This window comes from Rhinolophus sinicus, linkage group LG02, assembly GCF_036562045.2.
Source record: "Rhinolophus sinicus isolate RSC01 linkage group LG02, ASM3656204v1, whole genome shotgun sequence".
Classification (NCBI taxonomy): Eukaryota; Metazoa; Chordata; class Mammalia; order Chiroptera; family Rhinolophidae; genus Rhinolophus; species Rhinolophus sinicus.
In genome coordinates, this window is record NC_133752.1 from 197570258 (window position 1) to 197706034 (window position 135777).

General features: G+C 55.6%; 2 protein-coding genes and 2 long non-coding RNA genes across 9 annotated transcripts; 2 read left to right on the top strand and 2 right to left on the bottom strand.

The window, feature by feature from the left end:
* Positions 1–11600: 11600 nt before the first annotated feature.
* WNT7B (Wnt family member 7B) lies at positions 11601–61877 on the bottom strand. 5 transcript variants are annotated; one of them, XM_019739269.2, is made up of 4 exons: positions 61322–61877; positions 36284–36510; positions 20162–20433; positions 11601–14295 (listed from the first exon to the last, which is right to left on the bottom strand). In XM_019739269.2, exons 1-4 carry the CDS (start codon positions 61390–61392, stop codon positions 13816–13818), a joined length of 1050 nt encoding a protein of 349 aa, XP_019594828.1. In that variant the 5' UTR covers positions 61393–61877; the 3' UTR covers positions 11601–13815. The 5 variants fall into 5 exon arrangements, with proteins under 5 accessions (XP_019594828.1, XP_019594827.1, XP_074182663.1 ...); XM_019739268.2 differs by lacking the exon at positions 61322–61877 and adding an exon at positions 56981–57348; XM_074326562.1 differs by lacking the exon at positions 61322–61877 and adding an exon at positions 55408–55596.
* A 19748-nt stretch (positions 61878–81625) lies between these two features.
* On the top strand, positions 81626–86673 carry LOC141568857 (uncharacterized). Its single transcript, XR_012492091.1, has 3 exons — positions 81626–82299; positions 82585–82668; positions 85646–86673. It is a non-coding gene; the product is annotated as an uncharacterized LOC141568857 (long non-coding RNA).
* A 19467-nt stretch (positions 86674–106140) lies between these two features.
* LOC141570204 (uncharacterized) lies at positions 106141–112663 on the top strand. Its single transcript, XM_074326566.1, has 2 exons — positions 106141–108661; positions 111584–112663. Exon 1 carries the CDS (start codon positions 107151–107153, stop codon positions 108081–108083), a length of 933 nt encoding a protein of 310 aa, XP_074182667.1. The 5' UTR covers positions 106141–107150; the 3' UTR covers positions 108084–108661; positions 111584–112663.
* On the bottom strand, positions 111106–115768 carry LOC141570206 (uncharacterized). 2 transcript variants are annotated; one of them, XR_012494190.1, is made up of 4 exons: positions 113904–115768; positions 112754–112834; positions 111565–111657; positions 111106–111215 (listed from the first exon to the last, which is right to left on the bottom strand). It is a non-coding gene; the product is annotated as an uncharacterized LOC141570206 (long non-coding RNA). The 2 variants fall into 2 exon arrangements; XR_012494191.1 differs by lacking the exons at positions 111106–111215; positions 111565–111657 and having other exon boundaries at positions 112722–112834; positions 113904–114032; positions 114225–115768.
* Positions 115769–135777: the final 20009 nt, after the last annotated feature.

Below are 135777 nucleotides of genomic sequence, written 5' to 3' on the forward strand. Positions count from 1 at the left end.
GTCATACCACTATATTCTCGCTGGCGGCTGGTCGAGACGCAAAAGCAAACACCCACCAACGCGGGGTCTTCCTGCACCCCTGCCTCGCTGGCGGCCGGGCGAGACACAGGAAGTAGGACCCACATGATCCGCAATCCGCCGTCCACTTCTCTGCCAACCAACAACCCCACTTGCTACCTACAATCTACGTTTGCTAGCTTAGCCACCCCTTTCCCATGTGGCTAATGGCTAACTGATTACAGCTGATGGACACCTGGTCACAGCTGACAGCCATCTACTACTTGAGCCAGCACCTTTCCACGTGAGGCCGAGAGCCTGGAAACTGCTCTCTGGGGCTCTGTCCCCACACTTGCTCTCCAGACCTCCGAACTCCATGGGGTGACACCCAGCAGTGGACAGCAGCAGCTGGCCCTCCTGGGAAACGGCAGGTGAGTCACACACTGTAACCCCAGGTAAGCCAATCAGCATCCCGGTAACAAGGCTTCCTTGTCCCGGCTGCCCTGACCCTCGGCCACAGTGACTAATTAGCATGCCTAAAGGCTCTAGAAGCATTTCTGAAACTTGCCTTTCATGTGACAGTTTCTCTTAAGAACATTCTAGCACATCATCTCCTGGCTTCAGCTTTCTGCCCAGACTTTCCTTCAGGATCCTGGCTGAGTGCAGGGAGAGGAACAGTGCTGGGCCACTCTGTCCCCAGGCCACCCCAATGATCTTGCAAGAGCTGAGAACCCAGCTTCCAGGAGCCTGTGTGTTTGGGGTGGGGCCCCTGCGGGGAGGGGCACGGGGGCAAGGGGACCTGTGCAGCCTGTGTGACCCAGGGCAGACCGGGTCCCTCTCTGAGCCTCGTGAAGCTATAGGATCAAACTCCCTTTGTGGTTTTCAAACATTTTGTCAAACCAACGCTTCTGTGGAACCCAACTTGTAAAACCGGCCAAAGCAGAGCTGCTCTGTGGAGGTGGGTCTCAAGGCTGGAGACCTTGGATACCTGCCCTGGGCCCAGGGCTCCTGGGAGCATTGCATGAGAATGGCCTCAGGGACACCCCCCACCGTCCACCCCATCCAGAATGATCTGTTAGTTCTGGGGCTGTCCCAGGTCAGCTGTGCCGCTGGTTCAGGCCCCAAACCCCTCTCCTTCCAAACACCCTTACTGTGAGGTGACAGGGGTTTGGGATTGACACCACCAAGAACACTCCCCAAGGTTCCGCCTGGCTGTGTGCAGGACGATGTAGGGACCTCGTCTCATTCATCTGTTTGATTTGGTTCAGAAGTATTTACTGAGCCCTACCAGGTGCCTGGCCCCAGGACACAACTCTGGAAAGGTGTCCAGGATGCCATTCTTCTCCAGAAAGACCTCTTGGACTCTGAGGAAGGGCTTAGGGCCTCGTCTGGGTCCCCAGCCGGCAGTGTCCCTGGATCTGGCACTTAGTACACTGTTCACAGGGTGGTCTTGGCACTTAGCAAATGTGCCCAGTGGATGAAGGTGGCACTGGGATTCCTAATCTTGTAGTAACCTGAACCCGGCCGGAGGCTCAGGTTCCAAACGCACAGGGGCCTGGCGTAGGGACATGAATGACGGTCCTCGGGCTCCTGGAGCAGCCTGGGTGGCTCCTATATTCCGCCCCCGCTGCTTTCATTTTGCCTCCAGGTATATTGTTTTCTGGTATTTGTGGCATTTTCTCACCATTGAACCAATGTCTGGAAACTGTCCATCCACTGGGGCGACAAAACATGCTGGATTCCTGGTATGTCCCGTCCCTATCACAGGCTGGTCCCCTCCATGGGGCCCACATGCCAGTGGGATCCACCAGAAGCCTGGGGCAGAAGCTCAGGGAGAGCCAGCTCCAGTGGCTCAGTGCCCACTTCAGTTTGGAGCCTGGGAGAGTCTCTGAGTTGGTGACCACCGATCTGCGACCTAAGGAGCAGGAGAGTGGCCACGTGGAGATCTGCGAGGAGAGCATCCCAGGCAGAGAGCGCCTCACCTGCCCCGTGAGCAGATCAGGGGACAGGAGGGACTCCGGGGTCCTGGGCAGACCCTGACCACTTGGAGGCGGTTCAGACAGTCCTGGACGGGAGGGGCTGGGCAGGGCCAGAGCAGAGTCACTAGAATGTTAGGAGCTACCGCTTATCGGACGTTCTGTCCTCGCCAATGTCTGCTGACACTCAGAGGAAGAGCCCTCAGAGGCATGGATGGTGGTGACCCCGACCAGCCTTGGGAAAGTGCTTCTTTGCGGGCACAGACGACCCATGAACTTGAGCCGAGGCTAACCCAGGCCCACGCCACCCACAGTGGCCCTCACAACCAGCCAGTGATCAGGCCTGGGGGGCTCTGCATTTCTTCCCAAAACCAAAGTTTGGATGCTGCAGCACCAGTCGGCCCTCTGCCTTGATGGACCCCTCCCCCTTTGCCTTCTTGTCAGAAGGAGCTGCTCTGGGGGCTTCATAGCATCTATCGGCCCAGGCTGTCTGTCGTAGGTTGAATAATGGCCCCAGAGATATCCAGGTTCTGACCCTAAAGCCAGTAAACCTTTCCTTGTATGTGAATGTGGGTAAGTCAAGGACTTTGAGAACGGGGGATTGTCTTGGATTATCTGGGGCCCTCAATGCAACCACAGGTGTCCTCTGTGGGGCCACTGCACATACAGGAGCAGGCCCCATGAAGACGGGACAGACAGAGATTGGAAGATACTGGCCTTGAAGGTGGAGTGATGTGGCCACAAGCCGAGGATGCGGCAGCCCCAGGAGCTGGAAGACGCAAGGGAGTGTGGTCGCCTTGAGCCTCCAAGGCAGGCAGCCCTGCCCACACCTTGGTTTGGGACTCTGGCCTCAGAACTGTGACAGAATAAATGTCTGCTCTTCAAAGCTGCCATGTTTGTGGTCAGTCACTGGCTCCAGGAGCCATAGAAGAACAAGTGAGCCCTTGGCCTCCTCCCCCAGCTCCCAGGGAAGCCGTGAGCATTTGGGGAATGCCTTTCCCATGTCAGCTTCTGCAGGATGCAGCTCAGGAGATGACACAGAGCAATCAGAATGGCACCCCCAAATAGGGGACGTCTGCCTCCATATCGCTAATGGCGAGCCAGTCCAAGGGCACAGGGGTCCTGTAAGGAAGGAAGGCTTCCACGGAGGCAGAATGCTGAGGAGGCCAGGATTTCCATGGCTGCCCGTGCAGAGAGGGGCACGGTGTCTGGTCTGAGCAGAAGGGGCCGAGGCCTGAGCTAGGAGGGAGGTGGGGACTTGCCTGGCTAGTTCCGGGTAAAGGATTGCGCTGGCTTGGTGGGTGGGGACCCTGGGAGGCTCCCGGAGTGGCAGGGTGGGGGCCGCCAGGAAGGAGAGCTGGGTGGGGCGTGTGGGGACAGGCGAGGCCCCCTCTGAGCCAGCATGGCTCAACCGAGTGTGTGCTTCGGGCTCCAAGCCCGCCACCCGAGCCCTTTTAAGAATAAAAACAAATATTTGTGTTGCATGTTGTGTGTGTTGGGGTTTAGCTTTCTTCTCGAGGCTAAAAATAGGTGCATCTCAGCGTCCCTGCGGGATTTCCTCCCCCCACCCCACCCCCGCCCTCTGCTATGCAAGTCCCAGTCGGCGTTCCGGGTCTCGTGCCAAGTTTTGAGTTAACTGCCGGTGACAGGAGCATGAAGGTATCAGAAAATGATTATGGGATTAAGGTGCCCATTAAGGCACGTCAGTGCCGGGGCAGGCCACACCCAGGCGGGTAGGCCTCAGGGCCAGGGGTACCAGGAAGGGGCTTGGACACCGGCCCGCCCCCCTCTCATCTGGTAGTGATAATAATAAGCCCCACTGAAGAGTAAACAGACAACAATAACACCGACTGATCGAGGTGGCATCGACCAGGTGTCCTGGAAGAAGCCATGTCCCAGCTGAAGGTGACCAGGAACTATCTGGTAAGGGGGGAGTGTCAGCCAGGGGGAGCAGGGCTGGTAGTGAGAGAGGGGCAGGAGGGCAGGTGGGAGGCAAAGCCTGCAGGCTGCCGTGCAGGGTGAAGGAAGGCATGTGATAGACTAATTCAAGGGGTCTGAGCAGTGTGGGGGCCGCCAGGTGGCCTGGTCACACTTAAGGCCCAAATGCCCCGGCTGTACAGGACAGGGTTCCAGGAGTGCAGTTGGGCGTGAACCTGGGGTCCTCAGGGAGATCTTCCAGGCTGCAGGCAGGAGTCCAGGGCGAGTGTTCCCAGGGAGTCCCCAGAGGGGCAGGGGCAGTGAGGGAAACGTGCTGGGTGACACCACATGTCACTGACCATGCCTCCAGAGAGACAGATTCGGGCTCACAGATAGCTTCGTGGCCATGAGAGCCCTGTGAGGGGACGGGAGGGGACTCGGGGCATTGAGGCCCAGCCTTGGTCAAGGGCCAGCAAGGGCAAGGAACCCTTCCCTCCAAAGGAATCTGAAAGGGGAAGGGGCACCAGCTGAGGAGGCTCCCTGAGGACGAGGGTGAGACCAGGATATGGGGCTCCCGGCACAGAGGCTGAGCCAGATGATGGTCACAGGGAAATTTGTAAACTGTAAAATGCTGTGGGCACATGAGGGCGAGGCTCTTGGCATCTTCCCAGAGCACAGGATTTCCCAGCAGCCCCGTGCATGTGGGGCCTGCTCTGGCCAGGACTGTCTGGAACCAGGCAAGGGGTCTGTCCACAGGCAGAATTTCCCAGGGAGACAGTCCTGCTTTCCTGAGAGGGGAGGATGGGGGCCTGCACGCCCCTACAGCACAAGGAGGGACTGAGCAGCGCAGGTGGAAGAGGGGCTTCCCAGCGTCATTGCTCGGCTGCCGGCTTGGGGGACAGTTGGCCTGGATGGAGGAGGGAGGAGACGGGGATGAGGACAAGCTGATGACTCTGCTGAGCGCGTGTCACAGCCCATCTCATTGGATCTCCTCACAGCCCCTAGACAGGCTCTCTCGTCCTATCCCACAGCGGGAAGCCCAAAGCAGAACGGGTCAAAGCCACACAGGCAGGAAGTCAGCCTGAGAGCCCTGCTCCCAGCCTGCTCCTGGGCCCAGCAGGCCACTCCCTCCATCCACAGGCCACAGGAGTCCAGGGGGTCCAAGGAGAGCAGGTGCTCCATCAACTCCAGCAGGAGGCAGCCCTGGTTCCTCCTGCCACCTGAGGGAGGAAGTCCCTCCCCATTGCACCTGAGGGACAGCTGGAGGCTCAGCCAGGGCCATACCTTGGTCTTTAGCTTTTCCCTCCCCGGTGATTCTTGTTCAGGGCCTGATCTCCCCTCAGTGAATGCTGCTGCTCTGTCTGCCAAAAACATCCAGAATCTACTGCGTCTCCCATAGGCACATTGCTGGGACTGTTGCAATAGAGGCCTCACCCATCTCACTGCTTCCACGCCTGCCCCTTCCTTTTCCCTGCACAGCAGCAGAGAGATGCTATTCGAGATGAAGGTAGACCATAGCCTTCTGTGGAAAACCCTGCAGGACCTGTTCAGTCACCGGGAGGGAAAGCCCAAGTCCTCACGTGAGCTGGCGCCTGCTGCCTGTCCAGCTACGTCTCTGCTCTACCTTCCCTCACTCTGTTCCAGCCACACCAGCCTCCTGCAGCTCCCCCAACTCACCGGCCGTGCTCTCTCCCCCAGGCCTCTGGCCTGGCTTGTCCCTCTGCTTAGAACACCCTCCGTGACCTCCTTTGTCTTCTTCAAGCATCAGCTCGTGCATCTCACTGTGAACCACTCTGACCCCTCCCACCCGACAAAATCCGCCTTGGCTTTCCTTAGCCCCGATTACCTACTTCTGGGCCCAGCATCTTCTGGTTTATGATGTTTATTCCATTTTTAACAGATGCTTGTTGTCTTATAGCCCCTCAGCTCCCCAGGGGCAGGACTTTTGCTGCACCCTCAGCACGCAACATACAAGATGTGCACAATATTTGTGGATTGAATGAGTAAGGGCGAAGCAAAGCTTCTCACCTCCAGAGAGGACTTGGTGTCAGTCATAGGAAGAGAGGGCCTGGCTGGGGCAGCCCTTTCAGAACCTGACACTGCCCACACCCCCACCCCCATCCAGAATTGTGGCCCCCTCCAACTACAGAACCAACACTCCCGGACCATAAATATAAAAGCACAGACTCTTAGCACCTGGATTCACAGAATCAGAATGCCGGGGGGCTGCAACCTCCCTCTCCATCACACAGAGATCAAACCATGCTTGAAATCCTCTAGGGAGACGGAAACTGCCTTCCTCCAGCAGCTCTGGCCCCGAGAAAGCCCTCCTAATGTGATCTGAGGCCTGCCCCCTGCTGGGCCTCCTAGGGCTGCCCCAAAGTCTCCCTGCTGTGACGTGAGGCAGTGGCAGTCCCTGATGGCCTGCAGGCTCTTTCCACTAGAGCTGGGTCTTGAGATAAGGGAGTACCCCTCCCTGCAGTGGGCACTCCTCCAGTTGCTGGAGACATTCTTGGTGACTCAGATCTGCTGCCACCTGGGCTGTCCTCCCTCCCCCAGAGAGTTTGTCATTGAGATTTGATCGATCCTTCTTTCTTGGGAATCCAGGAGGGGAAGCAGGCATTAGGCCTCCACCCGTGTCAGGACCCATCCACAAGGCCATCCCCATTCTCTCAGCAGGCAGCGCCCCTCCTCCATTGGCTAACAAGGAGAAGCTCAAAGTCCTGGCATTGGCCTGGTTAGCTCAAAGGGGGCCGGCATCGGGAGCCCAGGACAGCCTGCTCAATGCCCACCTAGGCTAGGCCCATCCTGAGTCTGCTGAGGATTCTGGGAGCAGCCAGTCCAAATAGGGCCATGGAGACCAGAGGAGGCCCATGGAGGTTGCTCCTCAAATGTTTTCATTGAGCTGGTGGGACCTCATGAAACAGCCCAAGGCTTGGCAAACCCTTGGGTAACTGACAGCCCCTGCCCCCAGGCCCAGCAGAGGGATCAGGAAGGGCCAGCAGCCTCAGGAGGAGCCCCAGTGCCCAGCCCTCGCTCCCCAAACCCCTCACAGCCCATGACTCTTACTTGAGAGATTTTTCTACTGGAAAATGGGGCCTCTAGACAGCAACCTAGTGTCAGGAAAGCCAGTGGCATGCAGGCCCTGTGCCCAGAAGGCATGGGACTGTGTTGGCCCTGGTGTGTATAGCGGGGGCGGGGGTTAGTGAGAGATCCTGCCAAATGCTGGGAACCCTGAGACTCAAGTGCCAGGTTCCCCTCTGTCTTTTTGGAACTTTCCGGAACCTTGTCAGCTGTGGGGCAGCTCTCCAAGCTCCTCTCTCCCCACTGCCCAGCCCCCAACCTCCATGCCCCCTTATCCCTTCAATTAGCCTCAGGTCCCACCCCAGACTGTTACTCACCTCCATCCCTGTACCTGAAGCGTGTCTTTCCCTCCTGCCTCCCTCCCTACTCCTCCCTTCCTGTCCTTTGCTTCTAGGCCTCAGCCGAGATGTCCACTCTTCCAGGAAACCTGTACCACTACGCCACGTCCCCCATGGCCAAGTTCCATGCTCCTCCGCATTCCCAGCCCCTTGTCCCTCCATTGCAGCCTCAGGTATTGGGGGGTGGGTGGCAAGAGTCAGCTTGTCCATCATTCCATCCCCATCCCAACCTGGGGCTAATTAAGGGAAGACCTCACTTCAAATTCTGCTCTGGGACCCTTCAATGCCCAGCCAAGCTCTGGGCACGGAGCACTTCAGCAATGATGGAAGGGTGAGCAAAGGAACGTGTGAATGGATGTGAAATCCCGTCCTGCTTGTGGGAAAGCAGGAGCTCAGAAGCCAGAGGTGAGCCAGAAACTAGGGGAGGGACCTTGAGCAAAACCTTCCGGCCCGCTCTGAGGCAGTGAGGTGGGATATGCAGGCAGAGCCAGCAGAACAGCCCCAGCTGCAGCCCAGCCCTGGCAGCTCAGGCAGGGCCCTTCCAGAACTGCAGATTACCTGGAGAGGTTGCCCCAGGTATCTGGGGTCTTGCCCAGAGCTGCCAGCCAAGATCCCCCCACTGGACTAGTCCTGGAAGGACTGGAGTCCTGAAGGCCACCCCCTGGTCTCAGGGTGGATGGGCTGGCCACCTGGGGGAGACCAACAAGGCCCCAGGAAGGACACCTGTGTCCAGTGCCTGGAGGGTGTCCCAGCCCTGCCCTGCTGGCCACTGGCCTCAGCCTGCAGGTGGAGTAAGAGGGCTCCTCTTCCCGGGTCTGCATTGCATGTGTCTGGGCTGCTTCTTTGCAAGGGCCAGAAGGGCTTCCCATTCTGATAGCATCCCAGGTGGCCACAGGACTCCAGCTGTGCTCAGAGAGGCACAGAGCCCAGACCAGCCAGGGAGCTGGCCAGGCAGTTCCGGCCTGGATACTGCTCGTCGCTGGGGCTCTGGGAGCAGTGCCCACTAGGGGCAGGCTATAGGTGAGCTCTGGGCCCTGGGCCTCCCTCATCAGTGCATTTGGCTGACCATCTGTCCATCCTCCAGGCCTCTGCTGGGCACCACTGTAGGTGCCAGGCCCGCAACTCCCTGGGCCCGCCAAGACTCACAAGTTCTAATTCCCAAGGGTCCTGGGATGCCCAGGCCAGGTGGTTCTGAGTCCCCAGGTTCTGCAAGACCAAGGACCTGACACCTGATGAGCAGGCAGGTGGCATCCCAGAGAAGGAAGGTGGGTACGTTCTCAGACCCAGAGGAAGGAAATGGACCAGGACTGCAGCAGGCAAGATCCAGGTGACTTCCTGGCTCCGGACGGCTCTGTTCCCCGTCCAGCGCCCTCCAGGAGCAGCTTGGGCCACTCTGCCCAGGGACCTCACACTTTCCCTTCTTGCCTGAGCGTGAGGAGCTCCAGCCTCCACTCACCTCTCTTCCCCTTCTCGTGCCCCTGGGCCCCCAGACCATAGGCCCACGCATCCCAGGTGACCTCCCTCACCCCACCCCTGCCCTCCTGACCCCCTCCCCACCTCCCAGCTCTGGTTCACCCAGATGTCTACCTCAGATCCTGCCTGCTGCTTTTGAACCCAGTCTGTCCTGTTCTGTCCTTGGTGAAGACAGAGGGCTGCTGTCACCTCCTCTTTGAGGCTTGCCTTAGCCATTCCCTTCCCACTCATCTCTCTGAGCCTTGGACAGATCCTGGGGCCTCAGTTCTCCTCATGGGAGGAGGCACATGAGTTGGGTAGAAGGAAGACCCCAGAGGACCTGAGTTCAAATTCTAGTTCTGCCTCTAACTGGCTGTGTGGTCTAGGAGAGAACACTTTATCCCCGGCCTGGGTTTCCCATCTATAAAACAGAGCTAGCACTAACCTATTTGGGGAAGGGGTGTTGTGAAGCTTGCAGGTACCTGTGGACCAGAGCCGGTGACTGGCATGGTGGGGGGTGTTCAGTGCTCCACAGACCTGCTCACTCCTGAGGCCCGAGGCCTGCTTGGCGGGCAGGGGCAGTCACGGCAGTGAGACCCCTGCCCATCAGGGTGAGAGCCAGTGCGGAGGGTGAGGAAGCCACGGGAGCCCTGTGAGCTTGCTGGAAAGGCGGGTGTGAGCAGCGATGGTGGAAGGAAGGACACCCCAGGCACAGGGCACAGCTGGAGTCAAGGCCACGTTGGGCAGTTCTGGAGCGGGGTGGCTTCCTGGCAGCACAGGGGCTCTGTGTCAGGGTGGGGTGGAGGGGGGCTGCAGGAGACGAGGCAGAGGGTCAGGAAGAACTACCAGGCCACACCAAGGAGAAAGCCTTTCCCACCAGGGCCACAAGAACCCTGTGAGCTCTGGTCACCAGACAGAAGCTGAGTGGAAAGCCTGGGGAGCCCTAGGCGGGAGCAGCGTGGGAGACCCCGATGCTGAAGCCCAGCCCGTGTAGGCAGGGGAATCCTCTAGACAGAGAAAGGGGAGCTGGGCCTGGTAGGGTACAGCTCGCTCCCTATGGCCATTCTACAGAGGGGGAAACTGAGGCAGTCTAAGTCCTTTTCTGTCTCCTAGGCTGCCTCAGTCAGCAATTGCACCCTCAGAATGGGCTGCCATTCAAGGCAGGAGTGGGGTGTAGAGCTGGAGCCCCTGAGGTGAGGGCCAGGGATGACCACCCCTGTCCCCAGGGACCAGCCTCGGGCCTGGCCTCCAGCACATCTGAACAAGCCAACGAGCAAGTAAATGAATGGATGAACGGGTGGTAGGGACGTGTCCCGGAAATCCAAGCTCTCTCGCCAGTGTCCCCAAATCCTACCCAGAAGAGCCCACGTGACCTGCTCCTGCCTCAGTTGTTCTATGCTCTCTAGGAGGAGCACGGAGGGCAAGCCTGGAGAAGAAACACCCTTGGCAAATGCAGAAGCATAAAGACCTCAGCATGGCTAAGGGCCAGCTAAGAGCAGAGTGGGCCAGAGCCCAGGGAGTCTCTCTGGGGGTAATGAGCCAGGGTGTGCAGGGCGCAGGACTGCCCGGGGAAATGCTTCTGAAATATTAGCCTCAGAGGCGGAGCCTGGGGCTGGGGGGTCACAAGGGCCCCCAGTCTTGGCCGGCAGTGTGGGCTCGACGCCTGGGGCAGGGCCCCTTGGAGGATGTGCTGGCAGCCCTGGGAGGCTGGGACTGGGGTTGAACTGGGGCCAAAAAATAAGTAGAGTCTGGGCACCGGGGCCGTGGCATTCTCGCGGCTCTTTCCTCATTCCTGGCCCTGTGGGAGTAGTCGGACCCCGGCGTTCCACTGTAGCCACCACCTCAGATTTGCTTACCGTCTCATGGGGAACCAGGGCCTCCTGCCAAACAGCCCGGCCCAGGCCTGGGCCCCATGGTCCCTGCTGACCACCGAGTCCTGGCCTGGGCCACCTCCTGCTCTCAGATGAGGAAACTGAGGCCATATATCAGGCAGGACCACCCCAGAGGCTGCCTGAACCTGGGTGTCAGGAAGAGTGTTTCCCGCCTGTCTCCCCTTTTCCACACCCTGGAGGGGTATGCCCCCTGGGAAAGCCCACATGGTGGCCCCTCCATCGGGTCTGGGGCCAGGCTTTGTGGGTGCCCAGGCGGGCACAGTGCAGACAGGGGCTGTTTGATCAGTGATTCCACCCGATGCCAGGCTGCTGGGACAGCGGGCAGTGGCCAAACCGGCCCCACCGCATGCCTTCCGGCCCTCGGCAGGAATGCCATTCATCCTCCTCGTGCATGGTTACCGCAGGCACGGAGGCCGGGCCTCTGGGGAGCAGCAAGCCTGGTGGCTGCCGAGGGGCCTCGGGCTGCCTTCCCACGGCCAGAGAGGGCAGGGAGCGCCCCAAGGGGTGCTTGAGCCAAAACCCACCCAGACACAGCTGGACAGACTCACAGGGACCTGAGGCCAGCTGGGGTCCGAGGGGAAGGGAGACACTGGGGGAGACAGATGGGGCCAGGGTCTCTTGGTTGTGGGACCCCAATCCCAGGCTCCCCATTCTCCTGAGAGCAGCCCCTACCCAGCCCCATAAGTCGGTCCTAGCACCAGGCCCTAGCCCCCTCTTCCTGCAGCCTGAGCCCAGGCTGTCCAGGGAGGCCTCAGGGTCTGTGTCTAGCCCCCACCAGTGGCCCTTGCTAGGTGGGGGACGTCAGCACAGTGCCAGCAGAGAGGGGAGAGGAAGTCAGAAAGGTAGGGGGGCATGTGAGGACCGAGGGGACTTGGGGCTCATTTTCGGTTGACATTTCGGTGTCTCTACCCCCAGGGGCGTCGCATGGGCTCCACACACACTCATGTCTTTGATTCCAGCTTTATTGGAGCTGTTGCTCCCCTTCAGGGAGGCCAGACACAGCCCGTCAGAAACCCACTGGCTCTCCTGAAGTGGAGGCATTGCAGGGACACGCAGCACCTCAGCCACTACTGCCCCGCTCGGGCCACACTGACCCCCTCACCCAAGGGAAGGGCTGTTGCTGACAGACTGTAAGGGAGGGCGGGGGGGGGGGTCTCGGCGGAGCGCTCGGCGGCCGAGGGACAGTGCGTATGACTCGGTGGCATCAGGGGCCCCGAGAGTCTGTTTCAAGCAGAAGGAGGAGCCTGTCTCAGGGGACAGCACGTGGCCATTCCCCCCCTCCCAGTACCCAGTGTAGGTCACAATAATTTAAAAGACACTATAGACATTTTGACACTATATAACAATATAAGTTAACCAGGTTCCTTGGCAGAGGACACCGGGCCTGTGGACTCGGGGTTGTCCTGGGACCCAGGGGGTAGGGACGCAGGGGGGCATTCACGTTGGCCTGGAAGTTCCCAGGACAGCAGCTAATGGAGTATCCTGGCATCATGGGAGGCACACGGGGTAGGCACCAGGGGCCAGACAGTGTCACTCACCCCAGGCTAATGTCCAGCCCACTTGGCTGGACAGTCACCCAAGGACACACTTCCACGAGTTTCTGGGAGAAAATACCCTAAATTCAGGGTGGGGGGCACATGGTCAGTGGAGGGTGCACCAGAATGCACACCATGCTTGCTGGCAAGTGACTTCCTCTGTGCCTCAGTCTCCCCAGGGAAGGGTGGGAGCGTTCTCAGAGGACACCCCCAGCCCTGAGATCCAGGTTTCTGACTTCTTTCCATCCCACACATGATTTAGAACCGAGCTGGACCCCTTCTTGTTCCTGTCTCCCAGGTTTCAGGGTGAGTCGGACTTCCAGGGAGGGTCTGCATGGTGTGGCACCCTAGGGGCGGTGTCTGGAGGGCAGACATCTGCTAGGACAGCAGTGGGGCCCTGGCAGAGTGAAACCCTGGATCCAAGTTTTCTCAGCATTGGGGTCAGAGTGAAAGGACCAGGACTGGGCAAGGAGGCCACCAAGAAATCCTCAAAGGCACCCTGGGGGGTGGTGCAGACCCCAGCGAGGCTGGCAGCAGGGTTAGGAGTCCTGGACTGGGGCTCAGGCTGCCCAAGCCAAGGCAGGAACCTCCTCTCGTGGCCTTGAGGTCCCTGGCTAGTGTTCCATTCTAGGCCCCAGGGTCCCCATCTGTCAAATGAGGCAAACACCCTAAACTATCCCTGCCCCACCAGCCCACCCCTGGCACAGCACTATCCTGGGGATCCGGGCTGGCTCCAGGGTGGGAAGGGGCCTCTGTAAACTGGAAGGTGCCAGGCTGGCAAGGGGCTGGGAGGGCAACAGCTTTAGGGAGGGGACGAAGCACTCCTGGAACCTGACACGGGTGGCATTTTCATTTGTTTGATATGATTTTCTAAAAGAAACAAAGGAGGCCGGAGGTCCCTGTCCGGGCTCTCCAAGAGGCCCTCTTGGAAACGTGTTAGCTGCCAAGCTCCTGCCCAGCTCACCTGGGGACAACACTCACACGGCCACCTCCCCCAGAGCAGAGCTAGGAAGGTGCCGTGCACAGGGACGCTCCCGCAGGTCGCGGAGAAAAAGCGGAGGGCCGAGAGGCAATGTGTTAACACAGAGTACGGAGTTAGGACTGGCTAGGCCTTAGTGCTAAGAATCCTCTTCTGGTACTAAGAAAACATAAATAATTTTTGTCAACATCTGCCCAGGGCCCCAGTGGCTGATGTGGCCTGGGAAACAGTCTCGCATGGGTCTGGCCATCATGGCATTTCCAAGTCTGAGCCACCAGGCGGGGGAGGAGGACACTCAGAGTCTTATCACTTTGCTTTCCGGTGGTACATGTGTCCTTGAGATTCACTTTCCCAGAGAAAAGAAAAGGAATTCACTGGGCCTCGTCAAGGACACCAGTGCCATTGGCCTTGCCTTCTTGGCTGGTTTATGGGCACTGTTCTGCCATAGGGAGTCACAGGAGTGGCAGGAAGGAGACCCTGGGGACAGGGAGAGGGTGACGGGCCCAGTGGGAGCCATTCTGCGTCCGGCGCCCCCACCTTCTCCAGCCACCTCTGCCCCCAGCAGGCCATGTGCAGCAGGGAAGGCAAGGAGCCCGTGTGCAAATGCCGCCGGGTGGGGCTGCCGCCGGGGTGGCCGCCGGCTGCTCACTTGCAGGTGAAGACCTCCGTGCGCTCGCTGCAGGTGTTGCATTTGACGAAGCAGCACCAGTGGAACTTGCAGTTGCACTGCCAGACCTTGGTGTACTGGTGGGTGTTATAGCCGCGGCCGCAGCACATGGTGTCGCAGCCGTCGGCCCCGGGGGAGGTGCGGTTGCACAGGCGGCCCTGGGTGCCCACGCTGCCCGTGGCGGCGTCCTCCTCGCAGTAGTTGGGCGACTTCTCGATGTACACCAGGTCCGTCTCCATGGGCTTCTGGTAGCTGCGCAGCTGCTTGATGCGCAGGAAGGTGGGCTGCCGCAGGCGGCTGGCCCGCACGACCTCCACCTGCACGGCCGCGTTGTACTTCTCCTTGAGCAGGTGGCCTACCTCCCGGAACTTGGGCAGCGTGGTCCAGCACGTCTTGGTGGTGCAGGAGCCCGACACGCCGTGGCACTTGCACTCCAGCTTCATGCGCTCCTCCAGGACCTGCCGGAGACAGAGCAGAAGGGGGCTGAGAATGGGCGTAGCCGGGGCCTGGCTGCACCCCTGCTCCCACCTCCAGCCTGACCCCACTCTTCCCGTTGTGTGACCACAGTCTCCTCATCCGTTAAAGGGGGCTGCTGGCATAGGTCCCTACTGCACAGGGCCTCGTGAGGGTCCAGAGAGAACACCCAGAACTTGGTGGAGCTGGGCATATGTTGATCAAATGTGTTTCATTAAATTCTCATAACAACCCTTCAGGGAGCTGGAGGTCAATGCACTGGGAGGAAACTGAGGCTCGGGGCACCGTGGGGCTGGTTGCAGGCCCCAGGGCAGCAGGTGGTGAAGCTGGTGCTTACACCTGCCAGGCTGGGGAGCAGGTGCGTCATTGTGGTACCAGGCCCCACAACAGTGGGTGCTTAATAGGTGCGGATCTCTCACCCGTCACTCCCACTCCCTGCCCTCATGCCTGGTGTAGGGCCTGGCATGTAATCGGCACTTAATAAATGGCTGTTCAGTGAAAGACCAGCGTGCACACGGAGCTGTATGCCCCACGTTTGCTGAAGGACGGAGGGGGAGGACGAGCGGGAGGTGAACACATGGGTCAGTGAGGCCCAGGCGTGCTGTCTGCTGGGACGCCGTCGCCAACCCGTGTTGTTCTTTCTCCCCAGCTCCAAGCGAGATGGGTGCAGCCCTGTGTTTTCCTTGGGCCTCCCTCCCTGGCCCCGGAAGGCCGATTCCCAGAGCCAGCCCTGACCCCAGGTACTCATTTACCCGGATCGAAAGGGCCCTGCCAGCGGGGCCTGATTAAAGATGGGGAATCATTAGCTGCGGCCCACGGCTGCCGAAGGGCCATTTGTCAGCTGTCCTAGCTCCCCCTGGCCTCACTTCCGCAGCCCAGCCCTGAAGGAACTTGGCTACTCTCTGCCCCGGGGCCAGAACCCAGCCCTGGCCCAGAGGAGGAGACCCATAGCGAATGAATGAATGAAAAAGAGCAAGAGGAACATCACACAGGCCGGTGGCTGTCCCGGTCTCTCTTCCTGCCCCAGTCTCATGGGACCCTGGACTTTGGTGAGGACGTCGGGGGCTCACAGTCTAGTGTGGGAAACAGGGAAACCGACACACAAAACGGCAACGTGCAGGGGCTGTGAGAATCGAACCCTGCCCAGGGGGAGGGTGTCTGGGGTGGAGGGCTGCCTGGAGGAGGGGGTACATGCACTGGGTGTCCATGGAGGAGCAGGAATTCATCAGACAAAGAGGAGGGGTGTTCCAGAAGGAGTGCAGCAGAGCAAGGCCTGGAGAGCTGTCACCATCACCACAAAGGAAGATTTGGACTAAATGAGCATCACATGGGTGCAGGGTGGGCCCTGAGGCTGGTGGCCTGGAGTTTGGAGGGTGGGGTTCTCTGCTCCTGCATGGATGACATCCTGGCGTGGAGAATGGAGAGGGAGGAGGAGGGGAGAGGAAGGAGGAGGGAGAGGGGGAAGGAAGGTGAGCAGGCAGAGGTGGAGAGGGACAGGCTGACGCTGTATTAGGAGAGGGCCAAGGAGGGGAGGCCCAGGGGCCCGGAAGAGGGAAAGGGGGCAGGTTTGGGGAATATTCAGAAGTGGAATTGCAGGGCCGTGGGGTGTCTGGCTTGAGGGCACAGGAGTCTGGTCTGCGGTCTGGGGGGAGGGGGACACCCCCTTCCGGGGAAAGCATATCTGGGCCTCCTCCCTGCTTCCTGCCCCTCCGCACTCCTGTCCATCACAGTCAGACACGCCTTTCCTCCCTCACCCCCACCCCATATTCATCTTTGCTTGGACTCTCCCCTCCCCTGAAAGCCATTCCCTCCACTAACCTGCCCTTCAAGGCCTGGAAACTTCCCCTGCCCTGGCCACACTGCCCACCGAATATGCCCCTCAGACCAGGAGGTGACCAGATGAACGCCCCTCTCAGAACCTCTAGCCGGGGAGCAGTTCACCCCACCCCAGGCTGTTGGCCCAGGAAGATGCCTCCTTAGATGGGTCGTGATGGCCAGAGACTGGGCAGGGGTGTCCAGGCTAGAGGTTGTGCAGGCCAGGTGGTCCAGGCTTAATTGCCAGCAGGGTGTTCACTTGGCCTGGTGAACAGCAGCTGCCTCCCACCTCGCTGTGCCACCTGCCCCGAACCCCTTCCCTCTGCCCCATCTTCCCGTCCCGTAAGCCAGACAGCCTGCCGGGGGACCCTGTGTAGCGAGGCCAGTGACAGTCAGCAGATGGAGCTGATTGGGCATCTGTTTGCAGAGCCAGGGGCCGCATCCTCGCTTGGCTGGGTCCCCCGGGCCTGAGCCGCTCCTGGGAAGTGATCACAGGATTCAAGAATGTGCCGTTTCTGTCTCCAGTGCCCTCAAGATAAGAGCGACAGCGAAGGTGGCGCCAGCCCCACTGCCCCAGAAAACCACCTGGGAGGGTGCAGGGTGACCGGCCCTGCCCTGAGGAGCTGGGGGCTGAGCAGGGTCCTGCCTCACCCTCGGTCTCCCACTCCTGCTGCCCTAGGTGGTGTGGGGGTGCATGGGGGCTCCAGGAAAGGGCTGCCTTGGGGTTCTTTCTGGAATAGGCGTGCCCACACTCTGGGAACAGTGTTTAGTTATAGCCAGGTTTGGAGAGTCACAGGTGGCTGCACTGAAGTCCCGAGGGAGCCTGGGGTCTGGCGGAAGCAGATAGTGGGCAGGTCTCCACGCTCAGCCTCTCTGACCCTGGACAGATCCAGAGCCATGTGCCAGCCTTGGGTGGGCTGCATAGTGTCCCCCTAAAATACGTGTCCATTCAGAACCTCAGAATGTGTGTGGCCTTATTCAGAAATAAGGACTTTGCAGATGTGATGAAGGTAAGACCTGAGATGACATCATCCTGGACCAGGCTGGATCCTGAATCCGAGGACACATGTGCTTATAAGGGACAGAGGAGGAGGAAGAACACACAGAGCAGAGGCCATGTGAAGACAAAGCAGAGACTGGATGACACGGCCACAAGCCAAGGGACACCCGGAGCCCCCAGGGACTGGGAGAGGGAGCACGGCCCTGCCTACTCCTGGATTTAGGGCTTCTGGCCTCCAGACTGGGAGAAGAAATTTCTGTTGCTTTACGCCACCCAGTTGTGGGACTTCGTGTGGCATCAGTCAACTTGCTTTCCTTCTGTCTTATTGAATTTCATGGCTCTGAGGAAGTGGGAGGGGCAGAGGCAGGCCTGTTCGCTCCGTAATGGGGGCCATGGGGCCCCAGCACTGGGGTGACCCATGAAGGTCTGGACTCAGTTCTTATGGAAACGTTGAAAGCCATGCCCCATCCCACCGCCCTGATAATCTCCGTGCTACTGGGAGGAGAAGGACCCCGCCCCCCAGGGTCACGGTGCTGCCAGTGCCTTTGGCCTGGTCCAAGAGCTCAGACCACCTTGGGTGCTATCAGCTCCCTGCGGAGAGGCAGTGGGGAGCAGGAGACAAGGTGCATTGCACCCACTGTGCAGATGAGGAGACTGAGATTCAGGTCCGCACAGACCGTCAGGGACAGCACTGGCGGCTGACCACTTTATAGCCCTTTCCTACAGTTGCCCTGTCCCCAACGGGTCCTCAAACTGTTGATCCGCTCGCCCCCGATGACCTGCTTCTCCTCGGTTCACAGAATCTCTGTTCAGGGCTTCACCCCTGTCTCACCCCTCCCCCAAGTGCTGACCGTCCTCTGTCCTGGACCCCATCCCCAGCCTCCCTGTCCTCCTTCGCCATCTCCCTCGGGGCCCAATCCTGCCTCTCTCCATTTCCGGATGCCTTTTTACTACTTGTCAGTATCCAAGCACCCCCGACTCCCATGCCAGGCCAGCCTTGGGGTTCACACAGGACCTCAGAGCTGGATCAGACACAACCCTGGGCCTCAGGCTGCTCAGCCCCACTCTCCCTCAGGGGCCTGCAATGGCACCTGTGCCCAAGAGGCCCAAATCCAGCCTGACTGTCACAATCCTCCACCACAAGGCCCATCCAACCATGCCAGCCTCCTCGCCCACTCCAGCCACCCTGAGCTGGGCTGATGACCTCAGCGCACTGCACACGTGACCTGAGCCCCCGCTGTGTCTTTGTCTTTTGATGGTCCCCTCATCCTTCACATCTCTGCTGCTCATGCAGACACATCCCCATGGAGCAGTGACCAGAGCTCAGGCCTCGGGGCCACCATGGCTCTGCAGCTCACTTTGGGCCCCACTGTCCTCCTGTGTAAAATCGGGACAGTGAGACCTTCCTCCTAGGGGTGTGGGAAAGCCCCCACTCGGGACCTAAGCCACTACAGAGGCTCCAGGGGCAGTGGTTCCATTGAGGGCTCAGCTAAGCTTCCTCTTGCAGGCAGCCCTCCCAGGGCCTCCAGGTAAGTGAATCTCACCTCCCTCTGCCCTCCCAGACATAGGTCTCGATCTGCCTGTGCCCAGAGAATGGTGTCTCCATACTATCTGTGAGCTCCTTGGAGGCAAAGACTGTGTCACTCGTTCCGTCATTCACGTGTTCATTTGACAATAATAACCACCTGCTGCATCGCAACCCCAGAGCTACAAGATGAAGTCAAACCCTTGGCCTGATGTTCAAGGCCTGTTTGGGGCTAGTCCCTGCTTACGTCTCGAGCCCTGTCTCGCCCACCCCTCCTGCTCCCCGCAGCCTGAACCATCTGTAGCCCTGACCCCCATCCAAGTGCCAGCTCCTTGTCTCGGCTCTGCCATGTCCTTCAAGGCCCCACTTGGATATCACCTCCTCCACGAAGCCTCTGCTCCCCTTCCCGTCGGTCCAAGGGGCCCTGCACCCGCCATGGGGACTCAGTTGGTGCTGGAGGAGCTCCCACGGCCAGGGTCTTGTCTTAGTCCTTTCTGTCCCCTATGCCCAACCCAGCACCTCGTACAGAGAAGGGGCAGGGAGCGTTTGTTGAGTGAATGAATAAGTAATCAGTCGCCTCAGCTATGGTCGCTGGGACAGAGGGCAAATCCAACTCCTCTTTGCCTGGAAAGGCAAGTCTGTCCCATGCCTGCAGAACCCCACAGGCCCCGGTGCCCTGGGTGCAGCCCCCAGGGCTGGGGAATCAGACCCAGAGAAGCGTTCTGCTCTGCTGCCCGCCCTATCTCGGGCCATCTTGCCGCCATGGCGGCTGCTCCTCCCAGCCCAGTATCTGGGGCCCTCATCTCCCTGAGGCAGGGCCGGCCGCCCTGACTTCCTCTCCAGTGTGTCCCTGCCTGAATGTCCTCCATTATCACGCACCACACTGCATCCCACCCCACACATGAAACAGCTACTCCTCAAGACCCCCAGCTCAGTTTCCACCCTTCCCTAGGCTGCGCCTCCCTCCTGGGAACCTCCTTTCCATGAGCCTCTCATGGCAATCTGAGCCAAAGGCCATCTCCTCCAGGAAGCCTTTCTGGATATGTTGGCATGATCCTTCTGGGACCAGGACACACATTGGACTGTGGCCCGAAAGTTCCCCCCCTGCCCTTGAGCCCGAGCCAGTCCTGGTCCCACCCTGCGGGAAAACAGGGCCCCTGTCTCATCCCTGCCTCCCACCAGCTGGGGGGACACCGGCACACACCATTCCTAGCCTCAGTTTTCATACCTATGGAATGGGAACAGTAAGGCCCGCCTGCTGGGAGGGTCACTGGTGACAGCCGTGCTCAGCACCACTCACCCCGTACCTTCCGGGTTTGGGTTCCCAATTCTCTCTGCTAGGAGAGGCTCGCAAAGTTCAGGGAGGTGGAGACACCGGGAACCAGCGTCCACGATTGACACCTGCCCCGCTACGCCCCGCCCCTACCACGCCCCGCCCCGTGCCCTCCCAGCCACGCCCAGCTACGCCCTGCCCCGCCCCTTGCCGGCCCTACCTTCTTGCCGGCCCTACCTTCCTGCCGGCCTCGTTGTTGTGAAGGTTCATGAGGCGCCGTGCGTTCTTCTTGATCTCGCGGGCGTCCACGAAGCGCCGGGAGAAGTCAATGCCGTAGCGCACGTCGGCGGAGCAGCCGCCCCACTTCCAGCCCTCCGCCTGGTTGTAGTAGCCCTGCTTCTCGCGGTCGCACCCGCAGTTGCTCAGGTTGCCCTGGCTGCAGGCGGCGGTGACGGCATGGGCCACACCGGCTGCGGTGATAGCATACGTGAATGCGGCCTCACGGCTCCCTGCGGGGAGGGAACGATGCAGACGGTGAGGCCCCGCAGGTCTCAGCCTGGTGGGCTCAGGGACCCAGAGCCTGGCCAGGGTTCTGCTGCTGGCCGGCTGTGTGACCTTGGGCTTTGCACTTGCCCTCTCTGAGCTTCTGACTCAGGAAAGTGGGGTCCACACCTCTGCCCCCTTCCTTCTGCCAGCTTCCTCATGAACCAGCCAGTTCTGCTGACCCCAGTGGGGGCATCCTACCCCATCAGCCAGGAACCAGGCAGAATCCATACAGTTTGGAGCCCACTGGCCTCTTTGTTGCCACCTCCCTCTCTGACCACCCACCATCACCCCATCACCAGGCCCTGGCCTCCTGAGTCTCCCGTCTCCTCCAACACCCCAGCCTACCTCAGGGGCCCCTGAACTGCCCAGACCTACACGCCAGTCCTCCCTTTCTCCCTCGCTCCCAAACCGCCCCCCCACCCCCCACCCCCTTCACCCTCCCAACCCCCGCGTCCAGCCACCATCCCAGAGGAGACAGTGAGACCTTTCTCCCAGGGGTGTGGCAAAGCCCCCGGCTCAGGACCCAAGCCACTACAGAGGCTCCAGGGGCAGTGGTTCCATTGAGGGCTCAGCTAAGCTTCCTCTTGCAGGCAGCCCTCCCAGGGCCTCCAGGTAAGTGAATCTCGCCTCCCTCTGCCCTCCCAGGCATAGGTCTCTATCTGCCTGTGCCCAGAGAATGGTGTCTCCATACTGTCTGTGAGCTCCTTGGAGGCAAAGACTGTGTCACTCGTTCCTTCATTCACTTGTTCATTTGACAATAATAACCACCTGCTGCATTGCAACCCCAGAGCTGAAAGATGAAGTCAAACCCTTTGGTCCCTACCCTCCCTGCTAGGGGTCAGTGCATGGCCACCTGGGGACCTGCCGACCGCACAGGCTCTGCCCCAAGGGACCTGCACCGCTCTGTAAGAAGCCATCTCTCAGCACAGACAGTAAATGGCTATTTGAGGAGCCAATGAGGCCGGCTGGCCAGGGACTCCCAGACAGACAAAGGGACAAGGACAGGGAGAATATGGGAATCGACCTCCTTGGCTCTAAAGTAGGTCAAGATGATCAGAAGGGGAAGTCCATAGGGTGTGAAGTGGGTTATTGAACTCCTTGTTTGTATTGCCCAAGTCCAGCAGGGCCTGCCGACAAGCTCACACACCGAGGCTGCAGCAATAAACTAGGAGGGGGATTCCCGGAAAGGAGGTGACTACAGAGGGGCACAGGGACTCATGGAACCCCAAAGGATGCCCTAACCTGCTTCTGTGGTGGGTAGTATAGGAAGGCTTCCTGGAGGAAGTGACGTCTTAAAGTCTGGGTTAGAAGTATGAGTTAACTCCCTGTTGAGTGTGTGTGGTGTCAGTGTGTGTGTGTGTGTGTGTGTGTAGTGTGTGCATGTATGGTGTGTCTATGGTGTATGGTGTAGGCAGTCCTGGCCACGCCTAGATGTGAAACAATTTGGTGCTGCTAGCACTGGAAATATGAGGTCAAGAATAAAAAAATAAAAAAAAAAAGAGGTGATTAAGGTCTGAGGGAGCCAGACTGTGGCAGGCCAGAGATGTCCTGTGAAGCAGATGGCACTCTGTGCAGGTGCTGGGCCAGATGCTGTGGGGTTCGAATTTGAGAGCTCCCTGGCTACACAGGGGACGGGGGTTCTGGGACTGTTTAGAAAGCACGTCAGCAGAGCTGTGGTCATCACCACTATCACTCACCAGCTCTCATGGCTCACCAGCACTCGTCTAACCCTTCACGTTCATTCTCATCAAACTGTCACAACAGTCGTACGAGGTTTCATTATTGTTACCGTCTCACAGATGAGGATAATGAGGCACGGAGATGAGGTGTTAGTGGCTAAAGCAGGATTTGAACCCAGGCGGTGGAATCAAAGCCCAAAGAGGCAGGGGGAGGGACTTGAAGCCTGGGGCTCAGGTCATTGGAGGCCATCCTGCCCCCAACTTGGTCTCTTTACTACTAAGTGACCTGGGCAGGAGGAGACAGGAGAAGAGGCACACGCACGCAGCCCCCTTGGGGAGGAGATGCTACATTTGGGCCGTCTGTGGGCCTTGGGCCCAGGGGGATGGTGGTTAGTCAGCAGGTGAATGCTGGATGGGAGTTGCGGGAGACCCAACCGGTCTCAGACAGGGAGCATGTTACAAGCTGGGCACCCAGCAGAGGAGGGTGGGCGGAGAAATGTCAGACGATTGTGAAATCCTGCCAAGAGGCCAGGCCAGTGGAGTGAAGAGTCCCCACAACCAAGCCCTGCCTGAGCAAGGATGATGTGGGCGTTCCCTCAGAGGCCTGGAACCTGCCCGTGACCCTCTTCTTCCCCAAATACCAGTCTTCCCAACAGGAGCCAGCTGGGGGACTCCCATGTCTTGCTGTCCTGACGCCCCCAAGCAGGAAGCAGGCTACGGAGCTGGGCCTGTGCATTTGGAGGGCATTTCATGGAAACCTCCCTCCCGTCTTTGTGTGAGTTCCTGCTCCCACCTGGCTGTGCCCATACCCGGCTCAGACTCTCAGTTACTCATCAGTTACTCACCGGGCTGCCACTCCCGCTAATTCCTTTTTTATTTGGTTTTAATGAGCCAAACCCTCTTGTCTCGCCATGGAGACAAGGTGGGGGCTACTGCAAGAGAGGCGTAGTTTGGGGAGAATCCAGGAAGGTGATGTTAGGTCCTGGATTGAGGGGTTCCCATGCACCCACTCTGCATACGCATCTTGTTTAATTCTCACAACAGCCCCATGCAGTGGGGGTGACCACACCCCAGTGTCCAGACCTGGATGCTGGCTCAGAGGGCTTCATAATCTGCCCAGGTCACAGTATGCCTGGGCGTGGCGTGACGGACAGGGTCCCCTCCCAAAATCACTCAAGGGCCGTTTGGCCAGTCTGCGGAGAGCTGCCTGCATGTCCTCCTCTGGGGCAAGCATGAGCGAGGGCTGAGAAAGACCACCCTCCAGCCCGTGGGCCTTGCTCAGCAACCATCACTGGCTCCCAGGTCTCAGAGATGACCTCAAGGCCTGACCCCACCTGTCAGCACCCACCACTCCCTGCAGCCTCGTTGGGCTGGATGAACACATGGCCCACCTGTGTGCAGGAGCAGCTGCCCCCAGAGCACACCACTCCTTGAATAGAGGAACAGCCTGGGTCTCCACCTGCCCTGGTGGACGCCAGCCCTCCCTCTGTCTGGAGCACCCACCCACATTCCCACATGTCTGCAGCTCACCCACGCTCCTGACACTGCTGGGACAATCCCCTGCTCCCAGCAGCCTGGTCAGGGTGAGGCGCTCTCCTCTGGGCTCTTACCAGGTACCCTGTGGGCTGCAGAGGTGGTGGGCAGGATCCACGTCTTCTTCTTGTGTGTACCCCCACCTAACATTTCCTGAGTCCAAGCAGACCTGGGGCTGGGGCTTTAGTCCCATTGCCGCCTTTTATCCCCATGACGACCCATAAGATAGCCCCTCATGAGGAGACCATCTCACAGATGGGAAACTGAGACTTGAAGGCGGGAAGTCATTTGCTCCAGGTGGTAGTGGCAGCAGCCACCTGAGCTCAGCAGCTGTTTCCGAGGTGCCTGGTGATGGGGGTGGGGAGTTGGGTAAAGGCAGCATGGATGGTCTGTTTGGGGCTAACGCTATCTTGGGGGCACATGTTGGTCTCAGGAGGCCTTGGTGTCTGTGGTGGAATCAGAGCCCTGCCCAGCACAGACTTGCAGCCCTGCACACTGCAGTCAGCAGCAGCATTGGCTGTACCCCTGGAAAATGCCAAAGACAGGCAGGCAGGCAGGTCACACATTGGTCACCCCCGACCCCTCGGCCCTCAGGAGCCCTGGGTGGGTCCCTGAGCACACCGGCCCTGACGCAGGGCCCAGTGTTTCAGGGACCGTTTGTCTCTGGTACCTGGCAGGTCAAGGTAAAGACCGTTAGCTCTGAAGTGCCCCTGAACCAAGGGTTCAAGAAAGAGGGGATGGGGAGGGGTGTGCCAAAGGCTGGGGCAAGCAGAAGAGCACAGGACCTGGAGTCTCACACCTGCTGTGTGGCCCCAGACAAGTCACAAGCCCTCTCTGAGCCTCTGTCCCTATTTGTCAAGTGGGGCTCCAAATACTCACCACACTGCGTGGCCCCAGGAGCAGCCCTGAGAGCAAACAGGACAAATGGACATCGGCCTCCCCTCCCCGAGTGGCCAGCAGGCCAGGGATGACCGAGCATCTCTCTGTGCTGGTCCAGAGCCTCCTCCCTCGGGCCGACCCAGTCAAACCTCCCCAACCACCCTCCATGCATATTCTGGGTAAATCCAGAACACAGAACAGCAGAGCCCTCAGAAACCACTGCCACGTGGGTAAACTGAGGCTCTGGGCCATTCTGGGCCCATCCGGCTCTGCTCTCTCTTTCCTATGGGTTATTCAAACTCAAGCCCTCACTGACCCTGCCGGGCTCCAGGCTCAGAGGAAGCAGAAGCAGCCCCCGCTCTGCTCCATGCCCTCGGCAATGCCAGCCAGACCCACCACCCAGGGAAAGGGGGCCTAGTCTACCCATCATCCCCTCACCCCGACCCCAAGCAAGATTCTGGGGACCAGGCAGATCTGTGTGAACAGGACCTGGAGGGGCCAGGATGCCTCCTGAGCAAATCGGGGCCTGGGCAGAATGGAGCCCCCCTTGTCCTAGGGCAGAGCTGGGGCTGTGCCCACCCCTCATGCCAGGGGCTCCTCTCACTGTCCACTCAACACGACTTGCCCCTTCCTAGCATCCACAGGGGGCTGGCACACTATTTTTAGAAAGCCACAAAAAGCCATAACTGAGCGCAAAAATGACCCGATTAGCAGCAGGCCTGGGAGGGAGGTAGGAAAGGCACTTGGTTCCCTCTTAAAAGGGGAGCCAGGAACCTCAGTGCTGGGGAGGGCCTCAGGCACCATCCAGTACTACCCCACAGGGACCCTGAGGCCCAGAGAGGGGTACACACTACCCGAGGTCACACAGCGGCTCAGAAAGTGGGGGAGCTCCTGACATTCTGATATGACTGAGATCTGGGACACACATGGTCCCAGAGAGGGGCTCAGAGTCTGACACCTCAAGTTTAAGTCCAGACCCTGAAGTTGGCCAGTTGGGTGACCTCGGACCAATCAAGGGGCATTTCATTCTCAGTTTCTCCACCTGCAAAATGAGGATAATAGTGCCGATATGGCCAAGTCACTGTGCCAGATGGGCCCACGTGTGGTCCCAAGGGGGCAGGCCTGGCCCCTGCACAGAGGGTGGCTGAAATGACCCTCATGCCCACACATGTGACACACACAACACACGGGCTCTCCATGGGTGTACACACGTTTGGGCTTCTGTCTGTGTGGCCCTGTGTGTGTGTTCTCATGTGTGTGACCCTGGGCATATACCTGGGCGCACGAATGTGGTTGCTATGAATGTGAGAGAGTATGCACACCTGAGTCTGTGCCCGTGCCAACACAGTTCCATTCATCCTGCCTCTCTGCCAATCTGTACTTGCCCCTTTCTTGAAAAGCAAACAAACACACAGCATTTTCTACAATTCAATAATAAAAAAAGCAAACAACCCAATTAAAATTGGGCAAAGGATCCAAATAGATATTTCTCCAAAGATATGAAAATGGCCAATACGCACATCAACGTCACTAGCCATCAGGGAAATGCAAATCAGAACCACCCAGAGATAGTACTTCACTCCCACTAGGATGGCTAGTATAAAAAGACAGACAGTAACAAGTGTTGGTGGGGATGTGGAAAAATCAGAACTTCCTACACTGCTGGGGGAGGTCAAATGGTGCACCTGCTATGGAACAGTTCGGTGGGTCCTCAAAATGTTAAATATAGTTACTGTATGACCCAGCAATCCCCCTCCTAGGCATATACCCAAGAGAAATGAACACACGTTTCCACATGACTTGTACCTGAATAGTCAAGGCAGCGTTATTCACAGTAGCCAAAAGGTGGAAACATCCCAAATGTCCATCAATGGAAGAATGGATAAAGAAAATGTAGTATGTGCGTACGTTGGGATATTAAGCCATAAAAAGGAGTGAAGCACCGAACTGACACACATTACGGCATGGACGGACCTGGAAAACACTGTGCTCAGAGAAAGATGCCAGACACAAAAGGTCACTCGCCGTGTGATTCCATTGATATGAAATGTCCAGAATAGGTAAGTCGATGGCGAGAGCAGATGACTGTCGCCAAGGGCTGGAGGGACTGGAGGATGACAGCTAAGTGGTACGGGGTTTCTCCTGGGGGTGATGAAAATTTTCTAAAATTGGCTGTGGTGATGGTTGCACAACTCGGTGAAAACACTAAAAACCACTGAAGCACACGCTTCAAGTGGATGAATTGTACGGTATGAGAATTACATCTCAATAAAGCTGTTACAAAAACATACAGCATTTGATGGTTTTTAAGGGATTGCATACAACTTGTCCTACTTGATTTAAATCCTCACGGGGGCCCCACCTCGGTTAGGATGCTCTGCTCAGAGGAGAAAAGTGACTGGCCTGAGGTCACACGAGGTCAGCCACAGAGCTGGGCTCTAGCCCGGGACACAAGGACCTGTACTCAGACCACGCCCAACCTGCCAGGACAGGGACATGGAATGGTCCTGCCTCCCACCTCACTGACCAGGCCTGGTCCCGGGGTTGCCTGTGTCAGCCCCTGGCACTCTAGTCACTGTCTCACCCCTTCCTGTCCTCACTCACTCTGTCAGCACCCAAGTGTCTCCCTAGCACCAAGCACAACCCACCCTTCCGACCAAACCCCAGAGTCCCGGGGGTGAGGCCCTCAGCCCCACCCATCCCCAAGCCCAAGGCCACGCATAGAGCAGCGCAAGACTGACACATTGCAGCCCAGAGTGATGGGGTGGGAGGAGGTTCACAGAAAGTGCAGACAGGGCCACCATAAGAATCATGGAGAGGTCAGCAGCACAGGGTAGCTGGAGGGACTGGGGCAGAGAGCGAGCAGTGAGGGCCCTGCTCAGGAAGGGATGCTGAAGGCGGGTCCTGAATGATAAGAGAAGTGAGCCATGCGCAGGCATAGGGAAGAGTGTTCAGGCAGAGGGAACAGCAATGCGAAGGCCCAGAGGAAGGCATGAGCTGAGTGTGTGTGGTCTGACCCAGCAGAGCGAGTGGGAGATGGAGTGGGCCATACTACAGGGACTTTGGGAGCCCAGGGGGAGGATTTTAGACTTTATGCTAAGATGAAGAGCCCCTGGAGGGTGCTGCTGTGACTGTCATTGAAAAGGACCCTCTGGCTGACAGGAGGGGCACGGCAGAAGCAGGGAGACCCACTCGGAGGCTGTCGCGAGGGTCAAGGTGAGAAATGCTGGTGGCCTACCAGGTGGAGGTAAGGCGTGGCCAGCCTTGGGACACAGTCTGCGGGTGAAGCCAGTGGACTAGCAAGTAGACTGGGTGAGGGGTTTAGAAAAAGATGAGCCCCAATGGACTTCTGATGTGGGGCCTGGGTGGCTGGTGCGGCTGCCGCTGAGAGACGGGTGGAAAGGATCAGCTTTGGGGTAAAGAAATCAAGGAGCTGCCTTGGCCAGGCAGTTTGGGGTACCAGGGGGACAGGAGAAGACAGGCGGGGCAGCTGGGCCCTCAAGTCCATCACCATCACCGAGAGCCAATGCCAGATGGAACTGGGGCTCTGTGGTGACCCTGGCCGTCATTCATTCCCAGATTGCATGCGGATGAGGCTCAGTGTAGTGGGTTCCAAAGCAACAGGTCACAATGGGGCTGCTGGGACTGCTGGGGCTGACACGGGGTAGAGACACGAGACAGGGGGGTCCCTGAGTCCTCCGGGCCACTGCTGGCTGGTGAGCTCCCTGCTCATCTCAGCACCCACCCCCACCCCATCTGGCTCCAGGCTCCCACAAGCCTAGAAGTGGGTGAGAGAGTACTGCTCCCACACACACAGCTTAAGGCTGGAAAGAGTGAGGGCAAGGAGGCCAGGAGACAACCCTAGGCCACACAGGCAGCTCCTAGTGTCACCCAACTGAGCAGGTACAGTGCCCATGTCCAGGTTTTGGGGGGCATAAGGAGCTGGGGAGAGAAGCCCAGGGGCCCCAGGGGGGCCAGCGAGCCCCTTTTGACTGCCCATGTCCCTGCCTGGCCCCCGGGCCTCAGCCTGGGTTCAATCCCAGGGCTGGGGGTACAACTCCTTGCCTAAGCTGCCTCCCAGCACACACAGGACTCAGGTTGGGGGAGAGTGTCCCGGGTGAAGCAGGGTGTTGGCAGCAGCAGTGGGGGTCAGGCAAGCCAAGAGATGCCTCCAGGCCCAGCTAGGCCACAAATCCTGATTCGTGCACTTGAAGAATCGGAAGCCCAGAGCCCTGGACCACTTGGGTCCAGTCGGGCTCTGCCCAGTGACGGCTGGGCACGCTCCTCCGGCCCCATTTCTGCACCTGCCAAAGGGAGGCCATAACAGCACCCGCCTCGCAGGGGCTCGGCAGTGTGAGCACATTAGTGCCATTCAGGGCTTAGGACGCCAGACAAGGGAAGCGCAGGACACACGTGGCTGCTTTTATTATCCATCTCCGAGAGGGTTTAGACCCTGGGCCTGGGGCGGGCGAGTGAGGGGGGAGGGGCGAAGTCCCATGCTGGTTCTGTGTGTGTGTGCACACGCGTGCGTGCACATGTCTCTGTGTGTGTCTGTCCTTCACTCTCAGTTTCTGTCTCTCTGTCCCTCAGCCCCTCTGCGTCGCTGTCTTTCTGTAGCCCCGCCCCAGCCCCCACCCGGCTCGGCTCCAGCTGAGTCAGTGTCTCCACGCTAAGCTCTTCCTTGCTGTTGTCATAAACAAAGCGTTGGAAAAAGTCACGCCAGGTCCAAACACGCCGACACGCCCGCACCCCAGGCTTTTGTTCTGACCCAGCGAGGCCCTCACACGCTGCGTACAGCCCTCCAGGTGGGTCGTGCTCCAGCCGGGCATGGGGAACACCAGGCCCAGCGTGGGCAGAGCCTGGCCCAGGGCCACACGGCAAGGGGCAGGGTCTGTGTCCTGAGCTGGGCGGGCTTTCCAGGAGCTTCCACCCCTGCCCCATAGCTCTGGGGGAGGCTGGGAAGGCCTCTCCTGCAGCCCCGACTTCCGGCAACCTCTCTTGTTAGGGAGGTCAGCTCTGGGCAGCCTGCCCTTGTGAACGCTCCCTGGTCCAGGCTTGCAGCAAAATTAGCAACTGCGTCTGTGTGGGGACACGATGGCACTAGAGTCCCTTCCTCCCCGGGGTCAGCACCTGGACCCCCACCAGGGTGCAGAGCTGAACTGCCAGGTTCAAATCTCTACCTCTTACCAGCGTGTGATTTGGGGTGAGGCATGAGCCTCAGTCTCCCCACCTACGACGTGTAGACAGTAGAAGCCAGGATGGGTGACATTTGTGAGAGTGGGCGTTGGGAGATGGCTGCAGTCATAAAAGAAATGATCCTCCCAAAAATGGTGGCAGGAGAAGTGGGGCACGGAGACAGGCTTAGGTCCGCACGGGGCCTCGCCCCTGGGAGGCTGAGGGTGGAAGCCTGGCCACCCCGTACTCTGTGTCCTGCCTCAGTATACAACAGCCCAGAGCCCTGGACCCCTTTGGAACCCTTTGGCAGAACCCTGATGTAGGCTCTGAGGAGGCAGAGGGTCTTCCTGCCCCCCTTTCTGAGGAGAAAACTCCAAGTCCTGGCTGAGTCTGGGCCCCAGGCTCAGCCCCTGGTAGAGATGGTTAGACTGAGGCCCAGAGAGAGCAAGGCTGGGCCCAACGTCACACAGTGAGACCTGAGCAGCTGGCACAGGTGGGTCTGCATCCCTGACAGTGCCCTCTCTGCCCCTGAGCCCCATCCCCATCCCACGGCCTGTCCTGTCTGTGGGGGCCCTGCCAGGGAAGCTGGAAAATTCCCACACTGGCCGAGTTCCAGGCAGCCTGTGAGGGCCCGTGTGAAAGGATCAACCACCGCTCAGCCCACAGCCCCAGCTGGTAAAGGGCCCACTGATCGGGCTTCCATGCCACCCACTGGAAGACCTAGAGCCTGGTCACTTGCAGGTCACCTCGGGAACCGCCCCACTCAAGTGCAAGCTGGCTTCCAGGGCAGGGGACAGAGCCTCGGCCCATTTGGAGTGACCACAGCCTCATCACGTCCTGAGCCAGGAGAGGGCTTGAGTGGCTTCACCTCCTGGAAGGTCTTTCTGACTCTGACATTCAACGCCTCAACCATCCATAGTGTCCTGGATGCCGAAGACCCAGAGCCTTGGAAACGTCTGTTGTGCTACCTCAGGCTGAGCCCCCGGCATGGGGCAGGCAGTGACAGAACCGACGGGGCAAATATGTGCTTCCCTCAGATAAGGGCTTGTGTGCACAGCCCAGAGCCATCGGCTCCCTCAGGCCATCCTGGGTGAAAGGCTCCCAGAGCAGGGCTGGTGGCTTTCACTCTGTCTCACTCTGTCTCCCAGGGCCCTGTCGCAAACTTGACATTCAGCAGGCACTCAATGCATGCAGGCTGAACAATAACTGACTGCCAAGGGGATCGGCCCTCACCGCCCCGTGCAGCCCCAGGCAGCAGCAGGTCAGCGACCTCAGCTCCCCCTCAGCTGGGCTGGAGGACAGTGTTTTGGGAGGAGACAGTCAGATCTGGGTTCAAATGTCCACTCTGCCCCTGACCAGGGTGACTCTGGGCAACTCCTGACCCTGGTGACTGCTGTGCCACCCAACAGAAGACTCACACAAGCCACATAGGTCATTTCAAATTTTCTAGCAGACACATAAAGAAAAGTGAAAATAACCATGTGAACTTAATTTTAGTAACCAATTTTATTTAGCCAATCTATCTAAATATTACCATTGTAACATGTAGTCAATGTAAAGATTATTAAAGAAATGTTTACTTCCTTTTTCCTTTCAAAGTCTGAAATCTATTGTGTACCTTAGTCACGGCGCATCTCAGTTTGCACACGCCATGTTTCATTCACGTGCTCCCCTGCCAGCCAGGACCTGTGGCCTCCGGAGTGGATCGTGCGGCCCTCGAGCCCTTATCCCTCCTCAGGACTAATGCCAGGCCTTCCTGAGCCTGGTCTGCAAGGCCTCGGACAGGGGCCCGGTGTCCAGTAGCGCATAGGACCTGGAGTCGCCCTCTCTCCTCCAAGGCCCCTGCCAGTGGCCAACTTGGAAGCCTCCAGACCTCCCCTCTCAGACACCTGGATGTGAGTCACTCTGCTGCCTCAGATTGTCCACAAATTGATGGCCTTTGCTGAGCCCCTACTGCGTGTGGCTGGTGGGCTCAGGGCTCACTCCCAACACAAATGTCACCCATAAAGCAAACCAGTGCACTGACAGCGGTCCAGGGCGGCCACGTGAGCCAGGATTAGGGGCGGCCCCTATGCCTGGTCATGTCTGAGCGGCACATGATGGGCGGGACTCAGTGTTCCATGGCCGCTTGGGGTGGGGGTCGGAGCCCAGTGCAGGTGGAGCCCAAGGGCCCAGGTGGGGGTGGGGCAGTGGCTGGAGGGCAGTCCCTCTCCTGCTCAGAACCTTCCAGGCTTTCCAGGCCACCACAGCACTCACATGCTGGGGTCACGGCTCCAGCCCTGGCCCCTCCTCTGGCCTCAGGTCTCCTCTCAGTCCAATTTGCCTTCGATGTTCCCACAGGTTCTGGAAAATACCATCTGCTTTCTGGCCTCTGGGCCTTGGTGCATGCTGTTCCCTCCACCTGGGGCCCCTTCCCTGCATTCAACTCCAGGCTGGTCTGGGTCACTCTGATCCTCCCTCGGGTCTCAACTGACCTGTCACCCTGCCAAGGAAGCCCTCGCCAACAGTCCTGACCGAATACGGGGCCCGTTGGAAACACCCTGTCCTGCTCGCGGCCCCTGGGGGCCCTGAGTTTCTAATAGGCATTCCTGGAATACAAGGTTCACCCCTAACTATTGTGTTCCCCCTCCCCCAACCCCTGGCAGAAGACAGCTGCATTGAGGACACATTCAGAACCACCCCCAAGCTCATTTCCAGTTAACAGAAGAGGCAGGTCAGGAGGGGCCTGAGCCACAAGTGTCATTCAATAGATGATGAAATAGGCCTGGGGCAGGCTTGAGCGGCCAGAGGGTGGAGGCCAGCAGGCATGAGGGAAGACCATGTCGGTGGGGGGAGGCCTAGTGTGGGTCTGGACGCCCTGAAGGGCACAGAGCAACTGGTACCTGGAGAGCCCCAGGGCAAAGCCAGTGCAGGGTCATCACAAGAAGGTCTAGCTTATATGGAGTAGTGAGCTCCCCACCCCTGGAGGCATAGAAGCAAGAGCACCAGGTGCTGGAAAACATAGGGCTTGATTTGCCCCTGTAAGAGGTTTCCTTCAGCTCTCAAGATTTAGGCATAGCCCAAGGTCACAGGCAAGGCCTAAAGGGGGCCGTCCCACCCACCTGGGCCATTCCCCCTCTCGAGGCCAATCATTAATTGGCATCGCTTGAGTGGCTGCTCCCACGAGTGCCCCCCGGCTTCCTGCCAGCTCATGGCCCGGCTCCCATCCGGTGCCCAGGCCACCGCATGCCTCTGACAGGGGCTGGCCATGCTGCCCGAGCCCACTCCCTGCTCGTGACTCCCAGCAGCGAGCCCTGGGAGGAACAAGGAGCCCGCTCAGACCACCATCACAGCACCCAGGGGGACTCCGTCTGCCTACAGGACGAAGCCCAGAGCCCTCCTAGGTACGGATGGCCAGTGGAAGACCTCGGCCTGGGTGGCGGAGAGCCCACCCAGCAGGGCAGTATACAGGGAGGGCCCGAGGCAGGTGCTGAGCAGGCCTGGGCTGAGAGATGCAGGAGGATGAGGTACTAGGGTGTGACTGGGCCTGGCTGTGGTCAAGGGAAAGCCAGGCAGGGGTGAAAAAGCTTCTCCCGGAGGGAAGTCAGATGTGAATCAGCAGAGCAGAGGGGAAGGGCCTCCCAGGGCAGGAAGCAGCAGGAACAAAGTCCCAGAGGAGGCAAGGGGCCTGGCATGCTCGGGGAAGAGGAGGGAGTCAGCTATTGCTGAAGCCCTGGTTCTGAGAAGGAACAGAGGGAGGCAGAGGGCTCGTATGGCAGGGCTGCTGAGACTTCAAGCTGAGGAGTTAACTTTATCCTGGGCAATAGGGAGTTATTGCAGGTTTTAGAGGACGGGAGTAACATGGCATGGCCAGGACGGGGTGGGAGGCAGGAAGAGGCACTGACAGCTGCCAGGGGAGGGCTGGAGAGGCAGGCCCTGCAGTGGCCATGGGACAGCGTAGAGGGGTGGCCAGGGGAGTAACACCTGGCTTCTGCTGAGACGTCTGGTTGGTCAGGCGAAGGCTGGACACGGGAGATTTAAGCAGCAAGAAGCTGAGCGTGTCGAGCCAGAGGTTCCCGTGGGTCGGCCTCACTGTGAGGTCCACAGGGAGTGGCCATGCTAGTCTTGGCCCCCAGGGAGAGCCAACTGGAGTGGGCTGAGAGGAGCAGCGGTGACGTAAGAGGAAGCCCAGGCGAGCGGGGCCCAACCAAGGAAGGGGTCTCTCAGCCACACGAAGGTCACGAAGGCCTGGGCACCACTGGTGGGAGCAAGAGAAGGTGAGAGACGGGGACAGTGGGTGTGGACAGCTCTGCCAGGACGCTTGCCTATGAAATGCTCATGAAAGTGAGGGGGGTGTCTTAGGTGGGCTCCCCAAAAACAGAGCTCCAGACTCCAGGTGCCGAGGGTGCTCAGGGCACGAGGCGCACCCAGAGCAGCCCTACCTCGAGGCAGGGGGGCGGCCTGAATACTCCCCGCCTCAGTCCATCCTTGGCTGCGGCTGCCCCACCCTGTGGGCCGAGCTGCGGACCCTCCCAGGTCCCCGTGGGGCTGAGGGCCAGTTTCCAAAGAGGAACAGCTGAGCTGATAGCCACGATCCCCACAGCCCCAGGGGCTGCGTGACACTCAGTTAATTAAGGTAACCTGGATGGGCATTGACAGTGCCCACTGGGGGGCAGGTCACTGGCAGGGCCAACACCACTCTGGGCTTTGGACGGTCATTGGAGTCCGGCATTTACTGGGGTACTGATGGTGAGTCCCCCTGCCTAGGGCCTGAACCCAAGGAGAAGCTCGGAGTGACCACATCTCCCTCACCACCTGAGTCTCATGATCTCAAATAAAGTCCAAGCTGCCACCCCCTGTCAGGCCATGTCCACTGCCTGTCTCTCTCTGCACAGCGAGGCGGCAAGGATTTGCAGGAAGGAGACCTGGATCTGAACTCAGCTCTGCCACGTGCAAACTGTGTGGCTGCAGGAAACCTTATCATTCCCCTGGGCCTCAGTTTCCTCAGCTGTGCCGTGGGGGTACTCACAGCTGCTTCAGATCCCCAAGTCTCAGGGGTGAGGGGCCAGGCAGACAAGTGGGCACCTGGCACCAAGCGGGCCTGGTGTCAATGCCCTCCCAACTACACTGGATGAGTGGGCAGCTCCACCTCCCCAGTTGGCACCTGCAGGGAGGAACTGCGCTTGGGTGGTGGGGCCCCAGGGAGGGGTGGGGCCACCTCCCTAGCTGTGCCAGGTGCCACCCACAGGCTGCTCACCACAAAGGGGCCCCCGGGGCTCTCCCCACGCCACCCCCAGCCCCATGCCAGGCGTTCCAAGCCCTGTAGAGCTCTGCCTCTGGCCTGGGTTCCAGCAGCTGTGGTTCCTTGGCTCTCTGGGACCGGAAGGACATGTTGTGCCCACACGTTCAGAGGCTCACCTGTGCCCGCAGGCTGGGGTCTGAAACAGGGCACACCCCACATGCCCGGTGCTGCACCCCTAATTACTACTCTCCCAATCCAACCCTCACAGTCGTCTGAACAGTTCCTCATACCTTACAACGGTGTGACTATTCCCACCCTCACTGATTCAATAGCAGTTTATTGAGCACCTACTGCGTGCAGGCACTGACAAAGGCACTGGGGACCTGGCTCAGGGCCTGCTCACTCAAAGCTCATGTTACAAATGAGGAAACTGAGCAGCCCTGAGTGCCATGCCCAAGGTCACACAGCCAGACTCAAATCCAGGTCAGACTCCAGAAGACTCGCTTTTCCCTTTGAGCACCTCTCTGGGCTTCAGTCTCCTTGCGTGTAAAATGAGCACAATGGAGCCTCCCCAGGGCTGTGAGGGGTCTGTACACAGTGCAGCGGGGCACAGCCAGCAGAGCTCTGCCACCCCTGCCTGATGTGCTGCGGTGGCTGCCACTGTCCTTGGAATTGGAGGCCCACCCACCGCTCTCCGACCGGTCGCACTGCTCCATGCTCCCACGTGAGTCACACTGCAGCATCCCTCACACATCTGCTCACACTGTTCCCGCGTTCTGGCATCCCTGCCACTCTCGGGATCATGACAACAGCACTGCCCACGGGCCGGGAATCATTCGCATCAAGCCCCCAAACAGCCCCATGCAGAAACTACTACTGTCATCCCATTTCCAGGTACAGCAGTGGAGACATAGATGGATGAAGGCCCTGGGTGCACACAGCAGCTGGGCAGCAGCAGGAGGGCACGCCTCCAACCCTGTACCCGACTGGACACCACCAACCTGCCCAGCTCATGTCCATGCCAGGACGACATCCCCCAGCCCCAAAGCCCAGAGCAAGGACCCTCGTCCACTCAGATAGGCTGGCTGCCATCGACGCTGTCCTTGTCCCAGATGCGGCAGTGTCCCAGAGGGCCAGGCCAGGTCTGAGTCTCCCTGGAATCCCAGGCCCCCACCCAGGCCAGGGAAATGCTGGGCAAAGACACTGGTCAGAACAGGACAGCACAAAACAGCAAGCGTGGGTGGCCTGGCTTTTGGCGGGTGGCCTGGTCCCCAGACACCTGAAGGCCGGATGGGGGTGTTCCCGCGAGCCCGGAGGTGCCCTTACCTACTCGGAGCTCTTGCCCGAAGACGGTCTTCTCACCGAGGGCGGAGCAGTTCCAGCGCCCAAAGCGGAACTGGTACTGGCACTCGTTGATGCCCATCTGCGCCCCCTCCCCAATCACAATGATAGCATCGGGCCGGCTCTGGCAGATGGCACGCTGCCGCGGCGCCAAACCAGGAATCTTGTTGCAGATGATGTTGGCTCCCAGGGCCACGACGGATGACAGCGCTCTGCGGACAGAGAGGGAGAGGACACGGAGGTGAGCGGCAGTGAGTGTGTCCCAGACGCCCACCACAAGCCAAGCTCTGCCCTCCAGGGGCCACTTTCCATTGATATTCACACGTGATCCTCACTTGAAAAGGCACACACAACCTTGAAATCGCAAGACGCACGAGATCACAGGACAAGTCCCATGAATCAAGAGTCCCACGGAACTGAGAGTCCCACAGAAGGCAAGAACCATGGTCCCCTGTGCCTCTGAATCAGATACACAGACCCTTTGGGGATGTGACAACCATCAGCTCCAGACAGTACTCAGTTTCCCCCAGTAGCAAACCCCAACTCCCAGAACTGGGGCTCCCCCATCATTGTAAACCTGGCTCCCCAGAGGGTGCCTGGGCCATCTAGCCCACTGAGCAGGCGGCTGGGCTGGGAGCCATGCCAACTGGGTCCCGGTTCCACTTATAGCCCATGCATGACCTCGGGAAGGCACTCTGCTTCTTTGAGCCTCAGTTTTCACATCCATGAAATGGGGGTACAAAACCGGTCAATCAGTCATCACCAGCACTATACAGGCTCAGACCAGGGAGAAAGGCCATACCCATGAGGGACAACTGTTGTTATTATTCATTCATTTCTGGATGATGAGATGAGCTCAGAGGAGGAAAAAGGAGTTGACACGACTGAGCACCTACTGTGCGCTGGGCTCACAGGGCACTTCACCACAGCATCACCCTCAGAGCAGTCCGCTGAGGGCGCCTAGTAATTGTCCTCCAGGAAATGAGGCCTGAGACAGGAGGGAACCTGCCAGGCTCCGTCTCCCTTGTCTTGAGCTGTTATCAGTGTGATTGTTTGTTTGATGGGGTGAAATTCACATAATATAAAGTCAAATATGTTGAAATGCACAGTTCCGTGGCATTTGGTACATTCACAACATTGTGCAACCACCACGCCTACCAAGTTCCAAGACATTGTCACCATCCTGAAAAGAAACCTCGTGCCCCTTAGCAGTCACTCCCCATTCTCTTTTCCCCAGCCCCCCTCAACCACTAACAGGCTTTCTGTTCCTCTGGATTTGCCTGCGCTGGACTTCTCATATCAATGGAATCATGTCACATGTGGCCTTTTGTGACCGGCATCTTTGACTTACCACAATGCTTTCAAGGTTCATCAATGTTGTAGCGCGTACCAGTACTTCATTCCTTTCTAAGGCTGTCCCACTGTCTGGAGAGACCACAGTCTGTTTCTCCATTTGTCCCTGATGGACACTGGGTTGTTTCCACCTTTGGCTGCTGTGAATAGCCCTGCTATGAACATGTGTGGACAAGTTTTTGTCTGAGTCCATTTTCAGTTCTTTGGGGCATATATACCTAGGAGTGGGGTGGCTGGGTCACAGGACGGTTTGTGTAGCTTTTTGAGAAACCACCAAACTGTTTTCCACAGCAGCTGCCTCAGTTGGTTTCAAGCACCTAGAGAAGGGACAGCAACTTGGGAGGAGGTGGGGAAGTTTCAGCAATGGCTAAGCTTCACAACAGCACCTGGCTTCCAACAACAGACCGGATGGCTTAGAGAGAGGCAAAAGGTGGAAGTGGGGGAGATCAGGAGGGGCTCCCCAAAGCCAATGCCCACCGCCCTGGCCTCCTGCATGGTCACTTGCCTCCTACTCATTGCCTGCCAGCCCTTCTTGAGAGAAACGAATCTGTGTTTCTCCAGGGTGGCCAAGCACCCACAGCCAGCCGGGAAAGTCCCCGTGTGGTGTGAGCCCACAGCACGTGCTGTGACCAGGACGCCCAACCGACACTCAATCCCCACAGCCCGCCCGCCTCACCCGCTAATCTGGCCAAGACCCCCCTGGGTCTCCCACAGGCACAATGGGCAGAAACGTGGAGGCTGGCATGGAGGAAGGGCATCTAGGTGGGTGGGGCTGGGAGCGGGCTGGAACCTGGGGGAATTCAGCCCAGAGTAATTGCAGACCCTCAGAAAACCGACCAGGGAAATGAGATGTATGGGAACAGCCTCCAAGCCACAGGTCAGAGCCCGCTTCGGGTCCCGGACACTAAGAGCATGCTGTCCATTCCCAACTTCTAGCAGGCTCGGGCTGCAAAGCCCCACCGCCTGGTGCAAGAACTCTGGCTGGGGCAGGAGTTTGGACAAATGGGGTCTGACTGGGGTGACCCCAATGGGACTTGGGGTGGATGCTGGGGGAGGAAACAGATCATTGTAGCCCTGGTGTCTGCCTCCAGGCGGCCAGCCCAGTCCCGATACCAGCACCCAGATCTGACTGTGTCACTCCCCTGCTCCAAGCCCATCCGTAATCCCCCAGGCTCCTTTGCCTAGAACCGGAGGCCTCCTGGGATCCGGCTCCTGACGACCTGCCGCCTTTGCTTGTGCTGACCCCTCTGCCTAGGACGCCGCTCTCCCTCCTGTGTTCTGTCTGCAAATGCTATTCCCCCTCCAGGCCCAAGTGCAAGCCCCACTGGGCTTACACCACAGGATCCCAGGCACGGAGGACGCATTCAGTGGGGCACTTGTCTCTCAAGTACCGACCTTACCCCTGGTGTCACAGTTTCCATGCCCAGCTTTCCCACCAGACTGCAAGCACCTCGAGGGCAATATCCAGACTCAGCTGAATTTGGGGCCTGGGGACTGCCCCGCAGCTGTCCATGGGTGTTTGTGGGATGGAGGGATGGGTGAACAAATGAGTATGCACTCAAGGGTCACTTCTAAAAGAGTCCTACAACTCAATACAAAAAGGTAATCCAATTTGCAAACGGGCAGTGGACCTGAACAGACATTTCTCCAAAGAAGAAATGCAAATGGCCAACAGCAGGTGAAAAAATTCTAACCATCACTCATTTAGGAAAATGCAACTCAGAACCACAGTGAGGGGCCACCTCACACCTGCAGGGATGGCTCTGCTGAAAACAACAGAAAATGGCGCGTTGGTGACACACTGCTGGTGGGAATGTACCACGGTGCAGCCGCTGTGGAAGAGCTGGGAAGCTCTTCAAATAGTTAAACATCGAATGACCATAGGACCCAGCAATTCTATTCCTTGGTAATATATCCAAAAGAATTGAGGACAGGTGTTCAAACAAAAACGTGTACACAAGTGTTCACAGCAGCACGATAACCAAAAGGAGGAAACAACCCAAATGCCCATCAGTGAATAAATGAATACTATGCAGCCATAAAAAGGAATGAAGTACAGACACATGTCATATGGATGAACCTCAAAAACGTGGTAAGTGAAAGAAGCCAGACACAGCAGACCACATACTGATTCCATTTATCTGAAAAGCCCAGTGAAGGTAAATCCACAGAGACAGAAGGTAGATTAGTGGTTTCCAGGGGCTGGGGAGATGTGGGGTGGGGAGTGTCTGCTTAATAGGTCTGAAATTTTCATCTGGGGTGATGAAAAAGTTCTAGAACTATTGGATAGAGGTGGTGGTTACACAACGCTATGAATGTACTAAAAGCCACTGACTTGCACACTTTAAAATGTTTATAGTGACAAATTTTATGTTATGCGTATTTTCACCACAATTTAAAAAAATTCTATCTACGCACAGGGCTTCTACGCCCCGGCCATAGAGGAATTGGGGGAAGGAGACGAGAGGGGCCTTGCCCACCTCACACCCCACTTATACTCGCAGTGTGCTTCCCCAGGTGTCGGGGGGCTGATGGAGTAGATGGAGGGGAGCCCCAGCATAACAGTGCATGGATTAAAGGTGAACTGTAGACATCAGGGAAGAGAGTTATAGTGTATTTTGTGCCAGGAGCGTAAATAATCAAATATGGTTGATAATTCAGAAATAATTTAAAAATTGTCTTCCTTCAAATGTGGGGATTTTCCCCCTAACAATATTAAATGCTCTTGCTGTGAGCACCAACCTTGGACAGCTGGCCTCTGTGCTATCTCGGTCCTTTGCTGGCAAGGTGAGCCTTGCTCTCACCATTTACAGGTATGCAGACCAGAGCTCAGAGATGCTAGGGAACCTGCCCAAGGCCACACAGCCAGGCTCAGAGCCCAGTCTATGCTTCCAAAAGTTAGGTGGAGGCAGCACTGTGGCTCAGAGCACTGCACATAGTAGATGCATAACAAATGCTAGAAGACAGCCTAGAGTAGGAAACCATGCCCACTTTTCATTTTCAAAACACAGCTTACATCCTTCCCTTGCTTAAAATCCTCCAGGTCACTCATTAATTTATCCAGGTTTACGGACACATCCGTTGCTGGCATTTGAGGTCAGGTGGCGGGTGTCAGCGGCCCTGTCATCCCCTCCCCCACAGACTGCACATGCCTGGCCAGTCTGACCACTGCCCTCCCAGAGCAGGCCTGGCCATGCCACACCCCAGGTCTTGCCCACGCTCTTCCTTCCGCCTGGAGGGGAGGGGGCTGCTGATAGGGACGAGCAGCTTGGCCCTCATTAGGAAACCGTCGGAGTGGGAAAAGGGATAAAAATATATAATAACTAAATAACTGGTGCTCTGGAGAAGGAGAGGTGGGTGGACGCAGGCAGCATCCTGGGATAATTGGCAGTTTGGGGGTGAGGGCATGCTATGGCACTCTCATCAAGCCGCCCCACGGGTGGAGGGGGCCCGGCTCTCACCCCAAAGTGGGAAGAACCCTCTGGGCAGCTTCCCGGCCTGCAGCTGCCCGCCCAGGTGTCCGGGGAGAGGCTGGCAGGGAGCTTCTGAGTGGCCTGCGCACACAGAGAAGCTGGGCGGGGCACTCGTGTTTCAGTCACTGACTTTTTCCATGGAAAATTCTGCTCCAGGCTCATCCCCTGTGCTGTTCAGGGGCCTCAGGACACAGGCAAGATGCCAGGAGGAATGGGCAAAGCTGAAAGTCTGGAAACTTTCCTCACCCCTGGTCTGGGCCAATCCCAAGGAGGGAGCTCAGAGGAGAAGGGGTTTCGGGCCCTGCAGACAAGCAGCTCCCGCCTCGTCCTCCGGGGCTGTGGACAGGGCCTCTGATCTCGGGCCAGAGGGTGGGGAGGCCAGCAGAGGGCCTGGCACGGGGGTTGAACCGGGCATCGGGCGAGGCGGGGGCTGCCGCTGGACAACAACAAGATCGAACGATCTTCTGCTAGAGCCATCCCAAGGGGACAAGGGGTTCCAGTTGGGTGAGTGGCGAGGTGACCACTGCCAGGCGATAGATGGGTGCAGGAGTGGCCAAAAGGGTAGGACCTCTGCTGTGGCACTAGCCAGGTACCAGCCTACCCACCTGGCAGCCCCGTGGGGCAGGGATAAGGAACATGGGCGCCAGTGCCGGCCGGCTTGGCTGGAACCCTGGCTCTGCCTCTTCTTAGCTATGAGACCTCAGGCAAGTTGCTTAACCTTTCTGTGCCTCGGTTTCCACATCTGTGAAATGGGAGTAAGAACAGTCCTGACACGTCATATTGCTGCATAATGCAAAGTACATAGCACTCTGTAGCTGGCCTCTGGTGACAGGTCATCAGTGGTGGCCTTCATTAGCCCTCGTGGCCTGAGATTGGGGGACCATTCCTGACCCTCATTCGTTGAGCCCCCAGGACCCAGCTCCCTGGTAGGGAATAGGGACCGGCTTTGTCAGTCAGGGGGACTGATGATTAAAGCATTTCACTCTGGAATCTATACACTCAAGACAAACGAGCATTTATCGTCACCAAGGACATGCACTCCTGTGTCCAGCACAAACTGGGAACAATCACCCAGGCGTCCATCCCAGGAGAATGACAAATAAATTGTGGTATGTTCACACAGTGACCTACAGGGTGCTACAGCAAGAGAAAGGGCCAGGAGCTGACACATGTCCACGTGGATCATTCTCCCAGACACCACTGAGCGAAACCAGACAGAACACACGCTCTAGAGCAGGGGTGTCCAAACTGCGGCCCGCGGGCCAACTGTGGCCCGTGATCCATTTTTTATTGGCCCGCAGCAAATTCCAAAAATATATTTAATTTACTTAAATAAACTAGGTGAGGCAATACATACTTCACCTCGAGTGAGTGGCCCGGCTGTTTGTGTATTTTACCGCATATGGCCCTTGGTGAAAAACGTTGAAAAAAGTTTGGACACCCCTGCTCTAGACGGAGCAAAACTCCCCTTCAAGACAGAAGTCAGAACAGAGTCACTGTCGGTGGGAGGTACCCTAGGAGCCTGCTGGGTTCTGGACTGTTCTCTATCCCGAGCTGGGTGGTGGTTACACCGGTGCCCATGTATGTAAAAATGCATTCAACTGTCTTCTTGAGATTTCTGCACTTACTTTATATAAGTTACACCTCAATAAAAAAGTAAAATATTGAAATACACAAATTTACAGGACTGGCAAAATAAGGCAAGAATGAAAATCCTAAGCTTTCTTACAAAAATTGAACTAAAATACACTTAAGAGATAAAATGTGAACATTCAAAATCATTGCTGTGTGCCTTGTGTGTGTGCCCAGCCTTAGGGGATGCGCTGTGGGCTAGACCAGCCGCCACCTCCAGGCAGATCTGGACCAGGCAGGAATACAGCCCAAACCCAGGCTCTCAGACACCCCAGGATCAAAAGGCATCCCTGGTCCTCTGAGGGCTGCCTGAGGCCTGGAGGGGCGGAGCTCTGTGCAGTGGCCAGTCTAGCTAAGACCTCCATCTAGGCCAAGCCCGACCCCACCAGGGCCCAGCGTGCATGTCTCCTCAGAGCAGCCCCCCACTTTGACATCCTTGGGGAGCAACATCTGAGTCACTTCACAGTCAGGGATCCTGAGGCCCAGAGAGGGGTCGGATAGGGGAGCCAGAGTCCACCTACACCCAGGATGAGAGCCATCCTGTCACCCCCCCCACACACACCCCCACACCCCGTCTCTGTGGGGCACACCCGTTTCATTCAGAAGGTAACTACCCTCCAAAGCCTGTCCCAGCAGCCAGGAGTCTAACCTAAACGCCTCATGCTGTTAAATGCTAGGCGGCTCAAGGCAGACTGAATACCTACTGTGCGCTGGATTCTGGGCTAAGATGTCCCCTCAGTGGGGAGGCAAGTGTTATAATAATTATTATTATTCCCTCAGAATAGAAACCAGAGGTTCAGAGAGGTCCAGCCACCTGCCAAGTAGCTCAGGGAGGGAGGGAGGGGCGCAGGGTCTGGGACCCACACTTCCTGCCCCCAGACTGGTGAGTGCCTCATCTCCCCTATCTGTGACCCTCAAAGACAGTTGGGAGAGTGGTCACTTGTCCACCTGGAGAGCCATCCTCCCCCGTTGGTCCCTAGGGGCAGGTGGCTACATTGGAGCCAAGCTGCATTGCCCCACCCCGGGGGTGGGGGCTCCTGAAGGAAAGAAGCCCCAACTTGAGCCAGGCTGGAAGGAGTCTCTCAGACCAGGAGCTGAGTTATGGCCTCTCCCCAAACAGGACCCCCTAGGGACCTCTGCTGGCTCCAGGATGACAGGGGCCCTGTCCTGTTCTGCACTGTGCCTGACGTGGGGTCGTTGTGGAACTGAATGAATGACGGACAGATGAGCCAATGAGTGGAAAGGGTGGACACAGCTCAGACACATCTGTGGGGAGCCCTTCCAGGGACAGGGACCCCAGCTCGTGCAGAGAGCAGGACCATGAACCTGGGACATCCTCAGTGGGGCTGGGGGGCTGGGCAGGCAGCTGGGGGTGCTCATAGCACACCTCATTTTCACTTAGACTGCTACTGGTCGATAAAAAACAGCTTTATTCCCACTTTACACATGGTTAAGAAAATGTCAGCCTTCCCTACGAAGGCCCAGCACTTCAAGTCACGCGAGGTGGGCAGGTGACGGCATTGTAGAGACAAAGCCACCCCAAAGGGCCCTCCATAGGGCATCGATCCCCAGCATTGTCAGTGACAGGACAAGTTGTCTTTCTGTTTAAAAAGCCAGAGAGAAGTGGTGTCATTGCCAGCCCAGGACCATGTGACAAAACAGCCTGTCAGACCCAAGGGAAGCCTCACACCCTCTGATCTGTCCGTAGGGCCTTCAAACTACTGCCATAGATGTGGCTGGCTGTGTATGCCAAGGAGGCTGCAGGACCTCCTTTTTCCTATGGATTCCCCAACAGCTGCCCCACAAACCATAGCCCAGGAGAGAGATGCCCCAGTGCGCGGCACATGGCCCCACCATGCCAGGGACCCCCACCCACCTGGCCCCAGCTCCCGCTCTGAGTCCTTTCCCTGGACTGAGCACCAAATCTAACGCAACCCATCCCCCACCATCAGGTTTCTGCATCGTGCAGCCCCTGCCCCAAACCAACCACAGGATCCCGGAAGTGTTTCCCAGGCCAGGACCAGGGCAGCACTCAGGGGAGAAATCTGGCCCCTGCCCGCCTTCCCACTCTGCAGGTGGCACTACCACTCTTGAGAAGGCAGCCCTCTGAGGCCACCCTGCCCACCCAACCCCGCCTGCTCCTCCCAACACCAGCAGGACGGTGGCCTCAGGGCCTGAGCCAGGCCTCCCAGCCCTGAGCGGTCAGGGCCGTGTCAGTCGTGATGGCCGCAGGCACATTCCTTATGGCTCCCTCCTACCCCATAGCACTCTGGGTTCTGTCTCCACACTTTTGCCCCAGGGTCCACCTCCCAGAGACGTGCTCTCCCCCCCAACCACTCCTCTCCTCACTGCACAGACCCTCCCTCTGGAGGCCCCAGAGAGCCAGAACTCTGTGCTGGAACCCCTCAAGCTTTTCCTAATGCCATTTGTGGCAGGACCTGTGCACCCCACCTGCTACTGGTTCCCCAGGATGGGGATCCCCAGCACTGCCCAGCACCCCACTGGGCCCTGAGCTAGCCTTGGCTATGAACCCCCACCCCAGCTCCCTGGGAGGTGGGGCCAAGCTAGCCAAGCTGGGCCATCCCCAGCCTCCGTCCGCCCATCTCTGGCCCCAGCCCTGGCTGCCCAGCAGTCCAGTGCTTCTCCAGCCCACACTGCTGGCCCGGGGCGCTTTGTAATTCTTCCTTCTTGGGCATCCTCCGGCAAAATATTTGAAGAATGTTCTAATTATCTGCGATCAGCCCGGGAGGCGAGCCTGGGTCCACTTGTCCAGGAAGTAACTTGGCAAATACCTGAGAGGGAGGCACCTGGCCCTCACGCCCACCCAAGGCCACGTCCCGCCAGCCTCTCCCTCAGGTGAGCAGGGGTGTCTCTGCAGCCCAGCAGGATCCCGTGGGGCAGCATGTGAAGTGGGGGCTAATGACTGCCTCAATATTCCTGCTTGTCAAGTAAGGATAAGAATGTCTTCTAGGTCTGGGCTCACTCTGCAGAGCCCCCGAACCAATGTCACAGTGCCAGAGCTTAGCGTCAGATGGGTCCCCGAAAGCCTCCTCTGTGGAATGGAACAGGATAGATGGGAACAGAGCTGGACGCAGCTGGTGCAAGGGCCCGGTGACACTCAGGTCAGGCCACCTGTCCTTCCTCTGGTCTTCCATGAATCTGTTCATCACTTTCCCCTGCTGGAGTTCTGGGCCCAACTCAGTGGGGAGTATGGGTCTTGGGGACATCCCCAGACCAGAAAGGTCACCACAAGTCTACCTCAGTTTTCTCATCTGAAAATAGGGTACAATCAGGCCTCTTTGGGTAAATGGCTTCTCCCTCTACTGGCCTGGGTGGGAAGAGCCTGGACCCAACAGGGTGATGGTGGAAGGGCAGCGTGCAGAGGGCAGGCACGATCGCATCCCAAAGACCATTTGACCTGTCCCCTCACCTGCCCAGACACAGGATCTGCACTTTGGGGGAAGGGACAGGCCAGAAAGACCACCTTCCTGAGCAGCAGCCCCACCCTGTCCTACCTCTTCCCCATAGTGGCCCTTCAGGCTGCGCGCCTCAGCAACCCCACTTCACAGGTGAGGAAACTGAGGCTTTAAGAGAGCACCCAGAAGGGGGGCTCCATAACGGGTGGGTAGGGATGAGGGTGTCCCAAGAGGAGGAATAGAGAGGCCTGGGAGTGGGAAGGGCCCTGATGGGCAATGAGGCCCCCCCTTGCCCCTCCCTGCCCCGCCCATGCCTCATTTTCCCATCTGCGTAGTGAGAGGCTGATGCCACAATCTAGCTACCTGGAACTGTGTCCTAAAGAGAGTTCTCTGGATTTGGGGTCCTGTGTTTGATTTCTACTCTGCCGCTGACTCTCCCTGGCCCCTCTGAGCCTCAGTTTGCCCATCTGTCCAATGGGGAGAACAGCCCCTGCTTGCAGGCGGGGTCTCTTGCAGGCTGGCTTCCTGCACTGTGGGGCCTGCCTGCTGCAGTTTTTCCAGGCCACTGCTTGGCTCAGCTTGCTGCCCGCAATGTTCTCGGGGAAGAGAGCGGAGCGTCCGCCTGCTCCCTCGCGCCCCCGGCGGGCAGCTGCCAGCCCGCCCTCCCCACATAGCTGGCATTCCTAGCCTGGCATCCTGGGACCCCACCCTGGAGAGAAACCAGGCAGCCTGGGAGAAAGCAGGCAGTGAGCAGGGGGTCTTGGGCGAGACCCAGATGACTGGAGGTGGGTAAGCACAGAGGGGGCCCTCCGCTCCCATGAGCTGGCACAGGGAGCTCACAGCTAAGGGGCCACAGGGAGGTCATGGCTAAGGGGACCCTCCAGTCCCCATATCTGCTAAATCTGTGAAATCAGAACCTCACCAGTCACTGTGACCCCAAGACATTCACCTCTGACCTCAGAAACTTCCAGACCTCTGCTGGTCATCCAGGCCCCATCAAGACACACCTGGGTTCAAGCCACACTGGACCAGTAATTCTCCCTCCCCTGGCACCCTGCCCTCTCCACCAGCCAGGCAAGATCGCTTGGTACCTCTTCCTCTAAGAAGCCTGCCTGAGTTTCTCCTCCGTCCTCCCTCCCTCCTGGCATAAGCCACATCTATGCCAGTCTCCTGAGGAGGTCATTGGGGGCTGAGATTCAGCAACGCCTGTCTAGCCAGGCCATGGCCACACTTCCTGAACCTCTTGCTGTGCCCTGGACCTTCCCCAGGCCTTATCTTATCTCTTGACTTCCCATGGTACAGATGGGGACCCAGATGTGGCCCAGAGGTGCCACAGTACCTGAGGCAGCACAACAAGCTGAAGCCCAATCAGGAATGAGACCCCAGCCCTGGCCTTGGCCTTGACCCTGATGCCCCAGATCTGTCAGACACGGGGGTGGGCGCCTTGCAGGCCTGGGTAACCAGGATGTCAACCTGAAACCTCAGGACAGATGAATGGACGAACAGGCGGGTGGAACAGGTGGGAGGAAGCTGGCAGGACCTGCTGGCCCATGGCCAGGCTGGGAGTCTGGGCACCTTATGCATCGGCCAGGCGTCGGCCTTCCTGGCTCCTTTGGATATAGTTTGAGCAGGTTCGGGGCCAACCCCTGTGGGCAATGGACTGTGAGCGGTCTTCTCTGTGCAGAGTGCAGGGTGGGGCCAAACTCCGGCCCCAGGACTGAAACTCAGACCAGTGACCTGGAGGGTTCCCCTTCCAGGACTAGATGAGGTGGGCCTGCCTGGGCCACGCAGCATCTGAGTATGAGCCCAAGCCAAGGCCTAGCCCCATCTTGGCTTCCCCCCAGTTGTCTGGTCCTGCCCTCTGCTCTCACCAAAGGTGGGAACCTCCTCTGGGCGCCGCTCCCTCCCCACCCTGAGCTTCTTCTTCTGAGAATTTCTGGGCCACCAGGACCTCCCAGACAAGTGCCTCAGCTCAGATGCCTTGAAAGACAGGGTGTTCACTACCCCAGGGGCAGCCCGCTCTGCCCCTCAGCAGGCATCCTAGCGGCAGTGACCTTGACGATGCAGTGAGCTGAGCGGTGAGTGCTTGCTGGGCCCAGCATCTTCAGAACACCTGCCTGGCATGGCCCCTGACTTCCGTGTCAGACCCCAGTAGGAGGAGAGGAGTAGTATTTCATCCAAGGCCACGCAACCACGTGACAAGGGCTCAGTGGCAGAGCCAAGAGCAGGACCAGGCCCTGGGTCTTTCTCCCCACTTCCGAGCTCTGCCCAGGCCCTGTCTGTTTCCTCAGCATTCTTCCACTGCCAGCTGCCCTCCTCTCTCCTCCTCCCCCTGAAGGAATCTCCACGCTGGAAGGGAGGCAGCCAGGGAGAGCCAGGGGTCGCTCTGGGCTCACACTCAGACTTGGCTGCAAACCCTGGCTCTTCGCACCTCTCTGGGAGGGGCTGGCAAACAAGCATGTGGTGGCTGGCCCCTGGGGGTCGCCGGAGTCCCCCTGCAATGCCCACTCCTGGGGCGGGAGCTAGACCAAGAGGAGGGCTTCCCTAGCAGATGGAGTCATCACACCTCACACCCTGCCTCGCTCCTGGAAAGGAAACAAGGGAGCATGGGGCTGGCATATCTACCCCCCCACATACCTCTAGGGGCCACGGCCTACAGTAAAACCCTGTCCGGTCACGCAGCTGGCAGGTGGGGTCTGAGAGAAGACAGGTGGGAGCTCTTAGACAGCTCAGTGCTCAGCCCAGCACTCACCCCAAGAGACCAGCCGACTGCAGCCCCCATCTGGCATTTCCAGAGCCAGTGTCCGTGGGGTCCCCATACCCTGTGTGATGAGCCCAGAGGCCCTGTGTGCTCTGACCTGCTGGGGACAGGATGACCGACCAGAGCCCAGGGCTGCTGATTCCCTGTGCAGTGCTCCCGTTCCTGCCCAGCCAGCCCTGGGCTCTGCCCCTGCCACCTCCCACCCAAGGCACATTCTTTGGGCACCTTCCCCGAACTGGCTGCCCAGCACCCCAACCTATTTCATGGGCCCAAGGCTCAGGAAAGTCACCCTGGGAATCTAGGCATGCCAAACACCATGCTCCATGCCCAAGACAGCGCCCCGAAGGGGAGTGGTGACCCTGCTGGGCAGTGACGAAGGCCTGGTCCACAGGTGCAGCCAAGCCACCAGTTCAGCCCACGGTAGGGCCTGAGGTGGGCAGATGGGCACACAGGACAGGCACCAGGAAGATGGGGACAGCAAGGTGACGGATCTCACTCCTTCTGGAGGGGGCGTGTCAATAGCACCTGGAAATTCCCAGCGCTTGTCGCCAACAGTGAAGTCACCTGGGGAAGTCATCCAGCCCCCCCAGTTCACCCCTGTGCCCACCGACACCTGCCGGGCACTAGCACACCAGGGCCTGCAGGCCTCTGCACCACTGAGCAGTGGGACCTGACCAGGCCCAAACAGATGAGAGGTCCTCTGACCCTCCCACACATGTTAACTGGGCCCCCACTAAGTGCCGGTGCTGTGCTGGGTGCGGGGGGCAGGGACAGCAGTCACTCTCAAGACCCCAGGCCTGGCCTTGCAGAGCCTACGTGCTGACAACACGCCCCTCCTGCTCTGTGCCCCGTCAGCCCTATAGATCCTGCCTGGGAGAAATCATCCCCTGCCCGCAGGCCCCCTCCATCTCAGACCACCACAGAAGCAGCGCCCTCCCGTCTCCCGTCACCCACCACCCACCACCCACCACCCACTCCATATCCAGCGCCTTTTCTCAGCTCAGGGTGAAGCTGCATATCCTGCTCTGCTTCAAACCTTCCCACCAAGGCTCCCAGGCCTGAGGCAGCGCCTGCCACCTCTCTCACCGCACGTCCCACCACCCACCCCACTCTAACCAGCTCCTAGCCATTCCCTGTTCCCCCAGCCCATGCCCACAGTCAGTGGTCCCTCCATCAGGAATGCCATTCTTCTCTCCAGCACATTCTTTAGGACTAAGTCAGAGATCACCTTCCATGAGAGGTCTTCCCTGGTCCACCCTCACTGCAGGTGGGTTAGGGGCTCCAGCTGTGGGTGGCACCAGGCGCTGTGTAAATGATGGGGAAGGGGCTGCCCAGTTACACCTGCACGTACCGCCCATCATGTTCACCTGGCCCAGGGACTGTCCTAGATGCTGCGGTGTGAGGGGCAGGCTCAGAGCAGTAGGGAGGGCTGGCGGGCAGGGGTGGAGGGGAGCAGGGCGCCTGAGAGCATCTTGGCTCATCACCCAGATGGGGAAACCAAGGTCCAGAAAAGGGGCAGGTGGCCCCCAAGTCCACGGCACGTGGCACCAAACATGCTGACCCCATGGAGGCCACAAGCTAGCCAGCTGGGGCTACCTCCTCTGATTCCTGGTCAACAGACAATTCTAACCACCTGAAAGATATGGCTTCTAGACCCATGTGAGATGACAGGCAGTGAGCTAGAGGGCGAAGGAGTTTTCAGGAGGTCGGAAACCCACAGCAGAAGGACGCCCTGAGAGGACCCGAGAGCCACACAGACACGGGTTTTCATCTGGGCTCAGCCCCCTTGATCATAATATAGAGCATCACTGACCCTCATGCACCCTACTTTGCCACCTCCCATGTGGGTGGCCCTTGTTTAGTCCCCCTGTCCTGACAACCAGAGAGCAAACAGTCAAATCGGACCCCAACTGGTGTGCACATGTCAGTCCTACAAGAAAAAGCCTTTCCAGGGGGCCCGGAGTCCTCCAGAAGGGGAATGCAAAGCCCTGTGCCCCCCAATTGGGGTTCCGGGGCGCAGGTAGTTATGTTCTGGAGGAAGTCCCATTCAAAAACCTTTTTAAATCTGTTTTGCCACTTGTGACAGCGAGGGCCTGTCTCAGCTCTGGACCCCTCTGGACCCTGGCAGCGCCAACGCCTGCTATAGGGAGGGTGAGCCGAGACTTAGGCCCACCACGCGTGTCCCTGGGCTCTTTCCCACCGGGGGGCTTGGCCCATTTGCAGCTCCAGCTGGGGACAGTGGCTGTACTTTTCAGCACAAGGAATACCTCGGGTCTGGGAGGCACTTGGAGTAGGGTCGGGAGCAGGACAGCCAGGGGGCGGGGGGGCATCTGGAAAGGGATGGAGGCCTACAGGTGTCAACGGGATGGGAGCCAGGGGATGCTGACACGGGTGCTTCCAGACCATGGCTGATACCCAGAAAGCTGCAGGGTGGCGTCCCCCTGGTGCCATTCTGGGCAGCTGGCAGGCTTTAGGGTCTGTGCAGCAATGGCTACTTGGGGACTGCAGAACTATCCTGCCTTCCACTCACAGCCTCAGACCGAGCCCTTTGTGGTATCCCCAGGGCCTCAGAGGCCACCTGCTCCAGCCTGAGGCTGGGAGAGGCGTTGGTGGGCAGGATTCCAGGCTGCACTGTGCTGCTGAGGCCGTGGGACGACCTTCTCAGGGCCTCAGCGTCCGCATCTCGTCCATGGAGTGGGCCAACCACACCACATGGCTGCTGGCACAGAGGACCCATGAGTGCTGGCTTCTTTCCAGGCAAGGCCCTGCCCCAGCATCCCTGGCCCTCACTCCTGCATCTGCTTGCATGCCTCCAGGGCTGGAGAGCTCACTGCCTTCCTGCCAACATCAGGGCTGGCCCAAGCCTCAGGCTCTCACTGAGAGGGTGAGGTCACCCTGGGTGGGGGCAGGACTGAGAGGGGTTCTAGGCAAGTGAAGCAGTTCTGGGATGGAAACGGGGAAGATGGAGAAAGGGGGGAGGGAGCGCACCTGTGCCCACCCCCACCCCTTCGGCCAGCCTGAGGGGAGGCCCCATCCCCGCGCCAGGAAAAGAGGACAAACGGTGGTTTTGTCCTTGGCCAGCGGGCGGCCTGCGCCACACAATGACCCTTTCATCAGGCTGAGGGAGCCCTGGGCCGGGGTTTCATCTGACAAGGGAGGACGCCCAGCCTCCTATCCCCTTGCTGGGGTAGTGGGGAGGGGGGCTGAGCCCTATCTAAGCTGGACCCAGGGCCATGAAAAATGGAGGCTTCAGGGGAGCCAGCTGAAGCCCCTCTCACTGCCCCAGGGGAGAGGTCCTGAGAGATTAGGGGTCTGGCCACAGGCCGCACGGAGTGGCCGTGTCTGGGTACACTTCAATCTTGAGCTGACAGAGGGTCTGGGGTCCCACTCAAGATCTCTATCCCATCTTATCCCCTCCCGTCATCACCCTCAGCATCTACTCAGAGCATTGGTCCAGATCCCCAGCGGGGGTCTGGGCTCCCACGGGCTGCATGAGGCTCTGGGGGACATGTTGGGGGTGGAGGGGGACAGGGGCAGGGAGTGTGACTTGCTAGGCCTATGTCACCATGTCCCTAGGGGAGCCAAATGCAAAAACCATGTGCAGTCAGGGCTTCAAAAACCACCTCCCTCAGTGGCAATCTCCTCCCTCAGGGCACCTCCACCTGCTGCCTGCACCACCCTGGAACTCCTCTCCCCATGGGACCATCACAGGGAGCACTTCCTCTCGGAGGTGGTGGTGGAGCTGGCTCCAGAGCCAGAGGGCTCTTACCCTGGGCTCTGGGTGACCTCAGCAGAGGCCCTCTCTGCTGGACTCCGGCGTTCGGTCTGCCCACCTCAGCAAGATGCTGTGAGGCTCCCTCCACTGGAGCCCTGGATGAATGGGTTTGACAATGAGTCTTGTTCCTTCTAGGATTCTCTCACGTGCTCCTGTTTAGTCTGGGCCACTCCTATCCATCATTCAAAACCCCATCTAGGTATCACCTCCACTGAGAAGCCCTGTGAAACCCCTAGAGAGTTTATCACTCTCCCCTGAACAAACCCAGCCAGCGGGCCTCCCTCCGTGTCGCTGGTGGCCAGCCTCCCTGCTCCTAATAGCTGAGAATGACCGCATCTCCTGAACACTTACCAGGAACCCAGCCGAGCACGTCTCTGCACTTGATTGTTGAATTCTCACACTCACTCTAGGAGATTTGAATTCCGCTGGCCCCCTCTGTACAGAGGACACTGCTGAGGTTACAGGATACACCCAAGCAGTAAAAGGAGGAGTGGGGATGGGAACCCTGGATCTGGGGCCTCATGAGGACTCAAGAAAAACCTGGTTAGAAAATGGGCCATTCTCCTGCAGGCATCAACACACAGCTGCAGTGCCCACTATGGCCCCAGAGGAAGCCTTTGAGGAGTCCCCCTTCCCATCCCAGCCCTCCCTCCCCACACACAGTGTCAAAAGGAGTCCTTTCCAGAATGCACCAGTTCCCCCTTTAACTAGTGGTTTACGAGCCTCACCCACGCATCAGTGATTTCTTGGAGTTCTCTGTGATTTGTACATCCTGAGCTGGGGGTCCTTTGGGTGCTAGGATTTTGTCAGGTTCCCTGAATCTAAACCCACCATGTGTACCTCTACCCATCTCCAGAGCTGCACATGCTTTCAGATCCTGAGGGCATATGGGCCTGACCTGAGCCTACAAAGGAAGGCTCTCCATCCCAAGTGATGGAAGAGGAGACTGAGGCCCAGAGAGGCCCGTGGACCTGCTCGAGGCCACACAGCAGAGCTCCTTCCACACCCTGACAGACACAGCCCTCCAGGCTGGGAACTGCTCCTCCCAAGGGCAACCTGTCCATGACTGATCCGGTGGCCCCATTCTGCCCCCACCGGGCTCTGATGCCACAGGAGTAGGCCTGATTCAGCGTCCCCCCCCCAACCTCCCGAGTCATGCCCACAGAGCTTATGGGGCTGCGGTGCACACCACCAATAAAGCCACAGCGGTGAAGCCGGGAAGAGGCCCAGCCTGGGCTGGGCAGTGGTGAGTGCCCCCCACCCCCCACAGCCAGGTGGTGGGTGAGTAACCGCCCTGTCACCCATGACTCACTCAGCTCCCCAGCGCGAGCGGTCACCATGAGAGGCTCGTACCGGAAGACCTGGGGGGATCATTGAAGCCAACCCCCACATCTGGGAGAGGGAGGCCAAGACCGGAAGGGACCTGCCCAGGACAGGAGGCCAGCCTGGTCCTGGCACAAGGCCTCGGCCAGGCCCCCATACCAGCTGACCTGGCACTGCAGGCCCTCCTCTTGGCCTACAGCCCCCCACCTGCCCTCCCTTGGGCCTTCACTGACCCCCACTGGCCCTGGGAGCTTCTGCTTTGACAACAGAGGCACAGAGGAGGGTATGGCTGGCCAGAGCTGCCTCGCACAAGCTCAGCTGGCCAAGCTCAGCATCAGACAGGGGCTCAGGGCCCTTCCAGGCCAGCACACCCGTCGGACCCAATCAGTGGCAGGGGCCCAGGCAGGCATGCATCTGGGATTCGCTGTGCACGGACCACAGCCCAGGACAGCGAGCTGGGAGAGCAGCCCAGATGAAAGGGGCAGGATCAACTGCCCGCCAGTGTCTGTGATCCCAGCAACGGGATGCCTTCTGGAAAGTTCTCTGGAGCAGAAATAAGCCTCCACCCAGGGCCCCTCCTGCCCCAGGCATCCTCAGAGCCCGCAGGGCAGACCTTCTTAAGCATTCCTGCAGTACTGAGGTGGGCTTACCATTGACACCCCACCCCCCCCCCAGTTCTCAAAGACCTTTTGCCTTGGCAGCCTCACCTGCCTTCAGGCTTCATTCAGCTCCGCTGACAGAGAGGGTCTTCTCACCATGCATGCTTTCTTTCGCATCACCTGGGCCCCACTCCCACCCATGGCATCTTACACATCCGGCTTAGGCCCACCCAAACAGGGCAGGGAAGACCCAGAGATGCCTGGGGCCTCCCTCTCTTGCCCTTGGGAACGTCTGAGTTCATCTCTGTTCGGGAAAGGCTGGCATCAGCACTTTCTTCCCCCTGGGGCTGCAGGTTAGGCTGGGCTGCCTGGAGAGTGGGGTTGCTGAAGGCAGGGCAGGAGGCAGAGTCTGACTTATGCCCCCACCACCCACTCTGGACCCCAGTACTGGCCCAGGGACTTTGGGAAAACTTGCCTTGGGAGAATTCTGCCAACAAAGCTGGCAGTGCACACTTGCGGAGAGTGAGCCTGTGTGGGCACAGATGGTAGTCACTGCAGGCCCAGATTTGGGGGACCAACCCAAAAGGAAAACTTGGGGTCTACAGAGGTATACTGGCCACCACCTGCCCCAGAACCCCTCAGCTGCTGCCTTGGCTCCCGGTTCTCATCAGCTCCTGAGCCCCTTGCCCACCTCCTTCCCACAGATTCTCACTCCAAGCCACCACCCCCAGGACTCCAGGTTTCCCACCCCTGGACACCTCCCCATTAACTCCAAACCTCAGCCAGCTGGCTCCAAAAATGATTTCTTAAGCAGAGTAGCTGCGGATTCTCTAGCAAGGCTTAAGACTGAGATTCTGGACAGGGGGAGGCTCCAGACCTACACCTCCGACCTCTGAGAACCTGAAGCTGGGACTCCAAGGAATCCTGGGCTGATCCATTTCCCGGGAAGGACGCCATAAACAGGACTCTTTCCTAGCCTGAGTCCCCAATGATCAGGCGGTCCCCACCCGCCCCGCTCGCTCCCTGCCCGGGGCAGCCTGCCTCCCCCCCACCCCACCCCAGGCGATGCCTCCGCAGCCGGGGCTGCCCGCCGGGCCTGGAGCGTTCTCTGCGCCCGGACCTTGTAATTATGTCCCACAGCCCGGGAAACCGCGGGCCTCGCAGCATCTGGCTGTGGTTGCGAACTTTTGTTTCAAGATGCGCGACTATTTATAGAAGGAAAACTGGTAGGATAGTAATTTCCTAGGAGCTGGAGAAGAAATTGGCTGCGTCTCTATTAAATGGGGGTGGGGGAGCGGCGATTTATTAGGACTACGGCCGCGCAGGGGGAGGAGGTGGCGCAGGGAGCGGGAAGGCAGCGGCTGCCCCCTCTGGCCGCGTTAGGCGACCCCGGACGTGGCCCGCGTGTAAAGGAGGGGGAGGGGGAGGGGAGGAAAAAAGGGGAGGGAGAGCTAGCTCTGAGGTTTAATCAGTAGCATCCAGCTTAAATTCCCCCAAACGGCGGTTCCATAAATCAAACTTCTTTTTAAATCAGAGGCCAGAGCATATGCGTCCCATTAGGAATCCGGCGAAGCCACCACTGCGCCGAAGCACCCCCTCAGCTCACTGGGCCCGGCCGGGCCCTGCCTGGAGCTGCCCGGAGCCTCGCGGGCACTGCTGGGCCGGACGCACTCGCGCGCCCACGCTCCGCGCGCTGCCTTGGCCATAACACCCAGGCGCACCTCTGCTGGCAGCCCGCGCGCACTACGCTCCCCCTTGGCCCCAGGTGAGGAGTCGGCCCCGGTACGAGTCAGGCGGCCCAGCGCGGCGGGAAAGCGCTAGAAGCCGCAGCGACCTCGCAGGGTAGCTTGGCCGCTGTCTGGTGGGGCGCAGCATGCACGTGTATGCCAGTGTGTATGCGGGGCAGTTGATACGTGCGTGCAGCTCTCTCGAATGTGGTACGGCCGTGCGGGCCGTGTGGATTTATGTAGGAAGGGGGATCCCGCTGGTCCAGCACTCGGCTGGGACGCGCAGGGAATCTCCGCGCAGCCCGCGCGCCCTCCGGCCTTTGCGCTCGGTGCGCGCAGCCTTGTCTTCAGGGGGCTGTAAGGCCTCTTGCGAGCCACCTTTTCACTGACCCCAAAGCCGGAACTTATCACTGCCGAAACTCCCCCGCTCCCAGATCCTCCACTTCGGCGGCTTAGGCCGGCGAGGCGACCCAAAGTACCCCGACTCCCGCGCGCGCGCCAGGCACCCGGCGCCCCGCCCAGAGACCTCACCAGCCGAGTTCCCAGCCCGCCTGGCTCCTGCACTGAAGGCTGGGGAGGTAGCCCCCCGCCCGCCCACCCCGCGTGCGGCCCGCGGCACTCACAGGTAGCTGCCGCTGGACAAGATGAGAAAGATCTGCGGGCAATAGACGGAGAGGAGCGCGCTGCGCGGCGACAGCAGGAGCATGGTGGGCCCGCGCTCCTGGCGGGGCTGAACAGGCCCAGCGGGCAGGGTGCCTGAGCCAGCGAAGCCGGGGTCTCCGCGGCCCTCCCTGAGGTAGGGCGGCGGCACCCGATGCTAGGAACCTGGTCGCGCGGGTCCCGGCGCTGCGGTCGCCGGTGCCCCGCCGCCAGGGCCGCGCATCTCGCTGGGGCTGAAGTGCGGGGCGGGGGGGGGTAGGAGGGTGGGCAGGGGGCAGCGGGTACGCCTCAACTGCCGTCTGGCCCTTCGTCCGTCGGAACCGGCTCTGTCACTCGCTCTGGCTCACATCTCCAAGTCTCCCCAGGCGCGCAGCTGCCATTGGCCGGGCCGCCCCTACATCCGCCTCCTCCGCGGGCGGGTTTTTTAAAGGGGAGGCTGACCCGAGCGCGCTGCGGGAGCCGCCCCCAGGGCTTGCCCAAACTGTCTTGGCTCGGACCCTTTCCCGCAACTTCAGCGAGTCACACAGCTCCGGCCTGCTCTGGAGGGTGCACCTGGGGGGAGCACCACGGGATAACCATGCGGGGGCGTGCGCTCCTCTTGGGGGCTGTGCTCGGCAATGTGTGCTCTTGTGTGCATGCATGTGCCTGCATGTGCCTGTGTGTGCCTGCGGGAGCGTGGGCGCGTCTGTGAGGGCGCAGGTGTGTGCGCACAGATGCACTGTGTGTGCTGCACCTCTACTTGCGTGTGTCTCTGGTTTGGTGAGGCTGGCTGTGGGTCGCATGCACTCACTACTATGGCCAACCAGGCCCCAGCCTGGCAGGGCTCACCTGTGCACATGCGCACTGGTGTCTCTGCAGGGTCTTGCCTGAGTCTCTTTGGAGCGGCTGACGAGGGAACGTACCCCTAACAGGTGCACAGAGGCCCCCAACTCTGGCGTCCCCGCCTCACTACTTTTGCTCTCCTTTGAGGGCTTGGTTGGGATAAGTATGGGGAGGAGCTGATCCACAAGGACACACTTTTCTGAACAATCCTTCTTCCAGTGACTTTTTTTTTTTTAAGCCCAGAAACACAGGTTTTAAGTCCCACCTCCTTTTGTCTGCCAAGCCCGGCTACACATGAATGTCCCTGTAGATGCAATGTAGACCCGTTAATCTGGGGCAAAGGCACAAAGCAGGAAAGATGACAAGAAAAGAGAGAGGTCCATGCAGTATGACTAGTGGACGCAGGGGGAGTGGATTTCCTGGCTTCTAGACCTGGTGTGAAGGGCTAGCTCCAGGAGGAGGGGCTGCCTCACCCCTTCATTCCTTGGGGACCAGGGCTCTCAGGCCCCTCTACCTCTCCTGGCTCCAAGAGCAGGAGGCAGGCATGGAGCAGGGCTGGTCCTGGGACTTCATGACCCCTGTTCCAGGGGGCAAAGTGTGCCCAGACTCCAGACGGTTCCTCCAGGGCCTGGCTCAGCCTCCTCCAGAGCTGGAGCTCCTAGAGGTTGCTCAGTCCCCAAGTGAGGCGTTGTGCTTCCCCAAAGCCATTTGTTTTAAAAATTGCTCAAAATCCAAGACACATCTGGGTTGGGGCCCCAATCACTATAAGCATTGTGGAGAGCCGAGTTCTCCATTCCTGCTGGTCTGGGAGGTCTCCCAGGGGCTGCACATCTGCACTGGCTGAGGGGCACATGTGTGGGGGACTGCATGTGCCCGGGTGTGGGCTGGCAGGCTGTGATCATGAAACACACAATTTCTGATATTTGGCTGGGATTTGGTGACCCTGAAATCCCAGCTCCTCCAATTCTGAGGCCCCAGAATACACTGTCTGAAGGCATCCCCAGGGTGCCTGCAGCCTCTGTATCATGGGCATTAACAAGAAAGGCTTGACTGGTGTGCACAGGTGTTTATTGGGAGCCCCCCCCCCAACCCCAGAGCAAAGGCCTCCAGGACTAACCTTCACAGTACCCAGTGAAAGAGGTGCTACTGTCACCCCATTTTTCCCATGAAGGACAGTGGGCTTGGAGGTCAAAGAGTTCACCCGAGGCTACCTAGTGAGGAGGGGTGGCATGACCACCCGTACCTCCTCAATGCACTGGACTCCCAGGTCATTTAACCCCTTGGGTCACATCTGGGCCCAGCTGCCCTCTCCTCCCCACCTTGGACAGCCAAGATGGCTTGCAAAGAAAGCAGGCACTTTCACTCCCACAGGGGTGGGCAGGGGCTGAGCCCCCTCCCCTTAGCAGATCCCATAGTGGTTCTCAGGTTTCCTGGATGTGGTTCCACAGGGGTGTTTGTGGAGACCTCGTTTTCTCCTCTCTCCCCAGGAGTGAGAGAGTATGCACTTTATGGGGTACACCGGGGGAGGAGTACCCCCTCCAGGGCTCCTTGGTGGAGGCAGAGGGCAGAGCCAAGGCACTGCCTGGCTCTCTTATGCATTCCGAGAGGCTGGCACAGGTGCATAGGCGCACAGACTGTCTCACTCCCTGGGCTCTTCCTACTCAGGCACTGGCCACCATCCTTTTCAGGATGGCCAGAGCAGCAGTCCCATTTACAGAGGGGAACGGGAGGCCCACGGGGTGGGGTGGGGGTACTGCCCACAGTCACATCGACCTCCAAGCCCTGGAATCAGCCCTAGGAGTCTGGGTTAGGCACCAGCTTCAGGTCCTTGTGCTGCGTGGTGGTGGGGTGGTGGGGGTGGTTCATAGAGCTCTTCCTACAAGCTGGGGGTGGGGGAGGGTGGCTGCTTTCAGGTGGTGCTAGGAAGAGTGGTCACTGGTGGAGGTCAGAGCCAACTCCAGTCCCAGCTCCGCCACTTACTTCTGAGGACAAGTGACTTGGCCTCCCTTGCTGGGTATCCTAATGCTTAAAACGGGAAGAGTAAGGGCACTGAACTCCAGGGTGGCCAGGAGGGGACAAGGCCTCAGTGCTGAGAACCAGACAACAGAGAAAGCCTCATTAGGGGGTGCCCATTACTTTGGGGGCACAGTAGGAGTAATTGCAGGGGCTGCTGGAGAGTTCAGAAAGCAGTTGCCTCCCTCCCCACCCCACCCCCAGCAGACTGGATGCACGCATCCTCTCCCATAAACAAACACCCAGGGACACAGCCTACACACAGACCCACAATAAACAGAGCCACCAGCAACCGCAGACAACCAGCCCGGCCTGCAGAACTGAGACTGGGACAGGGGCCTTCCAGCCCTGCCTCTGCAGCCACCGGCCTCAGTTTCTCCATCTGTAAAATGGCGGAGGGGGAATGGACGAAATGATTCTCAGGTAGAGCTTCTACCTTTCCTCCCGGGAAAGCCGCGTCTCCCCAGGCGGCACCTGGCCGGGCAATCCCTCTGGGCTGTTCTCGCAGGCTTTGCCCCCGGCAGGGACTCGCCTGCCTCCCGCGCTGGCAGCGCACAGTAGGCGCGCAGAGTGCGGTGAGGTCGGGGACCGTGGGCGCCCCCGACGAGGCGCACCGCACCCCTTCACGGTCACACCGCGGCCCGCCCCCGCCCCCCCCCCCCACTTCGAGCGAGGCCGAGACAGATTCTGTCTAAAGGAGATCGCAGCTCAACAGGTAAGGACTCGGCTGGGTTCAGGAATGTGGAAATACGACTCGGAGCAGCTACTGCTGCGAGCGCGGCCCGCCGGGCGCCCGCCCGCCGGGCCGCGCCAGGGGGAGCGCGGCGATAGGGGGCCGGGCCGAGGGCCCCGGGAGGGTGGGGGCGCGAGGCCCGGACCGAGCCCGAGGCGGCCGGGCCGGCCGCGCAGCCCATCCCGAGCCAGCCGGACGAGTTGTCAAGGTAATTTCAACACGTCCGGGTGATGGATAGAGACGAAGGGCCGTGGCGGGAGCCCCGGCCTGCGCGCTCGCGGTCGGGGTGCGCGCCCCCCGCCCGCCCGGGCCTCCTTGGCCGCCGGACGCCCCCCGTCCCCCGCCCCGGCGCGCCCTCCAGGCGGCTAGCGCTCAGGCCGGGCTCAGCGCCCAGCGCAGCCCGGGGGAGGGAAGGCGCGTCCCACCCCCGGGGCCTGGAGCCCAAACAGGTGAAAGTACGCGCCGGGCACGCTCACCGCTACCCGAGAGCCTGCCTGCGGCCGCCTGCGCACCCGACTCTCCTTCCTCTAGCCCTGGGCTGGACGCCCCTCGGGAGAACCCGCGGCTGCATCTTTGCCCTGTTTAGGCGAGGTATCCAACACACAGGCCAGCCCCGGATCTCCTAAAGCTGCCCATGGCCTCCTCCGGTCCCCTGCCCCCGCGGAGACACCCTGGAGGCGGCTTCTGCTGGCTGCCCCGACCCCCGGCGGCGGCCCGTGCCCATGGGGATACTCACCCGAGCTTCACGTAGAGGACGCCAAAGCAGAGAAACACGTAAAAAATCCACTTGCGAAAGTTTCTGTGCATGATCCAGGGAGGGGGGCTGCGCCATAGACAGCGGCGGCCGGAGGGGACGCGCGGGCCGAGCGGGGAACAGGCAGGGGCGGGGGGCTTCAGCGGACTGCTCTCAGCCCGCGCTGCGGCTCGGGCGGCTGGCGACGCGCGGGCACTCGGCGCGCGTTGCCACCATGGTGAGCCCCGGGCGCCGACGACGCCGCGTGCGCCTGGGGGAGTGACCTGGACTGGGGGCCGCAACCTCGAAGCAAGGCTGAGAGACCGTGGGGCCCCAGGAGCGCCGGCAGGAGCCCGGGCCCAAGCGCGGCGGCCGGGCGGGCGCTGCCTCCACTGGGCGCAGCCGCCTGGGGCCGTGCGCGCCTCGCCGAGCGCCGCGGCGGCCAATGTGTCCGCACTTGTCGGCCTCCCCAGGTGACTCGCGGCCCCGGCAAGCGAGCAGCGAGCGAGCGAGCGCGCCCCAGGTAGGAGGATCCGCCTCCCGCCCGCCCTCCTCGCTCGCCGCGCGCTCTCTCTCCCTCGCTCCCCGGCTCTCCCCTCCCTTTTCTCCTCCCTCCCCCGTGACACACAGACGCATCCACCCCCCGGACCCCCCTCCCCAGACCGGCTCCCTTCCGCTCGTCCTACCCTGACTGGGTGGGGGGAGGGGGGTTGGGTGCCGGGGGGGGGTGTAGGCCGCGGGGGAGGGTGCGGCTTGGAAGAGACACCTGTGGAGGGGCCGGCAGCTCCTCTGCGCCTGCGGGGATGGAGGTGGGGGGGGCGGGGAATGGATGGTACAGGTCGTGGTGGCCACTAGGCCTCCAGTTTCTAGTGGGGAAGAGAGAGACCACCCAGCCATATCGCCGTTCTGGCGCGCTTCCCCTCCCCCCAGCAATTATCCACAGGGGGTCCTCCTGGGCCACACCCTTAGCCCAGGCAGCAAAGCCTTCCCTGCAGACCTCGATCAGAGCCCTCCCTCCAGCACCCAGGGTCGCCCCCCCCACCCCCACCCCGCTGTCAGCACTGCTAACTCAGTAGGGACAGGGAAGGGACAGGCCTGGCCAGATACAGGGGGATGGCTCGGATGACCTGCAGAAGCCGTTCGGCTAAGCACCATGATGGAGACGGTTAGGAGGGTGTTGAGGGAGATTTCCAGGCTTTGGGGAAGGCTCCCGGCCCTCAGGGGGTTCCCTGCCTCCCCTCCCCCGCCGCTCCTGGCCCCCGCAGTCTGCGCCGTCTCCTGTGCAGGGCCAGGCTCGGTGTTCATGTTCAGCGCCCAGAGCGCAGGGTCAGAATGGCCGCGGCGCCTCGCACACCCAGAGTGGTCTGGCTTGGCTCAGTCCTGAGCAAATGGGCACCGGGGCCCGGCAGATCCTGCTGCGTCCAAGCCCTATCTGTTCCGAGGGGGCTGGACGGCGGCCTGCCCCCTAACTGCTCTCCTGCTCCGTGGGTGCACAGCCCTCTGTGGGTTCCAGCGTTCGGCTCCTAGAAGAGTGGATGGAACTGGGTAGCGCTTGGTCCCCAGGACCTGCTGAAACCCAAGACTTGCTACGGTGGGAGTGTGGAGGTGGGGGAGGGTGTTGCTGCCAGCCACCCTTGGTCCCACCTAGCCTAGCCGGGTCGGGGACCTTGAGCTCAGAACCTACTTCCCCCGCCCCCTGCAGTCCCGCTCGACCCCTGCCCCGATCCTCTCTTAATCCTTCCAAATCCCCTGAACCTTTGCCACGACCCCAACGCGGGCCATTCCTCGGCTCCTAGATGGGGAGGGATGGGGGGGAAGGTGTGCAGCTGTGCGGAGTGGGGCAGATGGGGAGCGTTCCCCGATGAAAGGGACGTTGGAGATAATCACAGGCAGGGAAATTGAGGCACAGAAAGAAGTGAAATGACAATAACAGCCTCACTTCTGAGTGTCCCCAGCGCCCCGAATGTCTCCCCATTTCGCGGAACGGGAAGCTGAGCTCTGGAAACAGGAGGGTCAGGGCCGAGCCCTCGTAGCTGGTATCTGGAGCCGGGCGGGCTCGTAGTGGGGAGCTGCGGGAAGACCTCTGGCATGCGGGCCGATGCTGCCACCCCGCGGTGACACTGTGGATGCTCAGAAGCGGGGCCGGGAGCGCGCCGGAGCTGGGGAATCGCTGGCTGCTGTGCCACTCTGGGACCCCGGGCTGCAAGTCAGGCAGTCTCCTCACCTTGGCACAGCGTCCGGGAGTTACCCCATCCCCCCACCTCCACCATCCACAGTTATTGCGTCCGTTAATGGGGCGAATCCTCAGGAGCTGTGGGGCTATGGTAGGTCTTAAACAATCACCGCAGTGGCGGCCTTCTTCTATCTTGGCACCTTGTTGGCCCCAGACCCTGGCTGCACCGACCCCCATCCGCTCCCGGCCCGAGGTCAGGTTGACTCTGGACCAGGAGGGAGGGGTGGGGCCGGGAGATGAGAGGGTTACAGCCGGCGGGTGGGACGCTTGAATTGGTTCATTGACTCAGCCTGCCACTCTGTGCCTCGGTTTCCCCGAGAGAACCGGAAGTAGAGCCTTGCCTCTGGGGACCCGGAGGGACAGCGGCTCAGCGTCGTATTGCCCCCTGCCGGCTGCGGGAGGGAAGCAGCGCTGGGGAGAAAGGTGGAAGGGGCAGATATAGATAGCAAGGTCAGGTTCAAGGACTGCTCGCCTGAACTCTGGCCAAGTAGCTCACCCGCACTGGGTTGGGTTTCCGTTGGCGCACGTTCTCCCCTCTCCCTTCTCTCTCTGTCTCTGTCTCTGTCTCTGTCTGTCTCTCTCTCTCTCTCTTTCTCTCTCTGTCTGTCTCTCTCACACACACACACACACACACACACACACACACACACACACACACACACACGCTCGGAACAGAAGCAGCTGCCTGGGGCAGAAGGGCTGTTGTGCCTGAGGTTCCCACCCAGCCTGGGCTGATTCCAGGGCTCAAAGACCTGTGTGACCACAAGCAGGTTCCTGCCCCCCCCCCCATGTTCCTCCTCCAAAATGGGATTACAGCTCCAGTCATCCTGAACAGGATGGGGGCTCCAAGGGTCCTGCATCTGTTTAGAAGGAAAGATTGTGTGGGAGGAAGTAGAGGGGGCCCTTCTGCCACGGATGGGGCTCAGGATCCCCTTCAATATGGAGACCTGCCAAAGCCCAGAGGGCAGAAGTCTCCAGAGTCAGGGCACCCTGGGGACCACAGATGCACCTTAGGCCACCTTTGGGGCTCGATGGGGCTCAGCTGGGCTCAGCTACTTCTTACCTGTGTGACTTCACCGTCTCTCAACGTCTGCAGCCTGGGTGTCCTCCTCTCCATGTGGGGGTAACAGTAGCACCTACACTCCCCATGGGGTTCTGACAGTTGAATGAGTTAACCCATGTGAAAGTGCTGGACAGTGACTGGCACAGGGCGGGGGCATTCAGTCAGTACAGGTTCACCTGGCATCTGTGACCCCTGCCTGTCCCTTAGCGTCATCACATTCATAAGCCCCTTGTTCTCTCCTCTCTATCCCCCTTGTCTTTTCTTCTGTCACTTGAGCACACCAAGCTAGTTCCTGCCCCAGGACATTTGTTCGTGCTGTCCCTTCTAATGCAGTGCTCTATCCCTGGTTCTGTATTGCCCCAGCTTAAATGTCCCACATCGGAGGGGCCCTCACGTTCCTCTCCCCAAAATACTCACTGATATTCTCTATTATAAAACTCTGCTGTTCCTTTTGTGATACTGAGGACAATATATCACTATTTATTTCCTGTCTATCACCAGCCTATAAGCTCCATTAGGACCAGCTCCACATCTGCTTTGGTTCCTTCCCTATCCTCAAGGCATAAGATTGAACCTGGCATATAGTAAGTGTTCAATAAGCGGTTGAGTGAATGGTTTTCCAGGAGGCAGCTGGCATCCATGACCTGCAATGTTGCAAGCTGTGGAGAGCAGAGACCTGGCTCCTTTGACCTTGATTCTGACCTCAACCACCATCTCCAGCGTCAACTACACCCCATTCGTGCTGCCTTCCTCCTGCCTCACTCTTACATCTTGTCACTGGCTCTGCAGACAAGTATTTCCTGTGCCCCAACAATTCATACTCGGTTACACTGAACATCTATTTGGGCCCCTTCTGGAAAAGGAGCATGTGCTGGTCTGTTGGACCTCACACAGCCTTGTGAAATGATGCTGCTGAAGTCAGTGCATAGATGAGGAAACTGAGGCAGGAAAGGACGTGCTTGGCCGAGGTCACACAGTTGGTGGAGCTGGGATTCAAACCCAGGCCCATCAGGCCCAGAGCTTGGACTTCTTTCGCTGTAGTCTCAGCCTCCAGGGAGGCAGGGCCTGTGCCTCATGAAGTGGAGGATACACCACATTTTGCTGCTGGGAGCCCCCAGTTCAATTGGGGGACACTGAGTGTGGTGAGAAGCCAGAGGAGAGGAAGCCGTGAGGAAGATGCTGATGCACTGGGCAAACCCCAGGGGCAGTGAGGTACCTAACAGAGGCCTGGAAAGGAAGGCAGGTGCAGTGGGAAACGCACGCCCGAGATGTCCTGCCCTAATGTCAGGGACTGTGAATGTGGTGATAGAATGCCCATGCTATGTTCTGTTACATGGCAAAGGATGTGATAAAGTGACTGATCAATAGACTTAGAATTCCTCAAACAGGGAGTACCCAACTGGCCTGGCCTAATCACATGAGCCCTTCAAAAGCAGAGAATTTTGCTTGTGGCAGGGGGGCAGTCAGAGAGACCTGAAGCACAGGAAGGATTTGAGGTGCTCTGCGGGCTTCAAAGATGGAGGAGACCTTGTGTTGAGGAATTCAAACAACATCAAGGAAATGAGAGTGGCTCCTGGCTGACAGCCAGCAAGGAAATGGGGACCTCAGTCCAGTAGTTTCCCCCAGCGCCAATGAGCCTCCGAGTGAGATCCAGCCATGCCCACCTCTGGGTTTCCACCTGGGAGACGCCGAGCAGAGAACTCAGCTACGGGACTTGCTGGACTTCTGGCCCACCGAGCTGTGAGACAGCAAATGGATGTGGCTTTAAGCTGCTAAGTCTGTGCCAATCTACTACCCTACAGCAATATAAAACAAATATAGGACAATTTGGATATGCAGACTTAGGGAGCAGAAATCCAAATGATGGCATGGTGTGAGCAATGGCTGCTGGGTGCCAAGAGGTCGGGAGCAGAGTGAAAGATGAGGCCGGAAAGAGGCCCAAATGTCAGGCTGAGGAGCATGGACTTGATTTGATGGGCTGGAGAGCTATTGAAGACTTTTGAGGGAGAGAGGGGCCACCAGATGTGGGCCCTGAATGGAGTATCTCAAGCTTGCCTGACCCGCCAACTCCTACGATCTCCCCAGACCAACTTCTCCAAAGTGTCCTGTGACACTTTGGGCCTGTGAATGTGCTCAGTGAACACGCGGCTGGCTCTAGAGGTCTGCGTATTTGGGAAATGCTCCTTTGAACACATGGGTGCACGGTTGAAAGTTCTGAGTCCACATCCCAGATCATCTCTGTGTACAAGGTTTTCTGGTGCCCCCCTTGCGGTTCCCAGCCCTGTTAAGGGCAGTGGGGTGCCCCCCGCCCTCCACCCTGTAGGAAGGCGAGGCTCATTGTGGGAAGGGCAGAGCACCCTCTGGTAAGCCTGGGAGAGGAGGTCGCGAGAGACAGAGGTGTTCCAGAAGGAGCCCTGGAGAGGCTTCTGGGTGCCCTCCTGACCACCCTGTGCTGCTGAGGACTCCCCGAGAAAAGGGTAGACAGAATTCAGCCTTGCTGGGCGAGAAGGAGAAGCCCCACAGGGCAAGTCTGGGAGCTTGACAAGATTCCACAGGGCATGCGGGAGCCCAGAGAACCAGAAGGCGTGAGCACCTGAAGCCGGCATTGGTGCACCAAGAATGAAATGTGCAGGCTGCCCTCAGACCTCTGTCCTCCATGGGGGTATGAATGCAGGCGGTGAGGCCCTTGATGGGGGCTCAGGCTTGCCTTGTTAATGAACTCGCTCTTTGGCTCAGAGGTGCCAGGGGCTGCGGCGGCCCCTGCAGAGAGAAGGTGACTGGGCTTCCCTGCCTGTCTTGTCTCAAACTCGCAGGTGGGTGACATCACTTCCATTTATAGTTGCTGAGCAGACAAAGGAGCAGAGAGAACCCACAACTATGTTGAGTTGTCATGTGAGAGAGAAATCTACCTATGTGTGTCAATCCACAGAGATGAGGGGTTGTCACAGCCCCTCGTGTGACTTCCCCTGACTGATACAGACCTCATCTGTGTGGAAGGGTGGGCTCGCTCCCACAGTTATGACACCCAAAGCCAGAGAAGCAACAGTTGAGGCTCAGGGTCGGGGGACACGGCCTCACAGCCCTTGCTCAGACTTCTAGCTTACAGTGGTTTCTGATGAGCGTCTCCTGCTGCCTGCGAATACACCTGCTGGAATAAAGAAAAGCCTTATGAAGAGAAAGGCACCCTTGTAAAATATGCATCTGTCACCTTCCCTTCAGCCTCATAGGTGATTTTCCTCTGATTAGTCAGAGGCATCTACCCTGCCCAAAAGGGAAGTAGAATCCGTCGTCTGTAGTCCGCAGTTTGGTCTTACCTCGGTGCCTTTTCCATGTTGCTCTCCATCTGGAGTGCCTTTCCCTCTCCTTGCCAATACCACTTAAGCTTGACTCTGACTGCTGACCTCCTGAGACCTTAGGCTGGGTCAGGCCATAAAGGTTGCCAAAGGCTAGGCCAAGGTCTTGGAACTTGTCTTTCTAGCAAGGGATGAACCCTGTGCACTTGACTGCCTGTCTAAGCTGGGGTTCCTCACCAGAAACACCAGGCACATTTGCGGTTGGATCCTTCTCTATGGTCAGGGCTGTGTTGCACACTGTAGGGTGTGTAGCAGCATTCCAGCTTCCGCCCACTAGATGCTTGTAACACACCCCTCCCCCCAGTAGTGACAACCCAAAGTGTCTCCAGACATTGCCCAATGTCTCCTGGGGGCAGAATTGGCCCGGCTTGAGAACCACAGGACTAAGCTGTGAGGTTTGGACTTTTGGGTGTGATGGATGCAAGTTCTGTCCATCCTGTTGCTTGGACATGCCCAGAACATGGCCTGGTCAGCCAGACTCTAGTGGGGTTCCAGGCATATCTGAGCACACACGTAGGGGAAGCAGAAAAGTCTGAACAAGCAATTTCCTTTTAAGCCGGTGATGCGGTGCCCATATCACTCTGCCTGAACCCCACTGACGCTGCCTCTGCCCACATTCCACTGATGATGGCTGGTCTATGGCCACGCCTAGCTGCAAGGGGGCTGGGAACCCTAGTCATAGGCTGGGCTGCGAGCCAGGACCAGCTTCCACTTTGCAGGACAGGTGGGCACACAGACCCCTACCAGGGCAGAAGGGGACAATGGATTTTGGAGGAAAACTGGCAGCTCCTCACACCCCGTTAGACTCCAGTCCCCACCACAGCAGTCCCACACCCATCGCTTGACACCCTCCCTCACTACTCATTGTATTCCTATGGGCCTCTAGGCCTTTGATTCCACAGCTCCTTAGCTTAGTCCAGGAGACCTTGCACCCAGGGTCAGCTCCTGCACTGACCTGCCCAGCCACTCCACTGCACCATGTGACCCACTCCAACTGTATGCAGGCCCCCAAACTGATCATGCCTCTGGCTTCCACACATGTTGTTCTCTCTTCCTTAAATGTTTTTCCTGATACACCAGTTCTGATTAAGCTTGACTGCATATTATAGCAAACGTCAAAACAGCAGTGGTTAAATAAGATAAATGTATATTTTCCGTTCCCATAATAGATGTCTAGAGGTAGATAAACCAGGTCTGGTATAAAGGCTACACATGTCATCAGGGATGCAGGCTTCTGCCAGCTCATTGCTCTGCCTTCCAGAGCATGTGTCCCTTCACCTCAGAGTCCAAGATGGCTGCTAGTCCAAGAGGTCTGCCATCACACCTGCTGCTTTCTAAGGCTGCTGGGTGGAAAAGGGACCAAATAAGGGCATGCATCTCCCCATTCTTAGACACTCCCACTTAATTCTCACTGGCCAGAACTTGGTCACATGGCCGTACCTAGCTGCAAGGGAGGCTGGGAAATGTAATCTGTTAGGTAAGCAGCGCTAAGCCCAGCTAAAATTGGAGCACTGTTAAAGAGGCGGATTGGGCCACACAATCACCGACTTCTCCATTCCCCATGATCTGCTCAGATTTCTCCATCCTGAATTCACCCAGCCTGTGGGCAACTGATCATTCAGATCTCCTCCTTGGGGGCTGAGCTGGGCCCCAGCCTGTGGCCAGCCTGTGCTGAAGGAATAAAGGAGCTGGTGGACACCCCACCTCCCCACCCCCAGCCAGCTCTGTTCATAATAAGAGGGTTGAGTAAGACCCGCTCTGGGCTGATCTGGTCAAAGCCGCCGACACAGGGCCGGGGAGGTTCAGGAGAGAAGGTCATTGTCTAATGCAAGCTCATTCATTTTCTCCTCATCATCACTCTGCCACTGCATTTAACTTCATGCATTTTTCATGACTCTTAAGCCAAGTGTATTCTTTAGAAAACAGGGCTGAGTCACTTTCCCAGCCTCTCAGAGAATGACTGGCCAGTCAGTTGGAGGAGGGGAAAGCTCATTGCTGAACCAGGAACTTGGCCTTAAGAAGCTGGCTTGACTGAAATGTAATTGCATCTGTAGCCATAATCCTATTTACCAGATTGATCTCCTAAAAGTAATGGGGTATTTGTTCTTTGTCTGGGACATCCAGAGCCACAGCCCCAGGGCTGACACTGACCTCAGCCCTGCCTGGGAAGCTGCATTCTGACCCACAGCCACATAACTCATGAACAGCAAAGACCGACTCGTGGTCAAAGTACTTGGTGGGCATCCCTTGCTTTAAAATTGGGAAGATTTGCAGCTCAGGGAGCAGAAGAACTCTGGGGCCACCCAGTGGCCAAGGAAGGATTCCAAGCCAAGCGTGCTGGTCCCAGCTTCCAAAGGGGGGAGTCCCCCTAGGTTCTTGCCCCACAACCCCTCCAGTAGCTACAGCAGCCAATCCAGCATCAGATGCATGGCCTGGGGTCCGTGGTCAGTCCACATGGACTTCCTTGCCTGCACCCATCGCCCAGTGCAGGGCCCCAGAGAGGTGGGACATCTCCTCAGCCCCACCTCCATGGGGACCCCTCATCTCCCAAAACACACACAGGCCACAAGAGGGCAGTGCCCAGGGTGTCATGGCAGGCTCCAGTCCTGGCCCAGAAAATGCCTTTGTATCTCACAAGCTCTGGGCCTCAGTTTGTTCAGCTGTGAAATGGGAGGCTGTCGCCTATGCTGAGGCCTTGGCCAGCGCTGGTGCCCTGTGACCGCTCATCTAGGCAGCGTCTCCATAATGGTGGACAAATGGATGAGTGAGTGAATGAACAAGAGAATAAATGAACAAGTGAACTAATGAGCGAATGAATGAATGAATGAATGAAGTGATGGACCCGCTTGGCCCATCAAACCCTGCTTCCCTCCTTGGCCCCTGGGGCACTCTCCTGCTGCCCAGTCCCACCTCCACTCCAGGTTTAAGAGAGGGAAATGCAGGCAGATAAGAGCTGGTGCCTGAGGGAACTTCGGGGCTCTTGGCATTAAGAGCTTGCTAGAACCTGCCTCTCCTCACTCTCCTTGAGGCACTAGGGGGAGCCTTTCCTCCCCGAGGAGCCTCAGCTGGGAGGCTACTGAGTGGCTTAAGGAGAAGACATGGTCTGCAGCACCCATCATGGTGCTGGGGTAGGCAGCTGTTCGGGGGTCATCACAGCTGGCTTCTGGGTTCAAGGTGATCAAGCAGAAAGTGGGGAGAGGGGCAGAATCTGGGGGCAGGGACTGTCGACCTCAGTTTCCCCATAGGTGAAACATCGGCAACCTCCTGTTTTGTCAGGAGCATGACACCCTTAGCTGGGGCCTGGCATCCACTAAGTGCCCCAGGAAATCAGAGGTTTCTTGCCTGCGAATGATAATAATGGCAAACACTAGGGCATTTCCAGAGTGCCTGTAACATGGAAAGTGCTCTGCATGGTGACCCCTTCTCTTCTTCAGAGGAACTGTGCCCAATGGAGGGAGCAGGTGGCACATGGGGATGGCAGCCTGACCTGCATCCTCCTCCAGGTGAGCAGCTGGGACCCCTGTGGAGGGACAGGGTGGCTCCTGAGAACAAAGCTCCAACTTTGAGAAAGTGGGTCAAGCTGACGTACCCCATTCCCTGGCGCCGAGACCACAGGGACGAATGGCAGCTCCCGAATGCCCCACTGTGTTTCACTTCGTGCGTTTTTCATGCCTCTTGAGCACCCTAGGTGCTTGGTGCCCCCTGCCCTCCCTGCCTGCTCGGTGATGGATAGAAACAGGATGCGAAGGTGCCAGGTGTGACAGGCCCTCCCTCTTCCTTCCCTGGGCCTGGAACTGGGGCTTTCACAACATTCTCCCCAGACCCTGGAGACAACGTGGGAAAGATTTCGGGGGGTGGGAACCAAAACGGTGCAGAGGCACTTGCCTCAAACATGCACACCTAACTGCTGTCCTGGCTGGGTGGAGTCTGAACCTGGTCCCCTCGGCACCGGGCCTGCAGGAAACGGATGGAGCCTGACCCAGGAGATCAAAGAACAGGAGTGGGACTGAATGCTGGCCGGGCGCTAGGCATGTCATTGAATTGTACTGGTTCTTCAGTCCTGCCCACGAGGGCGCTGGGCTGCAGCCAGGTGTGGGGCGTTTGGGGCTGCTGGGTTATCAAGGCAAATGTGTGACTGTGATGGTTTGGAGGGAGCCCACCTGGCAGATGCATCTTTGTCCAGGGATGGGCCTTTTCTGGTCAAACTTTTATGAGCCCAGAGAAATGGGTGCAGACTTTTTGAGGCCCTGAGACGTCCACCATTCCCCCTGGGTCCTGTAGCCCAGGCCGTGGGAGTGTGGAGGACACCAGAGATGGGGGACAAGCCGAGGGACCTGCTGTCCCATGCCATCAGGGAGACTATGGGCCTCTCCAGGCACAGCATCCTCACTCTTTTAAGACAGAGGGCCTCCTTCACCAGCACTGGTGGCAGCAGGAGGAGAGAGGACCACCAACTGTGATGGGTGGCCCATGCTGTCCAGGGCCCAGGAGTCCAGGGAGAAATCAGAAGTGTCTGCCCTCCGGGGGAGATGCCACAGAAACAAACAAGAGCCTAAGCCTGTGGGAGCTCCATGGAGGCCTGCACCAGACAGAGTGTTCAGGGAAGGCTTCCTGGAGAAGGGCAGCCATGGCTGAGCCCTGAAGGGTGAGCCAGGCAGACAGTCCAAGAAACCATCTTCAGGGTGGAGGGACCCACATGAGCAAAAGCACGGAGGTGTGCGACAAGGCCTGCTCTGCTGAACATGGTGCTGGCTGAGCTGCTTCCTTCCAGAAGTTTCAGGGTTTTGATCTGTGAAATGGGGTTACAGTGCCCGCCTGCTCCCCGGGCCCCCGCAGGCATCTCCCTGTGGCTCCCAGGAGCACAGTCCCTGCACTGCACCCTCGTCAAACCCACATGCACTTGGCCCTCAGCCCCAACTCCCACCACCCCCTCCAGCCACATAGACCATTCCTAGTGACCCCTCATGTTCTATTTTGGGCACACTGCCTAGAGTGCCTTCCCCAACCCTTCTCCATCAGGAGACTCCTGAAACTCCTCTTTGGCCCACTGAAGTAGCTAGCCTCCTCCAGGGAGCCCTCCTGGTTGTCCCACATAGCCTTAGACACTCCCTCCCCCTGGCCCCATGCCCCTTTGCCCTCCTATCTCAGCCCAGATCTTACTATGCCATGTCTGTCTCTGTTCCTCCAAGAGAAGACTGGGCAGATCTGGGACTGATGGCCATCTACACCCCATGTTACCCCCGGCTCCCCTGAGTCCACGTGGTGCGTGTGGTATGTGTGAGAGACAGGGGCGTGACTGCATGGGCAGGGCTACTGTGGGCTGCTCAGTGATGACCCCTGAGGGGTGGTGGTGGTGCTGGTGGTATTTCAGAGAATAAAAAGAAGGAAAGTCTCTTCTCCATCCACTGGATCCAGTTTTTTTTTAGTTTTGTTTTTTTTTAATTAGTTTCAGGTGCACAAGACAAAGCAAAACTTAGACGTTTATCATTTATATCCCTCACACTGTGTGGACCCCCCTCCCCCATCCACTATCCCTCTGTACTTTCCCCAAATTAATTTTCAAAACCCCGTGGCCATCTTGTGGTTACCGACTATTTTCTAAACCTCTCACCTTCCCCTTATCCCGCCCCCCCTTGGATCCAGTTTTGAACTGGATTTACCCTCACATGTTACAATCCCCAGACAAGAGCTGCTGCCTTCAGACTCAGTTTTCCATGTAAGTAACGGTGGGAGATGTTAGGGTGACCCCATTCATCTTCTAAAAGATTCTGCACCCAATTCTGATGTGGGGGGCCTTTCCCCGACCAAGCAATTCTCAGACACCAGTTAGGTGTCCTACCATTCAACTCAGTTCTGACATTGTCTATCCAGAGATAACGTCAGATTCCACAGGTTATGGGCCCAGTCCCAGACTGCCCAGACGCCAGTAGCAAGCCCAGGTTGTCACTTCTGACTGACCAGCTATAAAGTGGAGTTTTCCACAGCCCTCTCCTTAGGTTTGATTCCTTTGCTAGAGAGGCTCACAGAACTCAGAGAAATATTTTACTTACTGGATAACCAGTTTATTATAAAAGGCTATAACTCAGGAACAGCCAGATGGAAGAGACAGTATGGGGGAGGAGCTTCCGTGCCCTGTCCAGAGCCTCTCCTCAATTCTCTGTGTTCACCAACCCGGAAGTTCCCGAACCTCATCTTTTGGGCTTTGCTGGAGGCTGCATTATTTGGGCACTGGTGGGGGAGGGTTAAACATTCCAGCCTCTAATCCTGAGGTTGGTTTTCCTGGTGACTAGCCCCCATCCTTCTGTGCTTTCCAGGTCACTTCATTAACATAACAAAAGATACCTTGACCACTCTCAACACTTAGGAAATTCCAAGAGTTTTAAGAGCTTGGTGCTAGAAACTGGGACAAAACCCAAATATGTTTCTTGTGATAAATCACAATATCACAGCCTCCCAGCCCCACCCCTCAGTCCAGGCTCCCAGAGCCTCTGTTCAGTGTGGTGGAGGGGAGGGTCATCCTCTCCTCAGTGGGTGGGGTCAGGGTCAGGGTTGGGCCTTGGAGGGTGGGGGAGGGCTGGCACACCTGTGCCCTGAGACTGCCCGAGCCTGCGTGTCACAAGGTGCCCTGGCTGTAGAATTGCACAGGATGGCCCCTGCCTGGGAGGCCGAAGAGAGTGGAAGGAAGTAGGTCCCTGTGGGACAAAGATGCAGAGGCGGTTCTGGGGTGAGAGTACTGGTAACACCTCCCTTCCTGGCCTTACAGTCCCAGCTGCATATGTGGACAGTAACACTACTCACTCCTGACAAAGCAGAGGTCTTTGCGACCTCCCACCCACCCTGCTCAATGTGCTTCCTGGCCCCATCCCCACAGGAATCACGTGGGCGTGGGCGGGTCTTTGTCCTCACGCAGCCCCAGGTCTCTGGCCCTTGACCTTGGGATCCACCCAGTTCCTGTGTCTTTGACATTCCCAATATGAGCACCAGAGGGCGCTCTGCAGCCGAGAAAGGATGTGGTCATAGGACCAGGCTGTGTGTCAGGAAGGGTGCTGGAGGGACAGACACAGGGAGGGCTGTGTGGGACTCTGGTCCCCTCATCTCTCCATAGTGATGCATGTCTGGGGGGGCTGCAAGGACATGGTGAGGATGGGGGAAGCGCCTGGCCACACCTGCACACCACATGGGGAGATAGGCCCAGGCAGGCATGAGGAGCGGGGGGAAGTATTTGAATACAGGGTCCCCATGGGCTGAGTAAGGGTTGCATGGATGGACCACATTTTGTGCATCCCTCCATCTGTTGGTGGCCACTTGGGGTGTTTCGCCTCTTGCCATCGTGAATAATGCTGCTGTGGACATGAGTGTGCAGGGCTCTGGAGTCCCAGCTTTCAACTCTCGTGGGACACATACTGGGGTGCCAAAAAAATGTATACAAGTAGACACTTTGGTGAGCGTTGCTCAAGCAGTAGTTCGCCGTAATCAGAAGTGTCTGGATGCTGATGATAACCACTCTGAGCACCTCTTGTAATTGCAGAAGTCAAACCTGACTTGTATTCATCTTTTGTTATCAGTATATATTGAGTAGTACAATTTTAATCGTTTTTTCCTTTCTTAAAATGTATATACTTTTTTTTTCTTTTTTTCTTTTTTGCATCCTCTGTATACCCAGGAGTGGAATTGCCAGGGCATAGTCTGTATTTAGCTTTCTGAGGAAACGCCGAATTGTTCACAGGGCCTGCACCACTGACATTCCTACCAGGGATGCACCAGGGTTTGTTTCTCCACTCCTCGCGTGTTATTTTCCCTGGTGTTTTATTGTTGTTGTTACTATTTTATTTTAGCCTCTAAACAGGTGTGTTTCGTTCCTTTTTACGGCTGAATAATACCATGATTTCACGGTCAGAAGGGAGAGAGACCCTAAAGTCAACCTAAAGCCCAAGTGACAGGAGCAGCGATGGAGGAAGTGGAGCTGGGGAGAAATCAGCACTTCCAGGAAGCTTCCGGAAGTGAGGGATGTCATAAGTCGGCCATCAGAGCAGGTGTAGAGTCTAACATGCTCAAGGCTGGGGGGACACCCGGGCAATGGTGGGTGTGCGGAATGGCCCTCCCTTACTGTGGAGTGGGGGAGGAAGGTATGTGAACTACACACACACACACACACACAGAGTCTCTGAAGACCAGGGACTGTGCCGTCATCACGGCTCACTCAGCAATATGTCAACCAACAAGGATTTTTTTTTAAGCCTACTATGTGCCAGGTTTTGTGCTAAGAGGTTTTAGAGATACCAAAATAAGGAAAAAAATTTTAAACCTTCCCCTCAGGAAAAAAAAAAGAAAAAAAAAGCAGAGCCAAGTGTAGCAGGAGAGACAGTCCCAGTCTGAGTTGCACAAACCACCCTTGACAGTGCTGGGAAGGTCTCAGATGCCATAGGGAGTGCAGCAGGCAGATCCCGGAGGGCTTCCCTGAGGCAGCACCTCCTGGCTGAGTGTGAGGGGTAACGAACTGGGCAGGGAGCACAGCTGGCATAGGAATGGGACATGCAAGACACTGGGTGTGATGCAGAAAGGAGGCCATGTGGCTGGGCAGGGGGACCCGGGGGAGTGCTGTGGACTGAGGGGGCAGTGGCCTCGGAAGGAGCTGTGTCCTTGCAGGCAGCAGGGAAGTCTGCCCACTGCAGCGGGCCCAGGGTTGGTGATTGGATTTCAGGGCTCAGGGCAGCCCCACTCTGTACACGTCTGCTCCCTGTGCTGGACTTGTGGGCCTGGCTCCTCCCAGCAGGCTCACTGGGCCCGCCTCATCTGGGGTCACAGAGGGAGGGGCTGTCAGTGCAGTACCCAGCCACCCCCCCCACCCCCCACTGGGATCCCAGCTGCACCGAGAGGGAGGGTGGTCTGTGCTGAGGAAGCAGAGGCCCAGGTCGCAGGCCTGCCAGAGCTTAATCACTGGCTCCGCCCAGACAAGGATATGGATGGGCCTCCTGCAGTGGCCCTACCCTTCTGGGGCTTCCCAGGGCAGGAGACTGACCTGCAGACGGCACTTTGGGTGCCCTGTGTGCCCTAATGGAGGTGCGCATGCCCGGCAGGCTGCCAGGAAGCTGAGGCAGGCAAGGCCCCAGGGCGGGGCCCTGAGAGCTGAGTTCTGCAGGGTGCGGAGGGGAGGGGATTGCTGGGAGGCGGGTGAGCAGGGGAGGTGGGGTAGGGGTGATGGGGAGAATTTACAATCCCACTGGTTACAGCAGGTACCAAGACTGGCAGGTCCCATGCCGGCTTGGTGTGGGGGGGCTGGGGATAGGGGGGTGGATGGAGGCAGACAGCACTTGGACAGGAGCACCAGACAGGACGGCCTCTAATGCAAGGATGGGGGTGCCGTGGGAGGCCACTGCAGTGGGGATCTGGAGAGTGGCTGGCGGAGGGTACCGCCAGTGCGATGACTCCGAGGTCGGAAGAAGCTCAGCATAGCCAAGGGCAAGCTCTGCAGGAGAGACAAAGATGCGGAGGTTGAGATTTTCTAAAGTCCCCCACCCCCCTCCAGGCAGGGTCCTAGGACCCCCTCATCATTTTAAGGCTGAAAGTTGGTTAATCAGTTTGATTCCACTGGAGGAGAATCTGGCCCCTTAAATCACAGCGCTGGCGGCGGGTTCACTCCAGGACACGCTGTCTTCTGAGTTCCGTCTTCCTGTGTGGCTGGGATGGGGGTGGGGGGTCTGGCCCAGAGCCACCCCTCCCCCGTGGCGCATTGTCTGCCCTGCGGCCGGAAGCGACTCCTGCCCAGGGCTGGCGGGCTGTGGAGACCTTGAACCCCACAGCTCCACGGCTGCGCGGAGGCCGCCAGGGTCAGGCCGCCTTCGGAGCTCAGCCCACCGCTGGCCTGGAGAGCCGGGCTAGGGGAGGGCGACTGCCCTGGCCCCCAGGCCTGCCCAGAATCTTGAGGAAGGAGGCTGGACATGGCGGGCCAGCCCCTGCCTCCCAGTACAGCCATCCAGGCTAGGACCCCATCCCTGTCCCTCTGTCCACTCAACACCCCTCAGGACCACCCAGTCACCCAGCACGGAAGGGGTGGGGTGGGACTGGGGGGGTGACCTACCCACCATTACCCCTGCTGCAGACACAGCCACCTTTCAGCCAAGACAGCAGGGGAGGACAGAGAAGAGAAAAGCCAAGACCTAGTTTCCAAGTGAAATGACGCCTGGACTGGGTTTCCGCCTCCCTAAGGGCAAATAACCCAGGCTGAGGTTCCCACCAAGGCAGTGTGGCCACACAGGCCTCAGTCCCTGGCCTCATGGGAGTTCAGACCCTAGACTCCAGGTGCAGGGATGGGGGAAGGGATGTGCAGAGGTCCCCTGGTCCCCATGGCACGCACCTTGGGCTGGGTGCTGCAGTGGCTGGGACACCCCAGCCTGACTCTACCCCTGCCCCCCCAGCCTGGGCAGCACAGAGTTCTTCCTCACAGAGCATCCTTGAGGAAAGATGGCTGCATCCGGCCAGATGAAGTAGATCACATTTGTTCATGGCTGAGTCTGTATGTAGAGCTCTGGCTGTAGCAGATGCTAGATCCTGGTCAACAGGGTAAACTGAGTCAGCTCAGAGTTCTTCTCCAGTGGCATCTGACTGCCACAGCATCACCGCCAGGGGTGCTCAGCCTGACAGCTACCACTTGATATCTGTCATGTGTGGGTCCTTCCATCCTCGCAGCTTTGAAAAGGCAGTGACCTCTGAGGGAGCAAGTGTGCGGGTGGAGGGGCAGACTTGACATCAAGGTGAGTTAGGGGAGCAGGGATCTGAGCCCAAGGTCAGGGTGTGAGTATCCCAGGCCCCTGCTGGCATACATTCCCTAGGGTGGAATTCCACATCACTCAGGGATGGGGCATCTAAAAGGAGGCAGGGGTCACCTTGCCCAGAAAGGATTTGGGAGTGCAACAAAGATGCCACAGGACATGTCATTAAAAGCAGAGGTAACGGATGAAAGGAAAACGAGGGCAAGAGGAGGTCTAAGTAGAGCAAGAAATGAACTCACAGCTTTGGTTCAAAGCTCCCCAGCAGCCAAGGCAAAAAGGGAAAGCAGAGTTAGAAGGCGTCAGGTCTTAATCCTGAAGCTTTCCTCCTGGAGGTGACATGGGGATTGCGGGTCAGTGTGGACTCTCCTTCCACCCCATTCACTTTCTGAGCAATGGCTTGGGCCAGACGTGGGCTGGGCTCTGGGGCTGCCAGGTGAAACCCCAAATCAGGTTTCTGGGGCATAATGGGCCCCATTTGCCAGGCCCTTAGCATATGCCCGTCACTGTACCTCCCTTTGTCCTCGCAACAGCCTGGCCCAGTATCTGTCACTTCTCCAAATAAGGAAAGGGGATGAAAGAGGCAGGCTGTGCTATAGGCATGGCTGCTTGTGTCTTCTCAGCTTTGTGCAGCGCTTTCACTCCACAGCCTGGGTGTGCTGTCTCCTCTTTGGCTGACTCATGGCCCAGTGATGGGAACACTGAATCCTCAGCATGTCCTTGTCACCCCATTATCCCAACCAAGTGCCTCCGGGCTCTGGGCCTGCACTAGAGGACTTGGCCTCTGGACACGGCCACCTCTGTCCCCCTAGCCACTGCCCAGTCCAGGGTCCACTGCCTGCTTCCCTGCAGAACGGCACGTGTCCAGCCCATGAAGGCTGGAAAGTGGCGCAGTAGGAGTGAAGAGAGAAGGTCTTAAGAAGGCAGTTAAGACTGCACAGAGAGACTGCGCAGAGAGACTGGGCGCAGGCCTGTGTGTACATGTGTGTTCCAGTTGCTGTGTTTGCCACCAACAGATTACCCCAAATCGTAGAGACTTACATGGCCCTTTTACTAGGTTCATGGACTCCATGGGTCCAGAATTAGGATGGGCACAGCAGGAATACCTCATCTCTGCTCCACCAAGTTGGGGGGGCCTCCTGGAGGTGGCTCAGTGTCTGGGCTGGAATCACCTACAGGTGTCCTCACAGAGACCCCTCCACGTGGCTGTCCCTTACCAACTGGCTTCCAGGAGCGAGGCAGAAGCATAGGGCGGTCACAGCCCAGCCCTTGGACCACATGGTGGCTTCCACCACCTTCTACTCGGGGAGGCAGTCAGAGGCCCACCTAAATTAGACGACGCCCCTTAATGGGGGCATGGCAAGATTCTAGAAGGAACCCTTTGTTGGGCTTCAAGCGGTATTGTCTATGCTTCTGTAACAGGAAGATACCGTGGCTGCTCTGGCCGGTTTCTCCCCACCCTGACGCCTGACGAGGAACTTTCTACAGTTGCAGTCTTGTTTCTTTGAGGCCTCTTTCCCCTTGCCTCTCCAGACCACTCTCCACGGGCTGCGGCCTCCCTGGAGGCTGACCTGGACAGAAGCACCTGCAGGCTCCCTATGCTCTGACCATCTTGGGCTCAGCCAGTGGGCTGCTCTGGAGGAGACCCGGGCACCAGGTGGATGGATGGCCCTCTCTCCAAGCTTGAGACCCTCTCGCTCCCTTGCCCCTCAGCCACCAGCCCCAGCAAATGGCTCCTCAGTGCTGCCCATGCCTGGATTGCTTTCTAAAATGCTCCTCCTCAAATGACCCAAACTGATGGTGCTGCTGTCTGCCTCCAGCACACAGGGGCCTTGCCTGACACAGAACCACAGGCAGACAAGAGATACGTGCTCTGAGAGGGTAGCTGTCCAGGGCCTGTGTCTCGGGGCTCGGGCCAAGGGGCTGGCCTGCTGCCTTCCACTTGGTGGCTTGCCCCTTAAGCCTCCCACAGAGAAATCCTGCTTTGAGAAGGTCACTGCCCGGTGTGGGGACAGAGCTGTGTGTTTTAACTCCAGAAAGACCAGGCCCCAGTAGGGGGGCCGGCGCCAACTCAGACAGCTGAATAAACAGCCACGGTCACGTTTCCAGGCCCCCTGCAGCCTGGCCTCCCCACGCTGGAGGCCACTCAAGGCCAGGAGTAGGGCTGCAGCCCTCCATAAGGATGGTGGCAGCCCCCCTTCCCATCTCCAGGGTCGCACAGCAGGCGCCTCGGTCTGGTGGACAGCAGGAGGGAGGAGAGAGGGGCTTGGCTGCCCCAGATGGGACATTCAGACCTGGTGTCCCAGGCCCAGCTCTGCCACTTTTGCCCAGGACCTTCTGAGCATGTCTGCCTCTCCCTGGCCTCCATAGCTCCAACTGTGGAAAGGACAGAAACACCCCAAGTGTCATATGGCAAACAAGGTAGTGGATGTCAAAGGTGATGGGATTAGAGAGGCGAGGGCGGGACCAAGCTGGGAAGCCTGGAGCCCTAAGGTGAAGCCCTGGATTGTCCCCAAGGGCGGGGAGCCACGGCTGGGCCAGAGCAGGGCCCACTTGGAGTTTTATGAAAACGGCTCAGGTGGCCGCTGGTAGACAAATAGAGGAGGAAAGGGAGGGGGGGAGACTCGCGTGGAGGCCGTGCAGCCTGAGCCAGGGCTGGTGGGAGGTAGACAAAACTGGGGTTGGAGGGTAGGGTGGGTGGGCAGAGCCCCGGCAGGGTGCAGTGTCTGCTAGGCCAGACCTGGTGGACGGTGTCACTCTCACCGTCCTCTTGGCACTCGGGACTCCACTTCCCAGGGCCCAAGGGGCTACATCATAAGAATGTGCCCTTGAGGAGACCTGGCCATCGCCTTGAGGAGATTAATTTTGATTTAACCCCAAAATAATAACTTGTCAACTTTCCTAATTGCATCCAGCTGTGCAGGGCCTCCAGGCCTCATGGCCACACCCCTTCCCACCTCAATACCCCTGGCTTGGACCCAGGAAGAGAGACTCTGAGACAAAGAAGTGACAGGAGCCAGATGCCCGTCTGTACCAGGCCTCATGGGGGCCAAGTGCTCTCGCCCGCTCACGGAGGCATCGTGGCCATCTGCCGAGGGGACACATGAATGGCCTTTCCAGCCATTGGCCGGAAGGCTACTCACAGCACAAGTTCAGACCTTCCAGAGCCTGCCTGCCAGCACTGACCTCTCCATGCACCCCCAGCCTCCTACCCCCTACCCACGTCCCCCGTGTGCTCTGAGGATAGAGACAGGCTTCATGGCGGCACCCTTTACCTGAGCTGTCACGTACCTCTTCAGGGCCCAGCCTGTGTCCCCAGGAATGAGTCATGCTCTCCTGCTGCCCCAGGCTGCCCGGGAGGGTTGATATCAGACTGGGAGACCCCAAGAGCAGGGTTACATCCTGTCCTCTCTAAATCCTTAGCCTCAGCCCATCGTGTCAGCAACAACATGACCTGGTCAGCGTTCCCTGTGACCAGACACCATGGCGTTTTCGTTGTGCTAGCTCACCGCGCTCTGGGAACTGGGCACTGCTACTGTCCTTGCAACACAGAAAGGACAGGCTGAGTGAGCTGCCCTGACTCCCCTCTGCCCAGGGCTCTCCTGCCCCTGCACCCAGGGCCCTGGGAGGGCGTCCCAAACACACACTGTTCCTGTGAACTAGCCCTTCTCCTCCTCAGCTTCCCTCAGTTGGGTGACCACTCCACCCCCATAGAACAGCGAGCCCTGGCCTCCCCACCCCCTCCTCCCCTCCCACAGCCTCAAGCCCTAGGAGGCTGCTGATTGGGTGGGGGGCACTTTTTCACTCGAGGTATCTGACTGCAGAGCCATCTGACAGTCATCTCTCGGCAGGACTGACCCCTGACCGCCTGTAACCGGGCAATCATGATGACACCTGCCTATGGGAGGATAGGAAGACACAGTGAAATAATGCAGGTGATGTTCTCAACCAGGGCTCCTAGTAAAGGTGCCGATGGCCCTGTGGGTGCCGGTATTTGTGGGTGCCCCAGCCTTGTGGGTTCCCAGGGTTTTCTATTGGGCCGCCATGTGTCACTGTAGCCACCAGGGGGCAGCAAAGGGGAGCAGTTCCAAAGGGGAGCCTGTGCTTTTGTGGCGGGGGTGGGAAGCAGGAGGGGGTGGAGGAGGCCCAGCCCGGGTTGCTCCAGGCCGGCCCAGGAGTCTGGGCTGGGATCCTGGCCCTGCACTAACTCTTGCACGACTCAGGCCTCCAGTTCCCCTGTGCATGGGGCCTGGGTCTCTTCCAACGCGGAACTGAGGCGAGGCTGAGAGTCTTCCCCCCACACAGCTGCAGTCCCGGACGGCAGACGTGGGGGGACTCCTGGCGTCCAGTTGAGGCCCACCCACACCCCTGCGCCTCCGGTCTGCAGATGGGGAAATTGAGGCTCAGCCAGGAGCAGGGGCTTGGCCTACGTCCCACAGCAAATCCGAGGCAGAGGCAGGATGGGCTGTGCTTGCAGACCGAGGCCTGTCCTGTTCCCCCTGCACACCGCCAGCATCCCAAATTCCAAGAGCAGGGGACCTGCTGGGCACACCCTGGGGGAAGTGACCCTCCTCGGGCTCCTCGTGCTGCCCAGTGAAGCATCTGTGGACTCAGCACCCCCAACCCCCCGCCCCCGTGGGGCTGATGTTCCAGACTGGTTTGAGTCCCTCTGTCCATCTGGTCGGTCAGGGGCTGCTGGGTCATGCCGGTTCCTGTGGCCCCAGCCGCCCAGCACAGGACCTGGCAGGGAGTGGGGAGGTATGGGGGGGCAGGGAGGTGAGTCACCCCTTGGGACACTTCCCGCTGAGTTCCTGTCTCTCACCAGCTTCCCCAGCGCAGGTCCCACCTGCAGAGGAGCCTGGGAAGGGAGAGGTGTGGGGCTTTACAGGGAAGGGGGGCCTGCTTCTCATGGGGCCAGGAGAGGCCCTGAGGGGGACCAGGGTGGACAGCCCCCGCAGGCGTTTCCTCCTGGCTCGGGCACAGGAAGGCGGGTGCCTCGAGCTCTCTGCTCTGTGGCCGGAAAAGACTGGTGTTCCAGGCATATGCAGCTTGGCAGGTCGGAGTGAGCACGTGGTGAGACGCCCGACCCAGTGCGTGCTGTGGGGCCTCCTCACCCCCAGGGGTGCGTTAAGTCCTGCGCTGATGCTGGGCACAGTGTGCCCTGTCTGGGCCTCTGCTTCCCTGGGAGGCGGTGACACGGTCACAGGACGGGGGCCCTAAAGGTCAGTGTAAGGCTGCAGGCCGAGGCCAGAGTCTGGGGGCTGAGCCAGTACGAGGAGAGGAGATGAGTAAATGTCTGGGGTCCCCCAGCTGCCCCAGCGTGAGGCTGCCAAGTGTTCGGCCCAGAGTCCTGCTCCCCGCCTGGCCTTTCCGGCCTCCATTTTGGCAGCATCAGGGCAGGCAAGACAAGGAAGCTGGGTAGCCATGTTCCAGCCGGGCTGGGGCCTGGCCAGCAGTGCTTCCCAGAGGCCTCCTCCCGTGCTCCGAGCCGCATTACCTCATCGGGAAGCCATTCCGGAAAGGAGCTGCAGAGCCCCTGGGAGTGGAGGGGAGAGGAGCTTTCCAAGGGCCCTCCTGGCAGCCGCCAGTGCCAGACGAGGGCAGGCGTCACGCCTCCGGGTGTCTGCCTGCTGAGCGACCGCTGGGAGGGCAGCTGGCTTTTGTCAGCTTTTCGGGGTGACCGGGCTGGGCTGAAGCAGGCCGGCACCATGGCACTGCCCTCGGCCGGCTGGCTGCCAGGCAGGCAGAGGATTTATTTCAGGAGCTGGAACCGAATAGCTGGATAGGAAGGGAAGCCAGGTGCAAGCCAATAGCAGAAGCCAAGCCCTCCCCCCTTCTGGGCCTCAGTTTCCCTTCAATCCAATCCCCTCCCCCCTTCATTCTCGCCCTCCCCCTCCTGTGGCCACACGGAGCACTGGACATAAGCGAGCACGTGACCATGCTCCCTGCTGCCTGCTGATGTAAACCAGAGGCCCGACTGTCTGCAGCTGGCTCTGAATGGGCCTTTCTGGGCCATGTGGTCTGGGCTGAGAGGGGTGGGGAGCTGCGGGGGCAGCTGGGGTGCTGGGGAGAGAGGAGGAGCTTCCCGCCCTGCCTGAGGTGAGTCCTGAGGGATGAGGAGATGGGACAGACAAGAGGAGCTTCTGGCCCTGGCCTCAGTCCTCCCACCCAGCCTTGATTCCAGAGCAACATCTCAGAGCCTCAGTTTCCTCATCTGTCAAATGGGGCTCAGAGTGCCCACCCCCCCACCCCAGAGAATGGTTGAAAGGACTTCTGAAATCATGTAAAAGAGAGAATAGGAGGCACAGGCAACAGGCTCTTGTGGGGGGCCTGTGGGCAGGCACCAGTACCAGCTCCCCCTGGGCCAGCATCCAGGGACAGCCTTCTCACTGCCAGGCGTGTGAAGTCCTCCTATGACACAGGTCTGTTTGGTGCACTTTCCCACTAAACCCCCCTTGACCCAGCGTAAGGGAAGCTCTGCCCTCCTACCACACCTGATCGCACATGTGCCCAGGCTCATCATGCCTTTTTTCAAACTCCGTCTGTCTGGAGAACTCCTACTCATTCCGCAAAACTCCAGGCAAGATGCCCCGTCTTCTGACATGTCTCACAGGGTTGCTCTGAGAACCAAAAAAGAACATACATGTGTGAACACATGGGCATGTGCTCACGGCTATCCTAGTTATTAATTAGAAAGCGGTCATAACCAAGGGCACACAGGTGAGCAGGAAGGCTGTCTGGCTCGAGATTTAAGCCCAACCTTGGCATGTGGTCGAATTTTCAAAAAGGAGAGGAAGAAACTGGAGGCTAGGAATAGGCAGTAGTGCAGCAGTTTTAAATGTGGCTTCAAGTTCTTTGGTCCTCGTCCCATTGAGAGGTGGGGTCTGTGTCTCTCCTCTTGAATCTGGGCAGGCTTGTGACTACAACCACGTGAGTGGGACAGCAGTGCTGCAGGGTACCTTCCAAAGCAGAGCTGTGAAAGGCCACACAGCTTCTACCCTGGAGTCCTGAGTAGCCTTATGAGACGGAAGTTCAAGTTCCCTGGGACCTCCCTGCTGTGAGGATGGCCAGGCTGCATGAGAGGCCACATGGAGGCATGCTGGTTGACAGTTCCGATCTTTGAGTCATCCCAGCCCAGGCTGCAGACATCGGAAAGCAGAAGCCACCTCAGAAGCAGCTCCACCAGCCTCAGAGCTCCCAGCCCCATCCGTTTGACGTGTCCCAGGTGAGGCCCAAGCATCACAGGACAGAGTTGTCCCCACTGCAACTTTCAGAATAGCTGACCCACAGAATTCGTGGGCAGAACAAAATGGCTGTAGGTGGGGGTGGTTTGTTACAGCATGAGCTACCTAGAACAGCGGAGCTGAGAAGCTCAGAAGTTCTTGGTCCTTCAAGCTAACCACGGGGCCCCGTGGTGCAAGGCAATTCCCAGGAACAGGCTCTCCCCAAATGTTCTTGGTGTTCTGCAGCCTGGTCTGTAACCAGTGCTTGGGGAAGGGTCATTGAATGGATGAATGATGTCCAGCCTCACCGCAGAGCTGTTCCTGAGTCACTGTGGGGACAGAGTCCCAGAGAGCAGTTTCCAGGGTCTCGACCTCACGTGGAAAAGTGCTGGCTCGGATAGTAGATGGTCATCAGCTGTGACTAGTTGGCCATCAGCTGTAACCAGTGAGCCATTAGCCACTGATATAACGGCTGTGGCTACACTAGCAAGCGCAGATTGCGGCTAGCAAGTGCGGTGAGCAGGCGGATTGCAGCTAGCAAGTGTGGTTAGCAAGCGTCGATGGCGGATTGTGGATCGTGTTGCTCCTACTTCCTGTGTCTCGCCCGGCTGCCAGCGAGACGGGGGTGCAGGAAGACCCCGCGTTGGGATACTGGTGGATGTTTGCTTTTGTGTCTCAACCAGCCACCATCGAGAATATAGTGGTATGACTCCCCTATCTATGGCTCCGTGGGTGTTACTTTTTGGCCTCACCATATCCTGCGTTCTTATGCAGGGGGCGGGAGCAGAGACCCTGCATGACACTCCCCAAACCTGAAAGGGGGTCTCCCCTCCTCAGAACTCCAATGAGTCTTTGCAGCTTGAATAATTGTGGACCCAGCTCTGGGGAGTTATCTAGGTTCTGGGTGTCATGTTTGTTCCTCAGTTTCCCCACCCGTAGAATAGGGTGCTGAACTCATACTCTCGGTGGTCCGTCTGGCTCCTAACCTGCCTCACTGGGGCAGCTATTCACTCACAACTGTGTCTCCGCCCACGTCCTCTAATCCACATGACTCCACCTCCCAGGAAGGTGGGCATCATTACTGTAATCTCACCATCCCATGCTCAGCACCTGTCACTGATCTGCCCAAAGGATGGACACCACTGGTGCCTATTGAGTGAATGAATGAGTCAATGAATGAATGAATGAATGAACTCTTCCTGTGCTCATTCATTCAATCAATTAATTTTCCACACATACAACAAGGATTCTCTTCCAGCAACTCTAGGAGGGAACTCTTGCATGTCTCATGTGATGGGGAGCTCACCACCTTTCAAGATAGCCTATTTCCTATTGGGGCAGCACTGGTCAGAGAGCAGTTCCCTGAGCTGGCCTTCTTCCTGGGCCCAGGAGTGAGTGGCTGGAGAAGGAGGGAGGGGGCACGTGGCAGTGGAGGGGGCTCTCGGTACCCATGGTCCTCAGAGCCTGCATCTCATGAGTTCCGGGAGCAGGTGAGGGGACCCCAGAGTGCCCGAAACCCGCTGGCTGTCTCTGCACTGGCCCAGCTGAGGTCCCAGGGTAGGTGGGGGCAAGAGCCGTGAGTGCTGTCCTGCCCAGGGCCCAGCTGGGGCAGGGCCAGCACACCAGGAGGTCTGCAGAGACGAAGAAAGCAACAGGACAGAGGGAAGAGCTGGGCTGGGGCAGGTGGTCTGTGTCGTTTCCATGGCTTCATGCTCCTGCCTGCCCAGCCTGGCCTGGGAAAAACGAGCTGGGCACTGAGCAAGCGGTGCCTGTGACCGCCCGGGACAAAGGCTGGGCTGTTCAGACGCTTATGGCAGCCAACTGGGCCTGCCTGGTGGAACATCGGTTTAGACTAGGCCTGCAGCCTGTCCCTGGGGCCCCTGGGAAATGAGCTGAGGCTAGGGGCTGGGGCGGGGAAGGTCCGGGCAGCCCAGCGCCCTCGGGAGCAGGCAGGTCCCTTGCCGAGCCTCTAGGAGACTGTAGACAGGAGGCCCTCCTTGCATAAGGAGTAGGGCTTCTCTCTCCATCTCTGGGTGACATAACACCAGCAGGTGGGCCTCCCCTTCCGAGGGGAACCCCGAAACAATGACCAAACACAGGTCTACATGTAAAGTTTGTTTTTGCTGCCTCTGTGGACAGGTGCTGCTCAGGCCCTGAGCCAGGCAAACTCAAAGTGCCAGGGTGTCAGGGCCTGGAAGCAGCTTCCCCCGAGGACGCAGGGAGCTGGGGGACGAATGCCCCTCAGCCCATATCTCAGAGCTGCACTCCCCCCGGGGACCATGCCTGGCCACCCTCAGAGGTGACTTGCTTGATGACACATGCTGCATCAGATGCACCCCCTCCCTGCCACACTTCACTCTCGCCTTGTGCCTTGTGGGATCCCCTCCCAAACAGGCATGTTTATGTGAATCCGTACTTCATGGCTGCCTTCTGGGGAGACCCAGAGCAGGCCACAAGCTCACAGAGGGTTCACAGGGCCTCTGCCATCCTGAGCTCAGAGACTGAGGAAGTGGGGCACTGTGTCATCCCAGAAGCTGTGACCAGGGAAGGGTATTTTGCCTATAGGGAAGGGGAGTTTGGGTTCAAGGAAAGGGGGAAAGGGGTCAGAGAGAGGGGTCTGCCCAGATAGGTCTCAGGCCTACAGAAGCCTCTTACCCTCTCATCTGTGCCTCCATCAGGGGGTGGTAGAACTCCCTGCACCCCTTGCCTGCCCTGGACCACCTGCCTGCCCGGGTTTCGGCCCCCACAGCTGAGAAGGGGCAGCGTACTCCGCTCACCCTGTGTGGCAGTGTGGGCTCCCAGGAAGCCAGTGTGGGGCAGGCTTCAGGGAGCAGGATGTCAGGGACCGTCTGTGGTCACCGCTGTGGCCACCGCTGTGGCGGGGAGGGGAGGATGCAGGCAGAAGCCTGACCCTGTGGGAGCATTGGGACGAGGAGGACCACCACAGCTGGCCTGAGCTGGGTGGAACAGCGAGGCCTTACACTCTCATCTGCATCCATCACTGGATATGGCCCACCCAGGGAGGCCATGACCTTGGGCCAGGCCAGTCTCTGCAGCTTGAAACCAGCCCTGAAGGGGCTCAAGCCAAGGGCTGTGTGTGCTAGAGGGAGCCCCACTGGGAGGAAGGGGAGGCTCAGAGCACTCGCAGGTAGGCGCTGCCTTGGGCCCTCTGTCTTGTCCAGCTGCCCTTGGATGTCCTACGGGCGCCTCACGCTCAGCCTCCCACACTGAGCTCATCAGCTCCCCCAGGCTCCCCCTGCCTCCTGCTTCGGGCCTGGGTGAAGCTGCACTTGCAGTGCCAGGCTGGCCATCCCCACCCCTCCCACCACTCCACCCTCACAGGCCCCTAGCCTCTAACTTCTGCCAGAGCGACCTTTCCAAACATAGTCCCTGACCCCAGTCACCTCCTTCACACCCCAATCTGGCTACCCATGTACCCCTGGACCGTGCATTCCACTCAACTCCACATTTGCCACCTAAACCCTTCCCTGCCCTTCCCCTTGACTTAGCCCTTCACTCTCAGCTGAGGTCTTAGGAGGCCTTCCCTGGCCCTCGGCTATCTCAGGGTTCTCAGCCTTTAACCCACTTCTACAGCAGCATAACCCACGTGGACTCGGGGCAGGGGCCAAGTCCGTCCCTGGGCCCAGCAGGCCATCAGTGAACACATGGAGGAGGTGGAGAGAGAGAGAGAGAGAGTGGAGAAGGAAGGAAGGGAGGAGGGAGGGAGGGAGGAAAGAAGGAAGGAAAGAAGGAAAAAGAAAGGGGAATGATGAGTAAGTGAGTGAATCAATGACATCAGGGTGACTGTGAACAAGCTTTAGTACATTGAAGATGGTGAAGGATTTATTTTAGTGCCCCATGAGGGGTGAGTCCTGAGCTCAGAGGCCATAGGAGCAATTCAGAAAGTGTCTTTGAACTCTGGGAGGAGAAAAGAAACAACCCTTCACTCAGGACTAAGAAGCATTCTGGAACATTCTCAGGGGCAGGGCTGAGTGGCTTCCTGATGCCAACAGATCCCATAGGACCCCTTTCATCTCCCCACTGGCAGCACTTGCTGAGTCAGGGCCTGAGTCAGCTTCCGCCTCCCACCTGCCTTCTTCAGGGAGACCTGAGTCTGGGTGCCCCAGCGCTGGCCAGGACCTGCAGCCCTGAGCGCCCGGCAGCCCTTGCCGCTGCTTAGCAGAGTTCTGTGTTGGAACTTGTACATTTCTGAACTCAGATGTCCTTCCAACCGCCTTCCCACGGTGCTGCCACAGCCCATCAGATTGTCACAGGGATAAGTCGTCCCTCCAGGTGCTGGGTGGGGGGTGCTAAAAGGCGGTCCCTTGACTTCAGGGCAAGTCACTGCCTCACCCACCTGCTACCACCAAACCTGGCTGCTCATGAGTCCACACCCTCCCCTCCATGTCCCCACCTGCTCATCCAGGCCCCAACCCGTCCCTGCCACCTCCTTGGCAACCTCCTTCTATTTCTACGGCATCTTCCACCACTCCCTTCCCTCCAGCTCCCAGTGCATTCAAGTCTCCCTCTTCAGGGAGAAACACCTTTGACACCACACCCACCTCCAGCCACTGCCACCTTTCCTCCCTCCCACCGCCAAGCCTCTTGACACAAGACCAACACTGCCCGTCCCCCAGCACGCTTCTCAACCCACTTCAGTAGGGTGCTGTTACCACCCTCCACTGAAATGGCTCTTATCAGGGTCAAGGATGAGTTCCGTCTTGCCAAAGCCAAGGTCGCTTCTGACTCTATCACAGCGTGGGATGTGGCCAACACACCTCCTCTGGACGCTCCTCGTCCTTGGGTCTGCGTGCTCCCTGACCTCGCTGGCCGCTCCTCTGCTGTGGCTGGCTGGCCGCCTTGTTGACCTTAAACATCCAGACTTCAAAGACCAAAGCAAACTGAGGTTTCCCATGTCCACATCTTCAGCCCTGCCCTAGCCCCAAAACCCAAGTCTCTAGCCCCCGCCCCCAACGTTTCTGAAATGCCAGCTGCAAAGAGAAGAGGAGGGGCTGAGGGCTTATGGAGAGGGATAGGACTGAATAAGCTGTAGCAAGGCCTGGACCATGTTCCACACACGGGCGGCTCTGTCTGGCACGTATCAGCTCACGGGCAGGCCTCCCTGCCTCCAGCCTCCCGTGGTTCCATCTCCATGAGTGGAAACCTGGGCACCATACTGGAATTTTGAATGCTTCCTTAGGTGTTCTAACCTGCCCCATCAGGGTTTCTTGGAGCTGGGGGCCAGGGTAGCAGCCACTTTTGGACCAGGAGCCACCCCCGTGACTTCTGACTCACTCTTTGACATGACTGAACTTTTCCTTCAGCTCACAGGGAGGAGACAGATGTCAGCTCCCAGGGGTGTCACTCCCAGACCTCAACCAGATGTTTCAAGTCATCTGGATTTCTTCGTGCATTATCTCTGCTACCACCTAGATCTGAGCCACTGTCATCCCTCACCTGGGCCACTGCTGATGTCCCCTACAGTCCATTCTGCCCACCCCAGAAGCTAGAGAACCTTCTTAAGATATTCAGCTCTCACAGATAAATCTGCGCCTGGCCAGCCCCTCCCCAGTCCCAGGCTCCTCTCCCCAACAATGACCGTGATTTCAGGCCAGTAGAAACCTACTGTGAGTGAAAAATGATAAATTGTGTTTTTTAATTTTACTTTCTCTTATTACTAATGAGGTTACTTCTCTGTTTGAAAACTTTGCTCATTTTTAATTGGATTTTTGTCATTTTCTTTTTTGTTTAAAGGAACTTTTGTACTTATGTATATCTCATATATTATGAATTCAAATTCTTGTAGACAAAGAATGATTTTTAAAGATGTTAAATCATAATTCTCATTCCAATAGAAAACGAACACATCTGAAATTTTACTTAACTCAATAATTAATAAGGGAACCAATAAGATGTGAAAATCAGTTCAAAGGAGAATTTGAAGGACAGACATGTGTAGGCAACCAGAAAGGTGAAAATGAACTTGCTAATAGCTACAAAACTGGTTAATATCCTATAGGGCAACAAAGTGTACTGTTTGGGATTATCTTTACTATAAGTCAGACTCTAATTATATGATTATTATACAAAGTTCATTTGCATTGCTATGGACAAGAGGCATTTGCCTTACAATAAATTTTCTACAGCTTAACTTCTACTCTGACAGAGCTGTAACTTAAAAACTTTTATTAGTATTTTTGTAATATACACTACTTTTGTCATCTTTTTATACTTGTAAAAAAACTAGTAGGATATAGTTTATAATTTTTTTTCAAGATTTTATTGGGGAAGGGGAACAGGACTTTATTGGGGAACACTGTGTACTTCCAGGCCTTTTTTTCCAAGTCAAGTTGTTGTCCTTTCAATCTCAGTTGTGGAGGGTGCTGTTCAGCTTCAAGTTGTTGTTCTTTCAGTCTTAGTTGTGGAGGGCACAGCTCAGCTCCAGGTCCAGTTGCCGTTGCTAGTTGCAGGGAGCACAGCCCACCATCCCTTGCGGAGTCGAACCGGCAACCTTGTGGTTGAGAGAATGCGCTCCAACCAACTGAGCCATCCGGGAGCTCAGCTGCAGCTCAGGTCAAGGTGCCGTGTTCAATTTTAGTTGCAAGGGGCACTGCCCACTGTCCCTTGCGAGAGTCGAGGAATTGAACTGGCAACCTTGTGATTGAGAGCCCGCATTCCAACCAACAACGGAGCCATCCGGGAGGCAGCTCAGCTCAAGGTGCCGTGTTCAATCTTAGTTGCCGGGGGCGCTGCCCACCATCCCTTGCAGGACTCCAGGAATTGAACTGGCAACCTTGTGGTTGAGAGCCCACTGGCCCATGTGGGAGTCGAACCGGCAGCCTTTGGAGTTAGGAGCATGGAGCTCTAACTGCCTGAGCCACCAGGTCGGCCCTAGTTTATAATTTTTTATAATTTTAGATTTTTTTTTCTCTCTCTCCTAGATGTCTTGAAACTCCATATGATATACCTTGGTGTGGAGTGTTGAAATTTTTCTTTTTGTTCTTTCCTTTATCCTGCTTGGCACATGGGCATTTCCAATCTGAACACTCACAACTTCCTTGTTCTAGAAAATTCCTGTTAGTATATGACAAAACATTAATTCCCTTCTCTTTTCATTAATATCTACTCATGGAACTTTTATTAGATAAACAAGCAACTTCTGGATTTGTTCTCCTTGTTTCTTGATGAGAAGCCAGATGTTGATCACGTCATAACCCCCCTTCGCAGAATAAGTCTTTTTTTTTTTTTCTTCAAATCTTTCAAGATTTTCTCTTTTCCTCTGGCTTTCAGAAGTTTAACTATGATTTATCTAGAAGTGGTTTTACTTGTGTTTATCCTTGGGATTTATTGAGCTTCTTGGATCTGTAAGTTAATGTTTTCCATTAATACTGAGAAGTTTTCAACCATTTCCTCAAAATTTTTCTACCCCAATGTCTTTCTCCTCCCCTCTGGGACTCCAATTACATGAAATTTGGACCACCTTATATTGTCCTTCAGGTCTCTGAAATTCTATTCCTTTTTTCCTCCAGTCATTTCTCTTTTTTCCTTTGGGTTGAATGCTTTCTGTTGATTTATCTTCAATTTATTGATCCAATTATGACATCCAGAATTGGAGCCCATCTAGTGAATTTTTAAAATTTCAGTTATGGTCCTTTTCAGCTTTAGAATTTCCATTTGTCTGTAGAGTCCCTATCTGTTCACTCGTTGATGCCATATTTTCATTTAATTTCTTGAACGTATTTTCCTCTGCACCTATTTTTCATTAATTCTTTGAACTTAATATTAATATTTATAGTAACTGCTAGAGTAGAAATATGTAACTGCTCAATCTGAAATCTGGACCTACTCAGAGTTCTGTCTGTTGACTTCCTTTGTGAGGCACACTTTCTTGTTTCTTCGATGGTCTAATACTTCTTGTTTGAAAGCTGGCTATTGGAGAATACATTGTAGTAGCTCTGAAATCAGGAGCTGAGTCAATGAAGATTAGCAGGGGCCAGAGCATCCCCGGAATCACAGGTGTGGAAAGATAGGGGACAGTCCCAGAGTTCATCAGAACTTTCACATTGCCATTCCCTCTGCCCAGAACAATTCCCCTCACTATTCTCCTCACTAAATCCTTCTTATCATGTTAGACTAGACTTGGCTTCAGAAGTCTCCCCAATAATCCTAACCAGTTAGGACCCTTTGTTGAACACATTTATAAGTACTTTGTACAACTGCAGTAATTACAAACTTGTTGGTGTACTTTCTTCTTTCATGTCTATCTCCCCGACTACACTGGAAGGAGAATGAAAGCAAGGATGAGCAGTGTGTTATTACGACGTGCCTGGCACACAGAGGAGCGCCACAAATATTTGTTTAATAAATGAACGTTGCCCACTTTGCCTCCAGGACATTTTCCCAATCTGTTGTCTCACCAGCAACACATAAGTGTTCATTCTCTGAACTCTCACTGGTACTTATAATCTTTATTAGTATTTTCTTTAATCTTTTTATAAGCTCTTCCAATCTAATAGCTAATTTTTTTTATATTTGATTAATTTGCATCCTTTGAAATGAAACCTTTTCATAGTCATATTGGAAATTTGAACTTTCTCTTCTGTAGGTTACCATCCTATATCCTTTGCAAATATTTTGTCTTGTTGATTTGCAAGGGGATTTTTGTGTATTGAGTTAGAAATACAGTTGACTCTTGAACAATGTGGGGATTAGGGGTACTTGAACAGTCAAAAATCCACATATAACTTTTGACTCTCAAAAAACTTAGTTGTCCATTGGTATCCCCGGGGATTGGCTCTAGGACCCCCTGAGGCTATCAAAAATCTGTGTATGTTGAAGTTCCCTATATAACACAGTGGAGATCAATGCATGCAGTTGGCCCTTTGCATCTGTGGACTCTCCACTGTGGATCAAAAACAGTACAGGTATTTATTGGCGGGGAAATCTACATAGTGGATCCATGCTGTTGAAACTCACGTTGTTCAAGAGTCAACTTTATTTTGTCTAACACATATTTTTTTCCCAGTTTGTTTTTTGCTTTTCAACTCTGCTTATACTGTTTTTCTCCCCTATGTAAAATTTTTTATTTTTATAGAGCAAAAGTCTTCATTATTTCCTTCATGGCCCCTGATGTAGGTGCTATTACTTAGGAAGACTTTTATCCACCTCAGAATTATGCAAATCATCATATTTTCTCCCAGTGTATTTATGGTTTCATTTTTTATTTTTTAACCTTAAGACTCTTAATCCATCTCAAGTTTATTCTGGTGCAAGGAGAGAGACATAGGTCAAATATCATGTCATTTTCGGAATGAAATTTCTCCTTCCCTGATTTTTTTTCCCCAAAATATACCTAAACAGAGAAACTTGTACCCCACACTTTCATCTCTTCCTAGATTTTCTATTCTGTTTACTGATCCACCCATTTTAGTGACAGTCTTATGCTTTTTTAAAAGGGTTTGCTTTCTAACACATTTGACTGATATTAAATTTGACTGATTTGAAATTACTTACTTTATTTATTCTGCTAATAGCTATTGAGTTCCTATTTTTGACACTATTCCAAGTGCTGGAGCTACCGCAATGACCAATGCAGACAAGAATTCTGTTTTCATGGAACTTACATTCTGTTGAGACATCCATTGTTCATCCCTTCAAAAATCTGGTGAACGGTAAATGGCAAGTGCTTTCAGTCCAAGACAGAGGGTAGGAGGTAAACTCAGACGTACAGTATTGTGTCCCCAGTGTTTGAACACACTGGTCCAGGAACCAAGGGGAACATATAGGTCCAGAAAGTAGGGTTGGCTCCTCTCTTCCCTACAACCTTAGGCTTTGTTAAATTCCAGGTCCTGGTTCCCACAGTGGGATCCTTCCACCAGGGGACAAACTAAAGATGCCACTGATCTTGAGGTCTCAGCTAACTATTGGTTATTTTCGCCTCCTCATGCTAGGGTACCAACAGGCAAAAAGTTAGTCAGCATACTGGCAGGGTAATTGACCCTGAACTTCAAGAGGAGCCAGGCTTGGGGGAAAGGCAGGAGTATTTCTCAGAACCAGAAAATTCACTGGATGCCTCTTGTTTCCTCCACGATTCTGATTATATGAGTTGGCAACAGCAGTGACCATAGCCCAGCAAAGGCAATGCCACCAAGGCGTCCTCCGTGGCTAAGATCTAGGTCCCCTCACCAGCTGGGCAACCTTGACCAGTTGAGAAGCTTACGTGGAATGTGTGATGGAAGATGGAGACAACTGGTAACAATTATGGCCTTGTACCAGTTGCCATGGTGAAGACTGTCACTTGCCTCACTAACAATCTTGTTTTTAAAATGCACAGAGCCTGCTGCTGGTCAGCAACTTGAAGGAAACTCTGGCAGACTAAACTTCATCAAAAACGGGAGCCAGTATGAGTGATGCAGGAGGTGGGCTGTACTGGACACCTCTTATGCATCAGTTCAGAGTCCTCTTACCCCACAACCCCACCTCTTACCCCAGCCACTGCCACTGCAGCTGATTTCACAGTGGCCTCGGCCAGCTTTAGACAGGTGTAACCAGACAGCACATTACCTTAGGCCCATGCCAGATATCTCTTGCTTCCTGCCCTTGTGCTTCTCTGAGAATGTGACTTAGGACACCTGGGGAGACCCACTCCGCACTCACATTCACCCAACCCAGGAGTTCCAGGAAGCTGACATCCATGGAGCCATCCTTGACCAAAGGTGAGGAGTGGCCTGAAAAATGCTTCCCCCTTTTGTCCCCTGGGTAAACAGTTCTGAGATGTATTTCATAGGTACCCCAGAAGTTCCCATAGGATCAAGTACAATTCCCCAGTAGCTGTGATCAACCTGATAAAGCATCTTTTATTGGTTTCCCCAAGAATCTCATTCCTTCCTGAGCTGCCTGCAGCCAAGCCTTTGTCTTGGGCTCTGCTTTCCAGGAAACCAGACTAGGCATGTATCATTGTGGTGTCATTGAGGCAGATTACCAAAACTAAGCTCATGAATTTGAATTCATGTACTAAACACTGTAGTCACTTATTAACACAGAGTGATTCGATGGGGTTTTAACTCTAGCTCTATGAGGTCCAGTATGGTAACCACTAGCCACATGTGACCATTTACATTTAAATTTGAATTAATTCAAATTAAATAAAATTGAAAATTAATCTCCTCAGTAGCACTAACCACCGTTCAAGAGCTCAATAGTCACATGTGTAGCCAATTGAGCTAGAGAATATTTTGACCATCACAGAAAGTTCTATTGGACAGTGTTACTCTGCATTATTTGCTTACCAGCTGCCACTTTGCAGTGGGTCGTAAGCATGAAAATGACAGAGTTAATATCTGTTTGTTTTGCTCTCTGTTTCCAGCAACTAGTCCAGGGATGAGAACAGAAGCAGATACTAACAGAGTTTAGAGAAAGAAGAAGGAAGGAAGGGAGGGAGGGAGGGAGGGAGGGAGGGAGGGAGGGAGGGAGGGAGGAAGGAAGGAAGGAAGGAAGGAAGGAAGGAAGGAAGGAAGCAAGCAGGGAGGGAGGTAGACCAGCTTAGTCATGAGCAGAGAGGGTAATTTCCTACTAGCTGAACGGGGACCAAAACCTTCCTTTGCCACCTCCCTTGTAGCCCTCATGCCACTCAGTGAAGCTGTGGGCTTCAGTTCTGAGTCAATTTGTCCCCAAGGTCCTGAACCCCCACTCCTAATGGGGTGGTGCAAAACAACCCTGCCCAGCAAGCCTGGCCTGGATCCGCTGATGGGTCCCAGCTCATTCCACATGGAAAAGTTTGGGACCTCAGACCTGGGAACCAGAAGGAATGGGGAAGAAAGGACAAAACTGACAGGGTTCCATGATGGTGTAAGACTGAGGGAGACAGTAAGTCCAGAACGAATATCAAATAAATGCTGGCATTTACTGAGCACTTACTATGTGTCAGGGACCAGGCTAGGGTTGCTATCTGATTTCACAGAGGAGGAAACTGAGGCCCAGGGAGGTGAAGCAGCCTGTCTAAGGGCACAGAACCAGTGAGTCGCGAGCCAGGGTCAAGCCCAGGCAGGCCGGCTCCAGCGCTGGCTTCTTAGCCTCCATGATGCCCGTGCAGGACTAGAGCAGGACGCGTTGTGGGAGTAGAGCTGAGTGTTGGCTCTTCCTTCCTCCTCTTCTGGGCCTAAGAGCCTCTGAGACCTTGCCATTACCCTGGGCAGGCCCAACCAGTGCCCCCATCCCCTCTTCCCCAGGGCAGTGGCAGCCAAAGGAGAAGGTCTTATTGCCGCCAGCTGGAGGCCTCTGGGGCTGATTTCACACCAGAGCCCCACCCATGGTGTCAGTACAGCCAAAGCTTCTTCCTTAACTGCCCCCTGGGTGACATAACCCAGCTCCTCTACATGGGATCTGTGAGGGACCCACCACGTCCCAGGTGCTTGCAAGGAGCCAGGACGGAAAATATGACTCGCTTCTTCCCCCAGAGTGGGATCGATTTTCCATTGCTAATTCCCGAGGAATCTGGTGACGTAGTGGAAAGACCTAGAATGCGGAGACCTGGTTCTCTCCCTGGCTGTTTTGGCTTTAGACGAGGGCCGCTAGGCCTCAGTTTTCCCTTCCATCAGTCAGCAACCAGGGGCCATGCGTGATGTCCAGGGCCTGTCCTGTCTGACTCACCAAGATACCCCGGTGTCTGTGAGGCCGAGAAGTTTTAAGGACAGCAGCGGACATCTGGGGCTTGCAGCCTTTCTGGGTTTTGTTTGTTTTCAAAATGTGCCTTTGGGAGTGGAGGTCAGTCAACCATGACTTATCAATTTCACTTCAGAAATCGTATTCTACTATTAGGAGTACAGAGGACTTGAGAATTCAAACGTGCCCCCCGCCCCTCCCCCAGCCACCCTCTGGGTGGCTCAGCTTGGTCCCTAGAGCCAACAGATGTTCAGTAAGCTGAGGGCAGGGAGGATGCGGCTTTGGCCCCTGGGCTCACTGTGCACTAGCCCGGTTCATCCTCACCCGCCCAGGAAGCTTTATCCCATCGTCATTGCCATTTGCAGCCATTCTACCTGCCAGAATCAGATCAACCCTTTGCCATCACTTCCTCCAGGAAACCTTCACCTAGCACCACACCACATGATGTCCGTAGCCCTGATTGTCAGGTGACACAAGGACACGAAAGGCACCCACCTCTCCTGTGCATGCAGCTGCTCCTTTGTTAAGGAGCACCCAAAAATCTTGGGGCTAAGAAGTCTGCTTTTGCTCTGAGGACAAGAGTGGCCCCAACCTGCCCCTCCTCAGGAGTTCAGGGCAGACAGTCTTTTACTTACCTTCCCCCTCCCCCATCCCATTCTCCTACCTTGACATTTCCTTTCGCCAGATGGGCTGCTCTGTTTTATGTTTGCTTTGGTGTTTCTAGTCCAGCTGACCCCCTATGAGGCAGCGTGTATAAATTCAAAGAAGTAGGAAAGTTTGCCTGAGGAAGGGATTTCCCCAGAGTGCGTTCATTCTCTGTGTCCTTTGGCTTTTACTAGAATACTCCCTCTACCTAGAGTTTGCCCCCAACCCCCATCCCGCCTCCTGAGAGCTCCCTCCACCCTCACAGTTTTCCTTCTGCCTGAAGTTCTCCCCACTCTCTCTTCTCTGTAAGGCTCAGCTCAAGTAGCACCCCCTCAGGAGCCTTCCTGGGCCCCTCCATTGCCTGCTCTGTTCTCCATGACAGTATGCTACGCCCACCACCCACGGGTCCTCCTTCACCACACTCACCACCTGCTTCCTTATCCTTCCCTGCCCACCTCTCCTGCCTCCAGCCAGGCCCTGAGCCCCTCAATGACAGGGATAGGGTCTCACATCCTGCATCCAGCCCAAAGGAGGCCTCGGGGTGAGGCGGACGCTGGAAACCAATGAAGCTAGCATGTTGGGGACCCCTGGCTGGGATGGATGTAGCCCTGTGCTCCAGTCCCATCTTTTAAAAAGTGACTCAGTCGATTCATTTATTATTTAAGAGAGCTGGAAGAATCCTTGGAGACCCTCTGTACAACCCCCTCACTTAACACCTGGAGAAACTGATGCCCAGAGAGGGAGTCTCTTGTTCAGGGTCACCTCCTCTGAACCTCTCCTGTCCTGGGCCCTCTCCATGGCAGAGCTGAGCCCCCCCAGAGCCTTGGTGGGAATGGACTAGTGTGCACATTCCCCTCACACGTGCACACACACACAGGTGCCTCCCTCACACCTGGGCAGCCGCATGGACCCAGAGACCAACCCTCAAGTTCACTGCCCCTGTGAGATGGACAAGCAGGCGCCAGACCCCTTATCAGATGAGGACACTGAGTCCCGGGAGGACAAATGACCAGTCAGCAGCCTGCTTCAGGGCTGGGACATCTGACTCTGCACTGGGTTTCCATCTCCTATCTCAAACGTGTCCAGTTCAAATTAATAGAAGGTGCTAGAATTGCCTGGTCATGCACATGTGCATAAAAACCGTAAGCTTTCTGAGGTGCTGCTTCTGGCCTACTTAGTTACATGACACAACACTACAGTGAGCACAGATGCCCTGGTCCCCACGTTTTGGCCTGGCCCAATCCTTCTGGGCTCAATTCAGCAACTTGTAAGTAACGACTCATGGAGAGGTCCCTCCCTGTCTTTCTTCCTTGTATGGCCACTTATGGGACTGATATGACCCTGTTGACAAGCTGTTGTCCCTGTGATGGGGACACACAGGTAGCGTGGACTAGGCTCAGCCAAGGAGAAGAATTCCTTTCAGCCTTGAAAAGGAACATTGGTGTAGGGTGTCGATGACAAAAGGAAATGCTTACGACCAGTGTGACAAAGGCAAGATGCTGACTTGCAGAGAGGAGTATAGACCACGGAGGGCGAAGGGGGCCGGAACGCCCCGCCCCAGGTAGCACATGTTATCTCTGGGTGAGGCGGTTATTAGGGCGACCTTAATTTTGTTACCGATCATGTAAAGGATTAAAAAATGAAACCTGTAAGAGAAAGGAAGGCAGGAGGGAGAGACAAGCACCGAAAAGAGCCTAAGGTCCTTGGGACTTAGCTACACCGGCCAGGCAGGGCCTCCTCCGGGCGCCGAGGGTCGCCCCCCACCGTGGGCCCGCGCCCCCTGCCGTGCCGGGGGAGCCCGCATTGGCATTCCGCGCCGCGCCGCCGGGTGCGTGCCCGCGCCGTTCCCAGCCCGCGGCGCCGCGCGGGGACAGTGGCGCATTGTTTGTCAGGACACCCCGGGCGGCGCAGCGCCCTCGGGGCTTGGCGCGGTCCCGCCGCGATTTGCATGCGCTCCAGTCACAAAGGTTCAAGGTCAGGAGCGCGGGGCCGCCGAGCCCCGCCCGGCCCAGGCGCTATTCGCCCCGGCGGCGGGAATTCCTCGCCGCCCGAGCCCGGGCCGCCCCTGCGCGTGAATGGCCGAGCGCCGCCGCCGTCTGAGGCGCTTTGTGTCTCGGCCCGGCCAGCTGGGCCCGCGAGGGACGTGCCAGCTCTGCCGGCGGCGCCCCCGCGCCAGCGCCGCTCGCTCATGCTAATCAGCCTGGCAGCGTGTCTGGGCGGGAGGCCCGACTGTGAGCCCCCCACGTTCCCTGCCAGGAGCCCCTTAGCTTCCCCCTGCTGCCGCGAGGCCCCAAGTCCCCTGCCAGGGCTCCCCCACTCCCCTCTCCCTGCCAGGTGCCCTCCACCCACCTACCAGGAGTGTCCAGCCCTCCTGCCAGGAGTCCCCCGCCCCTGCAAGAAAGTTAGGGCCATAATGCGGGAGTGGTCGGCCAGGGGGCCAAGGCCTAGGTCCCTGCCCCTGCTCTGACAGGACACCCTTGACGGGCCCTCTCTTCTCCCTCCACCCGCGCGTGCGAACTAGCGTGCCACCTGTAAGGCTTGGTTCAGACCCCACCTCCTCCAGGAAGCAGCCCTGACCCTTCCTTGTTCCCTCCTCCCTCCTCCCACCTGCCTCACTAAGGTATTTGGTTCTAATCCCAGGTCAACAGGGAGACACTACAGGCTTTACGCACTGAGTAGCAGAGTAGGGCCTGAGCACGGGCCTCTCCCTGGGCCTCAGCAGGGAGCATGCTGGAAGGGGTTCTCTGACATCTGGAATTCACAGACCGGTCAAATTTCAAAGGAAATATTGCAGACCTCCTGAAGATTGCCAACTTTCTAGTTTTCCATGTTGGAGCCTTTAGAAAAATAATTAATTATGATTTCCTTTTTTGAAAGAATATTTATAAACCTACTTTTTCAGTAGGAAGACAATCTCAAGATTAAGGCCATTTCTTCATGCTGAATAAATGTGGCTTTATGAACAACTTGCTGCATCCTTGTATTTGTCATTTCACCCAAACAGTTGCAAATGAGGTCATGGCCAGGCCCTCACCAGGATGTGTTCTCTTCATGGCATCCCTTCTTCTCTGCGACACTGTGTCGCTGATCCCACTGGACCATGTGGGTCTCCTGCAGGGTCTCCTGGCTCCACTGGGGCCCTCTAACCTGGTGGCCGACCCAGGACACCTGGTGGTCAGTATAATGAGGACTGAACCATACAGAGGGTACATGGGGTGGTCTGCAGATGTGACACAGATCTCTCAGACCATTAAGATGTAAGAATGTTTATGAGGACAGAGAAATGGGGACAAAGCACAGATGTCTCTCTATTTGTCCCGGTGTGTGAGTCAAAGAATATGCAGATGTGAGCGTGGAGGGGGAGGGCAGGACAGGGCCATCAAGAGTGAAGCGTCTGCACTGAACCTTTCGGAGTGTTCCAGAAGGAGATATCAACACTTCCAAGGGCAGTGACATTTTACTAATTGGAGGGTAGGCACCATCAGTAATTAGCATTGAAATCCTGCACCCAGCCTCAGAGCTGGAAGGCCCAGGGTGATCCCTGAGGACAGCCTGGCATCGAAGAGGCCCAGAGAAGGCGAACTCTTGCCCAAGGTCACACAGCAGGGTTACACTGGAAATACAATTGCTCTCTTAGGTAACATGAAGGTGAATATTGTTTCTAGTTTTCCTTCGCTTTTTAATTCCTCTCCGTCAAGAACAAATTTCAAGCTTTTCTGTTTCCAATGATTGCATGTTTAAAACTGGATGGTCTGAATTAATTTCCGACCAGTGTTCCTCTTCATATCAGTGCTTGGCTGCTCGCTTTAACCAGGCTATGCTGTCTTGCACTTGCTCTCCCAATCAAGATGTGACTTGACACTGTCAACAGGCCCTGGGCTAGGTTCTGAGGACACTGAAGACTCAAGTCCTTGCTGTCTGGAAACTCATAGCCCAATGGGGCTCCAAGGCTTGTTACCAAGGCCAGAAGGGCCAGGCATTGCAGGAGTGGCTTGTAATAGCCACAGGATCCATCCTGGAAAGCTTCCTGGAGGCAGTGGTAGCTGAGCTGAGCCTTGCTCAGGAACATGCTCAATAACATTAGCTGCTGCTGTTATGTACAGTAGGAGTAAGGGAGGAGAAGCTGGGAAGGCAATGTGGTAGGAAGAGCATCCCCTTCAGAAGGAACAGCATTTGAGTCAAGACAAGCAGATCTCGGCGGCTGGAGAAGTTGGGAGGCAGTGATGGAGAAAGGGTGGGAGGTGAGGCTGGAGAGAAAAGCAGAGGACCACCCTGGAGTGGTGCAGCATCGAAAGGTTTTAAGAAGGGCAAGGACTGGCAGCAGTTAGGGAGGTGACTGTCCAGATAAGGGAAGGTTATGGCCCAGGAGAGAGGAGGATGGGCTGATTACAGGGGCCTCGGAGGAAGGATGGCCAGGACTTTGTGTCTCTAGTGTCCCTGGAGGCCTTGCTCATAATCAAGATAGACAGATGTGAGGAGGGTTCCCCAAGCCAGCCCCATGTTTTGAGCTGAGCCCCTGTGTGACTGGGCCAAGAGCAGTGGCCACTAGAGGATCATACAAGACACCCTGTGCTGTCGTGAAGGGGGACCTGATGGAGGGAGGCAGTGTGTGTGTGTGTGTGTGTGTGTGTGTGTGTGTGTGTGATGGTTGTGACTGCTTGATACAGGAGTCCTGCTTCATAGCAGAAATGTGTCCAAGACTGTTGACCCTACAATGGTGGATACCGCACTCCAAACCACAGTGAAGAGCCAGGTGGGCCTGGTAGAAAGTTGGAGGGCTTCCCACACCCTGCGCCTGGGAAATGTTCCATGCAGTCCTGACAGCACCAGCAAACAAGCAGTGCAAAGCACTCAGTGGCCTCCAGGGGCAAGTAGAGATCAGCCTTCCCCAGGGTCAGGGACCATGGGGCCAGGGCCATTGACCCAGCTGAACTCAGAGCCAGGTCCCCCTGCCCAACTCTCCTGGGGATTGTTGAGCGAAGGTGAAAACGGGTCCACAGTGGGCCCACCCGGAACGGTGGTGTTCCTGCTATGACAGGCCTCCTGCCAGGTAGAACTAAGACATTTCTATGTAAAAACCACACCCATACATACTCATGAGCTGCTGGTGCTAGAATAATCCATCCTCCCTTCCAGGAGGGCCAGTTGGTAATATATTCAAGAGCCTTTGAAAACAAATCCTCTGTGAAGTTACAATTACTGTCCTCGGGGAATTTAAGGGAATTACTAGAGATGGGCACGGAGGGTGTTCATGGCAGCACATTTGGAAATCATCTAGACAGCCAACAACGAAGAATTAGGTAAAGATGTTATATCGGGGACATCTGAGGGATGGATTCTTCTTCAATTATTCAAAAGTGGGCTATAGGAACATATTTAAAGATGAAGTGAATTTTTCATTGTATCAATGAAAATGCAGATTACAAAACACGGTCTATGACCGCAACGATGTAAGTACGTATTATGAGTGGAGAAGAAAGGCTGGACAAATACACACCGGAATGTCAACTGTGGTTGCTCTGAGTTAGGAGTCTATGCATTTATTTTCTCATGGGTGCCTTTCTGTGTTAGCAGCATGGTTGACAATGAGTGTGTATTAACTTTGCAATCAAGACAAAGAGAGGCTGTGTGTGTGTGTGTGTGTGTGTTTCAATGGCCCAGAAAGAAAAGACCAAATTCAGATAAAGATCTATAGTGACACACTGCTTCCCCCAAAGCAGGTTTCTCTCTCCCAGCTTGGAAAATACGGAAAATGCTGGATCTGTAAGGTCTGACTTGGCCCTTGTTTCCTCAGAGCAGGGATTCTCAGAAGGGCTGTCCCCGACCACCTGGGCAGGGACACCCCCAAGGAGCTGTGTGCAGGCCTTGTCCTACCCAGGCATTCTTAGAACGGGAATCTAGGAAAGATCTTTTTTCTACATAACATGAAATTTACCATTTACTATTTCAGCCGCATGAAATACATTCACGTATGTTGTACATTCATCACCACTCTCCATCTCCCCAATTTCTTCATCTCAAACGGAAACTCTGTACCCATTAAGTAACAACTCCCCATTCTTTTCTCCCCCCAGACCCTGGTAACTACCATTATTCTACTTTCTATCTCTCAATTTGAGTTTGACTAATCTAGATAACGTCATGTAAGTGGAATCATGTATTTGTCCTTTTGTGTCTAGCTTATTTCTCTTAGCATGTTTCCAGAATTCATCCATGTTGTAGCATATGTTGGAATTTTATTCTTTTTTAAAGCTGAATAATATTCCATTGTATGTATAGACCACATATACCACATCTACTCGTCTGCTGATGGACATTTTAGTTTCCACCTTTTGTCTGTTGAGAATAATTCTACTATGAACATGGATGTGTAATTATCTGTTAAAGTCCTTGCTTTCAATTCTTTTGGGTATATAGCTAGGAGCGGAATTGTTGGGTCCTATGGTAATTCTATGTTTAATTTTTCAAGGAACTGCTGCCACACTGTTTTCCACATAGCTGCACCATTTTACATTCCTACCAGCAATGCATGAGGGTTCCAACTTCGTCACATCCTCACCAATGCATAGTTTTTTTATTAGCCTTAATAGGTGTGAGGTGGTATTTCATTGTGGTTTTGATTTGCATTTCCCTAGTGATTAGTAATGATGAGCATCTTTTCATGTGTTTATCAATTATTTGTACATCATCTTCGGAGAAACGTCTGTTCAAGTCCCTCGCCCACTTTTTAATTGGGTTTGTTAAGTTGTAGGCGTTCTTCGTATATTTTGCATGAGAGATCATTTTTTGTATATACAGTATTCTTGAGTCGTATCATTTGTTAAAACGTCATTTATTACTTTTTAAATTTGGAGAACATAAAATGGAGGGGTACATGAAGCATTAGTGATTATATTCTTTGACTCAGCAATTCCATATGTGGTGCAGGGGACCCTGCTCGCTGCGCCATTTGTGCGAGGCGGCCTGGCCTGCGGGGTCTCTGCTCCCGTTCCCCACATAAGAATGCAGGATATGGTGAGGCCAAAAAGGAACACCCACGGAGCCATAGATAGGGGAGTCATACCACTATATTCTCACTGGCGGCTGGATCCACACGATCTGCAACCTGCTGTCCGCTTCTCTGCCTGCCAACCGACCGACTCTCCAACCAACAGACTCTCCAACCAATGCAGCCGCGGCACTTACATCAGTGGCTAATTGGCTAACTGGTTACAGCTGATGGCCATCTACTACCCGAGCCAGCCCCTTTCCACCTGAGGCCGAGAGCCTGGAAACTGCTCTCTGGGACTCTGTCCCCACACCATAGCTAGGGATTTATGACAAGGAATTTTCATGAACATGCAGATTTAACTGCAAGCATGTTCATCATAAAAGAAGGAAAAGATGGAAGCTATGAACATCAATGTCCAATCATAGCAAATAGGTTAAATAAAATATGGACCACCCAACACAGGGCTGTGATTACAAATAACACTGTAAATGAGCATTCAGTATTTATATGAGCATTTATAACATAGCCATGCACGAAAGGAGAAAGTTGCAAAACAATATGTATAGTACTATCCCATTTTTGTTTCAAAGATACAAAAATGAAGGAAAAATGCATGCCTTTGCACTCAGGAAAAAAATCAGTTATTTTTAAGGCATCCTCAAATGCATGTACGGTGCTAAAAATCTATACATTTTCAAAAAATATATAAAAACTCAAGACCAGAGTCCACACTCAGCTCCTGTTCCTTACTTGTGCTGTGAGATTTGATAGATTTCTTACTTTAATTTGTTCATTCCTAGGTTTTCCAAAGTCTCTACTGTCTGGTTGTAGAGGAGGAAAAAAGAAAATTATCAAACTTTAAAAACTGAAAATCTAAAGTAATGAAAATCTGAATTAGATGAAATCTAGTTCAAATATCTCGGTACCAGGGAAACGCCCAGCAAGATCCAGGTGGGCAGGGCTGGACGCGGAAACTGAAATCACCACCGCCCGGCAGCCGCACAGAGGCCCCGCCCAGGCCCCGCCCCTAGCACCGCCCTGCCTCGCCTTCCCCAGAGCTTCTGAGCCAGCCGCGCAGGGCTCCGCGCAGGCCCCGCCCTCTGGACTCTACTTCCGAATCTTTCACCGCCCCGGCAGTTGGAGACGACAGGCAGAGGTCCCGCCCCCAGCGCGTGGAGGCCACGCCCCGAGCCCCGCCTCGTCCGCCTCGGCTGCGCCGCTAAGTTCGCGCTGCAGGCCCGCGGCGCCCTCGCCCGGGCTTCCGGAGCCGGTCGCGCAGAGACCCCGCCCCCGGTCACGTAAGACCCCGCCCGCCCCCACCCCCTCGCCGCCACGCTGCGTCCGCACCGCCCGTCGCGCTGGTCTTGGCTTCCGGAACGGGACGGAAGGGCGTGCGGCCTGGAAGGTCAAGGCCGCTGAGCGCCGTGGCGGAAGGGCGCGGCTCCGGGAGGAGGTCCTGCGCGCACTTCCTGCTGTGCTCCTCATTCCTGTCCTCGCCCGCCCCCAGGTGCGTTGGACCCTGAGGCCAGAGCTGGGACCTCACAGCCGGGGTCCAGAGATCAAAGTGGGGCGGGCTGGGCGGACCCTCCCCGCCCCCCCTCCCGGACGCGAGCTGCTGGCCGTCCCTGCCAGCGGGAAAGCGGGCGGATCAAAGCCCGCGGTGCGGGGTGCGACCCGTCCCAGTGGCAGCCCAGGACGCAGCGCCCTTGGGCGGGACGCGAGGCTCCCTTTAAGCCTCGCTGTCTGCTGTCACCCTCTCTGCTGGGAGGAAGCTAGTCCCAGAGAGCCAGGCCCTGCGCAGGCCAGAGCCCCCTTTTTCTGCTGGCTGTGAACTGGGGCGTATGTGAGCTGTGAGAACTGATGCTGGAGTCCGAGTCCCACTTCAAAGACGTGTGACGCCCCGAAATCATAATAGCAGCTGCCATTTATTGAAAACCAGTGCCAGGCGGGCTTGGGACGTATGCCTTCGTGTCCTCTCATTGCTCCTTAGAGCAGTTCCATTACGTGCTGGTAACATCAGTCACCCCCTTTCACAGATGAGGGCGCTGAGATCATAGAGGCAACTTGTCCAAGGCTTCGCAGGAGAAGGGGCACAGCCTGCATTGGGACCCAGATCCCCAATTCAGCGTCTCAGCTTTTACACTCTGTGCTAACCTGGCTGCATGATAATAGTTTCCCTTCAGTAGGCACAGCTGGCTGCCGACTCTCTTGCGTACCTTAGCTCACTGCTGCCTCATCCGCAGCAGGAAGACCCTCCTACCCGGAGCTAAGCCCCTCTGCTCACTGAAGGTGCCCAGTAAGGAGCCTAGAGATCTGTGCCAAGTTAGCATCCACCTGTTTGTTACCAGTGTCCCTTTGCTCAAGTGATGGGAAAAGACACCCCCTGTGAAGCATCTGACGAGTGAAAAGGTGGGTAATTCTAGGATGACTGGTTTGTTCGACCACGTCGGCCATGCCAGTGACACAGGCCAGGAAGTGTGCATGAGAGCATCCCAGGATATCTTTCACACATAGACAGACTCGGTATTGAAGAAATCAAACCCCAGCTACACTGAGGCTGCCTGCCTCACCTCCACCCACAGCCTCCCTGGGAGGCACCTACAGAGCATTATAGCTTTGCACCTGGCTTTCAGGTTGGTATAGTAAGGCCACGTGATGCTGGACATTTGCAGCAGACAGGACTCGAGGCCCTGGCCCAGCCAGCTCAAGGCCCAGCGCAGTATGCCCACAACAATCCAGATTTTCCAGCCTCCAAATGTACCTCAGAGAGGAAGCTGCACATTTGATTTTTTTTTTTCTTGGCTCCATATTAAAGAACAAAGCATGGGAACTGGACAGGCCTCTCTGTAAACAGAAAACACATGTTTTCTGAGAGAATGGGCTCTTCCTTTCCTGGTTTCTTCTGCAGTGGACAAAGGCCTCTTTAGACCTCCTGGCTTTAAGAGCAGGGAGGCCTCAGACACAGGCCTGAGAGGAGGTGATTCTTGCCACAACTCAGGGAACACCACCACTTTCTTAAATAGAGGAAGTTAGGGACTGCTGATGGGTCCCCTCAGCAGTGGGGTGCGCCTGTAGTACAGTCTCAGGAAGGAAGCTCCTCAGGGACCTGGCAGGATTTGGGCACCGGGGAAGGAGAGTCTGGACCACTTGTATCCTCCAAGCACTTGAGAATCGTCTTGGGTTCTACCACGCTAGCTCCAAATGGAGGCGTGTTCCTTAGGGCTGCTAGCCACCACAGCAGAGACCTCTCTAACTCAGAAGAGAAGCTGGGGCATGATGTCTGTAAGGAGCAGGCATGCCGAGACTGAGTACCCACTGCTGTGTGACCTCAGGCAAGTTTCTTAACCTCTCTGAGCCTTAGGTTTCTCATCAATAAAATGGGCATAACAATATTTGTTAATTAAATAAGTTAATGAGTACCGCCCTCTCAGACACATAGGAGCTGATAAATAAGTGAACGAAATCAAACTTTGTCTCAGTTTCAATGCTAAGCTGTTTGCATAGCCCCAGAGTGGCCTGAGAGACCTCTACAGATACCTAGGCCTCCCATGCTCCAAGGAGCACCTCCACTTCCCCCATCCTCTGCTGGGCACTGGATGAGCGCCAGGGCTCAGCCAACCCCAGACCAGCTGCAACACGTCTTTGGGAGCAGCCGTCTCAGGAACGGATCATGCTTTTGTATCACTCCAGCAGCCTGATCTTTGTCCTCAGGGGGAGATTTGATTTGGGGAAATAACAAGACGTCCTTTGGGCCAAGTCTGCTGAGTAGATGTGTGGAAGCCAAGCCAGGGCCCCCTGTGGCTCCTGGCTCGGCTCCGAAGGGGGTTTGGAAGGACAATGTGGACCGGATCGTCTGGACTGGCCACCACTGGTGTTGGTGGGTGTGAGAGTGCCAGCGTGCGTGTGTATGAAAACACAGAGATAGTCACATGCATCCAAACTCGGTGGATGAACCAAACCAAAGCCAGACTAATTAACACGAGGCTGCCTTTCATCTCTCAGCCCAGAATTTGATTTTCATGGAAATCTTTGTGGGAAAATTGTGAGCATGTCTGATATAGGCAAATGAGTGAGAGTGAGGCCGGAAGCTGTCCTGGAAACATATGGGTCTTAGAGGTCGGGTTCCTCCTAACCGCCCCTTACCAGCTGTGTGGCCGCTGGCTGGTCACTTCAGCCCCAGGTTTTCCCATCTGAACAATGGGAATCATGATGCCTGTCCTTCATATGAGAAGCAAATGCGGAAAACTGAATCTGAAGAGCCCTGACTTCGTGTAGCAAGGGCCTTCCAAACTCAGATCCCCTTTGACCTGACACTTCTGCTTCTGGGAATTCATCGTCAGGAAAGCAGCACAGCCATACAGAAAAATATCAGTATGAAGCTGTTCCGAGCAGCATTACTTAAAATAGCAAAACCCCTAAGAGGTTACATATTCGACAATAGTGACAAAAGTTTTAATCCATCCGTAGGATAGAGTGCTCCACAGCTCTCAGGCGTGCTCCAGGCAGGAAATACACAGGCCATTCCCGCTGGGTGGGTACACCTCAACCTGTGCCACTGACATTGCTGGTTAAAATTTAAAAAAAAAAATTAGCATTCACAAACCTCTATTCACAATAGCCAAAATATCAGAAACAACCCAATTATCCACCAATGACGAACAGGTAAATTGTGATAGACATAGGACGGGATACTATAAATCAATACGAAGGAACGAACAATTGATAGACTTAGCTGCATAGATGAATGTCAGTTCTGCTGAGCAGGAGTTCACATTCTGTGATCCCATGTATAGTAAATGAAATAAAGGTAAAGGATTCATATCAGTGGTTGCCTGGGGCCTGAGGTGGGGTCTGCCTGCCGCAGGACCAGGGGGATTTTGTGGTGATGGATGTTTTCTTTCTTGATTGTAGTGGTGGTTACACAGGCAAAACTCATCAAACAGTACAAGCGAAAGGGACCTTGCTGCATAGAAATTATACTCGAATAAAGTAGATTTTAAAAATTAATTGGTATTTCAATTTTATTTTTCACATCCTATAGAGAATATTTCATGATATAAAATGCTTACAACATATTAAACAAAAAAAATTCCGAAATAACCTATAGTATGATCACACACATACACACAGTACCTACTCGTATACATATGTGATTTGGAAAATATACCAACCAGAAGGACTTTCAACAAAATGTGCCAGGTAATTATCTCATGGGTAATTTTTGTTTTCTTTTTTGTGCCTTTGTGAATTTCCAAATTTTCTATAACAAACACTTTTCTTCTTATAAACAAATTAAATAAAAACAAACATACCTCTTTTCTTTTCTTCCAGCTGTAGCAGGCCAGGGGCTCGGGGCCGGACTCTGGGACAGGATGACGAGGATGCCCCTGTCCAGCGAAAGGGAACTGCTTAGAAGGCAGGTAGCGGTCCATGGGGGTGTGAGGGGTGGGGCTCCCTTCCCTGGTCCTTTGGCCCAGTTTCTGTGCTGGGTTTGTCTCCAGGGCTGCAGTGCCAACTGGGCACTACCGATGCAGGAGGATCCCTACCCCGGGGCCCACTCCAATAGCCTGGAAGCCAGACCCTCTGGTTGGGAGTGCTGAGTCCTGGGGCGCCATGCACCTCTCCTGAATGTGCCAGTCTCCTGTGCTACCCTGGGCGAGGGGTGGGATGGGGGTTCTGGTCTCGCTGTTCCTGTATCCCTTTCATGTCTGGAGGAGGCCCTCCTGGGTGAGACTCGCAGGGGCTGGCGGGGGTGGGCAGACCCTGTGCACTACTGAGCCAGTATGTAGCACATCTCCTGAGCTAGTATATAGTACTTTGGCCCTGTGAGGTTGGGGCTTCTGTTTACCACCACCAGACTCTCCAAATTTGGGGAAACTGAAAGGAGTGACTTGCCCAGAGTCAACCAGTAGCAGGTGAAGCTCAGAATTGACCCCACCTGGATTCTCCCTGCCTTCAAGCTTCAGTTCCCAGGAGCTTCTGGGCCCCAAATAGCTCATTAATGCAGTGTGGACATGGGGTCCAGGGGCTGTGTTTTTCCTCTGCCTGCCGTCTGCTCTGCGCTCTTGTGCAATTTAGAATCTACTGCACATTCAGTGGACCTGTCAGCTGGGCTTAGCGCTTAAACTAAGTGAGCGTCTCAGAACAGGGCTCTGCCTGCACTTGGAGCTGCTGGCATCCCAGCGTCGCACCCCATCCCCCCGCCCCATCAGGCCCCTTGCTTCCAGCCAGCTGGCCTCACAAAGGTGCCGAGGAGAAGCCCTGATGGATGTGGTTTCTTTCATTCTGACTGAGCAGATTCTACAACAGACTGTAGAAATTAAAAATAAGAGCCTGAAGCTATTAAAATATATATTTTTAACCAAGTTACAAATGGGAAAGATGAGGCAGCAGCAGGTTAAGGACACTTTGTGATGTAGAGTTTTTATCACCCGGCCCTTCTGTAACTGTAAATATCATAAACCTATGGTCCTGGTGGCGGCGGAGACTGTAGGTTCATACCTGCGTGTGACGCTGCAGTCCAGGTGTGGTCTGCTTGGAATTAGTTCACAACCTGAGGTCATTAATCCTGCTCAGATTGTCCTGCAGGGTGAAACCAGGGTTTCCATTTAAAAATAAATCGATGAGGTAAAAGTAAAGAAATTTTAAAAATGTAATGTACTTGTATGTCTATTTATATAACTGTAAAGAAACACTGTAATGTGAATGACCAAAGGCTTTGGAGTAAAGGGACTAAGAGGGAAAGCCTTCCTTCCTTCCTTCCTCTGTATTCTCCAAATTTTCTATAACAGTGCATATCACTTTTATAATGAGAAGAGATAAAATGCACTTATATTAAAAGTAGGCAATCGGCACCCGAGACTTCGCATTAAATGATAACCGTGGCAGTCAGGGTGCTTTGTATTGAGTAGGTGGTATGTGCCAGATCTGCTACACTCTCCTACCATGCAGCTCCCGGAGCACCCCACAGGTGGGAGCTGTCCCCCCACCGTACCTGGGAACTAAGGCCCTGAGATGACACATATGCTCACGCAGGGACTGAGCATGGGCAATTCTGACACTCAGACTGTACCATTTCCATAACAACTTCCTGCCTTTCAAGGTGAACGTTTTTCCTAAATACAATGATCTTTGATTAAAATATTTTTATCTTGTTTACATGGAATCTGGAATTATTTCTGTAAACAGAATTTAGTGAAAAAAATACAATTTTTTTTTACCTTTAATACCTCGTTAACCAACAGCCAAAGTAGGGATCAGCTACATAATTTGGGGGTCCAGGGCCCCATGTTCAAAAGGATTAGGAGTTTTAAGACCACAATAGCAGAGCATTGAGCATGAGGGTTGATTGCATAGGTCCATGAAGCCAGCCCAGACAGGGTCTTGATGGTTTTTCATAGAGCCAGTGCAACGTTCCCCTTTGGGACAAACTGAATGCCAGTGACCAACAATCAGAAAAGAAATGGGTTCGAGCCTCAGGAAGAATAACAGTTCCCAATGCATTTTCCAGTCCCGGAAAAGAAAGCGGTTGTAGTTCAGGGATGGAGCCCCTGGGCGAGAAGGCCTCAGGAGGGAGCAGGCAGGCTTCCCTTCCTGGGAAAGGGCCAGGCCTCTGTGCAAGGAGCTTGTGTGTAGAATGAGGGATACGTACCGAATGGTCTCCTGAAATGTCACCCCTGGCACCCAGCCTACAGGGAATTTCAGTTGCTTTACTGGAGCAGCATGGCTGACCAGCCCAGGTCTTGGGAGAAATGAGAAAAGTTGACGCCCATGCTTGTTCCTGTGAAAACAAAATAAGAAACTTCGTTCCACCCCTTCTGGGAAAGGATCTGGCAGGTGGATTTTCCCCCAGATGAAGTTCACTGTGGACACCGGGAGCTGTCAGCCTCCGTATATAAGCTGACCAGTATCTGTGACTCTGAAAAATGACACCACACGCTGCCCCCACCAACCCTAGGTACTACCTGCCCACCTCCACCACCTGTGTCCTCAGACCCATGGCAAGGTTTGGAAATTTCCAGGTGGATGGGTGGCACCATCAGGCATCCTCATGGTTGCAGCCTCTTCCATGAACCAGTGTGGAAGTCCAGGACTGACTCCAGAAGGGATCCTGTTTGAGAAGTCATTTGAAGGAAAAATTCGTATCCACTTCAGGGAGAGCTTCTCTAGTGGTTTGTGGCACTACCCACTTTTTTGGGACAAGAAAAGAAGCAACATATTCCCCCCCACCCGCAATCCCTACCCTGGCCTCCACAGCCCCCTCACTCATTTTTCTTTAAAAGACAAACAATGCCACTCTCCCATCTTGAAACAGTCTTTGGAGTCAGGCCTGGGGTCGAGTGTTTTCTCCTTAAACATGTTTTGCAGGTAAGGATGGGCAGACAAATGGACGCACAAGGCAGTGCAGGAGTCTCCCAAGGCCAGTGGGCAGCTGGATGCCCTGTGCCTCTCAGCTTCGGTTCCAGTGCTCGAAGGGCCCTCACAGTCTCCGGACTGGGTTTGGCCATGGTGCATGCAGATTCATTTGGCTGCCTTCCCCAGAAGTGTCCCCAGGATCCTGCCCTAGGAGGGTTCCAAGCCAGGCAGAGCCAAGGGGGCAGTAAATGGCGGGCAACAGCCAGGGAGCTCCCAGGAGGGAGAGGCCAGAGCTTCCCGGTCAGGGCCAGGCTGGTGAATCCTCCTACCTCACACATGGAACATCCATCTTTCTGAGGGGCTAGAACAGAGTCCCACATTCCCCGCAGGTGCATGCTGGGAACAGGTGGGCCTGGCCCAGGACCCTGTATGGAAATGGAGCCCAGGTCCTTCCCTGGGCACCAGGGGTCCTAGCTGGCCCTTGCTCTGAGATGGGAACACAGAGTAGCCGCTCCCAATGGCTAACCCATGCCCATGTGCTAAGAGGATAGACTAAAGGGGGCCCCTAGGCTGCTGCAGCACTGGGGACGTGGCCTGAGTTTCAACCACCTTTCGGGGAGCAGCTTGTGCTTACTTTCCCCCTAAAAACTTTGCCAAAAGAGCTTTGGCGTGGGTTATAAAACAGGCAGGTACGGGAGGAGGGTGCCTCAGCCATGGGACAGTGCACGGGGAAAGAGCATGTCCCGAGTGCGGGTGGTTGTTTACCCCTTAAGAAAAAACAAGTCAAAAGCTTCTGGTGGAATTTCAAGTTCTCTGGATGTCTGAGTGGCCGGCCCCGTTTCCACCGTATGTCTTTCTTTGCTCCCCTCTCCCGGCCCGCGCTCCCTCTTTGTTGCCAAGCTCAGACGTCCTAGCTGAAACCCAGCCCAGCGCCCGCGAAGCCCGGAAACTTCCAGCTCCGTGATTGTGAGGAAAGTTGGGGTCGTGAGGCCAGGGTGACAGCGGCGCCGCCGGCCAGGCGCGGCTGTGACCCGGGGACGCGGCCTCTCGCGGCCTCGCTCTGCCGGGCCGCGCCCCGGACCTCGGACAGTCCGCGGGCCGGACGTGAACTTGACTCTGCTGCCGCCCGCCCGGACCGCGGGGGCGCTCCGGGACGACCTGGTAAGCAGCGCCCGCTCTCCCGCCCTCACCCTGGGCACCCTCCGCGGCCGGCTGGGGCCGGGGCCGGGGCCAGGGCCAGGGTCCGGGACTCAGGCCGGGAGGGGGCGCCCGGGGCGAGCGCGGAGGCTGCCAGCGCTGTGGCCGCCATAGAGCGCAGCGCTGAGCCCGCGGCCTCCGCCTGGCGAAGACAGCCCTCCCTGGCCTCCTCCGAACAAAGACTCGGGAAGTTCGGAAGGGAGTCTGTCCCACATTTTCCCTCCCTCGGGCTGCTGGGTCTGGGCGGCGGCCATCAGGGCTCTTAAAGGGGAAAGAAGCTCACACTGGCTTTTTTCTCTCTTCTTTCTTGTATGCCCTCCTCCCCCCTTGGCAGTGAGGAAGGAGAGGGCACCGGTGCCACTCCGGCTCTTAGGTGGTAACCCTCCGAGGCCTGGGGGCTGCACAGGTGGGTCAGGGCCTGCCAGGGAGAGGGACCCAGCTGCACCCTCACCGCTGCCAGGGGAGCGGATCCTGGGCGCTCAGGTAGACATTGCTTCTGACCTGCCTCACTTGCCTGAGCAGCTTCCCTGAGGCCATGTTGAGTGACCCTCCTGAACAGGACTCCCAGCCACCACCACCCTGTCATTCTACCTGGCGCAGCCGTGCCGGGGCAACCGCCATGCTAAGACCCCACGATTGGCACTGGGGACACAACACAGCAGCTGTGATCAGGGCCTGGGGAGGAGAGGGAGCCCAGCACTGTGGGGCTTTGTTCCTGGGGAGCAGTGACGGGAACACCGGTGCCTCCCCTTCCCTCCTCCAGTCAGTTTCTCAACACCCACCTCCCTCTCTTTGCCTGAGACAAGGCTTCTGCCCCTGTGCATAACCTGATCCCTGGGGGACACCCACAGGGTAGAGAAGCTACCCCACCATGGTGGTGGCAGAGCCTCGGAAGCTCCCAGAGCTCTGCCCTGGGCCTGGGCCCCAGGATCTGAGTCTAACTGGATGGCCCCCAACCACAGCTGGGACTGCCTGGCTGGCCTTGTTCTCTGCAGTGGCTGGGTCCCCAATCTTCCATCCCCAGGGCACCTGGACTCAAAGTCCTGCTCAGTGAGAAGCTGCAGGGGCAGTGGATAGAGCACCACACAAGAGTGAGAAGGCCTGGGCCAGCCAGGGCCTGGGCAGGTCACCACTCTCTCTGTTACTTGGACACCGCCAGCAGGGGCCTCGAATGGGCAGCCTAAAGGGGCCGGGCTGGTCAGGTGGGGCGCAGTGGAGAGTTTGCAGGACTGTGGGAACAGAGAGCCTGGGCCCTCAGGGGAGGCCACAGTCAGCTCCTGCCAGTTGCTGCCACAAGGGTAAAGGCCTAGGGTTCCGCAGTTTCTGACTCTTCAGGAGAAGGAAATCCAGATTTGTGCATGGAATGTCCAAAAATTGAAAACACTGCAGGACAGAGGAAACACGTCCTTGAGTTGAACCCAGCCGGTGGCCCCCAGTTTGCAACCCCTTGTACACATTAGCTGGTTAGTGGCAAAAGAGAGGCAGGCTTTGGAGTGACACTGGCCCTAGCCTAAGCTCAGAGAAGGAAGCCCCATATATCTGGGGCACAGGGAGCGAGGGGAGTTTGCACCTCGTGTACCCACATCACAGGGAAGTGTCAGCTTCCACACACTCAGACCTGCAGGTGGCTGAAGGGGGCTTGTCTCTCTTGGGCCAGATCTGCTGAACTGAGCTGATCTGAAGTTAAAATCTCCCTAAAATGAGGTATTCAACATCCCTTGGGAAGCCTCCCTGCCCACTCAGGCTGTGCCAGTGGTGCTCAGTGTGTAACAAAAGAGAGAGAGGATGCAGAAGGTGAACCTGAACTTGAACTTTCTTCACCTCCCAGGAAGTAGAGCTGCCATAAGTTACGATAGCCTGGGCCTATTGTTGCACTGAAGGGTGGGTTCTGCAGTGAGCCAGGCCTGTGCTCAAATCCCTGCACTGGCCCCTGCTAGCTGGGTGAACCTGGGTGAGTAACCTCACCTTTCTGAGATCTCAACTGCCTCACTCATTAAATAGGCTTAATAATAGTTCTCAGTTGAACTGTCGGGAGAATTGTGGTGCCTGTGTGAACCCTTAGCGTGGCACTAACACACAGTAGGTACTCAATAAATGTGAACTGCCATTATTTTGCTGTAGTCGAGGTGGACTCTGGCTCCTGGCTCCTTTAACACATCACCTGCTTTGCGGCAGTTCAGGGATTTCTCTCTCGCATCTCATGTCAACTTCCAATTGCTTGCTTCTCTCCACTTTTTGTGTTCCTTTCCTTACCCTAAAAGAAACAGTCACCGAGCCCCTTCCCTGTGCCTGTAGCCATGTGCTGAGCGCTGGGGGTGGAGAGGTAAGTCTGACATGGGCCCTACCTTGAGAAGCTGCTGGATGCCCCATGCGATTATAACTCCAGGATAAGTTTCTCTGAGCTAACTTCCCATCTAGAGACAGTGTTTCCTGCACAGTGCTCCTGCTGTTGCCCGTGCAGTCTTTGTTGCATACTCCCAGAGACGAGTAGCTCACCACCTGTCTGGTGGTGTTACTACAGAAGCTGTAGGAGGAAGCCTCCTACATGTGCCTGAATTTTCACTAATCGGAACAGATGTGGGACAGATCCTCAGCAGTAGCTCTGGGTCTGAGGTGTGTGGTTTTACCAGGGAAAACACACAGCTGGTAAGAAGGTCCTAAAAACTTAGTGAGATTCTGATTTCAGTCTCAAGGAAAAGCACTGCAAGTGACCGATGCATGTTTTTACAAAACAGCATCCCATTTCCCATTTTTGCCAACAGCCCATGTAGCAAGGAGAGGAAGAGAAGATATTTCTGAGTGGGAAATAAAACAAACCTTGTACCAAATGCCGGCTGTTGTGGTTGGGAAACTGGAAAGCAAAGTTGAGGTATCCAGAGCCTGGGGCTCCACGCTGGAACCAGCTACATAATTGGCAGGGCCCTGGTTCAAAATGATTCCGAATTTTAAGATGCTGTTTACAGAGCATGAAACCAAGCTTGGGCCCTTCTGAGGGCAGGGCCTTCCTGAGCATGGGGCCCTGTGTTGCAATATGCTGGCCCTGTTCCTTGCCCGTGTTCATGCCGCGTGCCCAAGCCCAGAAGCACCCGCCGGGGACTCCTCTGAGGGAGCATGACTGCAATGATTTTTTTTCCCATTACTGATGTTACACGCTAATGTTAGAACATTTTGAATCTTCACAAAGGAAGGAAAGATGTTTTCACCTGTGTAACCATCCTCAGGAACGGCCAGTGGGAACACTTCACCCAGCTTCTATGGAAAACATAATTTGAAACAAAATGAGCATCTTAGCATCTGATTATATGTATCATTTTATCTTGTGCTTGTTTCATTAAATATTTTATAATTGGTGCCCTAAGTCAGAGGATACTATTCTACAAGTCGATTTTTAATGACTAACATTCCACTGGATGAATTTCCTTAACTAACACCTTACTATTGGACACAGGTTGTTTCCAATGATTTCTAATTTTCCCTGTGACAAACACTTTGAGAAACGTCTGTGTGCATGTTTCAGCTTCTTTCCTAAGGGAGCAAAGGCTGTTAGGGAGACGTTTAGGTTCCAGAAGTTTCTTGGGTTGTTCCGAATTCCACTTCCTGCCTGTCCTGTTGTGAGAAGGACACATTAATGATTATGAAGCAGATAACGGCTCCTCATCCTGCCAAACTATGGACAGGATTTGGGGGTCTGGCTGCCTCGACCGCTGAGCCTGTCAGACTGGGATGGAATGCGATAATGCTAACCGTTACCGAGTGTTGCTCAGGGGACAACACTTAATAGTGGTGACGAGGAGGAGGAGGAGGAGAGCAGCAGTCAGGGGTGAGGTTAGAGCCCCTTCGGGAGAGGAGGGCTCTGTGGGGCATCGGGCCACCTAACCGAAGGCTCCTGAGGGCAGGCATGAGGGCTGCGACGCCCGCTCAGCACCTCCCACAGCAGACGAGTGACATACATGGAGTGACTATGTCGCAGGCTGTGTCCTACAGTCTCCTCTAGAGGCATCTGGCATGTTGTGGGGGAGGGGAGGCGATGTGTGGTTTCCTATTGCTGCCATAACAAAGTTCACTGATTTAGTGGCTCAAACAATGCAAGTTTATTATCGTACAGTCATGGAGGTTGGAACTCTGAAATCTCTCATCGCTAAAATCAAGGTGTGGGCAGGGCTGGTTCCTTCTGGAGGCTCCAGGGAAGAATCCATTTCCTGGCCTCTTCCAGCTTCTGGACGTGCCCACATTCCTTGGCTCACGGCCCCTTCCTCCATCTTCAAAGAGAGGCCTGCATCTCTTTTTCTCTGACCACAGCTGGGAAAGGTTCTCCACTTTTAAGGATTCATGTGATTAGATCGGACCCACCTGGATGCATCCAGGATACTCCCCCACCTCCAAGCCCTTAATTTCATCCACCTGCGAAGTGAACTTGGCCTGTTCTGAGGAACTTCCTGCCAGTGGCCCCACTGGCCACGCCCTTTGCCCTCCTTAAGGGCAGAGGTTCTGAGAACTCAGCTTCTCTGCTCAAGCAGGAGCTGCTCTTCCTCACTTCAACCCCACAGGCAGGTGCAGTGGGCACTTTGCCCCATTATACAGGTGGGCAAACTGAGGCCTAGAAAGGCCAGATAACGTGCTCAAGGCCACACAGCTGGCAAGGGGCAGGGCTGAGCCTTGGTGATGGCTGGACCCTAAATCCAGGGCTCCATGAGGCCCACCACCTGCCTCTAGCAATACTCTTTCCCCCGCTGTAAGTTGGCCGTAGCTCTTGACTTTCCAGAAGGGTGGTAGGCCTTCCTGCCCTGTTCCCAGAACAGGCTGGGTGGTCTCAAAGACAGAAAGGCCATAGGGCAGCCCTTGGCGGGGCCTTGTGTGAGTGTGGAGGGGTCTGAGAGCCTCACCGAGGCAGGGCCTCCTTGCAACTTGCATGTTGAGGGTGTTTGTGAAGGTGAGGGTGCAAAGGACGAGTATGTCCCAGCGGGAATGGGTCTGTGGGGCATCTCTTTCCCAGCATCAGCCCAGCACATTGACCTGTGCGATGCTGAGCTGCTCTGAATAAGAAAACAAGGAACAACGTTCCTGGGGCCGCATTTGAAGCTGGGGTGGCACTCGATACATGAAGGCAGGTGAGGGGGTGCACCCCGAGGCTGGGCTCAGCAGAGGGCACAGTTAGTGCTCCTCCAAGCTGCCTGCTGCTGCCCCCCACTCCCGCCTGGGCCTGGCATGGGAGGAGTTAAGCTGCCGCGGGCACCTTGGCACGGCGCGCTGCCCAGACTGTCCAGCTCCCCACCCCCACTGCTTTTCTTCCTTTTTTGCCTTTTTCCTTCTTAATTAATCATAAGCTGTTGCCCAATTTAAATATGGAAATGCCCAGGCCAGCGACGCAGTCACTGCTGAGGCCAGGCGGCTGTCCGGGGCTCCGGTGGTGGGAGCATCGTGGCATTGCCTCCTTTCTGGTGTGTGTGAAATTATGTGCACAAAGGCGTCTCCTTATCTGAGTGTGTGAACTAAATAAATAAATAAGGGCTTTTGTTGGTGTGCCGGCTCCTGCACATGACTGTTTTGACTAAACCGCCCGTGTTGTCTGTGCCTTTATGGGACTCAGGAGACGGGAGGCAGGGGGAGGCCCCTCGGGCGGGCTGGGCATCTGGGCCTCTCCCTCCCCTGGCACCGACGCACCCCTCCCCGCCGCCCCCCCACCCCCCGCCGCCCAGGCTGGGCTCCCAGGCAGCCTGGCACAGTGCCAGGCTCGCCGCCGCATGGGCAGCGGGGTGGGGTGAGCAGCGGCGCTGCCGAGGACGTGGCCAGGCTCCCTGAGTGTGAGCAGCACCCCAGCCAGGAGGCTGGAACCCAGAAGGTGAGGGCACCCCGGTAGGCGCAGGGTGGGTGCTTGGCGGGCAGCAGACGTTGTGGCGGCCTGGGCAGGCCTGCAGGGGAGAGAGGCGGCTGTGAGGAGCAGGCACAAAGCAGGGCAGTGCCAGGCCTGGCTGCTACCTCTCAGCCGGCCTCCCTCCTTTCCTCCCTCTGGCCCATCGGTGGGGAGGCCATGCGTGCATGGGGCCCGGGCAGGAGTGCAGACTCGGAGCTGTGGCCATGGGGCAGAGGAAGGCCCAGCCAGGCGGGGCCCAGGTCTGTCAAGGAGAAAAACATCCCAAGGCCTGCAAATTGCTGCTCTCAGCTTTTTTTCACTCCTCTTGCTTGGGAGAGAAAAAAAAAAAAAACAGCGTTTCCTCTGGAGGCGGATGCAAAAAGGATGCAGAATTTTAACCATCTCCTGCACTAGGGGTTTCCCCGGTGGGGTCTGGGCCCCGGCCTGGCACGGTGGTGTGACGGGAAGGGACTGGCCAGAGTGCCTGAGGCCTCTTTCTGGGACACACTGGAGAGCCAGGCCTTCTCGGCATCATCATCCAGAAGCTGGGCCAGAGGCAGGGGTGCGAGGACCAGAGGTCAGGGGTACTCAGGGCCCACACAGAGCTGGCATATGGTGGTCCACTGGGCACCATAACAGTCACCTCTAGTGTCATGTTCATGCATGATTGGTGGGCTTGTCTCTTGGTGTTGAGTATGGCACCTGGGCACGCGGTTGGGGACCCCAGCACTGTGCTTGAAGGGTCTTGGTTCTTTTTGACTTGGAGCCTTCAGCTATGCTGGGATCCTGGGCCTTTCTCATGACTGATTTTGGTGTTTTAAAAATAATATGGAGGGGCGGTTGGCTCAGTTGGTTTGAGCCCGATGCTCTTAACAACAAGGTTGCCAGTTCGATCCCCACATGGGTCACTGTGAGCTGCGCCCTCCACAACTAGATTGAAACAACTATGTGACTTGGGGCTGATGGGTCCTGGGTCCTGGAAAAACACACTTAAGTAAATAAAAGTTTAAAAAATAATAATATGGAAAGTTTTCTGGCATCTGGTGGAGGCTATATATTCAAGGCAGGACTTCAGGAATAAATTCTACAGGGAAGAAGGGCATCTGCCACTGGAGGAATGCCAGGCGAGCCCCAGATGCAGAGGGGAGGCCTCACTTCTCTGGGTGAGGATGCAGAGTGGGCAGCAGGCATGGGTACTCAGAGGGATGGGCCCATGAATATGTTTAACTTTTAATGTCTTTTCAAATCAGAAGAAAAAATGACCATAACAATAATAATGGACGTATACATATCGTAATGATGAATTTGGCCTGGATTATATTTATCTTTCTGTGCAGTCATAAACTATCTTTAATGTTTATGGAGGGAGGTGCCATGAATGTAAAAGTGCTTCTTGGGTCCACAAATGTCATGCTGGGGCCCTGGGCTGGTCGGGTCTGTCCTAGGACAAGGGGTCAGATCTGGCTCCAAAGGTCCTTTGGAGACCCTCTGGGTGCCCTGTGAATCTGACTTCTCCAAAGGCCAGCCAGGACCCTTCTGTGTTTATGTGCACATTCTTGTGCATACATATATGTTTTCCAAAGGATTCCCAGACATGTGAGTATGCAAGACCCAATTCTCGAGACAGGTAAACACAAGGCTGGGGTCATATATGGCCGTAAGGGCCTAGTATTCCTGGCCCTTGGGTAAAGGTTGTCACTGGGCTGGGAGACATGGTGACATCTTCCAGCCATTGTCTCCCTGATAGAAAGCAGGCTGCGTGGCCCGTTCACAGCCCCCCATACCCACAGCCTAGCACAGCTCTGTCCAATAGAATCATAACGTGAGCCACAAACATAGCCACGTCTGTAATTTAACAGGTGCTAGCAGCCACATTTTTTAAAAAGTAAAAATACACAGGCAAAATTCACTATAATAATATAATTTACTTAATCTAATATATATCCAAAATAGTGTATTTCAATGTGTAATTAATAGGAAGTTATTGGTGAGATAGTTTATACTTTTTTCTTACCCTGTCTTTGAACTCCAGTGTGTATTTTACACATACATCTCAGTTCTGCACCGACTCTGCATTTCAAAGGCTCAGTGGCCTTGCGTAGTATGTGGAGAGGGACGACTGTATTGAGCAGTGCAGGTTTAGCCGGTCCTCTTGGCCCCACAGAGCTGGGGAGGCCTCTATTTTTGCTTCTTTTTTGCTGATGGCCCTTCTTGGTCAAGGTAAAGTGTGCTTGCATGGCGAGTCAGGCCCCTAGCAGCCTTGGGGGCTGAAAGAAGTGGTGTTGAGGCTGTAAGTTTCCAGGATGAGGGGGGACTGCTGCAAAAGGTTCTTCCCTGTGCTTCCAGATGCCAGGGGGGACGGTACAAAGGGCTGGCTTCAGGGTACAATAGTGGGGCGGTTAGTCACAGTGCAGGCAGCAGGCAGGCAGACAGAGCCCCCTGTGTCTGGGCCTGGTCAGGCTGGGCCTTGCAGCCCCAATTCCCCTGCCGGCTTCCCATCCCTGCCTGTGGCCTTTTGTCTGGACCCCTCCTCACTGCCCGATTAACCCCCTGCTGCCCACTGCCTACCTGGCTGCCCAGCTGAGCCACCCTTGTAGGCTCTGCTTTCCATCAGCCATGCTGGCCAGAGGCAAACTCCTTCTGAGAGCCGGGCTCGGGCCTGCATGATTTCACTGGCATCTCTAAGGAAAGGGACGCTGGAACATTTGTTCAGCTTGAGGAAGGATTTTCGTGTGAGTTAGAGAGCTGCCATGTGTGCTGGGCTCCCTACTTAAAGATCTAATCTTTTGAGAGTATTTAGCATGCAAGGGCTGTGTATTTCTGGAAACAATGAAAAGCCAATACTGTGAAAATTAAGGAGTGGCCCTGAAGCTGGTGCCTGCGCTGTGTGTTTTAAAGTGAACAGATGATGTATTTTAATGCTGTACCTAGATAGATGGAGAAGATAAAATAAATCAGTCTGTCCCAGCCCTGTCTGGAGACACTTTGAAAGCAGGACTTCTGTCGGCGTTTGCTGTTTAGCAGTTACAATTAAAACCTCCCATTCTAGGTTACAATCCTAGTGTCTCAGAGACGGAATTAGCTGTTTATTGTGATTTGACAGTTAAATTATTAACACGTGGAGAAGGTAACTGCCTCCCCCCACCCCAAAAGGTATAAAACAGTTAACAGTCTCTCTCCCTCTTTAATTTAAAAATTATCTGTGCAGAGATTCTGCACTTTGGCTTTTCTTTGCTAAATTAAAGCGGCATCTGTTTTTATTTTAGAAGGCAGAGATGGTTTGCTGTGCCCTGTATGAGGGAGGGGAAGTAAAATAAAGGGTCTTTTAAAAATGTGCCCATCTACTGGCAGCTGAAAAATTCCAAGTGCCAGACATTTTTCTTTGAGGAAATAAATGTCTTCAATTTATTCATCTTACCTGTTGATTACGTTGTATAATTATTTATTTTATAATTTAATCCTTGTTTAAAACTGAGGATGTCTTTGCCATATGAAAAGCCTAGATCTGTTGGCTCCATGAGACCTTGGTGCCTCCCTGTTAAAAATCCCCAAATGCAGATCCGGGACCCAGTTGCCTCACTCCCGGGACACGGAATGTGGTCTGTCTGCAGCAGCTCATCCCAATTCTGCCTGCAGAAAACAAGTGATGGGAGACATATGTTCAGCTCACATCAATTTGTTCTGATTTATTTTAAACCAGTTACGATGGTTTTAGCACAAAGAGTGGCGTATCTTACTTGCATTCTGAGAGCCATTGGATTTTCAAACTGGAGGACAATTTTTTTTCACGATCCAAATTAAGAAATTACCTTTTAGAGTAGAAAACAGCACGCTGGTTCGCCTTTTAATTCTCTTTTAAAGAAAGAGACGTAAGATCAAATAAGTTGGATTTGTAGATTTGTTTCCATTTGTTGTTATCAAAGCCCTGGAAATGACCCACTTAAAAAAAACAACCAGAAGAGGCGTGTTCCCACCCAGGGAAATGGCTTCTTCTAGAGTGGACTCAAGCCTCAGACATGTATGTGTATCACCTCCAGTGCATCTCACTTCCCTCCCACGAGGAGGGTGGCATTTGGCTCTAATGTCATCGTGTAAAAAAGATAGTCCCTGCCTGACTGAGGCTTTGTCACACCTCAGCCGTGCTACATGCACTCCCAGTGCCACATCCTCTCTGGAGCACACCTCTCCAGTGATAACCCGGACCCTATGCAAATAGCATTATTTTAAAGCAAACCCAACAGAATCTTCATAATTGCTATTCCGCCCTGGCCGCAGGAACCACCTCCAGTAATGGAAAAAAAAATTGCAGTGCCAGGAAAAACACTAGATCCCTGGGGAAAATGTCTCCCCTGCAGGATGGTGCCAGGATCGGAGGTCTGGAAGCTGCTGTGGGGACATGGGAGACTCAAAGCCTCCCTTTAAGTCCTGGGGCTCTTAACTTCAATCCTCCAAGCCTCAGTTTCCCAGATTTAAAATGAGAAGAAAAGTGCCCGTCCCAGCCCAACAACAAGGGTTGTTGTATGGATGTTACAGCGGCAGCCAATATTTGCATAGCAAAGCTGCCCAGTTTCATTTTCTATTTGAAAGTGTTTCTCTAAAGGGTAAAGTGCTAGAGACACATGAACTACCGTTATCATCTTTATAAATTTCCTGACAATATATGATTATAATTATTTATGTAAACTCATAAATGTTAATAGTAATACATCTTATTCTTCTAATGAATTCTATTTGACTTATAAATATAGTTGTATCAGTATTATGATCGTCTTCTAAGTATAAAAGCAGTATATGCTTATTGCAGAAAATTTGGAAAATGCATGTAAGGGGAACACTGTTCATCAACCTCCCCACTCAAGCTCTGGTCACACTTCCAGGCTTTCCTCTCTGCCTTGTCGATTCTTGTAGCATCTACGGTATTTTCAGGTAACTCCATGACGCTTTTGGCTGGATCCTCCCGTCCTTGCAGTTCTGTTCCAGTGGCAATTCCCCCTCTCTGACCCATAGGCCACCTCCTTCAGGCAGGCAGGAGCAGGCCCTACTGTTTGGGGCACCAGCCTCCTTCCCCCGCCGTTCTGGGATCCATGTCAGGGCAGGCTAGACAAACTGCCAACACAGCCCCATGGCAGAGCCCAACCTGCAGGCTGACTCGGGCGTGGAGGAGAGGGGCATGTGGCAGGGCCTAAGCCGTGGAGATGGAAATGAGCATGGGTAGGCCTTCTCTGTACAGGAGAGGGCAGGGAGGTGGGAGGATAGCAGATATCCTACAGGATGGTGAAAAGCGGGCATGAGCTTTGAAGTCTCGGCAAAGAAAGACGCTTGGGTCAAATCAAAAGTTCCACTTCTTAGCTGGGCAAAGTTTCATCAGAACTGTTGCAATCAATGTTTCCAAGGTGTTCAGCTTTATGGTCCTGACTTAAACCCACCAAGTGGTTGGGGGTCAGTGCCAAGTGATTTGGAGGCAAACATGGGCCAGCACTTTAGTGCAAAGGCTCAATTCCCACATGCTGTGTTGCAATCAGGCGTGTGTCTCGCTGGTCCCACAAATCCGTCAGGCAGAAGTTCACATCACCAGGCCTCTGGAGGGAGAAGCAAACTGACTTCTATATTGCTTTCTGGAGTGTTACCCGAAGGGAATTTTAGAATTTCTAAATGCATTTCTGATAGGACTTCCAAATGGAATCTATGGGGTCTGCCTTAACCCCCTTAGGAGATGGCTTCAACATCTTAACAACAGGTCACATCGCAGACAACCTTCACGGGCAACACCATTGATTGTGTGTTAGTTACAACAGAGAAATATTTGCAAGAATGAAATTTGGAATAATAGGGAATGATGGGGTAGATTATCATGTTACAAAAGAATGGAATATTGTGTCACTGTTAAAATGTTGACAAAGCATCTGTAATGACATGGGGATACAACATTTCACGAACAGTAAATGTGCATGTAAATTATGTAATTTTATGCTTATGTTGACTGTTGGGAAGGATATTTTAAATAGAATATTATTTCCTTTTTCCAGGTATTTTATACTTGAATTATTTATATTTTATACTTACTACTTAAATGATCACTATCTTAAATACCTGTCTTTATATTTTACTCTTATACTTTAGACTTTGCTGTGCCTTCTCTAAACATATGGCATTTTTATAAACAACAACAAAACAATCCTTCTTAAAGGCTTGTGAGTAGAAATATAGACAAATGGCATATTTTCTTTCCATAGTTGTGGATAGATGGCATGTAGCAAAAATATTCGTTAGGCCAACAAGTATGTATATATAGTAAGTTAATGTTATTTGTTCTCTTGTAAAAGATTCGTACATTTTTAGCTTATTAATCAAACACTACATGGGTTCCCTAACCGCACATACATACTTGCCCAACCAGGACATAAAAATCTCAAGATTTTGTGTGAACTGAAGGAGAAGTATTTTTTTGTCCTCTAAACAATAGCATTGAGAAGGAAAAAAAGAGCATCCCTCTTGGATACTTGGTCAGGTGACCAGTCTTGGTTAGACTCTGCTTGATTTTGAGTTCATGCTTTCTGCGTCTGCTGCTTAGTTTTTAAGGGCAATTTAAAAGATTCTGCAAGTTTCTATCAGAGAACTATATAGATCTTGGATTCATAATGCCAGATGATAAACTGTGGTCTTTGGGTGGAAATCTTAGTGGTTTATTTATACGCATCATTTACCTTCTTTAAAAAAAAGAAAGAAAACATAATTGTTTTCCAACTGTACTTCCCAGGACTTCTGTATCTCAAAATATTATTTAGCGTTCCTAGGTCACCTGCTGCTTCACAGCCAGGAGTGCGTTGCTTGTCAAAGAAAGAGGCGGGAATTTTATTTTTTAACCATAATGCTACAGGATTTTGTGATGTGGAAAAATCTGTCCTTGTTTCCGTCTAAAATATCTGAGCCTTCATGCAAGTTCCTTTTGCTTCCCTGTAAAATGAGTTCCCAGGACCAGCAATGTTGGGAAGGGTACAGTCTTTAAAATGAGGGGTGGGGGGGGGGAATAATACAATGTCCTTATTTGCTTAAAAGGCCGAATGACCCCCGCTCGGGCCACCAAGTGGCTCAGGTGACCCCAGCCGCTGGCACCCGCCTGCCGCCTGCAGACTTGACTCCAGGACCCAGGCTGACTGCGCGCTGCGGATCCCTGGCAGGCCTGGCTGGGGCAGCCTCAGTTTCCCCGGCTGCCCCGCGGTAAGGGTCTGCCCGGGACCGCGGGGACCTGGTGGGAAGGGGTCTGCACGCGTCAGGCCTGGCAGGCCCGGGAGGCACCCGGCTGGGAGGTCCCGCGGCCTCCGGGGGCGCGACCCTCTAATCCGCTTTAGTCAATATATTGTGCACTTCTCTCAGGCAAAGTAAACAGGGCGGGCGAACAAAGCCGCTGCCGCCGCGCCCGCGACTCCCTGACCCCAGGGTCGCGCCCTTTGTTCGCCCTCAATGGGGCCGCCCCGCCGCCGCCGCCCGCGGCTAATTGGGGCACGTGCCGCCGCCAATGCTGACTCGGACCCGGCCTTGGCCCTGGCCCTGGCCTCGGACTTGGACTCGGACCCCAAGCGCGGACGGCAGCGCAGACTTGGACGCAGACCCTGGACCTGAACCTCCGCGCGGACGTGGGCTCGGACCCGGACCCCAAACCCGAACCGAGGCTCGGACCTGGACATGGACTCGGGCCCCGACCCCAGACACGGACTGGATTCTGAACCCGGACTCGGGCTCAGACGCTGGACCCGACTCGGGCTCGGACCTGGACCCGACTCGGGCTCGGACGCTGGACCCGACTCGGGCTCGGACCCTGGACCCGACTCGGGCTCAGACGCTGGACCCCGGTTCGGCCCCAGCCACCGAGTCGGAGCGGGACCCGGAACCGCGTTCGGACCCAGACACGGACCTGGACACGGACCCCAACCCCGGACCCTAGCTTGTCCCCAGACGTAGACTTGAACTCTGGATCCGGACCTCAGACCCCGGACATGGACCAGGACCCCGGACCGGGACCTAGAACCAGGGTTTACCCTGGAGTCGGGCCCCAACCCCGGACTGCGGCTGGGACCCTGACGTGGACACGAACTCAGATCCCAACTCTGGACCCCCGCTCAGCTCAGGACTCGAATTCGGACTTCGGCCCCCCGCTTGGACCCCTATTTCTGCCTGACGCAGACCAGATCCCGGCTTCCGTCTCAGACCTTCCCAGGCAGCCCCCGCCCCAGACTCGGACTCCAGACCTCGGTTTGGACCCCGGACCGCCCCCGCCCTACCCCGATGCATACCCGACCCCTGCCCCACGTGGACCCGGCTGCAGACTCAGACTTCAGTCCCGGCTCCACGCACATCCCAGGCCTGATGCCCACCAGGACCGCCCTGGCTCCTGTCTCAGCCCCAGCCCTGAGGACATCCACCGCTGCGCTGCACCATGAACCTGGGGGCTGCCTGGAGGAGGCGCAGTGAGGCCTCTTGCCTCCAGAGCTGTTGCAGAACCCCCGTCGTGTCCCCGCCCCGCCCAGGCTGGCTGCAAGAGACTAACTCCTACCCAGCAGCCTCGCACCCTGGTGGTAGATGCTCCTGGTCCACACACCGCTGGAAGCCACCGTGGCCACGTGGGTGCCTGTTACCAAGTGTGGAGAGCAGGCCGCCTCCCGCCTGGCCTGCTGACCTAGGACCTAGGCAAGGGGTGCGGCTTGAGGCGCCTCTCTGCAGGGCCATTCAGGACCTCAGCCAGCCCGCTGAGGTGCAGAGAAGAGGTTTACTGTGCCTTGTTTTTCTTTCTCTGCTCTTTATTTCTGCAGGGAATACTGCAGATGGGAAAACAAAGCTGATCCGGGAGGGCAGAATCCAGGGCGCCCTGTGACAGAAAGCAGGAGCCCTCAGACCCTTCTCCTGCAGTGGGCTCTCTCCCTCTGTTCTTCTCTTTCCTCCAAATCACAGCCTTTCCAGAATCTAGGGTAGTTCTAGGTGCCACCCGATGCCAGGTGTGATGAGGGCAATTGACACTAAATTCAGACGTTGGCCATTCCGTGTCTTGTGTTCTTTGTTATTTCCTCAAATGCTAGACAAGGTTATAATTTTTATTACAATAAGCTTTCGAGACAGCTCCTTGTGACATTTTTTTTAAGGGTTTTTGTTTATTTTTTAAAAAGCACTTTCTTGGGGGCTGCCAGTTGGGTCAGTGGTTAGAGCACAGTGCGCACAACATCAAGGTCGCCAGTTCAATTCCCACATGGGCCAATGAGCTGCGCCTTCCACAACCAGATTGAAAAACAATGACTTAACTTGGAGCTGAGCTGCACCCCCCACAACTAGATTGAAAACAACAACTTGACATGGAGCTGATGGACCCTGAAAAAACACACTGTTCCCCAATAAAAAATTTTTTAAAAAATAAAAAGCACTTTCTCTTGTAACTAGCTTCAAAATGGAAGCAAGAGAAAGGAGTCCAGGAAACCTTGGCCTTGGAGGATGAACAGAGTGGCTTCTCGTTTTTGGCCAAGGCAGGCAAGGCCTCTGGCCCGCTCTTCGTTGATTTCATAGTTTTGTTCACCTGGCTTTGCCAGGGAGACTTTTAAAAATGTTAATTTTGTTTCTGAGCTCATGTTTGTGGGGTGGAGTATTTTGATGTGGAATTTGTCTTTGGGAAGACATCGTGTTCTGGAGTTGGGGGGCCATGCCTTGCTGTTGTGAGGATGGAGCTGGGGTGGGGGTCCTGTGCATACCATGGAGGGAGGCAGGTGCTTCTTGGTAGATTTCTAGGTGTGGTGCAGACCTCTGCTGGAAAGGCAGGCCCGTGGGTCCATGCCCTGCTGTTATCACCTTCTGTAGAACTATTGCCCAAATAACCCAGTCCCCTCTTTCTCTTTCCCTTCCTCATATCCTTCCCCCCACAGCCGCAGCACCCACCTGCTCTTCCTTTTTCTGAGAAGCAATAACTCCATCTGTTTGGCATACATTTGTCCCTGCAGAATGCTGATGTCCAGGCCCGGAACCCTGGCCACCCTTCCAGGAGAGAACTGCCACAGTGTGCCTCTCCTCAGGGAGCATGCTAATGAGAGACTGAGATTTTCCCAGGCCATTCTGGTCACCTGCTTGGTCTTTCACATTGAGACCAAGGGTAGGGGCCTGCCAGGTTCACATAGGGCCACAAGCAGGTGGGGCCCCGAGCCACCCTGGCTGCTTGGCCAGGGAGCCCCTGGTTGCAGGGTGTTGGCACCCCTGCAGAAAGAGCAGCGGACAGAGGGCGTGTGACCCCTCCGCTCAGGCCAGGCAGCTTTGTTAGGAGGACTCTGGCAGGCCCAGCGGGGAGCTCGTGTCTGCGATTTCACACCGGAGGTCAATTCTTTCCAGCCCAGTTTTGAGGGGGTGATCAGGATGCACCTGGCAGGGGAGGGTGGCCGCCTCAGATGACCGAAGCCAGCTGCAGGGGCGGGGGGGGGGTCACCAGAGCTGGCCAGCTTCAGCCCGTTCTGGGACCCAGATTTCAATGGGGCTCTGTTTTTCCTGGGAACTGTTCTTACCTATCAAATAAGCTTATGTGTGCATGAGTGTGAAGAAGTCTGTAGTGATGTTTTCCTTCAAAAAAGAACAAAGCAAAAATAAAGAGGCACGTGTACATGGAGTGTTTGGGGGTCCCAGGTCTGTGTGATAGCGACCAAGTCACTGCTCCACCCACTTGGGCCTCAGTTTCCCTGGTCGTTAAGAAGGTATGACAGTCCTCGTTCAGTCTTCCTCTCAGGATCACGTGAGGTGGGGGCAGGGAGAAGCACTTGCTATCCTTATTACTTTTGGAAAAACTCTCCACTATGAGGCTGTTTTATGACTAAGAAGTTAGCAGCTCACGTGGTACCTGGCACTTACTAAACGTGAGGGATTTTGTTGGCTTGGACTGTATCGAAACCCTCTGCAGTGGCTGTAAGAAAGGTGTGGGCTAGCCTGGTGAGAAATTGGGCAAGATAAAGGGCATCCCCATTCCATCAAGGCCTTGGAAATTGACAAGATAACCTCCAATTTGAGGGATTGGATTTCATGGTTTAGAAATCTTCCTCCTCCTGCATGTACACCTGCCTGAGAGTGCAGGGTCCAAGGCCGGACTGTCCACAGTGGGCCCAGCTTGGCTTGGGTCAGGGTCTGTGGGACCCAAACCCCAGCCCAGTCCATACAATTTGATCTCCCCTCCCAAGGGATCCACCCTCAGCCACCCTCACCCCCAACCCCTCGCCTCACTCACCAACGCCAGCCTGGCTGCTTTTGTCCTAATGATAGTGAATGAGGTCAGTCAGCTTGGTTGGCCACTCGCAAAACAATTTTGTATTGTAGGGAAAAGTTTTCTCTGTCTGAGATCAGTCCTTGTTATCTTCAGCAGCTTATGTTTTCACTGGCTTTGAGTGTTTGCATGTGTGTAATGAAAAAGGTTGTGACCCAAGGAGAACACAGGTAGGCCCTGCCCTTTACCTGGACTCAGGGCTCTCCACCAGGACCTTAAGTTAGCCTTACGCTGGAAGGGCAGCAAAACGTATATTTCTACACACACACACATGCACACACACGTACACACATACATATGCACATATGCACACACATACATATGTGTGTGCATGCACACGTGCGCACACGCACGCACATCCCAGGATATTATTGTGTTGTTAACATGTAATGTTCTAATACTAAAGTTTGAGGCACCAACAGGCTGTCTTAAAAGGCTCATTCAGCCTGTCTGCCTTGGAGCTATTTTATTTATAAGTCTTCTTGTCACGTCAAAGAACTCTGTGTTTCTTGCAGACTGTGTTTGGGAGGTTGAGTGTTTTGGTTTTTGGCTACAGCTGGTTAATTTTTCCGAATCTGTAGATCCAGGTGTGCGCTGAGTTTTTTTTCCCCAGCGCGAGAAGTTTCCCAGTGAGCCTTGGAGTCCTCCTAGAAATTTCCGGCGTCCTACGTGTGAGAGACTGCCAATTGCGGAGAATTTGTGAGAGTGAGGGAAAGAGGCGGCACTGCTTGTGTCCGCGGCCTTCTAGACAAGGAGACCGGGAAAGGCCCACTCTGGAAGCAGGGTTTTGTAGCATATTTAGAATACAGAGTTGAAAAACTGGTTAATAGATATTAGCAGAAGCAGAAACCCTTAATGATAGCTAAAATTCCTGCCTGTGAGCATTCTCGAAAATCAAGCACAGGAGAGAAAAAGCATGTTCGTGTCTCTTGTCATTTTTGAAATACATTTTTAAAATTTGTGTTCATCATGTAAAAATTATATAGACTCTTCTTTTGAAAGTTAATATTATACCCCCTTATCAGATTGTTTGTTTACATTACCACCTTATTTTGGTTAAAAAAAAAAAGAACTTTAAAAATTAGAAATTACACCAAAAGTTGTTCTATAAATAGCAAGAAACAAAACAGAACAAAAGCATTGGCTTTCTTTTTTCAGTATTTTTCTTTGCAGCCATTCAATAATACCTGGTCTTGCGGTGAAAAATTTAGTTAAGACATTTCCTCACCAATTGTAGGAAGGGCATTTATGAAAAATCTGACCTTAACCTTGTCTTTCTGTTAACTGGAAAAGCTGCGATATTTAGACAGAGTCAGGAAAACGAAACTTTCATTATATATAAAGCAAATTACTCACCTGTGTTGTGTGAAATCATATTAGATTTAAAAAAAAAATAACATGAGAGTATTTCAGTAAATAAGACCAGTGTGGTCAAATTTCAAACAACTTATTGTAATTGACACCCCCCCCATCCCTCATTCTTCATGTGTCCACTTGTAGGCAGTTTAGGTTTTGTTGCAATCATTTTATTTTTTTATTTTTCAGTTACAGTTGACATACAATATTATGTTAGTTGTTGTTCATTTCAAAGAAGTGATCCGTGAAGCCTTGATTTCTAAAAAAGTTCTTGTCCCTTGCAATTTAACAATGAAGCATTGAGTTCTAAATTAGGGTTTATTTCCTTTCTTTATTCTAGAGGGCTCATAATTTACCTAGCTCACTGAAGAACTATATGGCTAAGAAATGGTACTAAAATTCTCATTTCATCTGTGTGGGGCAGAAAAAAAATTCAGCTGACTTTCATGAGCATTTCGGCATTATTTAAAATTAAAGAAAACAACCATTTGACAGTTTTTAAAGTTTAAAATTGCTTTAAATTTTTAATAGTTAAATTCTCCTTAGGTGTGATTCAAAAAACATATGTGATCATTAAAATAATGACTATTTCAGACCACTGTAAAGGATTAATAAGATGCAAAAATACTTCAAATAAATTGAGGCTTTTCAACTGTGCAAGGAAGGCATTCCTTGGACATTTGGGGAGTGAAATTCTTTTCAAATTTTCTGACGTCCTTTCATTTTCGTGGAAATCGGTATACCTCCTTCTACCAGAAACTGTTAAACTCTAAACTCTAATATATCTTTAATTGCTCATAAAATTTTGCTATAAGTAGCACAATAAATTTTTTAGAAAAATTTTAATTTCTCAATTTATGATGACTATTTTAGAAATTGCACAATTGAGAGATGAAAATAAATTCAGTACCCCTTCTCTTTGAAATGTAATTTTGATTTAAAAAAAAATTTGCCCTGCATTGGGCTTTTTGTCATTCCTTATATGAAGCTAAGAATATAACTCTGGCATTTGATATATACATATATAACCGAGGATATTAGCCTGTCGTCCTTAATTCATATTTTCTGATTTGTGATGTTACTACTTTGGAATGCAAAATATTAATTGTCATTCCTCATCTGTAAGGGAAAAAATTTCATACTGGTATATATATATATCATATACAGTATATTCACACATTTATCTAGATGATTCGACACATATTTATTGTCAACTCCTAGTTGTTTTATGTTCTTTTATTTGAAAAACAGTAACTCCTTAAGAGTGCTTTCAGGGTTGTTAGCCTTTTTTAAATCCACATATCCAGCTAACACATCTTGAAAAGTGAATGTGTGGACTTCCCAGGTGTGTTCAAGATGATAAAACAGCCGCTCCCCGAAGGTTTCTACACAGACAGTGATGGCATGGGTGTGGGACGGCCACCCATCAGTCAGGAGAGAGCCCAGCATACTGCTGGTCACTGACAGCTGCAGGCACACTGAACCTGCTCT

Bases quoted from the DNA above. Each gene is read 5' to 3' on its own strand.
- WNT7B (XM_019739268.2), bottom strand. From the start codon at position 57,063: ATGCTCCTGCTGTCGCCGCGCAGCGCGCTCCTCTCCGTCTATTGCCCG. The intron at 36,511-56,980 runs GTGAGTGCCGCG...CTCTGTCCGCAG, and splicing joins TTGTCCAGCGGCAGCTACCT to AGCGCTGTCATCCGTCGTGG. The intron at 14,296-20,161 runs GTAGGGCCGGCA...TGTCTCCGGCAG, and splicing joins ACAACGAGGCCGGCAGGAAG to GTCCTGGAGGAGCGCATGAA.
- LOC141570204 (XM_074326566.1), top strand. From the start codon at position 107,151: ATGAAATCTAGTTCAAATATCTCGGTACCAGGGAAACGCCCAGCAAGA.